The 137,571-nt window shown below is 36.0% G+C and overlaps 3 protein-coding genes and 1 pseudogene across 8 annotated transcripts; 3 read left to right on the top strand and 1 right to left on the bottom strand.

Annotated features, from left to right (window-relative positions):
- Positions 1-43,277: 43,277 nt before the first annotated feature.
- On the top strand, positions 43,278-49,933 carry smu1a (SMU1 DNA replication regulator and spliceosomal factor a). 2 transcript variants are annotated; one of them, XM_044127114.1, is made up of 12 exons: positions 43,278-43,386; positions 44,271-44,481; positions 45,078-45,230; positions 45,573-45,683; positions 45,765-45,893; positions 46,005-46,124; positions 46,428-46,544; positions 46,749-46,876; positions 47,001-47,127; positions 47,653-47,820; positions 47,908-48,060; positions 49,275-49,933. In XM_044127114.1, the coding sequence occupies exons 1-12, from the start codon at positions 43,361-43,363 to the stop codon at positions 49,371-49,373; spliced, it is 1,542 nt and encodes a 513-aa protein (XP_043983049.1). In that variant the 5' UTR covers positions 43,278-43,360; the 3' UTR covers positions 49,374-49,933. The 2 variants fall into 2 exon arrangements, with proteins under 2 accessions (XP_043983049.1, XP_043983048.1); XM_044127113.1 differs by having other exon boundaries at positions 45,573-45,893.
- A 1,077-nt stretch (positions 49,934-51,010) lies between these two features.
- LOC122837045 lies at positions 51,011-62,683 on the top strand (annotated as a pseudogene).
- Positions 62,684-62,788: 105 nt separating this feature from the next.
- Positions 62,789-78,015, bottom strand: elp1 (elongator acetyltransferase complex subunit 1). Its single transcript, XM_044127112.1, has 36 exons — positions 77,911-78,015; positions 76,887-77,052; positions 76,638-76,790; positions 76,455-76,536; positions 75,463-75,543; positions 75,165-75,250; positions 74,879-75,069; positions 74,639-74,762; positions 74,462-74,555; positions 73,976-74,206; positions 73,727-73,897; positions 73,183-73,261; positions 72,930-73,085; positions 72,720-72,826; positions 72,398-72,501; positions 71,762-71,815; positions 71,568-71,673; positions 71,338-71,453; positions 71,146-71,219; positions 70,784-70,862; positions 70,377-70,456; positions 70,151-70,288; positions 69,787-69,872; positions 69,532-69,680; positions 68,721-68,844; positions 68,526-68,623; positions 68,217-68,418; positions 66,680-66,741; positions 65,822-65,884; positions 65,669-65,729; positions 65,452-65,565; positions 65,257-65,356; positions 65,048-65,175; positions 64,215-64,366; positions 63,676-63,760; positions 62,789-62,944 (listed from the first exon to the last, which is right to left on the bottom strand). The coding sequence occupies exons 2-36, from the start codon at positions 77,034-77,036 to the stop codon at positions 62,877-62,879; spliced, it is 3,948 nt and encodes a 1,315-aa protein (XP_043983047.1). The 5' UTR covers positions 77,037-77,052; positions 77,911-78,015; the 3' UTR covers positions 62,789-62,876.
- A 714-nt stretch (positions 78,016-78,729) lies between these two features.
- arhgef37 (Rho guanine nucleotide exchange factor (GEF) 37) lies at positions 78,730-102,954 on the top strand. Of its 5 annotated transcripts, none has more exons than XM_044127203.1 (16): positions 78,730-78,844; positions 82,535-82,616; positions 82,920-83,013; positions 86,393-86,883; positions 89,557-89,686; positions 90,187-90,334; positions 90,418-90,617; positions 91,202-91,332; positions 92,988-93,092; positions 94,017-94,130; positions 94,227-94,396; positions 95,489-95,636; positions 95,727-95,855; positions 97,155-97,350; positions 97,994-98,163; positions 102,676-102,954. In XM_044127203.1, the coding sequence occupies exons 4-16, from the start codon at positions 86,404-86,406 to the stop codon at positions 102,883-102,885; spliced, it is 2,331 nt and encodes a 776-aa protein (XP_043983138.1). In that variant the 5' UTR covers positions 78,730-78,844; positions 82,535-82,616; positions 82,920-83,013; positions 86,393-86,403; the 3' UTR covers positions 102,886-102,954. The 5 variants fall into 5 exon arrangements, with proteins under 5 accessions (XP_043983138.1, XP_043983137.1, XP_043983136.1 ...); XM_044127202.1 differs by having other exon boundaries at positions 82,417-82,616; positions 82,923-83,013; XM_044127201.1 differs by having other exon boundaries at positions 82,417-82,616.
- The last annotated feature ends 34,617 nt before the right edge of the window (positions 102,955-137,571 follow it).

Below are 137,571 nucleotides of genomic sequence, written 5' to 3'. Positions count from 1 at the left end.
GTTGTTTTTCAGGTTGTTTATTTCAGACTGTGTTTAAGGACACTGGTTTATTTCTGTATGTTTGAGTTGCAGCTTTGACCTGAAATGTTGAATATCCAAAGTTTTTTCTTCAAACCTACAACATAAACTTTAAAAGCTATTTATTTGTTTTCATAGATTCCTTCACAGTTACTGGTATCCGTGGAACCTAAAATAAATTTATCTTTGATACAATTGTGTAATTTCACAGTGAAAACTTTATTTTTCTAACTAAAAAATTGCCAGTATCTCCAAAACACCCCACTAAATGTGGAAGAAAGTTTCAATAAATGTTAGGTTTTTCAGGTTTATCTGGACTTTTTATTGATAATCCAAATTTTCATGTTTCACTGCTGTGCAAACATGATATGATAGAGTGCCATCTATTTTAGCCACGCTTCAAAACGTATTTTGCATTTTCCATTTTCCATGGAAATGGGAAAGAATGCCATTGAAGTGAAGCAAATATGTGTTTATTTTTATGCATTATGCAACAGAATATGATCAAAAATAAAAACAAAAATAAGCTTTAAAAAAACTGAAACTGTGCCAAAGAGGAAGTAAAATAGATATTAAGAGACCTTAATGTCTGCACCAAATAACCAAGTCACCATAGCAACATGTTACATAATCTACATGTTAACCCGTTGAATGTGAGGCATAACATGAAAGAAAAAAAAACATTCCTGGTATGCCTCACCAGTCAAACCGAGATTTAAATTTTTCTGAACTCTTCTAAGATCGGAGTCTTCTGTCTGCATCAAGTGAATCTGACATCAAGTGTTTCAGTCAAAAATTCCCCAAAAACAAAAGAAACCTAAGATGAATATGAGGAAAATCCTGTTATTCTGTCTTTAAAAAAATAAATCAATGACTTACTCTCAAATTGTTGAGAATGAATAAACACAGAACTTTTTTTATGGTGATTTTTCAAGTACGGGTATTATTTTTAAAAACATAAAGAGTCCAGTCAAACTGAGCCAACCCAAACATTTAAATATGTCACAGAGGGGGTGAAATATATATTTTAAAAGTATTTCTGCACTCGCCCCATTGCCTCTCCCAGAAATCATACTTTATAAGCAGTTCCTCACAGTGGAGAAAATAACTACATCTTCTAAACATGATAAATATTTATAAGCTACAGAATGTGTTGCTTTCTTTGGAGGATGTCCTCTAATGAGTTTTTTTTTTTTTTTTTGCATTCTTGTTGTATTGAGCTTCATTTTTGCAAGAATTTTGTGCAAGTAGTACTTTCAGTTATGTTATACAGTTTTAATGAAGTAAAATACATTAAAATCCTCTCCGTAAATATTCCATTTCTGTACACACCTTAGCTAGCATTTAATTCCTTTTTTTATTGTATAATCATGGATAATTTGGAACAAAATGCATTTTGTGACACTACAAATAAATGATAGCAGCTGTAGGATGGAAAAGAAACTAAACTGATCTGTCAAATATAGTTATTGCATTATATCTGTCAGCTTAGAGACTTCACTACTGATAAAATGTGAAAATGAAAATATGTAAAAATATGTTTTTCCCAAGTACTAAAATGCAGTAATATGAACATTTTGAAGATATTTTTAACTGTTGTTTTTGTTCATGTTGGTTGATTTGGGCACAATCTAGCACTAACTGTGGTTTGTAGTCTTGTTCTGCTGGAGCTGCAAAAGTGCAAAATTATTCCAATAATTGTCAATCAGAAAATGGATTGTTGATCCTGTTCTTCTCATCCTTTAAAATAATTTGTTTAGATTGGGTCAAACTAAAAGTGTAAAACCACAGTATGCTTTTTTCATTCAACTTTTTCATTTTTTTATTTCCATTACCAATTCAGATCATGACCAGAATTTTTTGCTGACTGTCAATGTACTTTTACAAGTATGTCTTGTACCTGTGACAAGATTCCCATTGCGATAGCTGACTGCAGGTGGATTATTTCTTAGGTGGATGTTCATCTTTTTTTTCACAGAGTCAAATGCCAGCATGAAATGAATTCCATTTCATGAACTTATAATGGATGATTAAAACCTTTCTGACCTAGAAAATATTATGGTCAATGGTTTTGCAAAATTTCCAGAGACATTAGTAAAATATTTGAAGTCTATTGTAGTGAGCTAACTAAAAAATATTACAATGAAACAACAGAAAATGAAATTATGAAGTCTGGAGGAAAAAAACTGGACTTTGCTTCATGCAAGACTTGCATAAACATATTGTTACTATAAAGTTTGCTTTTTCCTCACTCTGGAAGAGAAGCATGGCATCAACTTTTCAACAAGAATTGAGTGTGTTTATTTAGATCTGTTGTTTTTGTAAAGCTTTGACATGCTGACACCTATTTTAGGATATTCTGATTTTCTTTCTGAACTAAAATAACACACTACAAGAGCAGAATTACAATTCATGTTTTTCTAGCCTCCTGTGACCAATTATTATTAAGGATGACTTTGCAATTTGCATTAACAATTAGTGCAGCTTATGAAACAGTCAAAAACCTGCAAACATTCCCAAATTTATTGTTTCATAATTGGCAAAAAAATGAAAAAGATAAAACATAATTTTACTCTGTCCAACCTTTCTGTTATCTGCCGTAAGTCTTGCTTTCTCTTTCTCGTATGCTGCAAATGTTTCTCAACATGTCATAGATTATTCAGTTTGCCATTTAATAGTTTTCCACATATCTGTGCTTCATTGTAATTCTGATTTAGATCTTTCACTGAATTTTATCACTAAAGTGCTGCAGACACTTGGAAACACAAGTGACAGTTTGCAAAGCAGCTATGAATCGGCTAATGGGGGAGATCCACACACATTTATTCCTCAGCGCAGGTCAACAAAAGCCATGCATTATTATTATGCAAATACTAATTCAGCCTCTTTGTCTGAGGCATGGGCAGCAGTGGCAGCTCTCCCAGCACTCTAAGTTTAATGTAATATCACATAGACATCTGAAGGCATCGTGGCTACAGCTGAGCTCCCAAAAAGCTCCAAATGGACTGAATTATGCTTTTATCGGAATGTATTTTCCCTCATCTCCTTTTTTCCCCCCCGAGTTTATTTTTTTCCAAAGCAGCAGACATGAAAGTCTTCATCTGAAGCTCTTAGAGGGATTAAATCAATTTAAGAAGGCTGTACAGCCAAGGTCAAGGATGGAAAAATATTTCAAGCCAAAAATCAAAATAAGAGGCAGTAAATTCTAGCTGTATGATTCTAAGCAATTTTAGTCAGTTCCTGGCAGTTCACTTAAAAAAAAAAAAAAAGAAAAAGAAAAAATTCCTCTTTAAATTGTGAAACAGTTTAAAAATATCTTTCTAAATATACCAGCTGCAAATCCTGCTTGACAGGGTTTGCATTATGAATTAAAAGAGGCATGGGAAGGATTGGAGTCTTGTTATTGTTGCAGGTAAAATCATGTTATGTTTGTGCTTGAACCTCATGTGGAGCCAGTTCCTTTCAGCTGAATGCATTTCATTTTACCTCACATGAAAAGAAAAGAAAACCCATTATGGACAGTCTTGTCATAGGAGAAGATAGAGGCTGCAAAGAAAAACAAAATGAGTAATCCCCGTCCACTCTGCGTCTTTCTCCCTCTCTTACGTACTTATTTTCCTTCAGCCTAGCACGACTTACATTGAACATAAAATGGGAAGCCAGCAGGTGTATTAATGGACATTTCTCTCTCCAGCATCGCTACTTTTTGAAGAATATGACTGAGCTTCAGTAGATCTGGGCAGAAAATCATAATTCCACTGCTCTCCTACAAAAGTAACAACCCAGTCCTTTTATATAAAATAGGATCAGACTTTTATTTATAAAATAGTGTGACATTTTCATTAGCTTCAAGCATCATAGAATAGAAACCAAAGCTTCAAAACACTGGTCTGTGTGTAATTAATTTATTTAACCTGTTTCATGTAGTGTACTCACTGAAATACATTTTTCAACAATTTTCTAATTTATTAAATATGACTAGAAATGCAGAATTGTGCTCCTCAGATGCATAAAGTCAACAGTTTTTCTTTTCAGCTCTAACAGCAAGATTTGATTTTACAAACAAAACACATCAATACCTTATTATTTATAAAGCTAACATGACAAATGGACCATAAGTTGAGTCAGTTTTTAATTTGTCACCATGCAATGATCATACTAGCTGTAGTTGTTGCCAAAATAGATGTTTCTGTTGCCAACCTGGCAAGGAAAATATTTTATAGAAATTATTTTTAGTCATTTTACAATTCAGAGTAGCTTCTAGATCAGTGATTTTGACACAAATCTCTTATGTGTTTCATGTTCCACGCTCCAACATCATCTGTATTTTGTTGCATGTGGAAAACTGACATTTCTTTAATGTCAACAGGCAGTAAACTGTAGTCACTCGCTGTGTGCTGTCAGTTCGAGGATATAGAGACCCTTGAGTTGTGTGATCCTCCCTGGGTTTTGTTCCAAAGCAAAACCAGCACTCTTTTCACATCCTGGTCATTTGTGCTATTTTTCATTTAATCACTACACTGAAACAAAATTAAAAAAAATGGGAAGATATTTCATTTTTTCTCTAAAACTCCACTTGATTAGTAGAGTAGAGCTAATCAGTGCATCTCTTTGTTTATGTATTTAAAAAATTGTGCTATTAAGCCATTTTAACCTTTTGACAAATTAATCACTGTCCAGGGACAACAGACAAAAAAAAAGACTTTCAGCCGATACCGTCGAAGTTGCAAAAAATGTTTATTCATGTGCATTGTCCTACTAAATTAATTAAAAGAAAACTGTAATTTAATTTAGAATGTTCTGTAACAAAGATAAAGTACAATAACTACAGATTCATAGTTTGAAACATATTACAACACAAAAAAATTAAACAAGTTGTAATGTTGTATTAATGTACATACGCACACGCACCTACACACACACACATATATAAAATAAATGTTTTCTATACATAGAAAACATTTATTATTACTGTAACAAAAAAGAAAATACCACTTCCACTCAAACCAATTTAATCAAAAAGAACTCTGTCTCTTTACTTTGTTCCCCTTCTAAACAGTTTTGTTTGTTTTTCAGATAAAAACCACAGTAAAATGCACAGTTATGTGTCACATTAAAGGTGGAGAAACGACAAAAAGCTGCATTTAATAAGGGTGTAGACATTTTTTTAGCTAAGTGTTTGAATGCTGCTGTAAGTCACCTAAAGGAACAACATTAAAGCAGAGCCAGTCTGGCCTTTGCCTGGTTTGGCTGCAGCTAACTTGCCATCACACCTCTCAGTCCAGTATGAATCGCCTCTGGGAACAAAGGAGTCTCCATCCAGGCGCTAATGGTGGTCATAAACTTTTCACCCCCATCTGGAAGTGAATCCTTTAATGGAATGAGAAATAAAATATGAGGTGGAAGGGGAAGGGCTGTAAACTCATCAGATGTTGTTCTTTGCATTGATTGTGCTTTTCATTTTCTATCTTTTCTAATCAAATCAAATCATTTGGACTTGATTTTGTTTAGATGAAAACATTTTTTAAACATTTTCCATGTTTTTGATGATATGATAATTAAAGAGGAATATTATTCCTTTTTCTATTAATGAAGTTTAAACATTAAATATCTAATGGTTTGGTAAAACTGGCTATGAATGTATTGAACTAAACCAACTCAGTAAGCACTGAAACAAAAGTAGAAGAATAGTATTCCTGCAGCACTCAACAGCGAAGATGTAATGAGTCAGCAGGTAGTTATTACATGCTTAGCTACAGTACCTTTTTTAAATAATTATTTTACATCCATGCTCAACCTCAGCTGGCATGAGTGAAAGACCAAGTTGGGTTTTTTTTTCATTCCTCTGGCTATTTTCCAGCCTTGCTGCATGTGTCAAATCTCCAAACCAGTTTCAGTGATTTACTTTTCTGTTTGGAGGTCACCTTGCTATTGGAAGCACATGCAACAGTGAGAGATCACAACCTCAGCTCCCACTCTGAATCCTCGAACATGCAACCAGAGAAACTGAACGGGGGCAGCAGGAAATGATTTATTTGACAGAAAACATTGCATTTATGAAAATCGTGTGGTTTATTAAGAATATAATCTGGATAGTGAACAAGAAAAATTAATACCTTCTGCTTGTGCTTTTTCTGTTTTTCATAATCCAGTGACAAATTTGAGGGTATTTTGTAAAGATTTTATGATAGAACAACATGAAGTAGTGCAGAATTATGAAGTGAAAGGAAATTGACTCACTGTTTCCCTGTTTATTTGGGGGTTTATTGATAAATGGTTCGAGTTTTCAGCCCCATCTACTCTGATGCTCCTAAAATATAGTCTAAACCTTTGATAGGACAAGTATTATTTGTCAATCCTACATGTAAAATCCATACTCAAAGAGAGTCCTAGCAAATCCCATTTATAGTGATTCTAGTGATAAATGAAATGCATGTAACATTTTTTGATTTTCATTTGTAAAAAAAGAGACAAAAAGCTTCAGTGTTAAGTAAAACTTTACATACATCAGATAAATATGTTACAAGTTTCATGTAATGTGAAAAAGATTTGAAATATTTTCAGGGTTATAAATATCTTTGCTCAATAGTGAATTCAGCTTCTGTTTAATGCTTTCAAAAAGATCTGATTATGTCAGTAAACTATTCTAAATTTTTACATTATTATCACTGCAAAATTTAGATTTATTCATGTTTGCACAATCAAGATTTGCAAGTTTTCTAGTTCCCTCCAAGAAATCACGATATGTATTTGAATCTTTTAATAAATCCTTTCATTTGTAGTAGTTCTACCAAAACAACACTTCTCCTACGAGTTACACTGAATCATTTTTGGTTCACATGTGAAATCTCACTCTGACTCAAACTCTTGAAAAGCTAAGAAACTCCCAGATGGTAAAATGCCAACTTTGTTATTGACAACATCCTTTTTTATTTATCTGAGTCAGATGACAGCAAACCTACAGTACACAGATGTTTGTGTTTAAATGACTTTAGACAAAAAGGAGGTTATGCTTATGTTGCAAAGCCCAGTTGAAATAACTGGTTTAACTGGAGATGAGATTTTTCCTGTCAAGCTTGACGTCACTCAATCTGATACTGGGAGAAAATAAAATGAGATTAAATGCTTCACAGTAACGACATCTTTGTTCATATGAAAGAAACAGGAAGACTGGTGTCATTAAAACAGAGAATTCAATTAGATCTTATTGCTTTAGATTAGATTACATGAAATTACAGCTCAGCTGATCTACTTTTGTTTTCTCTTTTAGCTGAGAGATTACACAACAGAATCAGAACAAAACTGAGCAAGAAAGTTTAGTTTGATAAAATGTGATCAAATTCAATCAGTCAATAATTGCAAATTCCCTCCTTTTAGAATAAAAATGTATTTGTTAGCAGATTTTAGTAAATAAATCGATCCATTGAAAGTTAATTTTAAAAAATCTGCATTTTATCTGTTTAGCAACTTCTATTTTTATTTTTTCAACATACAGAATGAATGTATACTAATTAAATAATTGCAAGATTAGGAATTTTGTTAGAAAAGAATAAGAAGACATGGCATTAAGTAAAACTGATCCACACATTTTTTTAAGAAAGCTTCCATATAACTCAGAAACATTAAAAGGATACTTTTTAATTTGTTAAACATATTTCATTCTCCACTAAATGGGTACTTTGTTCCTCACATGGTGTGAAGACAGAGCATTTAATTCACACTACATTCTTTGATTTGCTTTCTAATTAGGACTTTTAAAACTGCAATCTCCTAAAAACTGTTAATGCCTTCATCACCTGCAAACTCGATTTGTTTTCTAATTGCAAAACACATTTTGGGAAGCAAACTTCTAATCGCTGTGGCAAAGCTTTTCTTTCTTCCTTTTACATTTCTTCCTTTTTCAACAAAGATCAGACTACCAGTATTTCCGTGGAATTTTATGAATAGATGAACACAAAGTAGAACAAAACTGAGATGATTATCTCATTCGACTGAAAAAAATCATTTTAAAAAATTAGGTCAAAACCTATACTTTAGAACATTATTGAAAAGTTTATTTAATAGAAATCAAATCATTAGTTTTGGAGTTCAGTCACAGATTTTCTACAACTCTGAGCAGCTTGAAAAATAGGACACTTATGTTTGACGTCAAAGAAAAGTAAATGTAAAGATCACAAGAAGTTTTGCTTCTTTTTATAAAAGAAAAGGTGTATATGGTTTACAGAGTACTTGAGAAAACCTAGGTTAGTGTAGATCACCGTTTCTTCTTCAGGTTTCTCTGCAGGTCATCTTCAGTTTCCATCTGAGCTACTGTTTCTACTTTTCATGTCATAAAAATAATAATAAAAAATAGCTGTATTTTGACACCAATTATCCCCATTCCACTTTTACAGACAAAGCTTTCTAAAAACGTTTTAGTCATTTCCTCTAGTAGCAACTGAAACAGTTTTTAATCAACCCTGCTGAAAAAGTAAACTTTAACAACTTTCATTTAAGTTGTGTTTTATTATTTTTGCTTAACAATGGGTAATTACTCTTTTCATTCAAGGTTTTGAAAATTAATTCAACTTTTCCTGGCAGAATACCAAGGTGTGGACAAAAGCAACAATATGTAATCATGGAGACTCCATTTTCTGTATTGAAAAGGCCCGTTACTTTTCTTGCACATTTTGTCCATGTTGTGACATTTCTTCACTCTCATGTAGGAATGAGAAAAATGGCCTAGGAACGCCTTGGGATTCCTCCGGAGGAACTGGAACCAGTGGCTGGGGAGAGGGAAGTCTGGGCCTCCATCTGAAGCTGCTACCCCCGCGACCCGACCCCGGATAAAGCGGAAGAAAATAGATGGATGAAAGGGTAAAAAAGGGAAAAACGGTACTGTTGGTATTGTTGCTATTTCTTTTTCCTCTGGAGCTGATATGCTTCTATCTAAGACACCTGAGCTACTTATTGAGCTACATAAAAATGTATGAATGTGTTTGTGAATATGGCTTTAATGTAAAAACACTTAATTTGGTTTGGTTGGTTTAAGTGTTGTTTATCATACTTAGTTTAATGTCTGACTAGTTTCTCTGTCCCAGAAGAAAAGCTTCCCCACATCACAATGCTACCACCACCATGGATGACAATGAGAAAGGAGAATGTTAGTTTTCCTGCACACATGATTCCACTTTGGTATCATCTGAACACCATTTTCCTCTTGCTAGCTCTGCAAACAGAACTTTTTATGGCTTCCGTTCAACAACTACTTTGTTCCTGCCACTTTACTGTTAGAGCTTTGTGTTGTACTCATAATTGTCCCAACAACAAACTGTTCCCATCTGAAGTCTGGAGCTTTGCATCTCCTCCAGTTTTACCTCAGTCCTCTCCTGTTGCTTATAATCAATTATCTGCTTTCGTGGCTCGTGAGTTTAGGTTTCCAGTTCCAGATGATTAATTGGAACATTTTGTTAAATTAATTTTAAACTTAAATCTGCCAAAAGTTTAAATTTTTTGGGAAATAACTGTACCTCAGACACTTAGGTCTAGTCCACATAGTCGCATATTTACACATTGGTGTTTAATGCACAAGCACACTTTGTCACTAAAACCAATTATTTCTAAAAATTCTGATCAAACTGGAAATTTGAGATAACATTGTATATGTGTTTGTGTGTAGATGGAAAAACGGAGATTCAGGGCTGCGCACGTAACAGTCAATGACAAATAATGTGCTAATATATCATTTGTTTTGATTCCCAATCAACATTGTGTTGTATTTTAATAACTTTATACTCAATACCCAATTTAAAAGTTATATCTATAGATCTGTCCACACAAACGATCCTCCTGTCACCATGTTTAATTCCTAACAGGAAGTTGTGTTTGTTGTGAAGAAGTTTAGGTTTTAGCTTTGCGTTGTACTGCCCCCTATGGGTGTGGCGTGTTTAAAACAACTCAGTGACATATTAGTGTGACTTCATGCAGATGAAAGTTTTTCTGTGTGTATGATATTTTTTTAATGATGTGGCAGAGATATTTGTTTTTATAAAGACCCAGTTACATGTCTACAAGAAATTTTTAATCAAAATACCCCCAATAATCTAGACCTGATAGAACTAAACCTTCTTTATTTTCACTTGAAATGAGTTTTTAAATTGAAACCTGGTTTTACTTTTGTTACTTTGAAACGTCTTTAGCTGTACATAGATCCCAGATGGGGAACCAGCACTCCTGGCTTTATGCTATGGAAAAGATATGCTGTTGTACCTCATCTGGTTTCACATCTCCCTAAAAAAGAAGAGAAGCTCTACCCTGAAACAGCAGGGGAATAGTGTGACATCAGTCAGAGGGAATAGTTAAAAGCTCTTCTCAGTGACAGCCAAATTCCAGGGGGTTTCTAAAGCCCCGTGCAGCAGAACAGAGCAGAAACGTGGTGGCAGAAGCGTGTTGCTTTCCCTGTGCATCTGCAATGCGTCTTCATCAGTGGAATACAGTTGTTTGTGCAATCTCCATCTCCCTCCCCTTCTCTCAGTCTAATTTTGTCTTGGTTGTAAGCAGGAACACAATGCAATCTGCTTTGCCAAAATACCCACAACAGAGATCTGTCATAGGGATGAAAATTTGCAATTATGCTTTTGCTTTGGATTATTAAAAAAGACAAGGCAGCTCTGGTGTGTACCAGTACAAAAAGAAATCTGGTAAATGAAGATGTGGATGTTTCAGTGTGGCAGTGTTCAGCTCCCAGTGGGATTTAGGTGCACAGAGAGGAATGCATGTTCCCTCACTTCTTCTTCATTTAATGGTAATATTTTGAAGAATTAGGCCAAGTCAGTCAGTTCGAGTCTGTATTGAATTTAAAAAGAAGAAATTGGGTATAATGTGAAGAAGCCAGAGGCAGCAAAGGAGACCAGCTAAGATTTGCATAGTTTGATAAGATATGATGATTTTTGAGTTAATTGTGCAGTAGAATCAGCTGTACATTCAAAACATAAAGAAAGACACTAGACAACAATATTCGAGCGACATAAAACAGAAATTTAGCACAGTTGGTGATTCCAAACTGGTTGGATCAACGAAGTAGCAACCAAATTAAAGGTTGTGGAAATTTTAGTTCATTTAATAATAAGCACCAGAAGAAAGCACAAATATATATATATTTTTTTTCAATCTAAGGGTTTTGATGGGCATAATGTACAGCCTGCAGATTTACTAAACTACCCCAATCAAATAAAAAAAGATAGAAAAAATTATACATTAATTTATCAACTCTTTCTGGACAGTGATTCCTGAAGCAAATATAATTAACTTTAAACTCTGTAGCTCTTGGTATTGCCTTTTCGCTCAATGAGATTCAGTAGAAAGGTTTATAAAAATGCATTTCTTTTCCTTGCACACATGATTGAAACTACTGTAATAAAGTATTGATTTTTTTGCTCATAAAATATAGTACAACATCCTAAAACACTGACATAAAATCAAGATTATTCTGTCAAATAGCACAGTCAGTCTTTCTAAAAAAGACTTTCTGCCAAATAGTAATTAGAAGTGAAGAAAGTGTAGGCAGTAAGCAGAGAGCCCCAGTTTTAATTTTAGTTTTATTGAAAAACTCCACCACTTTAAATGAAACCACAATCTTTCCTAAAATAATGGTTTATTGCAAATAAGAGCTTTAAATATTTTTTCTGTTCTCTGTGAGATAAAAAAAAAAGATAAATGACAAATATTCAAAAACAGATAGGAAGCCTCACTAAACAAGAAAGTAATTTTTTTAAGCCTCATCAAAATCCCCTGAGAGTGACTCATTAACAAATCACAATTAAATGTTCATTCAAATCCAAAACTTATTGAAGGACAACAAATACAAGTCTGAGCCTTTTAGGGAAAAAACTAATGAGGTTAAAGAAACTCGGGTTAGTTGAGACCTGAAGAGAACTAAGTCATATCTGTTCCAAGACAAATCTGTTTAGTCATTGTTTGGAAAAACGGAGGATATTTTTCTGTGTTTCCTGCTATTTGATGGTGAAATCAACAAAATATTTGATAAAATTGTATTTTGAAATCTATTAAAAGCAGGTATTTGAAACAACATTACATTCAGCAATGATGACGGGAGAAATCTGAGTAGGGAATATAAACAAATATCTTCAGTGCTGAAAACAATGAATATGGTTTTCAATGCAGATAATTTATTTTTTCTATTGTTTGTTAGTACTATTTTTATTAATTTATTCAGTTATAGTAATTTTCCAGGCTATTAAATGTTACCATCACCTTGTAGAATTCAGCTTAATTTAGTTTGTCTTTATAATTCTGTATCAAAACATTTCAGTCCTATGGTTTAGGTAGATTTAATTTAAACTACATACCTTCCCATTACATTAATTGTGTATCTTTTGATTGTAGTTGTAAGCTATAACTGCTGACTGCACCAGCAAACCGTGATTCTGGGTCCGTGAAGGAAGCAGCAGCTGAAAGGAGTGACCCCTGTTAACAAGAAGAAGCCTCCAGCAGAAACCAGCTCAGTGTGAAAGTCCATCTGCAGAGACAAGTTTAAATGTTATCTGAAAACAAGGATGTAGCTGGAGCGCTAAAGATGGCACAAAAAGCTGGATGTGGTTCAGTGAACCACTGGCACTGCAGGGAGAATCCCTCATCAGTCGTTCTCTGAGGGGCAGCAGATGGGGAAGTTTTATTTAAGAATAGTCAGCCGCAGATTTATTTTACACTTTCACCAAAAAAGTCCGGAAAAAGCAACTTTTATGTGTTATTTTATTAAGTGGAATCCAATTAGCAACTTAGGATTTTTGAGACTTCAAGAAGAAGGAATGTTAATGGACAGTTATAGAAAAAATTGGCAATCGGTTCCTTAAATTAGTCATTAAAATCAATAAAAAGCATTAGAGGAATTTATGTTAATATAAAATGCTGACGATTTTCAGCCATATTTATCCCTAAAGGATTTCTATCACCATATTACTTTAAAATGAACCGCATTGATTTTAATTTAACTTGGTCTGAACTGTATTCTGTAAAGCTTTATGTGAATGTAACCTGTTTTCTGAAGTGTCTTCACAGATTACATCTCAAAGACCAGCTTCCTTTCACTTAAGTTAGACACCAAAATTAGAAAATCACTCTTCAATATAAAAGTTAAGAGGAAGTAAAACTTTTTACTGGGGCCAAGAACATCTGCTAATCGGTCTAATAAGGGGGTGCCATGGAAGTTTTGTGTGTGATGGTCTCTACATGCTTGGGTTTGTTTGTGTACGCCTGAGAGCTGGAGTTCATACTCTGTATCAAGGCCAGCTGGCAGTCTGTAATTAAAGAGCCCATTTAGCAGCGGTGGTTCCTATATCTGCCTTAAAGGTGTCAGTGCTGAGAGCATGCCTCTTTATGTGTGATGGATGCTGTAATTACAGCAGGCAAGAGAGTGATCTGCTAGAATTAGCTGCAAATCGATTGTATTTTTTTTTTCCCGCCCAATTATGTGGCCTTTTTATCAAGATCCACGTTGTTTGGGTAAGATTACCAAACCACAACCATTTAAAAACATTATTTAACTCAAATCCCAATGTTCCTTCCAGTGAAGTTACAGTTTTCTAATAAATTACTGTCGAGTACAACTTTTAGATTTTGCTGTCATTGTAATATGTGAAGATCAAAGGATGAGGATTGTTAAATAATAAATTGCATCTTGGGAAGAAGGATACTATTCCTGACAGCTGCATTTTCAAGAACCTGCAGGGGTTGAGGGGGCTTCGGGAGACAGGAGCTGGAGAAGGAATGAGTTGGGAGAACTACACCTCAGCTGCTTTGTGTCTGAAGTCTCTCCACTTCTTCAATAATTGAACTGTTTCCTAAATTCTGCATATAAAACTTTTTCTGCCTACGTGGCTAGATTGAATTATTTTTTGCTGACGGAAAAGGTTTCTCCAGTGAGAGAGTCGATGGATTACTTTTGTTTCCACGGTTCGGCTAATGGTGACAGACCGTTGCCATTTGCTCAGTTTCTGGGAGGAAAATGTGAGACATATATCACAACTCTTGCAGCTAGTTTGTGCTTTTTGGGATATGCGACGCACCTGCTTGAGTGAGATAATGAAGAGTAGGAAAGTGTAAAAGATATTAATCAGAACCTGAATTATTGTACATTTTGTCACCATTTCTGAAGACCTAAAAGAAACAAGAATTGAACCAACTTATCATCTATTTTAAAGTTAGTTTTATAGATCCCTTTAAATATAGTACATTTTGCATAAAAATATACTTTTTTCACATGCATGAAGGAGGAAAATAATTTGGAAATTATTAATAAAAACTGCCTGAGAAAGATGAATGAGATATTTCACAGTTTTATTATTCTTTCTTGCGATTTATCAACTAAGCAGATTTTATCTGCAGGCTTGCTGTGCTGTCCCTGAGGTCGATTTCGTGGCTTATTGGGCTTACCGAGCAGCTCTACAGGAAGCTAATGTGCAGCTTAATCAAAGCAATTGTTTAAAAGGTCATCTAATGAGTGGTATTGAAGATCATATGTTAGCCTTTATACCTCTGTGTGGGACCTTGTGGTGAGCAGGGACCACCTCCTGGCTCTAGTCAAAACATTAGCTGATGTTAATTACCTGCAGCGACAGCTTTGTTTTTACACATTCAGCTATTGGCCATGAAAACACCTTTCAATTTAGATTATTTATATCAGAGCTAAATATAGATGCTTCACTATGACACTGTACAGGGATTCCTCATGATGTATTTGCGCTTCGTCTGCATAGTTTTGAACATTGTTCACACACAGTCATCCTCGAATTTACATATTCATTATGCCAGGTTGTTTTTTGGAAAAAATGGAAACTGCAAAGAATTGTTGTTTTTTCTGAGTACCTGGTCTTAAAGCAGATCAATCACCTAATCTACTTAAAGATCAGTGTATCATTTCAAGGTCATTTCTTATTCTTGAATAGTAAACATCCTGATTTAAAGAGCAAGGAATCAAACTACTGATCCTGGACTGGTCAGCAACTGAATTTGGATCAGGCGAGCAACTCAATTAAGTTCAACTGAAAAGGTAGAGAAGACCAATGATTAAATATGTCAAGGTAAAACAGGCTGTTTATTCATCCACAAAAACAGATCTAAAAATGTCAAAGAAAGAACATCGCAGTAAGTGGCTCTGCTGTTGTAACAACACTGTTTAAAGCCATCAGAACCTCCACAATTAAAAATATTTTTATGTCAGAAACCAAACCTTTCTTCCTCCATTTGTTCCCTTGCAAAGTCTAAACAGTGAAGTTTTTGGTGTGGGAGGAGACATGGGGGCCTTGTGGTGAGCAGGGACCACCGGCATCAGCCCTGCACTTCTCATGCAGACCTAATGATCATTAGACTGCAGTTAACATTCAGAAGAGCCTTAATTTTGACTGAGGGTCACTCAATCCAGCTTGAGGACACCCTTTAAATCTACAACTTGACTTTTTCTCTCTCACAATCCTCAAATTTAAATGACTGCTTTGCTGTTACAAACCTTGGCAGGAAAGGCACCTCGAGGAAGGCGATTTAAAAATGGCTGTTTAGTTTTGCCATCATGCGGTAAGATAAAAAAAATAATTAAAAAAATCACATAAAAGGCAGATTTATGTGCATATTTTCAATTGTTAAGGCTAAATGGTCTAAAAAATTTATCAGCTGATCAGCAACCTGTTTGAGTCTAAATTCAGCTGTGATTAATTTCCCTACTCTAACATTAAATGTGAATATTTAATTACCTTCCAGGAAAAAAGATCAGTATCGGTCATGAAGTTAGCAGGTATTTTTCCATAAAAGTGCCACAAACTTGTTTAGAAAAACTTGAAAAGTAGCTTTCAGAGCATCATAAGTGTTCAGTAGAGACAGAATTATGGTTCTCCCCATTAGTGATTTGAAATATTTATATAGCTTGTTTTCTTTTTTTATTTAATTAACTTATGTTTTATGTGAAAATAAAACACAGGTTTTAAAAAAATATGACTAACTCAGCTTTTAACTCAGATTCACGCTGAACTTTCTGAGTTTTACATACTTTACTATAATTGTCCTTTACTGACTCACCAATATTGTTCAGGACGCTGCAATTTTTTCTGCTTTATCGTGTGACAGTGATTGGTATTTTTTTCCCCCACATAGCCTCTGCAGGACAGCATTCACTGCTTTTTTGTATGAGTCAGTGATAATTCAGCTCACAGTTTGCTTCCTTGCTGTTCCGCTCAATAACTGGACTTAAAGAAAGATGTTTCTCCCTCTTTACAAAAGTTGAGATTTGCTCTAATCCGCCATCTTAACACAGTAACATTACTTTTCATGGGTATAAATCTGCATATATAAATATATAAGAAGTGGTTGCTGGTTCTACAGCATCAGGGAACCCTGACACAAAGATGCTTGCAGTACTTGCAAATTCAGATAACAGTGGTGTGTCAAAGGTAAAAGGCTCTATCAATTATGTCAGCTTAGTCTTATTAAAAAGTCCAAGACTTTGATAAATAATTATTATAATTAAAGTCTTGACTCAGAAATTACTATACTGGCGGCTGATATATTAACTGAAGAACAGATAACAAAGTCTGCCTTAAGTGTTTCTCTCCTTTTGTAGATACAAGAGAAGAAAATTGAAATTTAAAGGGGCAAAATGAAAGCAATAATATGTTAGCTGATCCTCAAATCATTTGTCATGAACAGATGGATGTAAAGCAACACATTTGATCAAATTTTGTTTTGATTGGAATCATTTTTATCCATTTCACATTTATAAACTTTAATGAAAGCTTAGTAATCCCTGGACTCTGTCATTAAAATAAAAATTTTAAAATCTGCAACATTATTGGGGCTGATAAGAGGAACAGGAACTGCAACCTTTCCCAGTTGATGACTCCTGAGAGAGCCGACATTGCAGCAGATTGCAGTTTGTTGTCACCATGAATCACAATGTCTCTTGGCTGCAGCCACTTTTGTCAGTCTGACCAAACCGTTTAGAGGCTTCTCTTTTAGAGCAAAATATCACTGCTGGTGTCCAAAGGCAGGGATTCCTCACCAAATATTCTGTGTCTTTATGCTCATAACATATTTACATTATACAATTTGATAAAATTATATTTTTCTATCAGTAAGTAGTGATGTGAAAATAGCTTCCTCTCCTCCTGACAAAGGGTTCCTGTGGATAGCCAAAGGTCAGTAGATGTTGATCGGACCATTAAACGGACACACATGTCAAAAACAAAACACCACCACAGCCAGGACACACTTTGAACAGAACCCAAACATTTGGAAATTGCACACCAGCTCTAAAAAAAAAAATCTTCAAATACTGATGCAAATAAGGAAGCAGCAAGTAGGAGCTGAACTAGTTTTGAAGGAAAAAGATCACGGTGGGTATCCTGTCACTCTGCTGAAACAAAACGTGTGCACAGAATCATTATGCAGCACATGACAAATTAAGTCTTAGATGAATAATGTGATCCATAAACTTTGACTTTTTGTTGCAACTTTGTGGCATTAGACAAAAGGAGATACAATTTACATAACTCTACGTTGGGAGACAGATGACATCCGGCTTAGACCAAAAGCTCAAAGGTTAGCTAATTGTTACCTTATTTACATAAAAATGACAGAAAGTATCACCATGTCATCTTTTCGCTGCGGCTTTTGTTCATTAGATAGTTTAGTTCAAGAAAAGCACAAAATGATACCTAAAGTACACTAGAATTATGCATAATTTGCAAAGCTGAATGTCATTTATGAGGGTTTTTTTGTCTTCTGGCAAAAAACATTTTCAAATATTTATTTTTTTTAAATGATGGGCACATTTATTTTATTTTCTAATAATAAATCTTGAAGTTGCACTGTGTCAATAGGAATGACTCAAAAAAAAACTTAGGTTTCATATTGCAACTGAAGAATCACAAAACTAAATGTAATCTGTTGAGATTTTATGCAATAGAGCAAGATAAAACAGTGGAAAATCTGGAAAAAAAGATCACATGTATGCTGCGTGTTCAACCCTCTTTGTTGAAACAAGTTGAAGTGAAATCAAAGAGTTTCAGAGAATCTTTCCAAAGCACCTGTCCATTTAGTCTGTTCTGTTTTTTAAATAAATGTAGGTACTCTCTAAAAATCTCTCACAAGATAACTTAATAGTCACAAGACCCCAGCAGGCTTTGGTGTCAAATAAATTGTGTTTTTATTGAGGAAAAACTGTCTTGCAAGGAATATTTTTTGTCACAAATCCACAGCAGATTGCAGCCCCCCATGCCTCAGTGGACCCCTCATTTCAGCACTGCTGTCAAAAGCAAATAGTGATAGGAGAGCCCCAGCTTCTGACAGCTGCTGACAGAGATCAGCGCTCAAGGCTCACATCCAGTCGTGTTTAATTCAAAGACCTTTGTAAGAGTGTCGGCTCAAAGTCTGAAGGCTTTAACAAGTTTTAAACCTTTGATTGGGACCACATCTCTTTGCAGTCTTTGCCTTTTTTGTGACATGCTGAAGTGACATAAATTAAGTGTTGGTGCTTTTTAAATCCTTAGTTTTAAGATTTTAGCAAAACATTTTTATTACCTGTGTCTAATGATACATTCACACCTTACTTTATTTTCCTAGACTGTTTATTTTCCATCGAAGTAATGTTGAGCTCACTTTTATTGGTGTAATGGACCAAGCAAGTAAAGTGCGAGGACAAAGTTGTGCTTATTTTAGAAAGGTGGGTTTATTTACCATAAGATTCAAAAGAACATACAAAAAAAAATATTTTATGACAGGGGTCACAAAAGAAATTAATGAACTACATAAAGTTTAGGTTTGATAGCCAAAACTGTAAACTAACAGGTCAACAGAAAACAACAGACCTACCCAACAAAAGACGAAGCAAATGAGAGCAGTTTGGCACAAAATGGGAACAGCCATCCATCCATCCATCCATCCATCCATCCATCCATCCATCCATCCATCCATCCATCCATCCATCCATCGAGAGGCGGTGTCCAGAAAAGACCAAATAATTTTTATTATATATAATATATAAAACTCAGTCAAAAGGCATGCTTTCTTTTCACCACACAAAAATAAAAACTTACAAGAAAATGTTGTTTTTCTCCCTGCTCTGTAGTCTTTACACTTTTTCTGTTTGCTCCATTAAATCTAAGGAAAAATAAAATCCAGTCTGTTGGTGGGAAGAAATGGTAAAAAAAACTTTTATTTTGGGATTTTAATACAGCACTTTAGTCAACATTGTAGCTTACTTCACACATGCTATACAAATAAACTTGGCTTGCATGTCTTTTTATTAGATTTCTTTCATTTGTCCGACTACAACCATTAGAGCATACATCAGTTTTATTCAATAAATGGAAAAACAAACTCCTGCTGAAAAAAAGATCAAGAAAATAAACCATCATGAATTTGTAATTTAGGCCAAAACTCTAGAGGCATGATGCTCCATCCGATCGACTGCAGGCTTTGATGAGCCACTGAGAGTTGGACGCATCACTCCCGTCTCTCCAAGGAATCTAATTAAAGCTGAGACATGCGACCACTTGCTGAGATGAATGACATATTTCTACTTTCGCCTCTAAGCCAGTTCAGCCTTGGAGTTTCCTACAACCTAAAGAGAAAACATGCTCTAAAAAAAGGCAGTTTTACTCAACATGCCATATACAACTGGGCAGTGATAATGTGTGTAGAAGTGTGGGTGATGTGATTAGATGCTTGCTATACTGTACTACCTGTAAATAATTTATAATTTTTACCTCACAGTTGCCTTTTTCCACAAATGCATCAGGGAGTTCTTCCCAGTAGTAGCGCCTTGCGCTACAGACTTACTCATTATATCCAAACAGAGACACACATACTCAGCGTGAATTGTCCAACCGTGTGTTTTTCCTCTTCTCTCCACCCCAAATCACAATGAGAAATTACAGGCTGTTAGAGAAATCACAGGCTGTTGAGCCAATAACAAGAACGAGCCATTTGTAGCATGCTGTGTCATTCATTTCATGTCATTTCTCATCATTACGATGGTCTTAATGCAGCACACAATCACTCAGTCATTATGTGAGCAGGAAAGTATCTATGAAAGCTACAGAACAACTCAGCATGTTTCAGTTGATAGTGGTGGCTATTTAGGTAATGGTGCTTTAATTGTAAGGAGATCTTGTTAGTTTTGTCAGCCAAATTCTGCATTGAGAGAGTACAGATGTCTGTGTGGACGCTGCCAAAGTCCAGGTGGAGAAAGTTTCATCTTAAACAAAGTTATCAAATCAAATCAAATTTTATTTGTAAACACGTTTCAGCAACAAGGCAGTTCAAAGTGCTTTACATCATAAAAAAACAAAAATATGTTTCAGTTATAATGTTATTTCCTGGTGTCCTGCTTCTACTTTTACAGTTTTTCACCTTTTTTGTTGGTCTTTCAAACAAACCAGTCAGAAACAAAACTGCAACACAGAAGCATTAAATATCTCATCTGTACAGCAAAGATGCCATTGCACTCTCAGTCTGACCTTTGAAAAATGCCTCTAAATAATAACTTTGGTGTACCATTAAACTCTAATTGTATCACATTTTAGAAATATCACCTTTTGACTTCAAACTAAAAACTGGTTGGAAGTGCTTGGAGTGGTAACATAAATCAGAGGTAACTCCAAGCTGCTATAGAAGTCTTGATGAATCCACAGAAAGCTCCAAAGGCTGCATTTAAACCCGGCAGCTCCTTGGCATGAATCTGAAGCAACATTTTATTGCAGTTGAATCACCTGTTCTGGACTAAATGGAGGTGAAAATACCTGACATTTTCCTCCCACTTGACGTCTCGGTAGCTGGCATGTGGTGCTACAGAGAAATGTCACAGCAAGCGGCGACAGTGTGTGAGCTCTTTGACACGAGATGCAAACCCACACTGCAGCTGTGCGTGACAGTGTTTTTCATGCTGTCGTATGTTGTGGCTGTGCAGGGACATGACAGCCCATACATTGACTTATCTCAATGCATTGCTGGCAACGTATAGAAGAAGATTGCAGCAAATCACAAAAAAGATTGGTTTTTAGTGTTGTGACATAAACTCTGAACATCAAAAGAGATGACGTTGTTGTCTTTGTGTCATGGAGCAGATTCAGGACAGCAGAAGAAAATTGTTTTTTGGTCAAACCATCCATCATGTCAGGGAGACGAGACCTAACTGTGGTGACAAATTGTCAGGAGTGGTCGATGTTTTAGGTCAACAGAGACACAAAACTTATCTTATACAGTATAATGTAGCCTCAACACAAATACAACACATTTTCTTTTTATATTTGATTTGTACGCTCTCTATTGTCACTCACCGTAAGACAAAGACAGATTAATTTATGCTTTTTTTATGCTGTTTACATTTTCCAACTGAGTTTCCAGCTGAAAGCCATTCTACACAACCCAAGCATTTTGACAGAAAAATGTGCTTGTCTCTACGTAGTCACTGTGCCCACACAGGCACTATAAATGTTTGTGAGCCCTGCCAAGAAAGCTGATTTTAGCGTATCAGTGATAACTCCAGATACAAAACCAAAAGGGCTCAAAGTTCCAGTTTTTAACAAATACTATCTAACCCTATCACCATACTGAAAAAAAAAAGATTTGTACCAAATGATGTCATCTTATGTACTTCAAACATTTAGTTAAGGATTATGCTCATCTTATTTTAACAGATTTTTGTTAGGTTTCTCAAGAGAAACCTAGTTTAGTGTGAACTATGTAATTCACACTAAATAGTGAGAAGAATAAAGGTGTACTGGTACATAAATCCTCCAGTTTGATTTATATTTCTTATGGTCATGTTATAAATACAATAATATTTAATTCAGCAGTTTTTTAATTTTCAGAAATTTTCATTTCATTATATTAGAAAACTTTAAACGGTGAAAATTAAATGAAACTGACTTTTCTTTTATGAATAAATCAGACATTGTCAAAACCTGGATAAATACAGTAGATATAATACACAAAATAGCCACTTAAAAGGAGTCAGTGTTAGTGTTTAAATGTTTTTTGGTTACAGTGTCCATATTTTAGACAAAACATATTCTTATTACTGTGGAGCTCTATTGATATTTTCACAGCATAATGTCCCAGCTGTACCTGAATGCAGCATGGAAAAATCCCCCTCATATGTCTTACATTTGATATGATCCAAGGAAGTTAGTTTGACTGGATACTACAGGTAGCAATTAAGACATCAGAAGACTTTCCTCCAGTACTTGTGATGTTTACATTTAGCCCCAGGTTGTTTCAGGTGAGTAATTCAGTTAAGTGTCAAACATTAATGCCGTTGTGAAACACTGACTTAAAGTACACCTTTCTTTCTCCACTGTACCTACATAAAAACACATAAATGTTTCCTCTCTGAATGTTTAGGTGTAATTTTTGAAAGTTGACCAACAGAACTACATTGTCCACTTAGTTATGCATAAAAACTTTACATGTTCATCGGGTATAAAACAATAAGCTTTCTAATTTCTAAATTTATTTTTAAAGTGTATTAGTTTTTTAAAAATGTAAAAACCTATGGTATGTGTACCAATGAGATACACATAATTCTGCCCATAAAAATTACTTAAGGTATATAAAATAATTAAAACTACCACTATAACTAACAAAAACTAAACTGAAAATGAACAATATCTAACTAATTACAAACAATAAAAACTAATAAACCCGCTCCAAAAACTGATCAAAGGTAGCAGAATAGGACAAAGAGATACAATGAAATAAAAATAAACAATAACAAAAAATTCAAAAGTATTATAACTCTCAACATTAGTGAACAAACAGCATCATCCACTCTATATCTAAAATGTATTCATCATTTTACTCGAGATAACTAACAGATGGAAAAGTGCCTGATTGTCTCTGTCTTTAACTTTGTGTTAAATTGAGAATCCACAAAGTCTCAAATCCACAAACAAACAGCAAAAACCATATTAAGTGTCCAATATTTTGACCCTTTATGGCACAAAATAAATCCCAGTTTTCTTAGGTAACCTTGGAGCCAGATAACTGCAAAGCTGTTGCCTGGTCATACCTGGAAATTGCACACTAATACTAGCTGGCTGACTGCAAGTCTTCGATGGGGAGAGATTGAGCTGACAACATTGATAACGGGGACAAATCCATCTTCCCTGCTCTACCATTCATCATTTTGTTTCACCTTGGTATAAAGGTTACAGGTCTATCTGTCTCAATAGAGCTGCTGCTCCAGTTTCAATGAACTGAAGTCTTTTGTCACAGGACGATGGACTTATCTTTAAATTCCTCCACAGTGAAAGTGAACTTCATCTTGTTTCCTTTTAGTCTTAACTGAGTTATATTTTGTTTTAAAGTCACAGTTGGATTATTTAAGAAGATCCAACTGCAACTAATTTGTATTTTTTTCAGTACAATGAATCTTCAGTACAGACTGATGTTTTTTATCTCTACCACTAAGTTCATGATCAAAGATTCTGAGACAAAGTGTAAAATCTGAGTCCATCCTGCGCCCTTCACTTCCATTTGAAATACCCTATTCCTCAGATAACGCTGCATAAATAACAAGTATTTTATTGAAAATTTGAGACTTTCTTTGTGTCTATAAACATTCTATGCAGGGTGCCTTGGTTGCACATCTATTCAGGATGCTTGCAATAATCCTCACTCAAACAAAGCAATAAGATCTTTCCATCTTAATGGGGTTATTTGAATTCAAGAGCACATTATTTTTCAACAAACCTCTTATTTTAGTTCATTATAATATTTTTAATTAGCAAATCAGTCCATGTAATGTGTTCGCGAAACCTAATTAACTCTAAGTAACCTAAATTAAGATGTCCGGATAGAAAATTAAAATGCAAAATGTGAAAAATAGAAAATAATCAGTTTTACATTTAAAAAAAAAAGAAATATTTTTGGCACTCTTGAAGCGGCCTTCTGTTTTATATTTTTAAGCGAGAACTTGTGTAAAACACACAAAGTGAAGATCTGTATTTCCACTTTAATAAGTCTTGTGAGTGTAATTTCTTGTACAAACAACTGAGCTGTTAAAGTGATGAAGGGAAGCTCTGTGTCTCCAAGCAACTGTCAAGTTTCACACTGTGGGGAGATGACCATGTGAAGCAAGAGGAAATTAAGTCTCTTGTCCCAATTTAACTAAGATTTTGATGAATTAAACATGAATTTCCATTTTGTCCATAGAGAGCATATTCATTGCAAGAAAATTAAGTTTTCACGGAGCCCTGATATTGGTAAGGGTTTGCTGTGGCTGCAAAATTTTCATAAATCCATGAGAAATAAATCAAAATAGAAACTATTGATTAAATTAGATTATGTAGTACATTGCATTGTTTATCTATGTTTTCCACTTTCATTCAAATAATCTCAAAAAGATTCTATTTTTAATCCAGGACTGAGACTGTAACTTTGATATTTGTTCCCAAGAAGCCAACTTACAGCTGTCATGTTTAAATATAAACTATAAATACAGGTTCAAGTATAGGAAAATACCTCCAGCAATATTTTATTGTATCATACCTTTTATTGCAACCATTGGTTTGCCTCTGGCATAACTGACTGGATATTTAAACTCTTGTGATACAATGGAGTTCATCCAAATAGATCCTTTTATTATTTTATTATTAATGTGAAGCTATAAGCTGAAATCATTCATCATCATTGTTCAGAAATTGGTAGTCTCCTATGTTGCATTCAGTTGTTGTTTAGATATCAATCCAACTCTAAAGATAACTCAAGATATCAAAACTGTAACAAAAATCTAATTTTGTTGCAGTTTTCTTCAGAAAAGATTTTAGGCAAAATTAAGAGCAACAAGCCTGAAAACAGAAAATATTTTCCTAACAAACATTAAAGCAGCACCATAGTTGTTTAGCCTTGAGGCTACTGTTCGCCTCACATTTAGCTCTTCCGTATGCCTTGTATCTCTGAATCCTCTGCAGGTGAATCAGTACATGAAAGCATGAATGCAGGAAAGCTGTGAACTCATGACCCTTTTAAAAGTGTTTTCTGCTCAGTTTTCACTGTAAAATTGCACAGTCTCACTATATGTTCAGTGATTTAAATTTCCATGAGAACAGAATTCATCAAACTGTAGCAAAAAGCCAAATGAATTTCATGGCATCGCTCTTCACCTTGCAACAAGATAAAGTGGCACTTACACAGTGAGCACAATCAGGTTCCCGACAACCCTTCAGAGAGGAAAACTCTTATCTGCTGAGCTGAGGCATTCACCAGAGACAAGCTGCATATGATCACTCTTTCAGGTAGATGTTCAGCGGTCAGATTTTATTGTTATGTGTGACATGGAAGGAGATAAGACGAAGAGATGCCGAGGTGTTTGGGTGATCCTTGGGGAAAGACTCGCTGCCATGAAGGAAATGGTGGCTGAGAAAACATTGTAGCATTTTGAAACATGAGCATTTCACTAGCAAAGCAGAAACAGAAGTAGTTTCTGTCATGAACACATAAACAACCCACACAGTAATACAGCAGCCTCTGACGGCTTAATGGATGTTCCAGAAAGAGAAATAAAACTGAGGCGTGTTGAACATGTTCTTTCAGAACTACTTCTGTGAAATTTAGCCACAGACGTTCTTCTAAGAATATATGTGACATTATTCTTGGGTTTTCACAACCTGCTTCCAGCCATCCGACAACATGAGCAAGTCATTTGATCAAATCAATATCAACTTCCAATGAGTTAAATTGAAGACCCAAATGCAACAGGACACAGGCAGAGATAACAATGAAGACATTAACGAGGTACCAGAAATATTTATAAAAACCAGAGGAAGACACATGGAAACCATAATGACCTAAATAAACAATGAACAGAAAGGAGCACAAAACTAAGGAAACAAGTCAAAAACAAACAATGAGTATAAATTGACTAACTCAAAGAAAAAAGTTAAAATGGTAAATAAATAATAAAGAAATAATCAGATTCAGTACATGATGAATCCAAAGTGAGTGATCAGACCACTGGAAAGTTTTGTTTCTGGAAATGTGATGACTTTACCAACTTGCCCAGGATTTTATACACAGGAGATGCTAAAAACAGACAAGTTGTCAGATGGTAGTGATGTGCTCCAGACGTGTTTTATTTGGAGGTGTCAAAGGATCCGTTTGTTCATGACAATGATCTTGGTGGGTAACTAGCAAGTCTTCTAAGCTGTGAATGTGACTTCCTAGAAGGAAAAGATTTGACATCAGCCAGCTGAAGCTGTAAACCTCGGTAAATTACATTTCAGTTTTTTACATAAAAAATATTGCTGTTGATGGTTTGTGTAGAAAATTTTGTGTATGGACTTTCTAATCAGTAATAATAACAGAGAGTAGTAATAATTTATGCTATGGACATGCAATGCTTTTCCAGCTGTATTGAAATTGAATTTTATAATACTGCAATGGAAACACTTTTTTATGAGATCAACAACTTGATGTTATGACTAGCAGAAAAGACGAGGAAGACAACAGGAAGTGGGTGGAGGATGATGTGCACAACATCTTTTTAATTACCTATTGTGTGGAAAAGACTTTCACGTGTGATTTTAATTGTGTTTCTTATTTAATGGAATATCAGCAAAGTTTTGTGCACATTGTAGCTGGAACTCGTCTAGTTGCTACATTGGCTATAAGATTACGTTGCCACTTTCAAACAGTCTAAATTCACCATTTTTATGCTTTCAACCTTTTACCTGTTCTCAAAGAAAAACCTTCACACTAGAATAACTCTTATAGATTTTTCTCTAATAAAGACTTGATCACACAGAAAATAAAATAATCAGAGTTAAATCTGAATGCTAAAATTAATCCAAAATATATATATATATTTTTCACTCTCTGAAATAAGCCTAATATTGATTTGTGGGATTTTTCTTTTTGCTCAGGTGTAAAAATGAACGCCATTAGCTATTCCATAATTTACCATGAACTACAACTTTCAACGTCCATTTGACTTATTTATTGACTGGTGCTTTACTTATTGACTCTTTGGGGTGAAGTGGAGAGTGAAATGTATGCTTCCATCATGAGGAGCCTTTCAACAAGATGGATATTAGGAGTGTTTCATTTGCTTTAATGGAGCTGAGGTTGTGAACTAAGCAGTACATCCGGGACTGATTATTCTTCAGGGCTGTGAGAGGTTTCCTGTTTTCACTCAAAGTAATTTTATTTCATTACTGAGGGCAAGGTAATTCATGTACATCCAACCGTAACATCCTCAGGACAGGAGATTGATGTGTTTGAGACTAAACTCGGGGGGGGGAAATAAGGAGTAAAGATTCATTGCCTTCCAGCAAAAATAAGAGGAGGGAGAGAAATAATCTGAAGAAAATAATATGACCTTTAATATCATGCTGAATCTGAAATCGCCCGAGTCATTCATATTTTGTTTGTCATGTTTTTGCTACCCAGCAGCAGGACTTCTGCCTTAAAGGGAATAAGTTTGGTCATCTATAAAAGAACCAAGATGATGAGATTTTGTCCTCTTAGGTAAGATCTTTTAGATGAAGACATTTTGTGCAATTTGTAACCTGATGCTGCAGGGTTTACTCGCATTCTGTGTCATTTCAACATCTTTCGTTTGAGGCTTCTATGTATTTGAGTCCAAGTAATAATGTTCACACTAACATATTCAAATACTTTCTAAGTCTTAGAATATCAACTAATGTTCTAATTAACAAATTGAAGGAGAAGATAAAGAAACTCCTCCCTGATTTGTGGATCTAAAAAAAAAACCTTGACTATTCAGATCAGTCCTACAATTTTTAAAGACCCTTGTAGTTCTCTACACTTTGAATTAAGCAAACAGATACTGGAAATAATTTGTGAATTTTAGTCCCTCCCTGTTTCAGATCTAAGTAGGTTTGTTCCAACTCACCCCGTATGTCATCACTTGATAGCCATAATGTTAAAGGAAGCAGTGTTGCCAAATTGGGTGGGTTTCCATCCAATTAAGATTCTTTTAAACACATTGAGCTTGGAAAAAAAAAGTTTGAATGGGTTGTAAAAATTTGGGTTGTTTAGCAGTTTTTTAAATAAATTATTCATAGGATAATTTTATCGGAATATTTGTCATTGTGTGGCAGAAAAGCACAAAACATCTTAATAAGATGCAGTGTCACTGCACTCATTCTTGTCTGGACTCTATCAAACCTGATTTCATCAATGATTAACAGTCATCGATTAATCAATAGTCCCAATGTAACAGAACATAAAAGGACCTAATGCCACAAAAAATGTGTAAAAAAGTGTTGTGCTCCTAAAGTCATGTATTTAACACAATTAACATGAGCTTCAGTAGAGGTTGAGATTTTTTTTGTTTATTTGTTTATTATTATTATTATTATTATTATTATTATTATTATTATTATTATTATTATTATTATTATTATTATTATTATTATTATTATTATTATTATTATTATTATTATTATTTTAAGAGTTTTACATTGCATTTGAGCTGGCATCCTGAAAAGAACTGAATTTAAATTAGCTTACTCAGTGTTCAAAAAGAGCTGCATCTTTCTCAAAATTAAACACCATAAAACACAGCAGAAAACTGAAATGATCTTCACCGACAATCAATCAAGATCTAAAATAAAGTAATTTGACCTGGATTGTACAAACAGTAATGGCTGTCAACACATACTATCATACAACAGGGAACTGCAGAGGACTGATGAAAACGCTAAAACTAACAGCAGTGTGGATAAATAACACCAGCATCCCAAGCTCTCTTATTCAAAGTGTCATCTCTTTAGTGAGGCTGCCATGCCAACCCGCAGCAGATACTGGTTTCATTAGAATAAACCCTGCTGCAGAGCTGCGAAACTGTGACAATGCTTGATCAAATTACAGATAAAAAGAAAATTATAATTTGTCTGCTTTCTCTTAAAAAAAAAAAGAAAAGAAAGAAAGAAAGAAAAGCTAGCAGCCATGAATAATTGATTCCTGAGGGAAATAAACTGACTCCATCATGAATGAAGATGTCAGTTCAGGAATGAAAAACCCTGACACTTGTAGAAGTCTAACGGCATCAATAATGTAAAAAAGATGCATGTTAAAGATATTTTGGTTAAAAGTCAGGCAAAATAAGTGTAATGTGTGATGCAATGCACTAACATTGACCTTAGAGTTTGTTCATTTTGCGAAACTGTAACTTTTTTTTCAAACAGAAAAAAGTACATCTACATATAAATTGTTTACTTTAGCTAAGTTATCCAACAGCTTTTGTGTTTATACAAAAGACAACCACTCACTTCATAGAAAAAATAAATAAAAAATGTAACTTATTTTAAAACTAGGATTGAATTGGTATGCATGCAACTGGGAACATATTCATCCATATAAATTGCATTGTCAAGTTTCAGTCTGAATTTGTGCTATTTAATTAAACTGAACTGCCTTTATAGTGATTGGTGAAAAGGTTGTTCTGCCCGTTAAAGTTCACATCCAGTGTGTGTGTGTGTGTGTGTGTGCGTGTGCGTGTGTGTGTGTGTGTGTGCGTGCTTCCTCACACACACCATGAGAGCCTCTTGCTTTCTCACTCGTCCACCTTTTAAAACTGCTAAGTAGTCGGTTTGTGACAGATTCCTAAAATATCATGACAGCATATAAGGATTGTTATTTTCAAACCCACACAAACATACATATGTCTTGTCCTATTAGCTTTGAAACCACTGCAGAAACCAGCACTGTCACTCTACAGTGTGCAAGGGGTTTGCTGCATGTTACAGGCTTATGAGCTCCCCAGCATTGGGCAGTCAGCAGTTCTGGTGCCCAGGAAGCTGCCTGAAGCATAGGAGGTACTGTCATTCCTCTCAGCTCCTCTCTTCTAAAGGTGTTGATTTTCCATTTCTCCCTGCGGAAGAAAGGGAAGGTCTTTTCTCACATGCCATCTGGCTGTAGACTAGTACATGCCAGTCCTTCTCAGTCTTTCTCCAATAAATTATTGTTTTTTTGTGTCAGCTAACCTCTAAATCCCTTTTGTTTAACACATCAGATTCATAGCAAGCTAATTCTGTAGCTTTTGCTAATAATGATAGCTTTGAATCTAGTCCATCACAAACTTTTTTGACTGGATTTGATGTGATAGACTACCATGAAGTACTTTTAAAGTAGAAGAAAATGGATAAATGGATAATATTTTTTTCCCCAAGATGATCAGCACCACTAGTTGCGCTAACCCTAACGTGGAGTTTTGCTAACACCCCATACTAACATTGTGTTCAGCAGGAGCTAATGCTGAAGTGTTACATTTCTCCATGTTGACACCCAAAATGTGTCAATGACACAACATGTGTCACAACATAATGTATATCACTCATAGTGCACACTCACTCATGGTTTTAGTTTTATAGTTATTGAGTTTTGCTAATAAAGTTTGTTTTCAGCCTACTTTAATCTGTTACCCCTTAATTAAAATTCATTACAACAATGAGTAGATCTAGAAACATATAAAGAGCGGGCGCAAGAGGTTTTGTGAGGTTTATGCTGAGAATCTTTGAAATTAAAAGCAACCTTTTAAATTTTATTTATTTAACTAACTGGGTGGTTTGGTTTTTGTCTCACATAGTTTATTATTTTAAAGTCTTGGCAGGTCACTCTGTGGAAAATAAAAATCTATTAAAATATCAAATATAAGGCTATTTTACAATTTCATTTTAAAATATGCGCTACATTTCTTTCATGTCTGTCTAGTTTACATTTCTGAAGCACAGTTTCCTGTTCTGATAAGATTTTTTTTATGTAAAAGGTTGCAGTCCTTTAAACACTATACTCTCTTTGTGTCCTTCCATTTCCTCCTGATCGCCCCTGTCCTCCACACTCTCATTAACGTTTTCTTTTCTTCCTTTTTCTATCTCGTCATGTCCCTGATCAACTCTGTTTTCTATCTTTTCACTGCTGTTTCTCTTTCACCTTGAGGTTCCTTTTAACCAGCAAGCTGGTAAAAATCAACCCGTTTCTATGCTTGTTTTCAAACAGAGGAGCACTGAAAGGAGATGAGAATCACACATCATGTCTTTTCTGCATTTTAAACTGAAGTAAAATTATCTAAAATCGCATATGGAAGCCCTTCTTGGACTATGCTGAAGGACACGTGTCTACCATCCTGTCTCGAGCATTTATGAATGTTTAGATGTGTACTATACAATGATGGATGTATGTATGCCCCCCATCTTATATTTATTTTTATCTCTGGACTGCACTGCTGAGCTTTTGTTTTGTTTTGTGTTTTGTTGTTGTTGTTGTTGTTGTTGTTATTAAACAAAAAAAAATCAATAAACATATCTACAAAAAAAAAAAATTATCTAAAATGTTGAAGGATTTAGGTGTTTGTGTTTTTCTTCAAAAGAGAATACGTTGATGTAGAAAAGAAAAAAAAACATTACTACTTTGAAGTAGCTGTAGTGATTTAGCCAGAAAATGTGAAATATGTTACTTATAACAATTGCAGCAACTGTGTATTTATTATTATTATTATTATTATTATTATTATTATTATTATTATTATTATTATTATTATTATTATTATTATTATTATTATTATTATTATTTAGTTTCACTCACAGGCTCATTTGTACTATTTTAAACTGAGGGGCATAGAGCAGCAAAATATATCAGATTTCTTATTTTATTTCTGCAGCTGCTCTCATGAAAAAGTCTGAGATTTTCCACCTGATCTAAAATTTTAAGAACAACTATTGAATCCAGTTCTGTCTCTACATGACAACTTACCAACATCACTGTGACAGACCTTAGCACATTAAGGTCTGCTAAGGTCCTTGATGTTTTGCAGGAAAGTATCTCATATGGAATAGAAGTAAACACTCAAGATTAAAATTTCTGAGATTAAAATGTTTCATACAGTATTTGTAAGTTTGAAAAGACATCTTTTGGATTCCATCATTATATTCTTTCTCCTAGCAAAACTCTCACAATTATTGGAGTCCCTCTGCTCTGTGTAACAACTTTAGAAAATGTGCTTTATTTTTGTATTATTATAATATTTGAAATTCCACCAAATCCTGATTAACAATGAAGAATCTTATTTCTTTGTCATATTTTAAGAATTTTATTATTTTACTTATTTAGATAAGCACTATTACCTGTACTGTCACTTTAAGAGAGCATCTTATGGCATCAGTACTGTACTACCTTCAGTTGGCGCTAGGCTGCCTGAGAAGAGGTAGGAAGTTTTCTTTGCTTTTGGTTATGCTAGAGTTTTATGAAGTATGTAAAATAATTGTAAATACATGCAGCTGTGATTTGTTTTAATACATGCAAAGGAGTATTCTTTTTGACAAGTTAAGAAAATTGTTCTTAAATGTTAGAGAAGATATTGTTATTAGTTAGTCACAGGGTTTCTCCATGTGCTTGTCTGCTAGGGGAATTCCGACTCCTGTGAATGGAAGAGCTGCATGTTAAAGGGCATTTTTATTTCTATTTGTGCAGGTATGTGTATTTGGTTCTGTTCTGTTCTACAATGTTTAAGCTGGTTGTATTTAGGGCACAAAACATCTGATTCAGAGGTTTTTATTTTTATTTTACAAGAAATCTACCTTTTTTATTGTGGATTTATTTACAAGCAAAATAGCACTGTGCTACTTGCAGTTGGCGCTAGGCTGCCTGAGAAGAGGGGAATTCCGACTCCTGTGAATGGAAGAGCTGCATGTTAAAGGGCATTTTTATTTCTATTTGTGCAGGCCTCTGCAATAAAGAACAACCAGCAACTCCTATGGTCTGACTCCCTTCTTCATCTGAACACAACGCAGAACACATCAAGGTTAACCGACTGTATAAGACTAGGTTATCGGTGAAGAACACTAGTAGTATACACCGGTTACAATGGTGCCGTGACCTTTCTTTTGGATCATATTTGAGAACGAACATCAGCTCGTTCGCCGAGGGAAGCTGTTTAAGCTTTGTTGTTATTTCCTTTTCACACCGTTGAAGTATTTGTGTAAAACTCGCTTTATTATTGCACAAGCAGTGGTTTTGTTGTTGGAAGCCTGTTTTTTTTTCCCGCCACTTTTTCAGAGTTTATTTTAGATATCCGTTACCATTTGGTGGCAATTGCTGTTTTTGGTTGGTTACCATTCTCTTTGCTTTTGTTTAACAATTCAATACTGTGTGTACAGTTTGAGTGTCATGGCTGAGTCTAAAACCTATGTTGTTGAGGGTGGGGACTCAGATCTTGTGGCTCGCCCATACAAATTTGGTGTGGGGAGGGGGTTTCTTAACCAGACATCAGAACCCAAAACACCAGGACGAGGAGATACTACTTTTGATACCCCACAACTTACTTCAACCCGGTTTTTGGGCCGGCCTGAATCCCATCAGGTTGAGCAGAATACAGATCTAGGCTCTCTTATTACTCAGTTGGCTGAGAAACTGGGTGATTCTATTAGAGCTCAGCTCCTTTCTGGTGAGAGCCCATGTAGTGCAGGGGCTTCAAATCTGTCAAGTGAGGAGGTTCCACCCAATGTGAGTTTTGTTATGCACTCTGGCCAAAGAGCCACCGATGTTTAGAGGTGATGGCTCAGACAAATTCACAGTACATGAATGGGAGAGTCTCATGTCTTTGTACTTAAGAAAGAGAGCTGTACCAGTTCATGAACATTCCCAGGAGATATTAGCAAGGCTAATGGGCAAAGCTGGGGATGTGGTGAGGATCAAACTACGTAATGATAAGACTATTGACCATGTCAAAAACCCTCATTTAGTCTTTGACATCTTGAAACGGCACTTCAGTGAGCTAACTTACTCCAGTATGCCGCTGGCGGATTTCTACAACACATTGCCGATGCCTAGTGAGGATGCCATGGAGTACTGGATACGGTTGAACAAAATGATGGATGTGGCGGATGAATGCTTAAAGAGACAGGGTCGTGGGATCGATGACCCACAACATGAAGTGAGCATGATGTTTCTTAAGCACTGCCCTGACCTACCTCTTGCCAGTGTCTTCAAATTTAAGTCTGCAGAGAAGTGGTCGGCGAGCGAGATTCAAGAGAGGCTGGACGAACACATGATGGGGAAGAAATCGCAGAATGCTCCACACACTCAGCAGCTCAGTGAGACCGCCACAGTGCACAAGGTACATTCCCAATGTCATGTGCATAAGACTGACAGTCCTGTTTCAGACATTGCTGGTCCAACTAGACAGCCTAGAATCCCTCCACCTGCTATGCCGCTAACTGCCGGCACTGATAGTGACTGTCTAAGAAGCCTAGTGAGCCTGTTGGACAGGTTAGTGCTACAACATGACCAGGTGTCTAGACCCCAGAGTGGCAGAGGTGCTGTGTCTCAGCCTTTACAGAGAGCTTGCAGGGCTTGTGGTTCTCAGGATCATTCTACATTGAGTCACTGTAGACGGGAAAACCGCTGCTTAAAGTGTCTGTCCCCAGGCCACTGGAAGAGAGATTGCCCTCAGCAGACTGCACAGCGAAGACTTCAACCTGAAAGCAGTTCTGCTGAGCCAAACCAACAGTTAAACTAAAATGCCCATGCCTAGGGAGGGGCGGTATGGGTTTTGCACATGAATCCCTCTCCAACTCCTGTGACTTGGCTGACCTTTATGAAACTAGTTGTGCTGCTGCACCGAAGGGATCCAAAGTCATCATTCAAGCAGCACATAAGATTCAGGCGTTCAGCGAGCTGTTTTACACCCCTGTCATTGTCAGTCACTCTGTGCAGCTTAATGGCATGCTGGACACTGGCTCAATGGCATGCAGTATTAGTGAGCATGCAGTGGAGAAGCTGAGAGTTGCTGGAGTTTTGCCTGACAAACATCATCCCCAAGAAAGCATAATTCTTGTGGGCTGTGGGGGTATGCGGACTGAGCCTGAAGGATTTTATCACCTGAACATGCAGCTCTATGGGGTTTCCTGTAGTGTACCTACTTTGGTCATACCAGATGTCTCTATGGATAGTGAAGGATTTGGTGAGGAGACCAGCAACAGTGAGGAGGAAAGCACCTCATTGCCTGATAACTTGACCTTGGAGGCTGATGTGGGGGATTCAATGCACTCTGCAGGTTCTGTAGTGCCAGTTGTGCCTGAGCTTGGGGCTCCATTAGAGTCTGGAACACCTGCATTCGATAGTGTAATGTCACGAGAACCTGTGGCTTCAGCTGATGCGGATTCTGATTCTTCAGCCGAAAGAACTAGGCATCATGCTGCCATTTCTGCTCCAAGCGCTTCACAGTCAAATATTGAGAGTGATGGCCAAATTAGAACCCGTGCTGGACGACTAGTTAAATCAGTGAACAGACTGATAGAATCTATGGTCCAGAGGCCTTTTTCAAAGAGTTCTAGCATTCTGCATGTTGGCCCATTCCACACTGTTAAGCAATGATTCCAGTTGTGTGGTGGATGTGTTATCTATGGCTTCTGTTTTTTTTTAGTGCTTCCTATACAGATTTTGATTAGGAAGTGTTTAGTTTCAGGTTGATGAGGATTATTTACATTGTAGGAGTCTTATGGGCCAGATGCTGTGTTACGTAACAGGCGTGACACTGAGCTAGGGAATTGAAGAGACCTGATCAATCTCTTTCTTTCCTGAACCTTCTGTAGAGGGTAACTTTTATGTTGACATGTGGACTAGGTCTCACTCTTCATTTGTGCCAGAATATATCGGTTGTAGACATATCCTCTTTGGTTACCTTTCTTTAGATCATGCTCAGGATTTTGGTGAATTTCACGGGGGGTGAATGTAACAACTTTAGAAAATGTGCTTTATTTTTTTATTATTATAATATTTGAAATTTCACCAAATCCTGATTAACAATGAAGAATCTTATTTCTTTGTCATATTTTAAGAATTTTATTATTTTACTTATTTAGATAAGCACTATTACCTGTACTGTCACTTTAAGAGAGCATCTTATGGCATCAGTACTGTACTACCTTCAGTTGGCGCTAGGCTGCCTGAGAAGAGGTAGGAAGTTTTCTTTGCTTTTGGTTATGCTAGAGTTTTATGAAGTATGTAAAATAATTGTAAATACATGCAGCTGTGATTTGTTTTAATACATACAAAGGAGTATTCTTTTTGACAAGTTAAGAAAATTGTTCTTAAATGTTAGAGAAGATATTGTTATTAGTTAGTCACAGGGTTTCTCCATGTGCTTGTCTGCTAGGGGAATTCCGACTCCTGTGAATGGAAGAGCTGCATGTTAAAGGGCATTTTTATTTCTATTTGTGCAGGTATGTGTATTTGGTTCTGTTCTGTTCTACAATGTTTAAGCTGGTTGTATTTAGGGCACAAAACATCTGATTCAGAGGTTTTTATTTTTATTTTACAAGAAATCTACCTTTTTTATTGTGGATTTATTTACAAGCAAAATAGCACTGTGCTACTTGCAGTTGGCGCTAGGCTGCCTGAGAAGAGGGGAATTCCGACTCCTGTGAATGGAAGAGCTGCATGTTAAAGGGCATTTTTATTTCTATTTGTGCAGGCCTCTGCAATAAAGAACAACCAGCAACTCCTATGGTCTGACTCCCTTCTTCATCTGAACACAACGCAGAACACATCAAGGTTAACCGACTGTATAAGACTAGGTTATCGGTGAAGAACACTAGTAGTATACACCGGTTACATCTGCATGCTGTCTTGTCATGATGGAGGTTGTGCAATATGAAGGTAATCCTTAAAAAAGCAGGAAAATTTAACCTGAATGTGTCTCTTTTCCTCTGAATGGCATTCTGCTCAGCAGGAACTGAAAGAAGACGTATTTACTTATTAACTTGTCTGCGTAGGCCAATCAATAAGTCCCCAGGACAAGGGTGATGTCTGTTATATTAAAAGGTCAGACTAGCTTATAAATGAAGCAATAAAAATAATGTAGGGAAGGAAATCCTCAGAATCTGCATCTTTTCCGTTGTGCAAATAGTTGGAGTTGCTGAGAAATTACCATTGTTAATTACCCGTAAATAGCCTCTCTTTGTTTTCTGCATTTAGCATAATAACCTCATTTCAACCTGCTGGATTTGCCCACTGTGAGCTCTGATGAATGGGTTTCTGAAAACAAATGGAGGTTAATTGTGGGCCTCTAAGGAATGGTCCTAATCCTTTCTGGCTTTACACTTCACAAGATTTTTAAATGTATGCAGTATAAAAATGCTTGTCAGCAACACCTATGCAATTTATTTGGAATAAAACAACAAGCATGAATTCATCCATGAAATACAGTAGGTAGACTGAATTGCTGCAGTTGAAAATTGTTTTTCTTCCAAAATTGCTGTAAATCTTGAAAATAATTATTCCACCTTTGTTTTTTTCCGTTAGATTTAGATGCAGCTTTGTTTCTCACCATGATAGTGTTGCGCAGTTTGTGTTTAACACAATTAACATGTGAATTTGAAAAAATAAACTTCTGAAGCAAATTAATCTCATAAGAATTATTGACTTAAAACAAGCTGCTATAGGTTACTGAGAAGTTATTTGTAAGTTAGTTTTGTCTAATTTCTAGTGTACTAAGGTTTGCACAAGAAATTAGGCCAAGATACCTGGTAAAATTTTCTGTTTTTGCAATGCAGCTCTACTTTTCATAAAGCTTCTCTGCTCATTTTCCTCTTTGCAATTTGATTTGATGTAACTGAACAATTCAAAAACTCAAAATGAGCATTGCGACCCAAAACCTAAAAAAGTAATCTCAAAACCCTCTTTTGAATTGCTTTATTGGTTGCACAAATACCCTGTATGTTTCTGAAACCTCTCTAAAGCTCTGTAGTGGGTGGTTAAATGAGCTGACAAACAAGAGGCCCCAGGTTGTAGATTTACATGAGAGCAGATACTGGAACGACTAAAAGGTGGAACAAGATAGGCCTGTCAGTTAAAAGAGAAAGCTTAGCCCTCTCAGAACTATCCACTTGTGTCAGCGGCTTTTCTTCTGTAGCAACAGACAGCAGAAGCTGGAGCTATTCAGCTGAGCAGAGGCAGCAGCATTCACTCAGTGAGTGGCTTGCTTCTGTTTACATTGTCACTGGTGGAGACATGCCCTGCTGCTGCGTATCTCTCTTATCCAGACTGCTCTGCACTGACATATATCAGTTCACATGTGAGCTGCTTGGTACTCTGCCTTACAGCCACAATCCCATTTCAAGCTCCATGCTTTATCACCTTGATGACCTACAATTTATCTCGCCTCAATGCAAGCTTCATGTGGGATGAAAAAACCCTGCTAAGAGTCTTTGTGTGGGTTTGTTCGCCTTCATTCCAGTGAATTCCTGAGATGCAGCATTGCTTCTTTTTATGGCTCTGCTTCAGAGGATTTAGATGATAAGTGTACACTGTAAAAACACAAAATCTTACCAAGTTTTTTTGGTTTAAATTCTGCTGCAAATGTCTTGGTACACTTGAAATAAGACAAAACTAACTTACAAGTAACTTCTCAGCAAGATATTGGAGTTTGTTTTAAGTATTAAATATTAAATAATTCCTTTAACATTGATTTTAAAAACTCCAATTGCAATTTATTTTCCTGAATTATTATTATTTTCACTGGCAGAGCATTTTCCCAGTGTTATAAGTTAAATAAACTGCCAGAGGAACTAATAATGTTTCCATCAATATTAAGAAATTATTTTCTTACATTTTCTTATTTTCTTACATTCCAATCATACATGTTTCCCTTATATTGTGGAGTTTACATGCTTTAGATTAGTTATGTCAGCTTGTGGTGAATAAGCAGGCAGAACAATAAACTTGATTTAAATAGCAAAAAACAAAATCGTTGTAGAAATAAATAAATTATAATAATTAATGAAGATCAAATATTTACATACAATTAAAATTACACCAATGGCAGAACCAATTCCCCCAACCAATACTAATTTGCTAAACATTTGCTTTTCAAACAATGTCAGAAACACCAAAAGCAGTTTAGCCAAATTGTTGAAGACCCTTAAACCATTAACTGAAAATAATCAGTAGTACTATTTCAGGATCTTAAATAGTTTTATACACTAACTTATCAAAAATAACCAAACTTTGTTGTAAAAATAGACAAAACATCACCTAAAGCAGATCCTAGCAGTAGAATTAACTTTATTTATTTAGCTCAATATATTTTATGGTACATTTCTTAAATTGTGTCCCTTGCATCCCTCCATAGTTGCAGTCTTTACCTGATCTACAAACCAGATTTGGACTTTTGAACTTAAAGTTTAACTATTCTTGTCTTAGAGTTTAATTTTGATCCTCTGGGAATAATGGATGTCATTATGACAAGATTTACAACTCGTCCCTTCAATAGCTCTATGTTTATAGTTCTACATCTTTCATACACTAACTGCCTGATCGCCTCTACAAACTGCCACTTGTGACTCAAGTGACTGGAGCAGAAATCAGCCATTAGCACGTAGCTACAAGAAGCTTCTTAGCAACAAATCAATGGACTCATGCTCTTTGTATTCTCCAGGTACATTCAGGAGCGAAGCCCTCAAAAAGACACAAACAAAACCCTGCAAAGCAGCAATTCTTTGTTATTAGAAGCATGTATTTTCCATTCAGATTTCAGTGGGTTTCTGCAGGAGCTGGTTTCTGAGTTATGGAATGAGTACAGAAAAGACATAAAAATTTAACTTGTATGCACTACACAAGTTCACATCACAGAATCATGATAGAAATGGAAATATAAATAAAGCATGAGAGAGGGTGTATATGCTTGCCTTCAAGCCCAACCAATCAAATTTTCAATCTGTAGCTCAAGTCATGATTTTATTGTTTTTGCATCTTCCTTCAGCAGCTTGAATATGGGCTTTTTATCTCTGAGACCTTCTGTGGCACAAAAACAAAAAGTGTGGGTTATGTATTTTGTTTTTTATAATGAGTTCTGTTTAGCCCTTCCATCTGGAAAATGCCTGAGGAAAAAAACATGTTTTTGCAAAAGCCAATAAAAGAAATTCAAGCTTCACTAAACCACAACGAAACAAAATGCAATGATGTAAACAAATGTTACGGACGAGTTTCTGGGCATGTCAATGAAATGTACCTCCAGTTTTATTATTACAGAAGGATATAATAATAACCAATCAGATTCTGTAGCTCAAGTCATGATTTTACATCTTGTAAATTTTGAAATAATGTTCTCAAAGAAGAGCTATGCTTGCAGTGCTCAACTAAAGTCAAACTTAAATCCAGGGAAGGCTTCACTTTGCAATTGGTACTCTTCATCATAATTCAAGACGTAATCATGAAGAGGAGGGAGTCTGATTTGGTATGCTCTTGATCTGTTGGTGTCTTCAAACGAATGGTTTACAGAAGTTTACTGGTTTGGAAAATGTGAGCTTTAGGTCTGAGAAATCAGTCTCTGCCTCAAACAGAAATTCAAATATCTTGGTGGCGCAGTCTGAAGCTGCAAAGAAAGTGCTAAATGGAAGGATTTTGATTTACTGATCCATTTGTATTTCATCCATCTGAATCATGACTGAGGTAAGAGTCTTACAGGAGTCCTGATCAATATTTCCTTCAGAAAATCCTTTGGGGGTTTTGACTAAAGGATGAATGCATTTTTCTCAAAATATGTAATAGTTTGAGTTTTTTATTAAATAAAATAAATAATTGGAAACGACCTACATGCCTTAACAAGTCATGAAAAGACATTTTTAAATGGATTCTTTGAGATATTTTGTAAAATAATTGAAAATGTTTAAAGATAATATCTTTGAACAAAATAAAAAATTAATTAACACTGCTGTGAAAAAATAGAAAGTTTGTATTCTTTGAGGCAGTAAAGAGAAATGAATGATCCATGACTTGTGCAGTATTAGCTTATTAAGAGTCCCTACTTCCAGAAATCTTTAATTAACTTCTCAATATTTAATATTCTTGTTATTTGCCTCAGTATTACATTACACAATCATCAATCAACATTCTGGATCAAAAATCTGGTGCATTTTGATACTTTATCCAACTTTTGTTATTAAATTTTGTTTTTCTCTTGCTGCTTCTAGCAATTATAAAAGCCTCAAATGAAATAACTATATCCATGCAAACATTCTTCCCTGTTCCAGCTCATTCATATCCAAATCCTCTTCCTTCAGCAGTATTGTACTTGTAATCCCCTCTTTATCTGACAAGAAGCTTCAAAGATTTACTGTTATGAGCAAAGTGTACTTATCTGTTTCCTCCATTCTAACAAATTCTGTTGAAACTCATTCATGATTTGGAGTAAGATTTCACATGTTCTCATGCGTTTGTTTTCATTTTTCTTAGTATCTGTCAGTTTATTTTGAAAAATCATAAATCTGTTTTTAACAAGTCATAAAATACATAAAAAATATATGGAAAAAGTTAATGAATGAACAATCAAAAAGACAGTTATCTAAGATTGGATGCACATTTCCAAGATAATTTGATTACCTCACCTTGATAATCGGGACTATCTGTGAAATCCATAAAAGCTATTTTTTCCCATGCATTCTGAAAAACCTATAAACAGATGCAACCTTGTGTTGATGTATTTTATTCTCTTCACTTCTTCCTCATCCATCTCTCCTGCTGCCCGGCCCGGGCAGCGGCGCTGCCATCGATTGATTCATTCATCTGTTCATCTTTCAAAGAAGCTGCTGCACTTTGATTTGTTGTTGAGTTAGTTTCTGCATAGTCAACTCAACAACACCTCAGATCACATAATATGTATTTATAAACTGTTTTACTCATGAATTTAGCAGTCAGGTAAGAACATTTCCTCATTGTGCTGCTTATGCTATTCAAATATGTTGCAAAGGTCTGATTTTATTATAGTCAAAAACTGGCAATGCCATAAATTTAGAATCATCTTTTGTTTTTTCCCACAAAGGATGAAGCGATTAAATTACAGCCGTTTGTTCTGCTGTCAGTCTTCCAGTGCGGTGGCAGCTACCTCATTGGAAAGCATTCTCTAAACAGCTCCTGCTTTGTCATGAGAGAATAGGGCAGAAAATACATTGATGGATTTTTTTCTGCCTTCATGTTAATGTATTCTGAGGCACTGGGGTGTTATGGTACTTTGCTGCTCCTCATTGCTCTTCCCCTCCCCATCCTCTCTTTTGCTCCTCATCACTTTCCAATATATTTCTCCATCTGCAAAGACAAATACAACTAGGCGGGATCTGCTGTGTTCTTGTTGCCAAATTCACATCGAATGTGGATGGGGCTCACAGCAGGATTATGTCATGATTGCCCAAAACAATCAAACCCTGCACATTGAAGTGGTGCATCATCATAACCTTGAAAGACCTTCACTGGCAGAAAAAAGGGAGTCAAGAGGACCTCTGTGTCATAACTGCGCAGACAGCAGCCCCTGTTGATCATGCAGAGAAATAAACAAGTGCTTTATAAAAGAAAAAGACAACAGCTACACATGCTAAAACTACAGCAACTCTAGGTTAACGGAAATATATTTTATGAATAGTCTATTATATATTTTAATGTGCTGTTACATAATTAGTTGTATGCTTATAGAAGATATGTTACTGTAATTTTAATAGATGGATAACATTTTTGATGTTATTTAGAAGGCTACCAGAAAGAGTGAAATCAGAGACTAAATTGCTACATAAATAATAGCACTCTGCTAAATATCTATATAAAGGCTGAGAATACTGTAAATTCAATTTTTATTTCAATAGTATAATCTCACACTGAACATTATAGAAAAACTAATTTCAGATTTATTGAGTGATTCGGTAATTGTTGACACTATTATAAATCTACGTATTCCATTTTATACTGACATGTTCTGACATAGAAGCCTGCCTCTCTTATTTACTCTTCAAATGAGAAAGACAAAATAAACATGACATTCAAGAATATTGATCTATGGGGTGCAAATAATTGAATAGGACGACTATAGAAAAAAAATGGTTTCAAAATAAAGTGTTATGTATTCCAAGTTTAATGTCACCAAGTCATGGACGTTTTATGAAAAAATATGAAAGTGATTATCAATTTCACATATAATTACTTAATTCATTTAGATCCGTTTATTTCTATTTTTATCTATGTAATTAGCACAATTAAACAATTATGAACATAATTTTGTTTATTTATTTAATTAATTTGTTTATTTGATGCATACATATTGCATACAAAAACGATATATTTATTTTATAATATAATTATTATCCAATTTCTCTTTTGGCACCCCATCGATCTCAGCCTAAGGTTTATAAAAAGTATTTTGTAGTTTTTTTTAATTACTTTTTGACACCTAATACGACGTTGCTTGCAGCTTTTATTTTGAAGAGCGACAGTTCGTTCCATAACTTCCGCATGTCTTCTTCGTGTCTTTTCATGCGGTAGGAGTGTGGCTTCTTCATCGAAATAAATAACCATGTCTATTGAAGTGGAATCTGCAGAGTAAGTGGTCTTTGAAACAACAGTTAACTTATATGTGTTTGATGAAAACTTGCAGAATAATAACTGAATATCAAATATTTATATTTAAGAATAGGCCTTGCTCATCCTCAGCTGCAGAACACCGATCGATGTTAGCACCCAAAGCTAGCATGCTAACCATCTAAAGCACTTTAAACGTATATCCTACTCATCAGCTTGCCTAAGTAGAATGTTTTAATTGTAGTGCAGGAATGGGCTTTAAACTGCTCACTCGTATCATGGTTATACTCCTCACACAACTAATTTGAAAAGGCTAAATGAAGCTAACGTTAGCATGAGTTACCATTTCGCTCGTTGAGTTATGACTGTAAAACTTGGGCAAATTAAGACATTGTCATGCAACATGTACTGTTTTACCTAAATATCTACCGTTTTACCTAAACAGTCTACATTATTTTACCTAAATATGTACTGTTTTACCTAAACAGTCTACATTATTTTACCTAAATATGTAGACTGTTTTACCTAAACATATTGTTTTGTAATTTGATGCGTTCCGTAGTTCCCTCATAATTCTGTTAAATAGAAATTTGTAAGGACCTGAAACGTCTCCGTCCTAGAGACGTTTCGAAGGAGGTTTGTTATATTTGGTGATTTTATGAACCCATTCAATGAAGAATATGAGTGACGCCATAGATTTGATCGATTTGTAATATTGGGCATGGTACCTAAATATCCAAACAAGTTGCATGTCAAAAAAGGGCTTAATTAAAAAAGAAATGTTCACATTAAATAATGTAAAATATTATATTAACATGAAAAACAGCAACTTCACGCATTGTGGCTAACCATTACATTCACAATTAATATTAGCTGTATCACCAGTATAATTTATGTCTTCCCAGCGTGGTGCGTCTGATTATGCAGTATTTGAAGGAAAATAATCTGCACCGAACCCTGGCCACGTTGCAGGAGGAGACAACAGTGTCTCTAAACACAGTGGACAGTATAGAAAGCTTTGTGGCAGAGATCAACAGTGGTCACTGGGATACCGTCCTGCAAGCCATCCAGTCCCTCAAGCTACCAGATAAAACCTTGATAGATCTTTATGAACAGGTGAGTTTCGGATTTGCTATTTTTGTTACATTAAATCCTACTACCTATCAACATTTTCAGAACTATATTGTTTTTTAATAGTTATTTTAGCTCATTTTGAGCACTTCAAGTAGGCCTGTCATGATAACAAATTTTGCTGAGCAATTAATTGTCTCAAAAATTATTGCGATAAATGATAATATTGTTTAAAGACCTTTTTACACTGATTTAATGGACATGACTTAATAATTCATGTGATTTTCTGCCAAAGATAGATGCACTTTATTTTCAAAAGAACACTTAACACTGGAACTAATAAAATTCTCTAAGATCGACTAGTGTAAGCTGGGCATTACACTAAGGAAGGGAGGAGTCAGTGGAGAGCAGCGGAGTTGAGACGTTTTTCATTCAGTGTCATCAACAGAAAGGCAAAAAGGCTGGAAGAAAGGATAAACCCCATATAATCAAAATGAGGTCGATAGTTTTAATTTATCGTGTGATTAATTGATTTATTGTTTATCGCGACAGGCCTAGCTTCAAGTTATAATTAATTTGTTATATTAGATGTGTTTATAAAATTAACTCATTATTAACCTGGGTATCCTTTTCCTAACCAGGTTGTCCTGGAGCTTATTGAGCTGAGAGAGCTCGGTGCTGCTCGTTCACTCCTCAGACAGACCGATCCCATGATCATGCTCAAACAGACGCAGCCAGAGAGATACATCCACTTGGAGAACCTTTTGGCTCGCTCCTACTTCGATCCCAGAGAGGTGAGTCCTACATGTGCAGCAGATGCAGCATTGTTTTATCGTTACGGTATTAGTTTAGTGTCCTAGTTTAATCCTATTTACTGATCTGGAGGAGATTTTAGTTTTCCAGGTCGAGTCAGGTCTCTGCTTCTGGATTGGAGTTCAGTAAAATCATTGAACATCCTGTTGGATGCATTTTCTGCTGACATTGATTGTGATATATATTAATTATTTATTGCCCAGCCCTAGTTTGTCACATGTGTTTTTTAAATTTTTATATGTTCATTTTAAAATATGTCCAATTTACACAATGTGGAATTTTGCAGCATTTTCCCTTTATAACTTGGATGTGTTTCTGTACAGGCTTACCCAGATGGCAGCAGTAAAGAGAAGCGCCGCGCCGCCATCGCTCAGGCCCTGGCAGGAGAGGTCAGCGTGGTGCCGCCCTCCCGTCTCATGGCTCTGCTGGGACAGGTTAGTAACCTTGAAACCTTTAAACTTGCATTATATACACAAGTTGCTGACATTTCACAACTCTTAAATTTCCTTCTTCAGTCTCTGAAGTGGCAGCAGCATCAAGGTCTCCTGCCGCCTGGTATGACCATCGACTTGTTCAGAGGCAAAGCAGCTGTGAAAGACGTGGAGGAGGAGCGCTTCCCCACTCAGTTGAGCAGGCACATAAAGGTACCCACACTGTCAGAAATATCACCTACAGAGGGGGTTATTTTGGCCACTCTATAATCAAAGCTGTTCATTTAGCTGAGCTGGGGTGTAAGTCATTTTCTCTCTCTGCAGTTTGGACAGAAATCTCATGTGGAGTGTTCTAGATTCTCCCCTGATGGTCAGTACCTGGTCACTGGGTCTGTGGATGGATTCATTGAAGTGTGGAACTTCACCACTGGTAAAATCAGGAAGGTATAATACACTTAAACGCAAATCTTACTGTTGTTGGTCTCGCTTCTAGTGCAAGTACTAGCTATGAGTGAAAGAATCTGCCAGGGGAACAAGTACTTTTAAATCAATATTAAGGAATTAGCTCTTATATATCGCTGAAAAATTACTTGTAAGTTAGTTTTGTCTTATTTCAAAGATATTTGCCTTGATAGACAACTTTGGGTTGAAGTTGTCTATCAAGACAGAAAATACATGACAAGATGTTGTGCTTTTGCAGTGAATTTGTGTATTTGGTTGACAAGACTTAATTTGCCTGTTTTCCAGGATCTGAAATATCAGGCTCAAGATAACTTCATGATGATGGATGATGCTGTGCTGTGTATGTGCTTCAGTCGAGACACTGAGATGTTAGCAACTGGAGCCCAGGATGGAAAGATAAAGGTCACCTTTTGTTTCTGTTGTATTTTGAAGTTTTTAAAACACAGTTTAACTCTTACTGCTTTCATTCAGCATTCTTATTTCATTCCCTATTGTAAAATAAATTTATTTTGTAAAAAAAAGCATAAAAACATAAAATGATGGAGCAGTATTTGCTGTTCTTTCTGTCTTGAGTCATCATTAAATACTTTGCATACTTGCATGTAGGTGTGGAAGATTCAGAGTGGTCAGTGTCTGAGGAGATTCGAGCGTGCCCACAGCAAAGGAGTAACTTGTCTGAGTTTCTGTAAAGACATCAGCCAGCTGCTCAGCGCCTCCTTCGATCAGACCATCAGGTGAACTCATCCAAACTAACTTCTCTCTTTCACTCTGAAAACTTTTGTAAGTGCAGCTTCTTAAAGCCTCTTGAGTTGAACACACATGCTCAACTCTTCATTTTTTTGTTTTGTTTTGCACAAGAATCCATGGACTGAAATCCGGTAAATCACTGAAGGAGTTTCGTGGCCACGCCTCGTTTGTCAACGAAGCCACATTTACCCCAGACGGCCATCACATCATCAGTGCTTCCTCAGATGGAACAGTCAAAGTAAGATATTGAAAAAAGTTAAGACTTGACAAACTATAGAAAAGAAAAGAGAGTGATTTAAATTGTTTTTCCAGGTCTTTATGTTTATGGGGAGAATTTATGTTTATGTACATCCAGATTTTCAGATCAGTTTTCTGCTCCATTAAGACACCTTTTCATCATGTTTTTTTATTTAAAAAATGCTCATCCAAATTTGTGTATTCAACCATTCAGCTATATATTTGTTTGACACTCTAGCAATCTATTCATTACTTTGCTCCTCCTTTTAGTTTTCCATCCACCTATTATTGTGTCTCCCTTTCCATGTGTCTTTTCCTCCATTAATTTTTTCTACTTGGTCTCCACAATTAATTTATTAATCCTGACCTACAGTCAATATATTTTCCTTCAATAAATAGTACATGAAAGAGAACTTAAGTCTGAAAAAGTACGGCAGAGTTTTTCTTGCAACTTATTGGGATCCTAACATGAATCATCTAGTCCAGTTGCAGCATTCCGACTTCTTTCCTTGTGTTTTTTTTTCAGCTGTGGAACGTGAAAACTGCGGAGTGCAGCAGCACTTTTAAGCCTCTTGGTACGTCAGCTGGCACAGACATCACTGTCAACAATGTCCTCCTGCTGCCCAAGAACCCTGAGCATTTCGTAGTGTGTAACCGCTCCAATACAGTGGTCATCATGAACATGCAGGGACAGGTAAGTTTAAGTTTTAAGAATATATATTTTTAAGCTTTTAGATGTTCTTTTTATGTGAGCATCTTTGTTTTTCTTGTCTGAACACAGATTGTGAGGAGTTTCAGCTCCGGTAAAAGGGAAGGCGGTGACTTTGTGTGCTGCACTCTGTCGCCCCGCGGCGAGTGGATATACTGCGTAGGTGAAGACTTTGTGCTCTACTGCTTCAGCACCGTCACAGGCAAACTGGAGAGAACACTGACGGTACGATACTGCACGCAAACACAAATCAAAGAGTCCAAAAATATCATTGCACTCCCCCTGCACCGTTCGTGGTGCAGCATCTGTCAGGCAAATCTCCACACAGGTACTGATGGTGAGAATCAGTACCTGTGATTCTCACCATCACAAACTGATTAATACTCAAGGTTGTATCTTAATCAGTAATTTTCTAAATTAAACTTGTTATTTATTGATTGCCTTTGAAGAAATTTCCCCACTTGCTTTGCTGCTCTAGTTTTATTTTTAAAATTAGCTTTAATAATAAAGTTAAATGTGTGCAGGAACCCTAATATCCATGCTTTGTTTTTAAAATGTATATTTTATTAAAACTATAATGCTTTGATCAGAACATTTTTACTCATTTTTTAAAATAAATGTGCAGATATTTGCCAGCTTTTTTTATCTACCACATTGATACTTTATTTTGTTCTGCAACACTGACTGAAAAGCAACAGTTTTTCTCTCTAACAAGTTTCTTGGATATATATATTAATGAAGTTGTCTTGTCTCACCTGCTACTAGTCATAGTGTTATGCCTTTTCTTTGTGTCTTCATGTCTTTTCAAGTCTTGTGTCAATCCTGTTGTTCTTCTATCCATCTATATCCACCTGTATTATGGCCAACCTAGTTAACCCAACTGCAGTTAAAAAAAAAAGATAAAATCCAGACGTCTTCCTCAAATCAAATCTGGAAATTACTGCAGAATTTATTTAAAACAAACTGAAGCTGTTTCTTCAGGTTGAAGCAAAGCCAAAATTACAAGGATTTTACCCAGTCAGTGCTTCTAAAACACTATATACAAACAAAAGGAGACACCTTCCCCCCTCTCGGTCTGTCACAGTAACAAATTTTCCTGGATGATAAATTCTTAGTAATTATAGTGATAAACTATAATGTTTTAAATCCATTTTCAAGTAATATATTGACAATGGCTTAATAATGCAAGATTACCCACTCAAAGACCATTAAACCTTTTAATTTAGTAAACAACCTTTAACATTAGAACTGAAAAATAAGAAAGATTTTCTAGGAAGAAGAGTGCACACTCAGATCTGAAAAGAAACCAACCATAATCTGTTCTTCTTTGATGTCTGTAGTTTTCTCAGCTTTCATTTGACAACTACTAAGTGGTCAAACGAACTTCACTGTTGTGAAGTTCTGCTCCAGGTGACTGGTTCTGCTGCTTTCTTCTTCAGGTTCACGAGAAAGATGTGATTGGCATCGCCCATCATCCCCACCAGAACTTGATCGCCACTTACAGCGAGGATGGCTTGCTGAAACTCTGGAGACCCTGAAGCGTCCTCAGGAGAGGAATCTGGACATTCTCTCTTTTTTCCCATCCTTTTGATTTGTTTTTTGTTGTTTTTTCACTCTGGTGAATCCTTCCCAGGATCAAATGGATTTGATGTACAGGAGAACCATCAGTTTTTTACACTCTGAATAATAGAAAGGTAGTTCATAAAAAAAAAAGTGTACAGTTTTTTTTTTGTTTGGTTGGGTTTTTTTTAAGTTTTTGTAATTTTAAAATCTAGCAGCTTATGGCATTTTAATGAAGCCTGTGGGACTAAAGTTCTTTATTAGACAGAAAAATGTTTTAGCTTCAGTTTTTTGTCGCAGATGTTTTGTAACAGCTGGACAGGAACTCCTCATCTTAAAATAACTTCTTGATCCCTTAAATTTTTCCATTTGTTCAGAACAGAACTCCAAAGAATACTTGCTCAGTGCAGAGAATTGTGAATGTTTTCATATGAATTTAGGAAATTTCTGGCAAATCACTTGAAAACTTGAAGATATTCTGGAAGTATAAATGCCATGTAACATTTTTCTGTCTGTCATTAAAGCCCTCTGAGCTGAACAATGCAGTCTGAATTATTTTTGGTGTATAATCAAACAACAGAACAGGAAGAGTGTTGTAAGGTATTTAACAAACAAATTGTGTTTTTATTTTTTTAAGCTTTGAGTTGTTGAAACTTGTCTCAACTTTCTTAGCCAGTCTTTGTGGGGGGAAAAAATGACCCTACATTGAGCCATTTTTCATGAAGGAGAGGCCTGGTGGAATTTAAACCCAAAACAAACTGGTCCACTGATTCTTAAAGCAGCTGCTCTGCAGAGAAAAGTGTCAGGCTTTTCAGCAACAGCTTCAAAATAAAAGCCTGTGTTGTATAAACACCTGCTTTTCTTCAAAAATGTTATCGTTTAAAGTCAGCTTGATCATAACTAAAATTTAAACTAATGATTTGTGTTTATGAATGTCTCTTTTTTTGGTGAACAAGGGATGCTTGTTTCCATGATTGTTTACAGCTCAGGCAATTTCCAGTAAACTTCATAACATCCTACAGGTGCACTACAAATGTCACGGCCGAATGTTAGCAAGTAGGTAACATGTAAAACTTCAACAGAATCCACACCTCCAACAAGCAATCGTTTCTCATTAAGAGCTGATAATGTTACCATTAACAAAATTGATTTAATATTCCAAGTATGTGACGTCTTCTGGCCACTGAAGTTTGAGCCATTTTTCCTCGTCATTTATTGATGCATGCAACATGTATTAAGACGTATCCCATTCACTAAAGGGAATTTGGAAGCATAACTTATTTGATCACGTTCATTGTATGCTGGCAACATGCTGGCTAATGTTAAAACAGCAAGATAAATGCGGGTAACCACGGCAACCAGTGTTGTTTCCGCAGTCGGAAGTTGCGCGCGCATTCGTTGTTAAACAAAAAACAAAGCGCAGAGCATGAAGTTAGCTTTTAGCCAGTGTAGACTTTGCTTTCTGATAATACTTTTCTCCTTACAAAAATTAATATTTTTATTTTATTTTATTTTTTTACTATGGTAGAAAATAACAAGGTTGGTCACATTGCTTTATTTCCCTTGAAAGCAATTTTATTACAACTAGTATCCCTCATGAGGATTCTTCTGGTTTGTGTGTAAAAGGAAACAGTTTCCAATGGTAGCAGCTTGACAGAGAGGCAGAGCTCCAGGTCAGGGAGGTTGAATGAGTCTTCAGTGTGTGAGGGGTTTGCATTGGAAAGGCTTACTATGGCAGCATTTCTTCCCATCTTTCTGCTTTTATTTTCGCCTTGTGGATTCTTTGTCTTTGTTTGTGGCCACTTGACAGATTTCACATTACCAGTCAAGCCCAGTGTGGTTTCAGGTGTAGATCTTGCCACAAAGAGTCTTTTTTCTGCAGGGACTTCCAATGCATCAGAGGTTCCCACCACAGAATTCACAACCAGTTACAGAAAGTCAACAGCCGAAACCACTACAGAGCGCCCGACTGGGAAGGAAGTTCAGAAACCAGTGAGGAAAGTCCTGAAAACGGAAAAAGAAGATGAAGGTCCTGTGGAATTGGGTGAGGTCTTATCAGACAATTTTATCTGGGAAAACTTTTTTTATTGCATTTCAACCAGTCTTCAAATTTAAAGTGACTGCTAATATCCATGTCTTTATTATTTCTTTGCAAAATGTCTATATGAAATATGCATGCATTGTATATACCACTGTAGTAATAAATGTTGTTGCTCTGAATGTGAAGAAAATACATGACAGTAACTAAAGTTTAGCATGCTTTTAATCTTAAACTTGGATGCAGCAATCTCAGACAAGCTCAGAACTGAACAGATTCTGGAAAAAGATCCATTATAAAAATACAGAGTCACTGATTTGTACTTTAAGCTAAAGTAGCTGCAAAGGAGTATGAGAAGCAGGTCTTATTTGCATTTCTGTAATCAGTGTCCGAGTGTTGGAGGTAGGTCACGTTTTATGCTGATGAAACCCAGATCGTCTTTGTAACGACTGAATCTAAGTAAACAGGAAAAAATGGCTCTTTTTGTCCCATTCATTGGGATCTGAGATGTTAATGAAAGAAAACTCGTGTCTGCTGAACAGTTTCTCTTTTGAGTTGGTCAAATGTTTCCCAAAACCCAATGATGACCCATTTTCAGACTGAGCACAGCATATTTTAATACAAACTGCTAGTATTTTAAAGACTTTATGCTTTGAATGCTACCTTGAACACTAACAATGTTTACAAGGCCTATGTAGGAGAAATTGGCCCACAGCATGCTTAATGATGGGCAGCTGCTTTTCCATATGTTTATCCTTTATTTACACTGGACCTTTCAAAAATCTTTATCTTAGTCTGTATCCTTTCTAGGGTGTATGGTCTTGTACTGAAATCTAATAAAGTCTTGTTAAAGGTGTTTTGCCTTTTTTATAGCAAAGAGATCCGCAAGAAGCCTTACGGTAGCAAAGAAGCTCAAAAATTTCCTGAAGAAACCAAAAGTCATTCCTAAGAAGCCAAAGGTCACTAAAACACCAAAACCAGAGGTCAAAAAGGTCACCCATCACCAGTCGGCCGCCACAAAAACTGCCTCACGTATGTATATAGAAAGGATCTGAAATATACAGTATGACAATCAGACAAGGACCAAATTTTAATGCTGATTATGTTTTGCTGCTTTTCTGAAATGGGTTTTGCTTTGTTGTCAATTAAGATCAAGTCATGGATAGTTTATGTAATAAAACTGTGTATATCTTCTAAACATAAAACTGACCTGGTCTCCAAATTATCAAATTAAGGCCATATAGTATCATTTTCTTTTATTTCCATCTATGTTCAGACTTTTATCTTATTCATATTCTGCTTCATTCAATTCATCATTCGGATTGAGTAATGTATAAAAGCACGAAAGAAAAAATGGCAGCTGAGTACACTGCAGATAATTGCTGAAAACCTGAGTCATGCATAAAAGAACAATCCCCCAAAACCAAAGTAAATAATATAAACAGAGTTGAAGTACACAAAGAAAACGGCCAGTAATTTTTTGTTTCAGTTCGTGGAGTGAAGATTTTAATGAGTAAGGAGACAAAAAAAGTCAGGAGAACTGTTGTTTGAGTAAAAAGGTTGGAGATCTAACAAACTGGCACCCTATTCAGGGAGTATGGTGAGTCCAGTCTGTTTGTAATTCACTACAGTAGCAAAGGACTCCCTGTAACAAAACTGTCATGAAATTATGGATGTTGTAATTTTTGCCGACACTCCAATTTTTCCAAACCACTGTATCACCAGAATAATTTGTATTAGAAACATGGAGTTATTGTGCATAATTTATCTTTCTCTACAGAATTACTTTGTGCTTCACTAATGAGGGTTAAGATGCAGATCTGGAGTATGGAAAAATGTCTCGTCAGGAGGCGTCTGCAGTGAAACGTTTTTGCCTCCATTTGGCTCAGACACAGTGGAAAAAATAATGCTGCTACAACTAATTGTTGTTCAAGTAAAGAATTTATGACTTTGTAAAAAGAATTTGACAATGTGATTTGATTTATTGATTGTTTCTGTAGACTGATCTGTTTCTCTTGTAAAATTTTTTGAGATGACATTCGAATTGGTGGCATCTAAAAAAATGTAACTGAATTGAATGGATTAGACTATTTTGATGGTCTGACTGTTGAATCTGCTCCATCATTTTTCCGCGTCGCCAATAAGCAGCCAGGTTTCTGCTTGGCATATCTCCAATAAAAATATAGATTTGAAAACAATCAGTCTTGTCATTGCAGAGAAAGATTTCCAGAATTTACCATTAGCTGCCAAGTTTTAACAGGCATGACAGAAAAGGGCCTTTTTATCAGAAAAGCAAATTTAACATTACTTATCTGCTGTAGATACGTTAGAGCACTATAGAGCATCCATAGTGCTCTAAACGACTGAAATATGATGATATTTGCTCTTTACACAATAATAGTGACTTTCACTCTCACCCCAGAGCTGATGTGAGACATACTGTATATTGTAAGCTGATATAATTGTTTAGACTAAACCTGCTGTATTTAGTTTAACCAGTATTATTCTGGCAGAAACATAAACTTAAAAGCTGATCATCTTAATGAAAACTTGGCACAAAGTAGATAAATCAGCTGAACAATGTTTCTCTCTCTCTCTTTCATGTGCCAGATTTTTGCTCTTTTTTTCTATTTCTAAAGTTGGCATCACTTTTTAGATGCATATGTTCTGATTTCCCTTTCATATATCACCTTATTATTTTGTGTTAATTAATAAAAGAAAGACCTTCGTGTGAAACTACCATGTGAAAAAGACAAAATCTGTTTCAGTTGTTTAGGAAGTTGAAATTGAATCATGCTTTTTGTTTTACTATAAAAAAAATTTAGGGGAAAAGGGAAATACATTTTCTTCCTTTCTGGTATTCAAACAATCTTACTATAACCACAATATTGCTTATTTATTTTGGATTTTTGCATATTTATCGAGTTAATCAGCTGCTTAAGCTGAGGATTCTTGTGTTTTCTGCCAAATTTCTCCAGCTCAGCCTCAGTGCTTTCAGGAGATATTTGTGGTTTGGTTGGGCTCCTGAGGTCAGCAACACCAAACAGCCTGGAGAGATCCCTCAGGACTACAGGGCAAAATGGAGACAGGGTTTTAGCAGTCACTTCCACAATTTCAGCTCTGAAGTCTGACACATTTTAGCAGCTAGGTGTTCTTCCTGGCAGGAAGAGGCAATGTCTGAAAACTGCAGACAATGAAAAGTCTGTCTAAGTCTGAGGCTTCAGTGCAACAGCGAAAGATGTTGAAATGGCATAAAAATCAGATCTGAGATTGTTCTGCTTTCTTTCTTTTTCCCTCCCTAATCTGGAGTTCATTAAAAGAGCTCAACAGATATATTTCCCAAAACATTTGTTTTAACTTGAGAGATTCTACTTGTCATGTAAGTGATGCATTTATTCTTGAGTCTATCTGACACAGGAGATTGGAGATTTTGGAGATTTTTGGGATGAATTCAGTATGAAAAATAACAGCTCACCTTAACATTTTCTGTTTGTGAATTCAAACAGAAAATGTTTGAATTCACAAACTTAAAAGAAGCTCTTTTAAGTTTTATTTGTTCTTCCATACTATGCAACATAAAACTATGCATATAAAAAGCATGTACTGTACTTTTTGTTGTACTATAACTAATTCAGACATCTAAGCAAATTTCTTTCTATCGTTTTTTTGCATATTGCAGGCTTTCCAGAGCTAATCCATTGATTCTCAGCAATTTACTGTGTTTGTTTATATGTTCTATATTAAAGCCATGTGTCAGTGTTTGGATCAGACAATTTATCTAAAGTATATATTACAAAATTTTTAATTCAGGTTTTACCTTTGGGTTTTCAGTGTGTTCTGAATAGTGATGGATACTACAAGCAGATATCAGTCAGCAGTGCAATGTCACAACTTTCTATTGCAGGCTTAAGAAACAAATCTGTCTTATTGGATATTAATGCAGTACACAATATTTATTCAGTTTGTTTAAAGAGAATATGTTCAAAAAAGTAATCCTTTTCAAACTACCAACCAAAGTTGATCTGCTGCCATTTCAGATTTTGTAAACATGGTTATATTGCTTTTTCTTACACTGCAAAAACACAAAATCTTAACAAGTATTAAAGAAATAACTAATTATAAGTGAAATAATCTGCCAGAGGAACAAGACATTTTTCCCATATTATAAGTTTAAACGTCTTGTTCCTCTGACAAATTATTCAAATGTTCAGCAATATTAAGGAATTATGGACTTAAAACAAGCTCCTGTATTGTGTTGAACAGTTACTTGTCAGTTTTGTTTTATTTCAAGTGAACTAAAATCTTTGCAATAGAAACTAAATAAAATACTTGGTAACATTTTATGTTTCTGCAGTGTACCTTACACAACTTTTATAATAATATTATTAAAGCCTTTGCACATATCCAAACACTGCCCATGCAAAATTAGACGCTAAGGAAACAAATTTCATATTTAAATGATCCATAAAGATCTGTTCACGGTCAGAATGTCCTCCTCTGGGTCTGGAGTCACTGAGGGTGAAAGACGCTCAGTTGAGGGCTTCATCCTACAAGCGACGAGGCCTGGGACCTCACCGCGGCCGACTCAACATCCAGGTACACATCACATCTTCTTCCTACAGATTCAACCCTGCTTTACATTTTACCACTGTTCTTTTGCTGCAGTCTGGAATAGACGATGGGGATATCTATGATGGGGCCTGGTGCGCTCTGTACAAAGACAAGAAGCAATGGCTGGAAGTTGATGCCCAGAGGCTGACCCGGTTTACTGGGGTCATCCTGCAGGGGCGCAACTCCATCTGGAGGTCAGTGCTGGTGGAAACAAAAAGCTTGTTTAAAACCAAAACACTCACTGGACTTAGACACACATCTGAAGTTTTTGTTAAAAAAATTATATTGACAGAAACTGGTTTGGGAAAATTTGTCCTTTGTCTGATTTTCCTTTTTTGAAACTATTCTATTTATATAAGATATTTTCAGTTTTATCTTTAAAATAACAACATTTCTACATAACTTTATAATTTGGTCGTGCTACTCTTACTTGAATACAATTTTTGAATGCTCCATTTACTTGTGGCAATAAGGGAGTTTTTGCTGCTATGTTGAGGTACATGTTGAACATTTTAAAAACCTAAAGTTCTTTAAAAACACAAAGCATTTTATATTTTCACAACACTGGATGGAACCACCAAATATAAAAATATTTGGAGGAACTGGAAGCGGCAGTTTCCGCCTCTTTGCAAAGTTTCTGCATCTGTCACACATGCTCTGTTCTTTTGTTAATTCTCTTCTTTTCTCTACATATCTGTTTCACTTACATGGAGTTGGGACATGGTCCAAACGTACAAGGTTCAGTTTAGTAATGACACGCTGCTCTGGAAGCCCTGCATGAACAGGAGCCAAGAGGCTGTGAGTGAGCATCTGATTTTATGAAAACCGTTTTTCCACCTTCTACATGTGCCTTTAGTATCACCAACACTCAGCACACCTCCTTCTGCTGCAGATATTTGAAGGAAACCAAGACACAGAAACTCCCGTCCTCTCCCTGTTCGACAGTCCCACAGTGGCACGTTACATTCGGATCAACCCTCAGACGTGGTATCAGAACGGGACAGAGGGAGACATCTGCCTCAGGGCAGAAGTGTTGGGATGCACACTTCCTGGTACGAGAAAAGAAACAGCAGAATCTTATTAAAAATTATTAAAATAAGTTGACAATTATTTTAATAATTGATTAATCATGATTAATCCAATTTATTGTTTCAACCCTATCATTCTCACTCGTATTTACATCAAGGTCATTTTCTAATTGTTCAGCCTTCAGCACATTTTTCTCCAGGATTATCCTGTATTTATCTCCATACATCTTTGCATCAACTTAGTCTAGCCTTCCTTTTTCCAATTTCAAATGAGTGGAGCAGAACTCTGTGAGATGTTCAAAACTTTGAATATTGTTTCTAAACTAAAAACCTGTTAAACATTTTTGCAGAAATTCTTCCCTTATCTGTCTGCTAATCATAAATTACAAAAATTTGTACTTTATTTACAAATTAAATTTCTTGATGGGATTTTCTAGACCTTATTTAAGCCGGTAAACTGTTTGTAGGTTCTGGCCAATGATTTGTATTGGGCTTTATTTTGGGCTATTTGAGTAAGAGGGGAGGTTGACACCATATAAAACCTCTATCAAAGTTTGGTTATTTCAGTTAGGTAATTTCACAAAATCTAAAACAGTAGAAAAACATTAACTGTCTTATTTCCTTTTCCATAGATCCCAGTAATGTCTATGCATGGCAGACAGAACCAACAGGGTCCAGAGACAAACTGGACTTCAAGCACCACAACTATAAGGAGATGAGAAAGGTAGATTGAACACAAAAATCTGTCCAGCAATTATATTTACAGTAAAAACATTGTTCAGTCAACTCCACTCTGCTGTCTCTAATGTTCTTTCTTATTGTTTAGTACTATAGAAAACTTATGTATGTTTATAAAAGTAAGGCCAAATGTTCGGCCTTTAACATTTTCACTTTAGTGTCGACTTGAAGACCCTTTTCCTGACTCTGAAACTGGGAATAAATTGGATCCACATCTCCTTAATTATGACAAAACTCATGCAATCTACACACACACACACACATAAAAAAATTAACATGAGGAAAATTGGGTTCAGCGGTTTGAAAGTGTTTTCTTCCTGTTCAGTGATGGTCATTTTACTCATTTAATGCTTCATATGTATATTTTTTATTTTTTGGGTTTCTGTGAAATGAAAGAAAACAAAAGCCAAAATCAGGGGTAATGGTCACACACCTCCAGGTAACTCACTTTGTTGCTGGAAAAAGTTTGTAAAAGAAACAGATGTTGTCCACTGCATAATTTTTCTATAAATTATTTTCTATCAAACATGTTACAACATCCCACTTTTTCTAAGTCATCATTTTAACCCACCTGACCAAACTTTTCCTGACCTTTGGAAATTATTTCAAGAATTTACCATTTTTCAACTTCCATGTTGCAATTAGGTATTTTTTTCTGACTTACTGCTCTTTTCATGCTTTTGTAAATCAATTTTCTGTCTCTCTCAGACAGTATGTGGTTAAATTTACAATTACTTTCTTTACCAGTTGATGAAGTCTGTGCATGACGAATGCCCCAACATCACACGTATTTACAGCATCGGGAAAAGCTACAAGGATCTGAAGCTTTACGTCATGGAGATCTCAGACAATCCTGGAAAACATGAACTGGGTGAGCTTATGGGTTGCAAACGTTTTTCCAAAATATGGTCCAGATTCGCTAACATCAGTCAAACCTGGTTGGAGATTTTGTCAGCTAAAATCAAACAGGTTTTATTTATATTGCAGTTATTTTTTTCTTCACACATTCTTAAAATGTCAGATTAATTTAAAAAAGTAAATTGGTCTTAAATTTTGGCTTGGCAGGAGTATTTAATTTTGTAAATGCTTTGTATTGTTTTTTTCAAGATTTTTCTGTCTCGCAGAAATCTTAATTGCGTTCTGTGACTCAAGGCTATAGAATCTCACTGCTAAGATCCTGTTTCTAGCTAGCTTACTGTTTTGTTTCATGGCTAAGTACAAACCTGTTGCTGCTTGCCTGGACACAGTTTATACATTTCTGTGGAGATACATATAATATACCTTTGATAATGGTCTTAAAAAGTCTTAAATTTGAGTTGGTGAAACCTGCAGAAAGTATTTTTAAAGTCAGAGCCCTGCAGCTCCTTTCTGACCAGATTAAATTAATCATGGACAAACATTTGCTATATACTGAGGTTGTATCTCCACAGTCAAGTCAAGCACAGTGGTAAACCTAAAGCTGCTCTGCCTGGAGTTCCTCTATATTTGCTCTGAGATGTACAAATGTTTTTTTTGGCCCATTTAGGCTGGGAGAGATTTTCCCCTAAAAAAAAAAAAAAAACACGTCAGAGAAGCAATCAATGTCGAGCTGAGGAAGGCTGATTAAATACTCAGACAGAAAATAGAGGAAAAGAAATGCCACAGTGGATTTCAGTTTCTTAAGGGAAAAGAAAAGAGCAATGTTCTTAATTTTGCATGTATGTTTTGCCACTCGTTGCAGGAGAACCAGAGTTTCGGTACGTTGCAGGGATGCATGGGAATGAGGTGCTGGGTCGGGAGCTTCTGCTCAACCTGATGCAGTACATGTGCCAAGAGTACAAACGAGGAAACCAGCGGATCGTCCATCTGGTCAAAGAGACTCGCATACACCTTTTGCCCTCCATGAACCCCGATGGATACGAGATGGCCTTTAAGAAGGTGCCAGAAATCCCGATTTAATGTTCTCATTCTGAGCTTAAAAAGAGCTTCAAACAGAACAGAATCCTTTTCCTTTGGTCCCCATCCCTGAACAATACACCTCTGAAGAGGCTTTTGTAAGAAATGCAGAGATCTCATTTTTGTTTCAAAAACTTCATCTAGTTTGCACGAACAAACTCGCCAAAACTTGTACATCACTTTCATTTTTACATGAAAATGAACTGAGTAAGATTAAGCCAATGCTCTTGGCTTACATTTAAAACTTTAGAACTTTCTTCAGAACTTGTAGAGGTGTTGAGGTAATGCATTTCTATAAATCTGCTGTGTTGTAGCATCGAACCGTCAAACTCCTATTATACCATTTGTCAAAAGTTTTTCTTCACATTCTTATAGATTCTAGATAAAAAAATCCTACATTTCTGACAAAAAACTCAAAAAACTTTTTGAGTAAAAAAAAAAAAATCAAGGAAATGTTTATATTAATCTTAGAAAATTTGCTAGAAAAAGTTTTATATTCAAGTTTATATTTCTGAGATTAATCTAAAAAAATTCTGAGTTTTCTTTCTAGCAAATTTTCAGCTTTTCAAACTCAGAAATGTCCAAGTTTTAGAACATTTCTGATATATTTTGGCTGTAATGTACTTCTGTTTTGTTTTTTCTATCAACAATGTCCCTAGTAAGCCATTGAAGAAAGGTATTTGAACTCAGGAATGTGTTGTTGCAATACAGCAGTGCTAACTTGCACAATTAGCTAGCATGAATGATGTTTTTTTCTTTAATAGGTTGCACCTGAAACTCGAGCTGTGATCAGGTGGATGCAGAACATCCCCTTTGCTCTGGGTGCAAACCTCCATGGAGGAGAACTGGTCGTCACCTACCCGTACGATATGACCCGGGACTGGGCACCGCGCGAACACACACCCACCCCTGATGAGAGCTTCTTCCGCTGGCTGGCTGCAGCGTATGCCAGCACCAATCAGGTCTCTCTCACTTTTCCCTGCTCTAACATCCTCCTCTGGGAAGTGACTGAAGAAAGTTGTTGTCTGATCAAACCAGGTGATGTCCAACCCAGACCGAAGGCCATGCCACAACAAGGACTTCCTCAGATACAACAACATCATCAATGGGGCCGACTGGCACAACGTACCCGGAAGTAAGAACCCATGTTTAGTTGGATTTTAGTTGAATATACAATTTAATATAATGCAACAATAATTTTGACAATAATTTTAAATCCTTATCAATATATCTTTTTGTAGCTGAAACTGAAATGACTTATTCTGACACTTGGACATGATGTTTTCTGTTCTTGCAGGTATGAATGATTTCAGCTACCTGCACACCAACTGCTTCGAGGTAACCGTGGAGTTGTCCTGCGATAAGTTTCCTCACGCCAGCGAACTTCCCATCGAGTGGGAGAACAACAGAGAGTCTCTGCTGGTTTACATGGAGCAGGTCAGAAGGCTTCAGTCATTTTTGTTGCTTTTGGTTATTATTTTTCTTCCTATTTGTCTTTTCCAGGATATTCCTTAACTGCAAACTGTAAATTTAAAAAGGGAGCTATTACAATGCCACTACAAACTGCATGTTTGTGTCAGTAACTTTCATATGGAGCCTCAGAACTGCAGTTATTTCATTGGAAACTCTCCACATCTTCCTGGCTTCTTGAGATTTGTATATTGATTTTACATTCTAAAAAATAATCTGTGTATCAGTGTAATGCCTTAGGACTTTAGCCTACAGAAAACTGTAAATTTCTCATTTGAATGTTCAGATCCATCGTGGAATTAAGGGTGTGATACGGGACAAAGACACCGGGGTGGGAATAGCAGACGCCATCATCAAAGTCCAAGACATCGATCATCACATCAGATCAGGTTCAATTTTTTTTTTATACGCAGCGCCCTCTAGAGTTAGAACAGTTGGTACTCCTGCTGTCAGTAATGACATTTAACATAACTGGAGCTTTACAGAGATAGGCACCTTTGACCTTTCATCTTGAGATGATCTCTCCACTTCAGACCCAGATTAATGGGTTCTAACTTTTGTTTAACAAAATTATATTTTCTTTTCTTATTGTTTTACTTTGTGTTTTGTAACTTCTTTATTATTTTCAGTGTTGCGTTACAATTACTGTATTTGATCAAAAGCAGAATGTGGGAATTTATGTTCATCTTCTACCTTCATTAATTAGATAAATCTGAAGCACTAGTTCCACTAACATTATTTACTTTATAATAAGACATTTTCCCATGTTATGAGATAATCCGTCAGTGCAACAAGTACATTTTCATCAATATTAAGAAATTATTGACTTAAAACAAGCTCCTATTCTGCTGAAATGTTACTTGTAAGTTAGGTTTGTCTTATTTCAAGTGTTTTAAGATATTTGCACTAGAAACTAGATACAAATACTTAGTAAAATATTGTGCATTTCTAGTCTATATAGAAGTGATTAAAGCTTAAATAATATTTTTCTCGTGCAGCAGTTTTTTTTTTATTTTTTGCTTTTATCATGCTGAGCTTTATGCCTGGTCTTCCCTGCTGCAGTGGTTGATGGCGACTACTGGCGCCTGCTGAATCCAGGTGAGTACCGCCTGACGGTCAGCGCTAAAGGCTACATCCCTTCCTCCCGTACATGTTACGTTATGTACGACCACTTCCCCACAATCTGCGACTTCAACCTGACCAAGACACCCAGACGGAGAGCAATGGACATTCTGGCAAAGGGGGGGAAACTTCCCAAGGACCTGCAGCGATGGCTGCGGCATCTACGTATGAGGAAAATCCGCATCCGCACCATCAACCAGCGGCGTGCTGCGGCCGCTGGCAAACGAGCAAAACGGGTCTGAGAGCAAAGCAGGTCTTGGTTCAGAGACACCAAAACTCACTGGATTTAGCATTAGAGTCTATTTTTGAAAATATAATTATCAGGGCAGAGCAGGCGGGCAACATTCTACTTTTTTTTAATGACCTGCTGTGGAGCAGCACTATATCTATAACTCTACGAATGGAGATAAATGGTTTTATTTCTATGAAAAAAGAAATCGATTCAGTATCAGAAGATGTTAAGTGAATCTTTATCATACAACTGAAATCGTACTTTACAGTTTAAAAAAAAAAAAATCAAACAATATCACGTTATTTGTTTATTTAAGAACAGTGAGTTTCCACTTGACACCGTTTCTCATCTTTGGTGCTGTTGGGACCTCAGGATCTGAAAAAAAATAAATAAATAAATATATATATTTATATATATATATTCATTTATTAGCACTTCTCCAATTTGCAGATCTGGCACACATCTCTAAAAAGACAGCATAGCAAATTCCTCTTTATATTTCAACAATATCTAGATATATCAAGACTTGGTTTAGAGAATATTCTGGCAATTTTTCACAAGATTGAAGACATTCGAGTTAAAAATATTCACCTGGTTTGCTTTCATGTCACAGATTATTTAACAATCCAGGGCTAGAGTTTTTTTTCCAGTTCAGTAGAGATAAAAAGCCATTTTGTTTTTTTAGAATTTGCACAAACTTAGATCAGTTAAAATCAAAAATATTTAAATAAATCTGTATAGGATTAACCTGGATTAAACACAAACCTTTCAAATCACAGTTTGTGATCAGTTATAGCATGATTTTTAATTATTCAAAAGGAAAGAATTTCAATACTTTGTTTGGCATCTCATCCAAACCAAACCAAGAACTTTGGGTCTTTTTTTAAAGTTTAAGTTTTTTACATCAAGTTCTGATGTGACAAATCAGAAACTAAAGGTCATCAATAAAATGTAATAAAAATTAAATTCCAGACTATGCTAACCTTAAACAAAAAAATAAAATATGAAATAGGGTTTGAGCATTACTTTGAAGGCAACAGGAGTTAAGAGGTGGAGATAAAAAAAATAAAAAAAACGCAAATTTTAAAACCACAAACTGTACCGACCTAGTTGAGATGCTGCAGGTTTCTGCTGCTGCTGCTGGTGGAAAGAAGCCATGATGCTGTTTGCTGTGGAGTTCGGACCAGTTACCTTTAGAGTTAAAAAATGTCAAAAAGCAAAATTTATGTTTAGAAAATTTGTGCAAACAGTTCTGCCTTCTTATTAGTTATTAATATTGATTATAGTTCACTCAATCAACATCACATTTTAGCCATATCAACTGTTTGATGTTTTACCTTTAATCAAAAAAAAAGTACAGAAATAGAATAGAAATATCCCTTATTCAGGCGTCACAGCAGCAAGTTAATACATGATTAACAAATTTTGTAGACATGGATGCAAATGGAAAAAATTGAAAAAACAGATTAACTGAAGAATTTAATACAACCATTTTTGATGCTTTGGTAGGCAAATTATTTATTTAGGATCTTGAATCCAATCATTTAGATAAAACCTTTAATAAACTTTAAAATGTTGGTGCCTAACAGAAATATAAAAAGACCATATTATGAGTGAAGGATTTTGAAGAGGGTGTTATATTTACCGGAGCGTTGCTGCTCAGCAGGCCTTCAGGCCACACCTCAGGAACCGCTCCCTCCATCGTCTGCAGGGCTTCTTCATAGGCCAGCTGCAGCTTCCCGGCCTGTTTATCAAACTGGAACAGCACCAAGGCCTTAAGGAGGCTGTGGATCTCCTCTGTGGAGGATGGAGGGACAGATTTATCTTTCACCAGAACTTCTTACTGCTTTATTTACTGCAGCATGTCCAATGCAAACTGCAGCAGGTTAAATTTGAGACTTACCCTTTAAAAATATAATTTAGGGATATTATCAACTTACCTACCTTTTTACCTTACTTAATATTAACTCAAGCCAGTTAAATTGAACTTTGTCAACTTAAGATGTTGTTTTTCAGCTCTGGTTTGTGACCAAAATCATCCAATTTTTCCCCAAGCCACTAATATGAAACATTTGTTTTCTTCCTCATTTATAAAATGCATCAAAATGGAAGATTCACACTTTTGTTTTGGTCTGGAAAAGGATCAAACAATGAAAACAGAACAGCATATGTTTGATATATTTTAGTATGAATTTCATTGTAATTGGCATTCTTGTTTTAATGCATTTAATCTCCACATATTTTGTTAGATTCTGAACCTGTTATGAGAAACCTACAGCACAATTATTTTAATTAGAAATATGTATGACATTTCATTGAAACAAACAATCATGTTTAATCCTGATGTAAAAAGCCTGATCAGTTCAAATGCTTTTAGACAGCATAAATGATTCTGGTTTTGTATTAGACACAAAAATCTGCACCTAAGCAGGCTGCATTTGAAGGAGGACAACATGTAAAATAAAGACTTGTTTGTACCTCTCATCTTGTCTACAGTGGTGATGATTTCACTCAGAGCGTGCATTAGTGCTCTGTCCTCCATTGGGCTTCCTTCCTTCAGACTCAGCTTCTTCCTCTCTGCTTTCCGGCGGTTTTTTGACGACCTTCTGCAAGAGAAATCCAAACACTGAAACCAAAAACAATATAAATATTAACTTAATGTATTTCTTTATGTGTGTGCCCCTTACGAGGAGATCCGGGAGTTACTCTGGGAGTATTTAGATGCGGTCAACACACTGCTAGCTTCAGAGTAAAGCTCAGCATCAGGGCAGTCTGGACCTTCTTCATCTAACAAGAAACATAAATGGTTTAAAACACAACTAGAATCAAATGTTTAAATACATTTAGATGGAATGAAATGGATTTATCACAGTTTTTCTCACCGAGCATATCCAGTCTGGCCTTTTCTTTCTGCTCTCGAACCACAGCCAAACGGCTCCGGTGCCGATTAAATGTTACAACCTGAGCCTCCAAGAACCCTGTTTGAGAGTTCACAGCTGTGGAGAACAAAAACAAAACATTTCCTCCAACTACCCTCAGCATGATTCATAAACCTTTTTATACAACACGAGACAATCACTGTTCTGCCTTTCATCTTACCTTCTAACAGAGCAGGTTTCAGGTTGGTTTCAGTGATATCCTGTCTGTTGTGCACATAAATCTTCAGTAAGAAAAAATATAGATTTTAATGCCACACAACTCAAAAAGAAAAAAAATATTCACTTTGACAAAGAGATGAGTTTGTTTACAGACCAGTCTGAGCGCCTCCTCCCAGACTGCACCAGTGATTAGAGCCAAGATGGCTTCTTCACAATCCTGTTTGAAACAAAAAATAAAAATGTTTATAATGAGTCCATAAAGCAGCCTCAGTTGAGAAGTCATTTTACTTTGTTAGAAGAGTACTCCACTGTTTCCCTTTCACTTTTCACCACTTAACTACTTTGGCTTGCATTGTGCTGCTATTTCAACCATTCAACTTATACCATATTTTGATCATTCAGGACATTACGGTTATGTCTTTTAGTATTAATACGGTTTAGGAAATATTCAGCTTTTTGTGACTGTTTTTGGCCCCATTGAAATGAATACAACATCCCATAATTTCTGAAAAATTCTGCTAAAAACTTTGTGCTCTTTCACAACTAACTACTTCCACGTATTTTCAGCAAGAAACAAATTTCAAAGTTTAGAATGTAGTCAAATCGGTCAACTACTTTTGTTTACTTGAGCTTTTCGTGTCTTTTACATATTTCATGAAATCCTTCTTCAAGATTTTGCTCGCATTATCCTCAGTCTTCACAAAAAAAATAAAAGCAAAACAAACAAAAAAACTAACTCTGAAGGTTCCCAATCTAACCCTAATCCACCCTTAGTATAATACTGTAGGTCAAAATGTTAATCCTAACCTATAGGCTGTCATTAGAAGTATAGCCTTTTAGCTCAGTTTAGATTATGCTTTATTTGGCTGCTTCTGTCTATTTCTTAAATGTCTGCAAGTCTTCTACAGTGGACCTCAAATGCTTCTGTAATTTTCACTAAAAATATTTTAGTGAAGATGCATTCACACTGCATCTTCACAGGAAATGCAAATTTTTCTAAGTGAAATCTTACTTTGGCGTACTGGTCCAAAAGCAGAGCAGCTTCTGAGCACCGCCTCTGCTCGGTCAGCTTCTCTGTGACAGAAGGAAGAAAAATCTTCATCAGAATTTCATGAAGCCAAATTTCTGTGGTTCAAAGATGACCAAAACTAGTCCAAATGTAAGTTTGGGATTATTGTCCAAGTTTCAACCATCTAGTTTTTAGCTTACAGAGAAATTTGTAATTCCTCCCCCCGTTCTTACGGTCCTGCCCTGGTCTACCGGTCCCTGGACTTACGTTCGTTCACTCGCCTGCCCCAACCCTCACCACCCAAAGCCCCCCAACTCCAGGCGACATGTCCCGTATTCTCAAACCCAAAGCTTGACAAGTATGGGGCAAGTTGAGAGTTCATCTATTAAACTGACTGAAGATGAATACATAAACTAAAAGCTGGATCATAGACATTTTTTATAAGCATATTTGTGAGCCTGCCTCTTTATTATTAAATTGAATATAATTTCAGGTCTTTGTATAACTTTTCTTCAGGTTAACTTAGAAAGTGAGATATTATTGTTACAGGTTAGTTTTCTAAACTACCAAAAAGTAACTGTTAGGGATGCTCAAAAATGAAAAATTGGACTGATACTGATATCCGATAGTAACACCACTGTTATGCCAGATTTACCAATATTTTATTTTATTTTATTTTTTTTCCGATTACTCGATTAATTGTAAGAATAATCAATAGATTACTCGATTAATAAAATATTAGTTTACAACAGCCCTAAGTGATACTGACATTTCCCCATGTTTCTGGTCACTCTAACAATTTTTTTCCTGTTAAAGTCAGAGTTTGGGTCAGATGGTTGAAACTTGGACAGAACCAGTTGTCCCAGCAGAAGAAAAATGACAACATACACATTAGAACTGGTTTTGTAATGGATAACACAGACTAACAACAAATCCTTCACTTGAATCATTTTGTGCCAAGGAACTAGAACTGAACACAATATCAAACAATTGCATGGATGCATTATTAAGAATGTTTCAGGTACCATGAATGAAAACTCTGATAGTCAATAACATATTTGATAGATTTACAACTTTCATGATTCTCTCTCTGATCTGACATGAATTCTAGTGACTGTAATCTTAATCTCATCCTCATTGCAGATGCTGTGCTGATAAAAAATTTGAATAAAAGTTACAAAAATATAACACAATATCCCTAATTCTCAAGAATAATTCTGCAATCAAAAAAATCCAGCCAGAATTATTACAAAAGCTTGTTGATGTCATTAACAATTGTATGTTTTCTCTGCAACTAAATAAAAGCATATTTTGGTCTGAATGTATAATTTTGATCTTGTTTGGATTAAAAGAAAACTAAAATATTCTAATATGCATCTAGTTCTCCTTTTCAAAGCTGTATAATTATTCTGTTCAGAAAAAAAGAACACTTCAAACTAACCATTAAAAGTGTAAGTCACATGAAATTCCTTTTTCTTCTATTTGTGTACCAACGTCTGAGTGGCACTGCGTCAGTCAGACTACACGTTGTCATGGTTACCTGCCAAGTCTCTGGCCAGCAGAGCTAACTGATCCGGCGGTAGCGGTATCTGCTGTGCCACACAGATGGCGTTTCTCCAACTGGAGCAGCTGGTGAAAGCCTGCAGCGCTCTGGCTGGCTCGCCGCATCGCCACAGCAACAAGCCGGCCTGCTCGGCCTGTTGCTGCTCCACCAGGTGCTCAGCATATGCCGAGCTCACAAGCTGAAGGCAAAAAGACTCAAATCACTCAGTACTGACTTGCTCTAGTTAGATGTCAAAACTGCTGAGAAATGTGAATTAGTGAAGGGATTTAATTCACAACAGCTCACCTTGTACTGAGGACTATCTGCTGTGTACAACCGCAGAGCTTCACTGAAGAGTTTCTGCTCCTTCACCAGCTGCAGAACTTCACTGAAATGTTCCTCTCCTGAGCAAAAGAAACAATATCCAGGCCAGAAATAACCATCATAACCTCCAAGCATGTTTCCAGATTAAATCAGACTGTCCAGTAGAAGCTCACTGACCAGACTTGCTGAGATGCACCAAAGCCTTCCTGTAGCGTTTTAGGTGTTTGTCGATGGTGTAGCGTTGGTAGTTTGGCTCCAGGCTCTTCAGCATGTTGAGGAAAGGAAGATACTCTTTTGGATCCTGAAAAGATTGAGAAGAAAAACTTTAACATATAAGAACCTTAAAATGTTTTTCTTCACATTATTTTTTTGATAAAGAAAAACAAAAACTTTCTGGGTTAATTACTATGTTTGTTTTTGCTTAGCTGGGTGAAGTAGATTAAAGGAGATCTATTATGCAAAATTCACATTATGAGTATTTTTACACCTTCATTTGGTGTCTCTAAAAACACACCAAGTGCTTAAAAAAACACCCGAGCAGATTTTGGTAATAAGTTTTTGTATTTTGACGTCTGAAAAACGAGCCGTTTCAAAAACTTTTGCAATGTAATGTCACAAATCAGAAAGCACTGATTTGTGGTGTTACCTAGCATCTTATTTGGATTTAAAGTGACAAGAGGCCTTCAAACAGCTAAAATCTCACTATTTAAGAATGATTTTATATAAAAATAAATGCAGCAAACATGTTTTGTACAGCCCATAGCCCTATCCTAAATTGTTTAAGGGAACTTATTAGATTATTAACTTATTGCATCTTTATTATCTAAAATAAATTCTCACAACAAAGTTGTTTATTTGAAACTATTTGAAAGCTACAAAAATCAGTTATCTTAATTGTAAACTATGTTAGAAAAACAACTATGATTCATATGGACACGGATCATCTATCATTTGTATTCAGAGTAATATTTCCAGTGACGTCTCGTACCTTCTGGGATTTTTCAGCCACCATGAGAACAAGGTCAAAGTCGTACGTCCCGAGTGAGTGTTCGTACAGATCGTTGACATTGACGAGGAAGAGGAGGTACTTTAGGGCCTCTTCAGCGCTTACAGCTCCTGGAGCTTCAGGTGGTTTTTCTAAAAGTACACAAACACATCTTTTCATAGTGAAATAATTGAAAAACAACTTATGAAAATCTACATATACCTTATATCCTGCAGATTATCAGTAAGTACAGCTCACCTCGCAGCTCATGCACTTTCTGCAGAGCGATCTCGAGCTCAGGAACGGTCTTCTTCACGTGAGAAGTCAGTATGGACAGACAGAACCTTTAAAGAGAAAATATTTGAACATGAAGCAAAAAATATATTTTATGCGTTTCTTTACACATGCTAATTACTTTAATGTAATATTTGCTTTTTTAACCATGAAAATCTGAAATATTTTTACAACACTGACACATTTTAAAAACATACTTGTTGTAAAGCAACTAATAATAAATTAATATTTTTTACTTTCCATATTGATTTGCTCAATTGCCCTCCTACTGTTAGCTCTCCTAACAGTAACAATCAACAAATTGCCAGAAAACTGAAACATCACTGACTTGTTTGCATCCATTGCCTCCATGGCTTTCCGTAAAGCATCACAAACAATGTCAACCTTTTTCTGGCCTGACACAACCTGGCTCTGCAGTGGGCTGCTCTCTGGGCGGGGGTACATGGTGCAGGTCGTATCTTCTTCTCTATGCACAACAGGAAAGAATAATATCTACGTCATAAAAGAGAAGATTTTCCCTCAAAGTGACGAGCTTCTCTTTATAAACACCTTACTTGAGCTCAGTGAGGAAGAGGTTAATGTGGTTAATGGAGTTGAGTTGTGTAATGAAGGTTTCAACATTTTCCAAAAAAACCTGGAGAAGAAACAATCAGAAAAGTAGGACATGTTATTAACGGTTTTAAAAATTTACATTTTCTTCTTAGACTATACCTATTATGACAAAAAGCTACCAGCAACATTAAACTATTTCATTTTTGTCTCTATATATTGATGTTAAGGGTAAAACTGTTATAAACAAGAAACCACTGAAAGATCTTTGTCCTGAAGCTGGAAAATCCCATTAAAATCACCTAAAAAAAACTTTTAATTTTTCATGTAATTCATGATGTTCCACAAAATATACATAACTTTTGTTTCCCTAGTATTTTTAGAGACACTTCTCTATAACATCCATACATACCTTTGGATTGTGGTCGTAAATGAGGTTTAGGTTGATCCTTAACTTCCTCATACACTCAAATGCCTCTCTGAATCTGAAGCTGTGAATAAAACAACAGCTAGATTAATAAAAAAATCACTCTTGAAAATTAAATGCTAAAATGATGATGGACGGGAGTGGCCGCTGTTAAAATCAACATTTTAACAATGTTATTAGTTTTTAAACATGCAGTGAAAGCTAGACCAGGGATGAAAAGAATGGTGCAGAAAACTATCCTTGATCCTGGAAAATGTTCCTTGAGTGGAAATCTTTTGGTCTACAAAATGATTCAATTAAGCAATATGCAACAAATCTAAATGGAACTAGAAGGATATTAAACTCACCCATCTAACCACTTCCTTAACTGAGCCAGAACCAGCGCTCTGTGATGAATGGTCTCCAGATTTCCCCGAGGCATCTGAAAACACAATAATCACATTTTTAAAAGTTTTTTAATTAGAGATTTTGGAAAAACCTCCCAGAAAGGCACATTTGTAGGAAATTCTGAGTTTTCTGTCAATATAAACTGAGCTGACCTGTAGAATCACTCTGGTGTCCTGAGGGACCACAGTCACGATCCTGGAGCCTCGCTCCACTCGCCGAAGCGTCTCATCGTTCTGACCTCCATCAGAGGACAAAGCCACCTGCAGACCTGCAGGAAGACGATTTTTACTTTTCATTTCATGAGGGAAAAGAAATCACCATTTAGTGGATGACGATCACTTCTGGTGTCTCATAGCATTTTGTCTGTTTGGTTTTTTTGCACCTTTGAGGGTGAGTGTGCTCAGCTGGAGGCAGCGGCAGGTGTGAGAGTGAGTGGTGATGAGGAGGAAGTCGTCACAAACGGCAAAGGAGCTAACGTTGGACGCAAGCTGAGGACAAAGAAGATTTTATAAAAATTTTAATGCTAAAAAAGAAAAAACGGCAACTGAACAGAAATAAACCACGTTGACTTTGCACCTCTGTGTCTCCAGCGTACAGGTGGGATCTGTCTGTGAGGCCAAGCAGGTATTCCTGCAAACACAAAGCAAAGAAAACAGTATCATTAAGACCAGCACAGTTTTCAAACCAAAGTTCGAAACTTTTCAAATTTCTCACAGTTCTACCCAGGTTTTCAAAGAGAAATAAAAATTCACATTACAGTGAATTTATGGTGTTTATGTTTCTAAACTATTCAGATTGTGATTACAGACAAGGAAGAGAATATATCAGGGGTCTGCAACCTGCAGCTCTCTGAATCCTCCACAATGGGTCTTTATAACTTTGGTTAAGGCCATAAATACCCAACTGCTTTTAAATATAAATATAATAACAATAATATTTAGGTTTTTCATAAGTAAGTATTCATTAGTAACAGTAATTAGTATTTGTACGTTTTGAATGTAACTTGTAAAATAGGATGGGAAAAAACAAACAAAACAAAGTCTTTAAATATTTTCCCTTTTATTTTTCCATACATATCAAAAACCTGAAGAATTTTCCAGGTTTTATTAGAAATACTCTAACTTATTATTGCAAAGGATGCAATCATCAATAAATATTAATAAATGCTAAATGAATATAAAACAAGTAAAGCAGCCTGTGTTGTGTTTGTACCGTTCCACTTATGCAGCAGAGAGCCGTTTGGATGCAGGAAACAGGAAAGTTGATGCTGCAGCCGCTGGAGTCACACCAGTCTTCCACTGACACCTCAGGACAATCTGCAAACAAAAAAAAAAAGAAAATATTTTACAGAAAATACATTTTAAGCACCTCTAATATATGTTTCCATACAAGTTTCAGTGCGTCTCATAAAAATCGACAGTAATGATTAAATAAGAAAATACAAGTTACAGATGCAGTTTCTCCATAGGCTGTAATTATCAGTGGAATAGAAGCATAAAAATCAAAAGAAGCAGATAATATTTTGTTTTCTCACCCCAGAGGAGTTTCCTTATTTGTCCATCCTCCAGCTGCAGAGCCACAGTCCCAGTCTGAGAGCAGTGAACCGTACTGATCACAACACCTTCAACCTCCACCTGAGACCTGAGGATGAAAACCAGCATGAAAAGTAAAAACGAAAAGTAATTTGAAAATTCATTCTGAATATTTTTTAACAGTGTTGAAGGAGGATTCAAAGTCTGCAGACCGAACAGCCAGTGTGTCCAAGGCGTCCTGCGCAGGATGAAGCATCAACAGGGTGGAGGTGTTGGGCACAACACCAGAAGTGACGACAAAAAAAAGTTCCTCCTGTATCCACAGCACCTGCCGCAGGCCAAGGGGATCGTCCTGAGGAGCCGTCAATCTGAAGGACATGTCATGTCAAAACAAGAGTTGACTTCTTTTTTCAAGAAAGAATGAGGAGCAGAAATGTGTCAGAACAACCGGGTTTCTTAAATTACCTGAAAGATTTCTGGAGGACAAGAGGACGGGACAAAATGCTGAACCCATCTGCAGTTTTATCCAAATCTTCCTTTGTAACTGGATTTACATAAACACATGACGTACATATAAAACATCAGCTAGAAAAAAAAATCTAAAAAACCCAACCTAAAACAAAATGTATTTTGATATAGAAGTATAGACGTCATTCTATAAATATATTTTCAGTGTTTTTCAAGAAAAAGGGAATGTCATCTCATGTTTTGGAATAAAAGGTCATCATCTCATCATAACTTAATTTTCTCGTTATCAGAAGATACAAAATTGTTTTCTAATAATCAGTTATTTGAGCTCACAGGTTGATTAGGATTTAAAATTTGCTTTTATTTTCTTAATTCTGTTTAATTTTCCATGCTTCAGGCTGGCAGTTCTACAGAAATGTCTGTTGCTGCAGATAGACATTGCTGGAGCACTTTAATAAACGGCATAATTCACTAGAGAGCCACTATGAAACACTGAATATGATATAAAAACTGTAAAATAGTCCAGAGTTTTGCAACTTACCTTTTCCAAACACTGAGATCTGTCCATTGGAGGTGAAAACAGCAATCTGATTGGTCCGTTCAGTCTGACAGAGGAAAGTCACCTGGTTGACTGGTGACTTCAGCTGGAGCTCGAATGAACACATGGGAGGGGGAACCACACTCTGCCTGAAGGTTGTCACCAGAACTTTTTCTGAAAGAATGAACAGAACATTAAACTCATGTTATAGAAACTACAAGGTTAGGAATAAAATCTTTTCTTCGTATTCACCTCCATCGATCACAGCCACGCTGGCGTCATCAGTCACGTCGAGTCCAGGGCTTCGCTCTGTTGTCCAGCCCCAGTCGTAGGCGACGCTCGTCCAGCTGTGGGTCACAATATGGAGGCGTAGGGGGCGTTCTGGGTCCCAGCAGAAGCAGACAGGAGCTTTCTGAGGGTCTCCATCGAAGTCCAGGCTCTGCTTCAGGTACCAGTGGTAGTTTCCCACCGTCCACAGCTGGACTGCAGAAAGAAGAAACAGAGAGGAATATAAGAGATGTTAAGTACACAGAAATGCAGAGTAGTAGCTGCATTCGAATGTGACAAAAGTGTCCTGTTTTTCTGTTCAATAGAAAGATTTCAATCTGAAAGCCTTTTCTCAGCCTGGCTGAAGTCAATCAAACTCAATTTGTTAATTCCATCTCTCTCAATACTAAATGTAGAGATATATGTTATTATTTGAAAATTTTAATTTTTTTATGTCTGTGTTGTGCTTACTGTAACTCTTGACTTTTCCATCCTCTCCAGCAGTCAAATCTTCCAACCAAACAGCCAAAACAGTGGAGTCGCTGTTCCACACCAGCTCCTTCACCTAAAGACACATGCATTAGAATAATGTTGTCAGCTCAAATATTCATTAATCAAAAGTTATTAATTTACTTAATAAAACCATGCCTTGGCTTGGTCTTTGCTGAATGGTAGTGTGAAGTCTCCGTGAAGCAGTCCGTTCTTCTCCATGAACACAACACTGTGTTTGTTGGGATGTCTCTGAGAGCTGGCAATCAGGCTACCTGAAGGTCTGAAACGACACATGAAGCTGTAAAAACGACGTACAGCTTTGATATTCATGGAGAAGAAATACATTTTTTTTAATTTTTACACAACTTTAGATTGTGAATTTTAAGGAGTTCTCACTTCCAGCACAGTGCCTGCTCCAGGCCATTGATGGTCTCGCTGGTGGCCTGCAGAACGCCCTCTCTGTTCCAGACTCGGACCTTCCTTGCTCCAGTCTGGGGACAGATGGCGCTAACGGCAAACAGCTGACCATCTCCCCGCCACGTGACTCTGGGTCTGCGGTCGTCCCAGGCCACGGCTGGCTGCACATCCTGCGATAAAACATGTAAACGGGACAGACTTAGCATTTGTTCAATCAAATCTCATCTTTAAAGCAGGTCTGAAGTTTGAGTGAATCATCAACAACCTGAATCTTCTTCTGTGCTGCCTGTTTTCCCTCTGAGCCATGAAACTGAGTCTCCTTCTTCCCCCAACCCACTGTGATAAACTTCCCTGTAAAACAAACCAAGTAGATATACAGTTTTCAATCAGAAATATTCAAATAAAACATAATACACAAAACAAGTCATCACTAAAAAAAAACAAACAACAAAAAAAGTCATACACACAAATGATTAATGAAACTAACTTAAATCCAGGCAGATTTTATTTAGTACAGTTAATCTCTGAACACTCTGAGGGCAGATAATCTGAAGCTAGGATACCTTCACCAAAATCATCTTGGTGGATTCCAACCTCAGTAACCGGCTCAAAATCTTTGGTCATCATGATGATTGTTTCCTGTCCTGTGGACAAAGACAGTTGTTTGTTATTGTTTTTATTTATTCAAAGCACTGATAAGAATTTCTGTGTGAGTATGAAACTTTTAGATATAAGCAATGGAACATAATTTTTTTTTTTCCAATTTATCTAAACATTCAAGTTTTCCAGTCCCTTGCAAGATATCTGCAGGTCTCAGCAGTAAAATGTAAGATTTTTTAAGACCTTTAAATGCCAGCTTGGCTGAAATTTAAGACTGAAAAACTGTAAACATAGAGGAGTCATACAACCAATGAAGATTCCTGTGTGCAGCTCAAACTTTTACGTGACAGAAAATAAGAAAATGTACATATAAGACTTGTTTTGCCAGGACAAAATGTAAGACCTGTGATTAGCATATTTAGGTCCAACTTAAATGTTTTAAAATGAATTTAATATATTTTAAGGTCTTAATTTTAGATACATTAATTTAAGAATTTTTTAAGGATGTGTGGACAACCTGAATTGCAGCGTTTTCCAGACAATCAGTGCATAAACTGATTTTTTTCAAAGATTTAGTTTTAGCTTATTTAATCTAAAACAGTCAGACACACATTACAGACATTAAAAAAAGTCAGATAGAAATAATTTATATGTGTTGTATAAATAGAAAAGCTCTAGACTGAATCAGTTTACGTGCCTACTCTTATATGTGTTGCAAATAAACCATTTCCACTCTTCATAGCTTTAGTATAAGGAAAATTAACAGAACACACAAAATAAACAATCAAATCCAGACAAGAAAAAAAAAAGAAACCAAAAACAGAAAGATTAAAAAGGAAGTAAATTGCCATCATATTTCAAATATTGAAGTCCCTTTATAGATTTTAATCATTCTACGCATTAATTTCCTTTTAAACTGTGTTATTCATATGTGACATATCTGTAACATACTGACCAGTTGTAAGAATGACGAGTTCTTCATCAGGACTCCAGCTCATAGACGTAAGACCGCTGTCCACACTGCCAACACACTCCAACTGTGGAACATTCTGAAGTTTAACCGCCTTTCCCTTTAACCATAATCCTAAAACACATCAAGTAGTGGTCTGAAAAAGATGGGTGTAAAAACAAAACACACCTGGCTTGTGTTGAGGTTAAAGAGAACGACGTCTCCGCCTGCTGTGGCCAAACATGCGGACTGAAGCTCAGCGAGGTCCTGCAGTCCCACCACCACTCCACTGCCATCCTCTGGCAGATAACCATCAGCTGTTAACGAAGTTTCTCTGACAACCTATAGGAAAAGAAAAAAGGGAGGAAAATAATCAATCTGATCAAAGAAATTCTGCTGTCTTATAAATAAAATATACAGAAATTAGGAGTACTGCACCTCGCCTGTGTGTGGGTCGTACTCTGTGACTGAGAACTGAGAGGCGATGAGGAGAGAGCCGGTGTCTGACCTCACAGAGAAACACTGAGGAGAACCAGGACCCTGCAGCTCTGAGCTATGAAGGCTCTTCAGCAGCTTCAGATTCCTCATTTTACCTCAAGACAACCTGAAATGTCAGTGAAACGTTAAAAACTGAAACATTTGACATGAGAAACTTATTTTTATCTGATCACACCATCAATCAAAAAAAATTTGGTGAATTTATTTTGTTCCATTAGTTTATAATTTCATATGTTACACGTGACAAAAATGAACAAAAGTTATGATAATGAAGTTCTTCATCTCCTTCCTACAAGAACCACTAGATAGGAAGAAAACTACCTGGGAAACATCATAAGAGCTCTGAAATCTCTCCATCAATCTGTTTACCGTAAGTAATGTGTTTGAAATGATGAGAACCAGTTAATTAGTTAGCTAAAAAAAAATTACTGATCTAACAATCTGTTTAAACGTATTAAGTCAGATTTTATCAACTGTATAAAAAATGTTACAGAGTCAGATTAAAGACTAGAAGTTGATTTCTAGTATATAAGTTACATAGTACAGCTCAGTACATTAACAACACAGAAAATGTTGAATCTTTTTTCAATGAAAGCCTCTGAAACCTCATAAAATGACGCCACAAAAACATTTGCTGCAATCAAAAAGATTGGGGGTAAGTTTATTTTTGTCTCAAAGTGATCCTATAGCAGCTTAGCGCTCAGCAGTTTCAAACCGGTTGACAAAGCTCTCTTTTCATAAGTCACTGATAATAAAATAAATACAATTCATTAATAACAAGCTAAAGAATATGTCAAAGATTTATTAGGGTCCAGAAACGACTGAGTTTACAAGCAAAATACTTTGTGTCCGAAAATGGAACTTGATGTGTTAGCTTGAGGATTGGATACATAATGTAACCTCGCCGAATAAAAACTAACATCTTTAGCATTTTAATAAATGGAAATACAAATGTGCATCTCACCGAAATGATGTAACTTGAGGAAACCAAGTTCCGATGTATCCAGCCAACACCACAACAACATACATGTGGTTCAGTCCAACTCTTCCCCTTTCACCCCTGGCTCATTCTGATGACGCTACGGTGATGTCGCCCTCTAATGACTTGGAATAAAACTACATTATTGAGAGGTGCAGGACAAATCATATTCTGTAATATTGTTTCGAATAGCAATTTAATCTTTTTACTAAAACACAAGATTTGATATTATAATCACTCAAGATACCCCTTAGCTGAGAAAATAAGAGGAAAATAAGTAAATCTCTGTTTTAACAGATTCAAATAATCAATTAAAAATCATCTTAATGCATATTTGGTCAAGTTTTTTTCTGACAAATACGATTTCTATTTGATACTGGTCTCTGTAGTCTAACTGTGGGTTTATTCTCAGGCAAGATTAGACCTATTTAAGAGAAGACTTAAAATAAAAGGGACTTGTAGAAAACACAATGCTGCAGTGTTGTTGACTGTTTTGATTAACTGAATTAAGATTTATTTTATGCTACAATCTAAATGCAAACATTTACACACCTTCAGAAAATTTCACCACATTTGTTACATAATTAAAAATGAGAGAATAGTGAATATCAATATACGATAAACTTCATAGAAAGTTTTTAAAGCAAAATGAGAGAAACGTTATCATAGATGTTCAGTTTTGTCAATTGTATTTCCAAACTGATTGGCAAAAACAAACAAAATTCAGAAGAGCTTTATTCTGAAACTACACAGATGTGAAGGTTTGAGCGGACTCTTATTTTGTAAGGTAAAAAGGAAGTAGATTTATCCAGTTCTTTTTGTGTTTTGACGAGCTGCTTCTGACAACAGGTGGAACGTGGAGAACCTCTCTGACATCTGAGCAGGCGTAAATACGCGATGACAGCAAGATAACAACATGGTAAAACTCTTTTCTTCACATTTTCTATTATTTCAGCATTTATTTACTCGAAGGTGAGGCAGCAGACGGTTCGTGGCGATCCTCAACCTTCACCGAAACGAAGCGTTAAGCTTTTTATTGCTCTTTGCGCGTTGCGTTAATGTTATTGTGGGGATTTTTAAAGGGCCACTAAAAAGTCTGTGCTCCGTGGAAGTAGAAAGCTTCGACATTTTACGACACTGCAATGTTTCTGTTTGTGTCTTCTCTCATTTAAAGTCATTTTTAGATAATTGTAAGTGAACGGTTGATTTAGCATCGTGAAATACATGACATATGAACTGCGTGGTAGAAATATAACAGTTAAAAAAAAGAACAAAAATAGAGGTGATTGTAAGAAATATGTTAATATAGATCTTCCTGCTTACATGCTATGCAATCTAATGAAATATCATGTACATTTTGGCTGGTTACCGAAATATATATTTCTTATAAGCTATTTCAACTGATATTTTTTTGATATAGTTTTTTCTTTTTTTTCGTAAATGGTCTGAATTCGTTTTTACAATTTACCATTGTTTTGTAAATGTACAATTCCTGGTTGTTCAGGTTGTAGACAAAAACATTAGATTTGTTTTGCCTTTGTGATTTTTGTTTCTCTTCTCCAGTCCTTTACATGCTGAAGTTCTTCCTTATGTTGTTCTTGGTTTTGAAGGCCAAGCTAAAATGACAGAAAAACAGTCATCTGAAGCTAATCACACATATTTGTAATTATGTGTTATTATAGTGCTTACTGTCATTGTGGATTCCGTTGTCTACAATTAAACTCTAAATGTGGGCTATGTCAGTTGTTCAGGGCTTTGCTCTTGAATCTTTTATACATTTTGTCATTATAAATCCACAATCATCATTTTTGTTGGGAATTAATGTCATAAAGCAGCACAAAATAGTGCCTAACAGTCAAGTAGAAGGAAATTATTCTTAGTATGACATTTGTATTCGTAATCATTCATTTTGATACCTCTAAGCAAATTTCTGAACAGTCAACTGTCTTATAAATCACACCTGACAAAATTAAATATTTCAAGGAGTGTGAATAGGTTTGCAAGTCACTTCAGTTTCACATTTAGATTGAACGTTTCTTACGTTTTTTGGGAAACATATTACGCTATGAAGAACCTTATTTGGAGTTATAATGAGTACATGCTGGCAGATATCATTATCCAGAAATACTAAGCAGGAAACAACACAGCAAGTGTAAACAATTTCTTTCTGTGTTTTAATAACCAGTCTTGAGTCCTTGAGGCTGATTAACTTAATATTAAAGGCCCCTTGCGTGATTTGGAGAGAAAGTTTTTCATCTTAAATGACCAGCTATAAGATTTTTCTTACAGTTTATATACAGAAAGACTCAAAGTTTAAAAAAAACAAAAACATTTTTTCCATGAAATGTATGAAACAATATCAATAACATAACTGGCTCTTTATCTTCCGTCCTGTGATGTATAGAGATATTTCAGAAACGAGAATGCTGACGTTTACAAAATTTTTAATATGTCTTGCCAAATCAGTTTGGGGCAGAAAATGCAAAAACATTTGACGAAATCTTCATCAGTATTCTGGAAAATAAATGAGTTTGTGTGTGGGATATGGTAATAGTTGATATTGTGGACACATCAAGTTACATGTGATGCTGATAGTTAACATAATGGTTTTCCTCCTGAGACATTTCCAGGTCAGACAGTTCTTGGTTCTAAATGTGTGAGGTCATTCATATTTTCTCCACTTTTTTTCAAATTCTAAACATTTAAATTGTTGTATTGTTCTGAAGATTATTTCCAGTTATTTGTTTACATCCTATCTTTCTTCATTGCGGAAACAACCTCCTTTGTTGTAAATAATACAATTCAAGGCCATGTCTGGCTGTATCCAGCACCAAACTGTTCACATATTCAGATGAATCCTCACTATGGTGTGAAAACAGTGAGCAAAGTCATGCTGCATTATGGTGTCTTTGTGTTGATTGGGGTTGATTTGTGCAGCTCTTATTGCAGTTTGAGGAAGAAAGCTGAACAACAGACTGTGTCAGAATTTGAGTCTACAACTAAAGAGGAACTAAAGAGTGTAAATTAAACAAGTTTTCAGTTGGTGAAGACACTTCTAAGAATAAATTCTTTCCGATGAGGCTGAAACTTTTACCACGGACATTTGGCTGATGACTCAAGTTGAAACACTAGTCTGTGAGGTAAAGGAAGTTGTGAAGTTATCATCTTCTCACTGCCAGTAAGGCTGCTGCAGCACTGAACTTTGAGGGGATCAATGTTTTAGCTAACTTGGCAAAAATGATGCAATTATTGCCACTGCTATTTTTAGCTGCGTCAATCCAATGTGAGTTCAACAAGCTTAGCAAGTTCAGCTGTAGAAAAAGGTGTCACGTCATGAGAGAATACAGTCATGCAGGATTCCTCCCAGACATGCCGATCTGTTGAATAAGATTAGTTCCTGTCTTTTATTCTTCCTCATTCCTTAGCATCTGACTGCGGTGAACGCCTCACTTCTGTCTGACTTTCCTTAAGCTGCTACATTCCAATTATTTCCCAGAGCTCAGTAACACATGGAATAACTGACTTGCGTTGACTGACTGCGTTTATTTTATTATTATTTTTTGCAGTAATATTTGAAGGTTATTTAAAGATTTTAAGACAAGAGAATTAATAGACTCATTGTATCAATTGTCATTTCAAGTTTGTTTTACATGATAGAAACGTAATGAAGTCAACAATTGTAAAACAAGCAATAAACCTTTTATTTTGTTGAATACCATCATCAAATTAATCAAGAATGATGATCATCAAATGTATTGATCAATATTCCCATAATTATTAATCAAAGGAAGTCCTAAGCAGGCAGGTTTTTATCCTTGATTAAATGAACTAAGTGTTTCAGCAGTTTTGCAGTTTTCTGGAAGTTTGTTTCAGATTTGTGATGTATAAAAACAGAATGTTGTCCTCGAAATGTTGTCCAGGTGATAGAAAGTTGACTTTGTAACTGTCTTTATGGGTTTCTGAAGGTTCAGGTCTGTGTCCTTCACCATGCCCATTTTTTTGACCTGATTGCTAGTTTCTAGCCGTAGTAACGGAAAATGTTTGCTGACTGTAGAGGTCCAAAGATAAATCTGTTTTGTTTCTGTTCTGCTGGAGAAAGTTGTGGCACATCCATACATTGATTTGTTCTAAGCACAAGATAAACAAGCATAGTCTGTAAAGTTGTGCTTCTTGTTATCCATATGAGAATATGGCCGTTAATGTTTGTTTTACGTAAAAATGCCAAAATTTAAACAAAATGTGATGCAGCTCAGCTTTCACAGTGAACTGTATTCAAATGATGAACTGTTGAATATGTTTCTTCTAATGTGCATCAGTTTCAGGAGAAGCCTTTTTATGTTTCTGCTTTTGAAATTTTGTTGATGAAAATAAATTTACTTGAAAATCTCTTCATTATTTTTTTTATAAATTAGAAACAATATTTTGAATAATTTATTTTTACTGACAAAAAAAGAGGAGTGACTTAAATCTTCTTTTGTTTCCATCCACCAGAAAATCCAGACAATCCCTTTGCAATTGGAAGAGGATGGGATTTCCCACCGTGCTTTTGTTTCCTGTGAGAAGAAAACTTCAATCTCTTCTCTGCTCTGTCTTGATTGGCCCCTTTTAGTGTCCCACAAAGCTTCTCCCCGAGTTGTCTGATTGGACCTTCACACCCCAGAGGACTGATCTGCCAATCGCTGTTAGCTTTGGTGAGTGTAGTTCCTCCTCTGAACAGCTGCTGCAGTCACTTAGCTTATTCTGCAGCAGGAGTGTGTGTGAGTGTGTGTTTGTGTTTGCGTGGCCACCCTCCCTCTATTTCCTCTACAAAATAGCCATCCCACCCTCCTTTCCACTCCCATCCCCCTCTCTTTGCACTCTGAGGTTTTTCCCCTAACTCCCACCCTGTCGTAAATACACACTCACACACTCCTGCCACATGAGGCCCAGCAGCAGCCTGCTGTGTGTGAGTCACTGGAGAAAGTTACACTGGTGTGTCTGTGTTTTGCATGCAGCAGCGGCTCTCCTCTGCAGCTCAGTATTCTGAGGACAACGGGATAAAAAGAGGAGATCTCAGTTCACTGCAGCTGACTCAGGATTTTGCAGAAGGTAATGATAGCCTCCCCACCTCTTAGTATTTGTAATAGTCTCTGTTATACAGCATGCTATTGTCAGGTGATGGTGGTGACTTTTATTGGTGCAGCTTAAGGCCTTTTTATTATTTATAATTTACTGTTTTATTATTGTGAGTTAGATTGTAACTTCATAGAAATAGTTCATTCCCCATACTTCGATATTCAAGATTTAAATTGAATGACCTTACATTTTTTTAAGAAATACCTGTTTTATTATGAAATATTTTTGTAGACTTAATAAAAAGCATAGAATAAACTAAATAAAGCATTAGTTGGTTGCTTGGCTACATATGAATCAAGCAGTTCATGCTTCCTTTACATTTCTTTAGAGCTTGCGGAAACAAATCTGCAAATATTGGGACTTTCAGTGAATCTGAAACATGTTAAAATCTGGCTAATTATATTGTTGAGATCATAAAATTCATTTATGAGTTCAAATGTTAGATGGCAGCAAACTAAATTACTAAAATTTTAAGACAAGTTGTTGAAGTTGCACATGTTGACATGACTTCATGTAATGTGGAAGATAAAACTTGTGATTGAATTATCCATTTGCTTGATGACACCAAGTGTAAATAATTTGAAAAATATAACACAACAAAATAGCACAACTATTTAGCATTTTCATTGCACTTTGCAAAATACAGAAGTAGAATAGGGACCTAAGAGTTGGTGAGGCACGGGGCCTTTTTGATGTCGTAGCATAAATGTTAAAAGGGAAGTACAAGTTAAATCTTATTGCTCAAATCTACTTGTTTTATGTTATAGAGATTTATTCATGCTAAGAGTAGAGTGAAATACCATAGCATTATATTGTTATTTGGGAAGAACATTGATATTGTCACAGGATTAGTTAAATTACCGGTATATAAATTTGTAGTGAAGTAATGTTTGAAAAAGTTATATCCTATAACATGTGAAAATGTCTTATTGTAAGTGAAGTAATCTGCCAGTGGATCTTGTATTTTTGATCAATTTTCATGAATTATTGACTTAAAGAAGCTCCTATATCTTGATAAAAAGTTACTTGCACTGCGACAGACTGGCGACCTGTCCAGGGTGTACCCCGCCTCTCGCCCGGAACGCAGCTGGAGATTGGCACCAGCAACCCTCCCGACCCCATTAGGGAAGAAGGGTGTAAGAAAATGGATGGATGGATGGATGGAAGTTACTTGCAGGTTTTGTCTAATTTTTGTTTCTATTAACAAGAGAAACTGAACAAAAATATGTGAGACGTTGTTGCGTGTCAGCTGTGAATTCAAATAGTTCACAAAAACAAAGCTGAAAATATGCAGACAAGATGGGTGCATGAATAAGTAGAGATGGAAGATCTCAAAAGGATCTCATATAACACTCTAAAGCTCACTGTGGAGTATTCCAAATCATCTCTTTCCTTTGGTATGTGCTCTGAAAAGTCTCCAAAAGGTAGCTGTCAATAATTTAGTTTATACATTATTAATGTTTTGCAAGATAAATTCCTAGATATCAAATAAATTGTGTTAAGTGACTTTGACAGTGGAACAAAGCCTATCCTCTGATATTGAATGTTTTAACGAGCTGCCTCTGTCTCAAACATAATTTAATCACAAAGACTCGATTTTCTCTCTGGTTTATCCCCTCAAAACCACAGATCATCCAGCTGAACCACATAATAGCTATTCTGTGATGCTGGTGGCAGCATTTATCACCCTTTAAGCAACTCGTCAGCCTCCTGGTGGCACAGCAAGTGGTGCTTAAGTTAAGCGTATCCATGACAATACCTCCCCACTGTCTTTATGCTTGTGGGAAGTCACCAGTAAACAATGACCCGTTATCTCTTGTCGTCTGCTGTGTTACTGAGTAACAAATGTCTGTTTCAAATGAATTATTATTATCCGTATAAGTTGTGATTGTATTGCAAAAAAAAAAAAATCATCAGGTAATTGTTACATTTACATTAACTTTTCTTTCTTTTGTCACGTTCAGAAGGTAGTAGCTAAATGATTGAAAGTGGATTTATTATGACTAAAGATCTGCCTTAGTGATATATTAAGTAGATGTGAAACAGATGTTATGCAAAATAAGTCCACAGTCCAGCCAGCCTCCCCATCTGTAAATCTGTTGGTGTTGCAATATTTCTTCTCTACAAAAATGATGAAGACCATGCATACAGCTGTTTCATATTTTGTTGTAAATATGCAGGTTTTGATGTGGGCTGTTGAGACGGCACAGCTGTGAAAACACAGCAGAGAATGTGAGGCTGCTTTCATATGTGATTTTCTGAGAAATACTCAGTCGTCTGCACTTTTTGGGAGTCAGACTTCTTGTCCAACATTTAGACATATTGACTGATTTCTGGTGGCATATTTATTTTCTGTCTCACTCTGTTCTCCAAAAATATTAGATTTTTTGTGAGCACACAGCTTGGATTCAGAGTTACTAAAGCATAAAGCATATGGATAGAGGGGTGCTGTCTGAGTGTTTTTTGTCCCTGTTTCAATTACAATACAAGCCCAAATACAGTTTTACAATTATTGCTTAGCCTTTCAGCTGAAAGTAATTAAAAACTCAGTAGCTTTAAAGTTCACTAAAACAACACACTACATTTCATCAGTGTTCCTTGTTAATGCTGTTATTGCTCCCCACTTACTTGATTAACAAGATATTTGAGATACTTTTGTTCCCTCTGTTACAGAAATGCTTGTTCCTGCAGCGTAACATTAATATGCTGTTCCAACAAAGCTTGGTGACAATGTATCAGTATAACTTTTATTTCTGAAGAATTATCTGACCATTCTATGTCTTACTCTCTGTTTTAAAATGTCTTCTTGATAAATTTGCTTCTAAAATATTTCTGTTTAGTTGCAGTTGCATTAAGATTGCACACCAACAACAGTGATTGGTAGAGAAGTGTAGTTCTGAACTGTGATACCCGTCATTTAAAAAGACTTGGGTTATTATGCTGAACTGATTCTTGACATTGGTTCAACTTCCAATACAGGTCTCATTTCATTATTAGTTGGAAGTGACTTTCTATCCACAGTGACTTATTTAGTAAAAGGTAGTATTTTATCTTTTCTTTGACTGTGCCAAATATTTGGACGCTATTGGGCTTCTGTAAGTCTGCTAATTTCAGGAAAACATGGCAAGTTCTGAATATGAACATCCATGTTTGTCATTGTTAATGAATTTTGAATAGTTTTACAGTCTGTTTAAAGATGAGATTTAGTCTTTGAAGTTGCATCCTTTTTGGATCTGTTTAATGATTATGAAATCTCCAGTAAAAGTGTTTTATTATTTTTTTAAATGTTGAAGACAACAATAAAATGTGTATAAAATAGATTAAGACAGTTTATGGTGTTTTTTCTTGACAGCGATCTCCGTCATGGAAGTGTCCGGTCGACCAAACACATTGCCCTTCAAACTCCACAAATCAGCGTCTACTCCTCTTCGCTATTCGGGTGCAGTGAAGAAGGTTGCCAAGAAAAATCAAACAAAGGAAAGTGGAAATAAAGAGAAGGACAATCAAGTTGAATATGACAATGCTAGCTCTGAAGAGGACACAGCAGAAGATTTAGTGCTTAAACCAACTACTGATTCCTCAGAACTTGCAGATGGAGGTGCTCATCAAATACATTTAAGACTTCCCTCAGAGGACACTTTCTCAGAGGAAACCTTGGTGTCAGAGGAGAGGTTGGTAGAGGAAGCCAAAAAGAAGAAGGAAGAGGAGGAAGCAGCAGCAAAAGAGAAACAAGCTCAGAGACAGATGATGGCCATCGAAGAGCTAGTCCAGTCAGAGAAGAGTTACCTCAGAATGCTGCAGATCTGCACTGTAAATATCAGGAACAGCTTAAACAACCTCCAGGTAAGAATAAGTAGCATGTAGCTGCATTTTTATGAAATATAGTGATAAAGATACTCAAAAAAGATTATTCACATTTTTAGGTTGTTAGTTAGGAAGTAACTTCTTACACTTGAGTAACTATTTAAAACAAAATCTTCTTTCACGAGTATTTTTACTAATTTTATTATAAAGTATCATTGCATTTACTGGAGTAAAATTTCTGGGTACTCTGACCTCTGTGAGTAACTTCACTGAATGAAGGACAAACAAGTTTTAACCAAAAATTCACCAGATACAGTCAGACACCTGCAGTTTTTGTTAAAGTTTCATTAGTTTTTATTTATATAAAGTGGTTTTCTTTTTGGTCTTCAAAATACCAAAATATTCTCGTAACTTTGTTTTTTGGTCTGTCTGATGATGGCTTTTTTAAATACTGAATTATTGATGCTTTGCTCTGCTGCTCAGTATTTGAGTAACATTTTTACCAAATACTTTGATCATTTATGATTGACTGTTTATTATTACTTTCAATAACTGCTTTATTATCCCTTGATCCATTAATTTTATTACTTTATTTGATTACCAAATGCTGTGTCTGAGTATTCAGTTCCCAGCAGCCTAGTTATATTTTTTGCATTCCAACAACACACAAATATATCAAACGGGGTGGGTAAAAAGTTGATTTTAAGCTATAATAACCCAGAAATAATTTTATTTTGAAGTTGCTGTGCACAATCCCAAAGCTCTGCTGCAGCTTCCTAATGACTTGCCATTTTCAGCTTTTCATTACTGCTGAGGAATTGCTTATTACAGCAAAATAATAATTTATTATTCCCGCAGTAATGAAATGAAGCCTCATAAAACATAATAATATTAAGGACCATATGGTGATGAATGAGCCTGAAGATGAAGAAAGAGAATGAGCAGGAAATGAAAAGAACTTGCAGTGCTAGTAAAGGAATGAAATTATCTGGTGGATTCATTACATTTTAGTGAAGATTTGTCATATGGGAATAAAATATGAAAGAAATCTGTGAGAAAGGCATAAAAATACATTTAGATGACAATAGACAAAAGATGGAGAGAGCTGCAGAGGCTGCAGAGATGAGGGGTGCTGGAAACAGAAAACAGAAAACAGCCACATAAATACAGCCATTGTATGACAGACAAGTCTCCTGTTTTCTCTAGAAATATGCACATTGTTCTGTTTGCCACCAGGGTTTGTGCCCACTCTGCTCTCATTTGACTGAAATGGAGAGGGACAACATGTTTTTTCAGCTTCTGCTATTAATTCCTATCTACCGGTATTTATTTTTTTAAACTAAATATGACTTCATTAATCATGGGACAACGTTATGCATTCAGTTGAAAACATACGTGACATCACCAGATGTAGACTGTGCAGTAATACAATCTAAATTAAGTGTGATGAAGTGTGGCTGCTGTTCTTCCACATTTTCACAGTACAATTTACTTGTCATGTTCTTATTGATAACAACTGGACAGCAAAGTAGACAAATGAGATTTCTGCAGATACAACTGAACCAAAACTTAGAACTAGAATTGCTCCTTTGGAAGAACAATTACTTGCCTTGCATCCATCTGTTTTAGAAAGTGACTTATGACAAAGCAAAACAAAGAAGAAAGATTTTATTCACATAAAAATCTTAAAATTGTGGCATACATCTTATTTAGTCTTGTTTACTGTATCACCTAATAAAAGTGGAACCAACTAGCTGTAGAAGTTAACAATTTCTTAAATGGAGTTCTTTATTCTGTAATGTAAACTGGATATAAATACAGTTACTTTATCGGCGAGAACCTTAGTGAAAAACAGCATTATATAGATCAAGGAACACAGCAGTAAGGTGGAGAAAGCTTTGGAGCTTAACAGATCACCTTATCAACTTATCAGGCTCTCATTGTTGACTGTTCAAAAATAGCTTCACACAACTGTAAACCTAAAAAGGCATAGCTATCCATCCCATCTGTCTGGTTAGACAATAAGAGCATCAATCAAGGTGGTGTCCAAAATGTCTAGTTGTGGAGGAGTTGCAGAGATCCACATTAGTCATGTACCGCATGACTTGGGGAAAATGTTTGAGCAAGTTGAAACACAGCCTGTTGTCGGTTTACAATATATGAGATGCAGTGGGCATGTTGCAGAAGGTGGTCTTTGACATACAAAATTATTACATTTTGACTTTGATATACGGTACAGACCAAAAGTCTGGACACACCTTCTAATTGAGTTCAGTTAGAAGTTCAATTAGAAGTTCTAATTGAACTTCTAACAGACCAAACGTTTGGTCTGTACTGTAAATCTCAGCATCAGAATGTTAGTTTGAGGGTTTTCTTAAATGCAAAATGTTGTTACGAGCTTCTGTCAAAAGGTAAAAAAAAAATGGGGATACAAATAAACACTCTATTTGTCACATCTACAGCCAATAATTCTCTTTTCTAAGTATATGGCTATGTAAATGTAATGCTCGCCAGCTTTTTAAAAGGGCATAAAGAAAAAGTGTAAGATATACATCGTGTCCATGCAACAATGAGGAGGATAATTTATGACTTTAATCGTTTAGCTATGTATACGTAACATATCTTGCAAACTTTTCTTTTTCTGCAGCATTGAAAAGTTAATCAGGGTTTTATTTGTTTTTTAAAGTTGTTTTCATCCCATATTCTCCAAAGCCTCCGCCACCAAACCTGGACAGTGTGTTTCTGTACACAGAGGAGGTGATGAATGTGTCGAGCCGGCTCCTCAGCAAGTTGGAGCAGAAGCAGCTCAAGCCTCAAAACCCAGAATTTCTAGAAAATCTCTGTAAGTCACCCAAACCTTTGTTGTTCCCAATTAAGCAATATTCATAGAGTACTTTGGTCATATTACACTGAGACACCATGTTCTCACTGACAGTGAGAACATGGTGTCCAAAACTTTGAACTTTGTATAAAACTTTGAAAGGTTGAAAGATGAAAAGTTGAAAGATGTTCTTCTTGGGATAGTTTTCATGTATTTCTGTTTGTCAACTAAAATATCTTCCACAATTTACTGTATGTTGGTGATTTAATGTGTCCAATCCTTTTTTTTTCCGATATGCAACCTCTTTTCTTACAACATTTCTAAGGTTAGAGCATACAGAGGAGTGGCAGTAATTATAGAGTGCTGTTATTAACATATACCCATGAGATGTATTTTTTTTCAACCATTAAAAAAAGTTAGTAACAGTTGAATTACCTTATTCTTCAGCTGTATCTTTACCTTCTATGTGATTCTTGTATGTTAAGTTGTAGCATACTTATGCATTTTGTTTTTCCTGGCAGGTACTTCATTCCTTAGCCTCTCCTCTGAAATCGAAGCAGCGTACAAAGAATACTTGTGGAACTACAATCATGTCTCGTTAGTGGAGAATGGCTACAAACAGAACGAGGCACTTTGGAGTGACATTATTAAAGTCGTAAAGTCAGCAGCGTGAGTTTCAAACAGCAAGCTGCTCTTTAATAGAGCTTGTTTTTCATTAAAGTTACATAGTCTTCCCATTTTTTCCACTCCAGACCTGAAGTCAATGCCACCTCTCTGAGTTTCTTCTTGGTAATGCCAGTGCAGCGGATTGCGCGCTATCCTCTCCTTCTGCAGACCATCCAGAAGCACAGTGACCCCTCTCACCCAGCGTACGCCCTCCTGGAGCAGACTGCTAACACCTCCATCGCCTTGAACTGTAATATCAATGAGTACAAACGGTTCAGAGAAGTTGGTAAGACAGTTTTTCTTACACATACAGAGTATTGCAGTGTATTTTGTCACTACTACATGCTTACTGTATTTTACTGGGATTTTATATGAAAGACCAACATAAAGTAGCTCATAATTATGAGGTTTTAACTCATTCTTCTTTACAAAACAGCTCAAGCTCTGTGAGAGTGGATAAAGACATATTTGAATACTTTTTCCTTAATATTTAGAAATTTTTGACTTGAAACAAGCTCTCAAAGTTCAGTTTGGTTTTCAAGTGTACTAGAATATTTGCACTAGAAACTAGACAAATATTTTGATTTTATTTAGAGGTATCTGAGTAAAGAGGGCTGAATACAAATGATAATTACATTTTCTGAATGATTTCCACTTCATAATAATGTACTGATTTGTTTTAGACTATGACATAAAACCCCAATAAAATGCATTAAAATTTGTAGTTGTTGTATAGCAAAATAAAGACGTTCTAGATACTTTTAGATACTTTTGTAATGTTCTAGAAACAAGAAGAGCAAAGGTTTAATCTAGCTTAATTTTAAACATTTATAAAAGAAGCTGTGAGGTATTGTTTCTGATGTTTTATAGCCGATAAATACAAGAAGACTGAAAACCTGACCATTATGGACAAGATCAACCGGCTCAGCACTCACAGCATCGCAAAGAAGACTGCAAGGTTCAGTCAGTACATCAAACATGAGACTGGAATGGCACCAAAGGTAGGAACCAAGATGACTTCCAGTACCACATCAGGTATTAGACAGAGCAGCCCAACCCACAAGGATGAATGAAGCAACCCATGAGAGGATAATTTCAAAACAAACAGCCTTGCAGCACTAAAATACTTTTACCAGTGCATACCTTATCTCTAGCTGCACCTCAGTAGTTAATGATCCACAAGAGAAAGGTATGAACTGACCTGTTATTGAGCCAACATAAAATAAAAGTCTGGATAATCATCCTGAATCCAGCTTTTGGCAACAGAGTTCAAAGCTTTGGGATATTTCTCATCTGGAAAAAAAGTTTCTGATTAATCCACCAGAATGGGACTTGAATGAGATGGCAGAATCTAAAATAATAACAAAGTTTCTGAGGTTTAGTTGGACAAAGAAAGCATAACACGTCATAGCGTTGCTTGATTGTATTTATTTGTAACACTTTGCAGAGCAGCCTAAAAGGGAAAGAACATGAAAAACACTCTGGATGTGATCGTTTAAGTTTCCACAAGCACAGTATTCGTAGAAACACACCCTGTAGGTGGAAACTTATGTTGGGAAATATGTTTACACACCAGAGTTACAAATCTACTCCTGGATAGGAATTCAACACAGATTTACCAATACTGGACCCGTTTTTGACATCCCATCATTTAAATAGATAAATAGATGTAAACATGGCTTGCTTGTGTGATTTTTCTCTGCATAATCAAAATATAATTTCTGCTCAGAGGAAGAGAAATATTATCAGGGCATGTGAAGTTCTACATGAAGGACAATAAAAACAGACTTCACAAATATTCGTAACATATTTGTAAAGTCCCTCTTGCAAACATTATACATGTTATAATTGTGAATAAACGCTTGACTGTGCTGTTATAAGAATGAATGATTAGTACATATTTTAAGGCCAACTTCTTACAATATTGAGTATAATGTGTATGCATGGAATTGCGCACAGGTGGATTTAATAACTGTTCATCATGTCTGAAACCTATAGCTCTTGAGCCACTAGTGGCTCTTCATATGAGGTTTGATGAATTTGTTAGTTTTGATAGATAATTTGTTGAATAATTGCAGTAAATTTCCACAAGGAACTAGTACTATTTTTATCTACTTTTTGGTCATTAGGTTTAAATTTGTATGCTTTCAAAATCAGTAATAATTTTTATATAGGGCAAAATTGTCTGCCCAGGCAAAAGTGGTGACTTTTATTTCAAGATCTCACATTGCACAGACACTAAATATTTTAAAAAAACTTTAGAGGAAATAAAATAAGCATTTTTTCATAGCATTTCTCAGGAATATCAACATCCCATAGAAGAAAATGTATCCGTCCTGGATTGCATTATTTGCATTGCTCCAAAAATGTTATCTTTCTCTGGTTTAAAATATAAAAACAGAAATAAAAGTATGGTTCTTTAAGCATGAAAACAAATTTTCTTTCGCGGATATTTACAAAAAATTATAAGCAGTCTTTTTTCAAAAGATCGTGTTACATTTGCATTTCTAAACAAGTTTTATTTAGCAAGACTCAGGACAAAATGACTCTTTCAGTTCTAAAGGTTGTGCACTCTTGACTTGTATGAACAATAAACAAATATTACCGTGCTGTCATGAACTCATGACCATATTTCTCTTCTTGTGTTATTTTGCAGCTGGTGGATGAAGAGTTTGATACCCTCGAAGGTTTCTTTAACATTCTGGAATATGGGATCCTGGTGCTTCTGGAAAATGTGGAAACTTACCTTTTCCACCTACAGGTAATTCCACCATAGACAAATAATAGTAGGAATGTGTAATTACTTTTCATCTCTAATCACATATCCTCCATAAGAGTAAAGCTGATTATTATGATGTGTGACACGGAGGCATGAAGATTAACATAGATTAGACATACACTTTGCCCTTCATGCAGGGGATCCTCCAGCAGATAATAACCCCTTATCTGTTGTTTGCCCTTGACCAAATCTAGATTCCAGACAGAAACTGAATGTAAAACACGTGTTTCTTTGTTTACAGTCACATTGATGGGTCATCACATTCCTAACACATAATCTGTTTACCTTCCTCCAGGCTGCTTTGTGTAATTTCTGATTTCCCATTTGAGAATTATTTGAAAATATTTTAGAAATACATTTTCCTTATAACTATTTAGACTATTTTAACTATTTTCCACTCTTTCATTTTGTCAAATGTCACAGCAACAGATTGAGGTGATTCACATTGATCTAAATAATTTCAGTTAAAAGTGTTTCTGAAGCTCAAACTGGACCAAATGACTCACATACTGGAACTTTCCAGTCCAGTGGCTGTGGCTGGAGACGTTGCATATGAATAAACATTTTTCTGCTGCGATTTGAGTCACACTGAGTAAACCCAGGAGCTCATTTTAGGACAAACACTAGAGTCCAGTGTTTTACGGTCTAAAATTATTCTCCCAGTAGTTTTTTTTTCTACTTATTGATCTGTGTCTTTCTTGTGTAACATTTTCTTCCTACTTATCTGTTTTTCTGTTTTTCAACATTGTCTGTCTTGCATGTATTTTACCAGAAATATTATTTTATAATAAGGCCATTATTACTTTCAATGTGTCTTTTTTTCCCTTTCAGCTTGTTGCTTTAGCAACTATTCAAACATAATTGAATAAACCAATTAAGATTTAAATGTTTACGTGTTGGTTGCAGAGTTTCCTGGAATGTAAGACAGAAGAGTTTGACTTTGACATGGATGGCGAAAAGGCCCTTGTTTGCTACAAGGAGATCCATACTGCACTCAGACAGTGGATTCTTCCAATGTTTGTAAGTCATACAGTATCAAGGAAATTATGGTAATTACAGAAAAAAATAAAAATATTCCTTAATTCTTCAACTTTAACTCTTGCCATTTCTTTTCAGGAGAAAAGGATGAGGACCCTGATTCACAAGCCACTCTGTGAACTGCGGGACCTCCTGGTGGGACCGAAGAACCTGATTAGAAAAAGACTCCACAAGCTGCTTGACTATGAAGTGATAGAGGGGAAACCCAAACTGAGCTACGAGGAACAGGCTGTGGCCAGTGCATACAAGTAATGAAAGACAAATAAAATGGAGTTAATTTACCAGCTGATAGTTGTAAATATTGTAACTAAGTAAATTCAGTTTTAGCTAAACTGTAAATAAAGACAAAAAAGCAGGAACACATTTTCTCCCAGAAATATGGCATCCAGAAGCCTTTTTGTTACAATGTGGAAAGGAAATCTGCAGATTATGGATTCAGTCTAAAACATCTAAATCACCATTAGAATGTTTCACGTCAAAATTCCTACTTTTCTCATTTTTTCTTGACTTCATTTTGACTTTACATACAGTTAAAACCAGATATTTACATACATTGGGGGAAAAAGGGACTTTTTTTTTTGCTTCCGCTTGACTTTAAATTAAGCAAAACTTTTGCTATTTTAAGTAAGCTAGGATCACAAGAATTATTTAGATTTGCTAAATATCAGAATAAAGATTGAGAAAGTTTCCTTTAAGTTTCTTTACATACAGAAGTCTACATGCATTTCCTCCCTGTTTGCTTGATCTTCCTTTTAAAATGGATATCCTTAGATATCCTTCTACAAGATTCTCACTGTTTTTAGATTTAGGTTACTTTTTTCCTGTCACCTTTCTCACACACATTTCAACTCTTCTCACAAATTTTCTACTGAATTGAGATCACATTTTTGTGACAGCCACTTAAAAACAGATTTTGTTGAGCCTGAGCCACTCTGTAAATAATGTGATGTTATGCTTGGGGTTGTTGTTCATTTGCAAGACCCATTTTTACCCCAAACTTTATCTTTTCGTGGTGATTTCTTTGGATGTTGTTTATTTCAGTGTAATGGTCTTTGCTCATGGAGCTATTTATTTGTAAAGTGCACCAGTTTCTTCTGCAGCAAACACCAATACAACGTCATGCTTCTGCTTATACTGGAATGATGTTCGCATGTTTGAAAGGGTCCACCTTTTCCTTGAAATTAACATTGTAGCGAAATACTTTATCATCCACAAAAACATAGCTCTGAATACAACAGATCCGGTTTCTTCTGCTGTACTGTCAGAATGGTATTAAATTGACATTTTTTGTTGCCATTTTCTAGTTTTGAATGCCACATTTCTTCCCTCCTCACTTCCAGGACAATCAACACATTGCTCCTCAATGAGCTTCCTCGCTTTAATGACCTCGCTCTGCAGATGATCTGGAGAATGTTGGGGACGTTCAGCTGCTTGCACAGAGACCTCGCTGCAGACATGGAACAGCTCTTTCAAGGCTTTGCTCTACAGGTACAAGCTTCCATACTTAATGATAACATTGTTAACTAAGCAAATATTTGATACTTTAACACTTATTCACACTGATGTTCTTATCTGCAGCTTCCTCACAGTTCCTATCATCCAAAGGAATTCCAGGAGTGGGTAGAAACTGCTGTGCTTGAAGGAGCGAGAAATTTGGACATTTTATGCCAAAGTGTGCAAGAAACCCTTAATTCTCCAGTTGTCCAGGTTGAAATATATTTTTTCTTTATTATTCATTAGTAATAATTCTTATTTGTTGGTGACTAATATATTTATGCTTATACAACTCAGCAACATAACTTCTCCAATGTAGCTGAAGCATAAAATGTTGTGGTCAAAGCCGTGTTTAATCTTACTGCACTTAAATAATTAGCACTGACAAAAAAAAATCAGTAACAATATCTTTATCACAATACTGTAGACACATGGTTAATAGATAATAAGATAATAAGATAAGAGTGTCAATAGATAATACATATGATAGAATACTCATTGAACTTCTATCCAGAACCACATAGCATTCTGGGGGATGTAGGCAGAGGAAAGACTTTAGCCAATTTCATGGCTAGCTAAGCTAGGTGTACTCATTTACTCTTTGGTTACCTAGCAACCCACTCACTCTTTGGTTACCTAGCAACCCACTCACTCTTTGGTTACCTAGCAACAACCTGTTGAAGGTTTTGTCACTGTGCCTCATAAGTACTTAAAAATAAAAACAGTCACCAGTTTGGCAGTTTTGATCTGATCTGAAATGCTTATATGATGATACGTTTTTTAGCCATTTTGTCCAGCCATGTAGATTTTCCAAAATCTAGTTACCTACTTATTGTAACCAGTTGTAATAGGTTTTTCCAAGCTGAGCAACTTGTTTTACAAAATGAATGTATGCAGACCTTTAACCACAACTTAACAGATGCTTCATTTTTGCTACCAAGCTAGCATAAGTTATTCCCTTTATACACTGACCATAATTGGGAATGGAGGGACAGAAAAAGGAGCTACAAGCTTAATTTCAGATGATTTATATCTGGCACCAAAGGAAGCTCAAAACTCCAAATCACTGCTCATTTACCATATATGTAGTAATGACATACTTTACTTTTCCTTAGTCAGCTGGTTGTTATTCCTGCTGTTCTACTTGTCAAACAACTTGCATAAAAATACCTTTAAAGAGAGTGGAATGTACACATCATGTTTTGTTTGAAGCTTACAAAGCATGCCTTAAAAGAAATGTTTGCTGTCCAACAGGTTTTGCTGAATGAATTTGAGTCACAGTACAGTCAGAACAATGATACCTATGGCTTTAGGCCATTCTCGTGTGATCATTATTCACTGATCTGCTCAGACTTTTTTTAGACTGCTCTGTTTCAGTAAAGGTATAAACCACATGCAGTAGTATTAAAGTCTTTCAAAATGCCTGAAACAATTTCAGTTGGTCTATTCATTTAATTTCTAATTTATGTTTTGCTTTATTTTTTATTCTTGTGTATTTTTCTATTCTTTCAGCCTGTGAGCCCGTCATGTCAGCGGCGCCTGAAGCAGCTAACAGATAAGCACGGCTCCGGTAAGATCTTCCAGGTCACAAACACGGTGGTGGGAACCCGGGACTTCGACCTGAACCTGACCAAGGGGGAGTTTGTTGCCCTCATCAGCGAGTTCGACACCCGCGGAGACAAACGGAGGTGGCTGGTTGATTCAGGAGGTAAAAACTATTTTTATCAAGAACTTTTAAACTTGACTGGCTTAGAAATGAGAACATTTAACCAGTTAAGCTGATTAAAAAAAGTAATTGTGAAAAGAAGCACGGTGGGTCATAAGTGGTTTCTTGCCGTGATCAAGTTTTAAAGGGTAGTTTGGGATTTTTTGTAGTTTTCATTTTAGCATTCTGCTGCCACCTATTGGTTGACTTTACACATTACACTAATGGTTTGCTTTTATTACACAAAACAATACTTAGAATATTTAACTTAGTAAGTGAAAATGCATGTTCCTTGCATAAAAATGGATTTGGCTTGTAAAATGTATAATTTTTTTCTTCTTATTAGCAATTAAAAGATTCTGTTGAATAAATTGTCTGTATAAAATCTAATTCACCAACAAGAGACATAGAAAAACAGTTAAATTTGGCCATCTTTTGTTAATTTAAGAATGTCAGCTTCTTAAATTTTGAATAAAATTTGTATTTTTAAATGTATTAGAAAGGTTATTATAAGTTAACAACTCAAATGCTCATTATTTATTTCAATCTGACTGTCTTTAGACTTTAATAAATGTAAAACATATATTCTAGATCTTATATAGAAGAAATTATTAATATTATGACATTTTAAATTGTGTGTTTTCAGCAAAGAGAGGTTATGTTCCTTCATCAAAGCTCATTCGCTATCACCAAGCAGCAGAGGACCCGCCGCCCTCGCCATTCCTTCCTATGCCAGGAAACATGATGGCGTTCAGGAGACACTCCTGCAACCCGGATCCCCAACTCATCCACGTCACAAGTCAGCCTTTATTCCAGGTAATTCACAATTTTACTTTTTTGACCGATTCCACACATTTACCTCATTTGTAGTGCTTTTTCTTGCTTTTGTGTGTCTGATGCTCCTTTACTTTTTATTTGGATAACATAGCTCAATTGTTTATAACTACACATCTAAACAGCTAAATGTTTGCTGTTTAGATGTGCAGCTCATGCCTGAAGTTATGAAAAATGTGAAAGAAGTGTGTTACTGTATCTGCCATTGCTACCTATGGACTACTAAAGACAAACAGGTTTAGCTTAAATTTCAAATACATAAATTCATGTTTTGATGAACCATTAGCTCAGTGTTTATTTCCTCAGGATTTGGTTTTCAAACATGATTTCATAGACTGAAATCTAACATTATCTTAAAGCAACCAGATGCCAACTGCTGGATGACACTGGTTATATTATGCATAGTATATTAATTTCTAAGCTCATGAAAAGAAAATGGTTCAGATATTTATGGCTTAGACCTCCGGTCATGTCTATGAGATTAAAATTTTCTGACACCAAAATTTGAAAGCTTCATTAATTTTGTAAAATGAACGATCCTCTCAGATTTTCTGCTTTCTCTTGTGACAGCTCTCTGCAATGAAAGCATCAGTCATTAAACTTGCACTCTAATCATTATAAATCCTTCTTAATGAGGATCAGCTTAAGTATATTTTATTATTATCATTAGTATTTTACTTCAGAATTGAGTCACTTTTTCACAAGAGAGGGCTGCTAAGTTAAGAGTTGATCAGTGATATTAAGTCAGTGATTGCATAGAGAGGGGTGGATGTCTTAATGCACGTGTGTTATTAATGGAAGCTTCCATAATTAGCTGTTTAACCTTGCAAGTCGGTTGCCAGTTAATTTATGCGACGCAGAACTGCAGGCAGAGATAAAGCTCCTCTCTCCTCATGTGTACATGTTGTCCAATTGATTTACATTTGAGACTGCACGACTGAGAGATGGAGTGTCAGGATACTACATTTGGGATGGTTTATGGGAGTGTGTACATGAGTGACTCCTGTTGGTGTGTGTGTGTGTGTGGGTGTGTGTGTGTGTGGACATGGAGAGTTATGCACATGTGACTGAGATATGTCATGCTGGTAAAAATGAGTAATTGCTCCAGTGACCTATGGTATGTTGATGTTTTTGCCTTCCTGAATCCTCCATAAACCAGAATCTGCTCATAACACACAACCTTCACACTTCCACCCTGACCATGCTACAGAAACCCAGACTCTGTTTTCTGGTCACAAGCTTTAGGATTTCACACAGTGATGTTATGGCGTATGGAAACAAAAGGTTAGTTCTGAAAAGCAAGGTGTATCAACAATACTGACGTTCATTGCAGTTTAATTTGTTAGAGAAGAGAAACATTTTTATTTCCAACCTGCCATTAGAGAGTTCTAATATGTTATTTGTGTCAAAGTTTGTTTCAAAGTGGAGTTGGAAGAAAATTTAAGAAACACCCAGCATATTATTTGTAATAAATCAGAAAAATCTGGAGTTTGAAAATACTGGAGAAATTTCAGCAGCTCAGAGCAGGGTCCATTCAAGAGAAACTTTTCAGGATCTAAAATGTTGCAAACTGTAAACACTAACAGTTTAGCTTAAGGCAACATTGAGGATCCTTACACAACAAAAAATATCCTGAAACTTCTCTGGCCATCCCTGGGAGCTGATCTGTCTCTCTGCTCTTCTTCCTCTCAAACAATCTGGAGTGACTGTCTGATTTAAACAAAAAAAAAAAAATGTTTTGCTGCAAAGTTGAATATTTAAATAGATGAAATAATAGGTATTTAGAATGCAAATTGACAAAATTATAATAACTGACCTTTACAGATGTTGACAAAGTGCATCCAGTTTGATGCTTATTACTGTATATGTGAAATATCAACCCACTCTCACTCCCAACTCGTCATATATTGACGCATGGGACTTCCGTCCTCGTCACATATTGATCTTGCTTAAATTCACTTTGTGTTGTTTGCCAATATGTGACGCAATTTACCTGATGCCTTAAACCGTAATTTTGCCCTAAACCTAACCAATTTTTTGGGTTTTGAAGTGTCGGCAGTGTTGCGAGGACCATTCACAAATAATCCATGTAAAACATGCGACCTTCCAAAATCGCCAAAATCGCCAAAATTTTACGGTGAAGGAACCTGTTTGTCGTCACATATTGACGTTAGGTATACCCTTCACTCAATATGTGACTTGGTCAGACGGCTCTCTCAACTCGCCAATATATATGACGAAATTGAGAATGTGTTGGAAATATGCATCAGCCAGCATTATTGGGATACATTAAGATCAGAAGCTGTTTAAAACGCATCCACAGAAGTAGTCTGTATAGATAATTCTCAGAAAATTGGAATATTTATTCCAATGCTCAAAAAGCAACACATTTCATTCTGATCTTCTTAAATTCACTTTGTGTTGTTTGATCTTTTATTAAAGAAATCTGTCTTGAAAATGTGGAGATTAGCTTGTCAGTCTTTTAAACTTGCATCAAGATGTGGATCTATTACCAAATCTTCACTTCTTCACAGCAATTAATTATTATATTTACAAATTTCACAGAACGGATGTTGTAGCCCAGAGGTGAGCTGTGGGGAAGGGTTTGTTAATGACACCGAGCAGCCACCTAAACTCTGCTATTAGTGCTGGTGGGGCGCTCTGTCATACCAACACGAGGCTCATTAGGAAGCCTTCGGGTCTGTGAATGTGTGAGCGTGGGGTGATGAGCTGGGATTTGTCAAGACATAACTAGTGGGCTTAACCTTTCCAGAGAATATCACAATGACGAATTGTAGAAAGTGGGCAGTTTTTCTCCTGCTTGCTGTTTTGTTTTTTTCAGCTGCTTGAAAAGGTGTATTTTAAATGAATTAGCAAAGAACTGCTTAGTACAAAATTATCACAACATAAAAAAGATGCTTAAAAAGTATTTCTATACTAGGGCTGGAGTGAAAAACGTATCACAGTATAATCATTTCATGCCAGTCAATATCAATAATTATTGATTAGTTTTTATTTTAAATATGTGACATACTGTGAATTTTCCTATATTATCCGCAGATTTCACTTCATTGTATTGTTTCTTTATTTTGAAGCAGTTTTTAGGCGTGGTAGTGAAACCTGAAACTGCTACCAGTAATTCAGCAGGTTGTTGCTAGGTAACCAAAAAGTGAGTGAGTTGCTAGGGAACCAAAGAGGGAATAAGTTAGTTGACTCCACCAACCTTGCTCAGAGAGGTTGAGCAGCTAAAGACTTTCCCTCCTAAATCCCTCAAAATGCTGTGCATTTCTGGATCCGAGTTAAGTAAAATGATTGAATATTCTGTCAGATGAATTATCTGTTGAGATTGATCATGTCATCATATATATTGTTATTGATTTATTGTATATCCCTGTTCTGTACAAGCCATCCATTTCTCGCCATACTTTGTTTACAGGGAACTATTCCAGTTGAACTTTTTACAGGTGTAAAAATACAGAAAATTTTGCTCCACAGCTTAAAAAACAAATCTCTTTCACCTAAACAGCATCCTCCATACTTACTGGCTCCCCTGGTTATTTGAGCATAACAGATCATCCACCATTCTGAACAGCGTGCTTTGTGTGCATTTCACATTGTCATAATTTGTTTTATGCCTGACCACCTGGAAAGTATATTGCCAACAAACACAGTTGTCATTTAATTTGAACAATGCACACACTTGCAGTATGTTTTGTAAACTCCTCATGTTATTATATGTCATAACAAAAAGCTTTTTTCTAGCACAACCTACATTTTGAATGTAGATCACTTCAAATGGTACTTATGGAGACTGTGACCCATTTCTGTTTTCTAACAATGAACTTTCTAGTAACACAATAAACTATGGTCCATGTTCAGTTCCAGTTTATTGCTCCGACTGTCATTATTGACAACAGCAGCAATTTTCTTGGAACCAACTCCTGATGTGTCAGCATTAGCATGTATCATTCTTACTTTTCAAGAAATATTATCTTGTCTTTATTAATTATAAAAATTACTAAGATAAAGGGATATGTGACACAACATGTCTCTACCCAGGAAGAGTCACAAATTTCTAATTGAAAGTTACTTAACACAGAATAATTTAATAAGCAAGACATGCATTTTAATATGTCTTCTATCACAGGTGTTTTGTTGTTGATTTACTGTCCACAAACCACTTGCTGCATTCTTGTTTGTTGTGCAGCTGTTTTCATGTGCAAGTGTAAATCTGTAGTTGGGGGTATTGCCAGCAGCAGCCTATATGGATTTAAAGTGACAAGATGCCCTAAAACAGCTTGTTTTGAGCTCAACAGGCACAACTGAGCAGAGTAAAATCTAATCTAAGAATGATTTTGTTTAAAGATGTAATTGACATGTTTGAGCAAGGAAGCGTAAAAGGTCACCTTTAAATTTTGTATGACACAGTCATGTTACATTGAACATTTTCTCATCTATTCTTGGAAGACAGATGTATTTCACTTTCTTTTTAAGGTGGTCGCTGCCTATGACTTCACTGCGAGGGGAAACCATGAAGTATCGCTCCGTGCCGGTGAACCTGTCCGGGTCCTGGAGTCGCAGGACAAACGAGGGAACTCTGAGTGGAGCCTGGTGGAGGCCAGAGGTCAGAGAGGCTATGTGCCCTCCAATTACCTCACCAGCATACCTGTTGGCACAGGGTCACTGGCCCCTCCACTCCACTAGGAAATAACACCATGTTCTGTGAATACTACAACATTTTGTCATAAACCTGCAGTTGCATCCTCAAAAACAGTTTAAGTAGATTTATTTTGTGTCAAACAGGATTTTAAACTGCATCGTACATGTATTTGTTCTTACATGTAAGAACAAATATGAGCTAGTTTAAATGAATGTCCACTGAGGTGTTTCCTCATAGCCTTCCATAGAGCAAACAATTTTCTTCAAAATCAGGAGAAAATTTCATTTAAATTTAAAGTTGTATGGCTTTTTTAATCCACTGTCTGGGTTAGTGGATACATTTAAATTTAACTACATGCAGTATCAAATACAAATTCAAACAAGTTAGACATAATTTTGGGTCTTTTTTGTTACCAACAGAAGTGCAGCAGATTGTTCAACTTGCAGGTTCCATTATATTGATTATTTAAGCTTTTTTCTGTTTTGTTTTAATATGTATAAAATATTTTCTTCTTCTTCTTCTTTTTTTTTTAAAGAAATTGCCATCTCATAAAATCTCATACACTGTAGCTAAACTTCACAGTCTGCCATTTAACGGTGAAAAAACTAGAAAGGTCCAGGCTCAAGTAGCCAGAATTTGTGCAATAGAAAATCTTGATTTTTGTTATGCCTCAATGTGGATGTTTTTTGTTTATGTTATGATTCTCAAGTTTTCAGATATAACACTGGATAAAAATGAAGGAAGCTGCAGCTCCTTAGCTAACTGGTTTCTGATGCCTTGCTTATGGGCACTAAAGAAGAGTAGAGGCTTACTGTGAATGTAACATGAGGTACAATCTTGAACTCTGGTAAATTCTGTTGGTTTTTATTAGTGCCAGAGGACGGTTTGGACAGCTCTTCTAATCTGAAGAAAAAGAAAGAATATTAGGACTAACATTGACTCATTTCCCATGATCCTCAGCTGGAAAGAAGAGCATAGCAATTGAAAAAGATAGACAGTGTGTTCTCATTAGAGGCTCTCTGTGTCAGTGAGGGAACTACAACAGCAAGACATTGAGAGCAAACAGTTGATGTGTGCATCCTGTCTAATGTGAATGTGTGCTGACAGGTGATTGTGTGTGGGAATCTCTCCCTCCTCCTCACCTGGAAGCAGCGGCAGCATTGTATCGAGACTGGCAGGTACACAACGTTCTCATCATCTCACACGTTGTAATGGGATGTAAATGCAAAATATCTCAGCGGTTGAGGTGAAGGGAGCTGAAAACGAGATTTATTCTCAGGAAAAGTTTTAGGAGGCGATTTGTTATCTTTGTTTAAACTCCCTCAGACCCCGTTACAGCAAAGATTGTCATTTCTTGGACAGATTTGACTTAACAAGGTTTATGTAATGGATATAAAACAGTCCAGGCAGGACAGAGGTGACCTACTTCTGTGTTCAAACACACCTGATAATGGTTGTTGCTATGGATACAGTTTAATCAGAGTAGATCATGTGTCTGTAGTGTTTTTTCAAGTTGTTAAGACATTGCAGGATTAAGTTTGATATAATATGTGAGGGATTGAGGCCAAAGATGATTTAATTCCAGCAGATTCTTACAATCTCTCAAAATTAAAGAATTTTTAATAACTAAAGGAAGATTTTACAATAATATTCATCTTTATTTTCTATATAAATAGTAAAAACAATATAGATAAATGTAGCTTTTTTAATTTAAATATGAATATATACTTGTGCTAATATTGTGAATAAATGATAAACTGCTGAGTGGATTGATTATTCAAAATTTAGAAACAGTCAGGCTTGTAGATTTTGCCACCATGTAGGTTAAAAGACATTAAAGCAGTGATAATCCTTTAAACTGGAACAGTTTCTTTCTTTCAGAAAGACATTTGCACAGTAGCCAACGTGGTAACCAGACTTTGTGTTCCTAAAAATCTCCTGACAAGTTGCATTTGCTGCTGCGTAGCAGAGGGAGCCTCGGCGGAGTCCGAGCTGCTCAGCTGGATCTCATCTCTCTCCATCAGTTTGAATGTCATATTGGAGCAGAGCAGCAGGAGGCTCAGGAAAGGCATGATGCAACGGTACTCCGCAAAATGCCACTGTACCAAATGTCCCTAAGGTTAGCAGGAAGAACACAGAAATCCCTCAATGTTGGCTGCTTTTAACTCATCAAAGGCCATCATAACAGGAAGGATGATTATTAAGAAAAGGACTTCAATTCGAATACATTTGTGTAAATCTTGCAGATGACAAAAAAAGTTGTGTTTAATTTTTGTGTCTTATTTCTTATAAACCTGAATATTTGCATGTACAATGTGCAACCTAAACTTATTTATTGCTGAAATCTGAAACCACTTGCCAAAAACTGGATTAGTTATTACCAGTTAGATTTTTGACCTGTTGTTTTTCCATACGTCCACCACTAGAGGGAGTGTGTGATACTGTTTGTGCCTAATCTTTTTGAATACACCGTGTTACTGTGTTATATAGGTTTGTTTGCTTTTAATACCAACATCATTACCATTGTCAGTATTTATCCTGACATGACCTGAGCTCTATAATGACCCAGATTCTGTAATTTTTGTTTATACTATTAATGTAACAAATTAACCTGCTGATAATGTTGCTTTCTAATTTGTGCTGCAGTGCTCTTTGTAATTTATTATAATGTAATTATGTTAAACCCTGTTGTGATTTTAACTTATTGGATGCTGCAAGGCCATTCTGAAGCATGAAGTCCTTGGAAGTGTTGCCGGCGTTATGCTGTTGAGCTCATTCACTCACACATGTATTTGCACAGCAGATGGGAGTCTCTGCAGTGCAGCAGCACTGTGTCAGGGCAGCTGTGATCTGGTTTCGAGGCTTCAATAAAACGGTGCTGAAACCTGTTTTGTGTGCTTACATCATTTCACATGAGTGCGAAATCAGAAACATTACTGAGGCGATACAAACGGAAACCAGAATGAAGTAACACTTGGTTTGTCTTTGACTTGTTTTGGGTTACACGGTAATCTGTCTCCACACATTTCTGACAGACACCAAATCCTGAAGTCCTCCTCTTAATATTTTTCATCTCTGTTGGAAGCCAGTTGTGGCAGTCTGTTACTGACTGGAAATGTTTTCAGAGTAAACACAGTTTCTGAGTTTGCAAGGTGAGGAGGTTTTTTGCCCTCACTAGTAAGACTGTTTGCACAGCAGCTGTCTCTATATCTTTTGAACTTTATTGAAGATATTGTGGTATACTTGTATTATTATGTTTCTGTTTTATTGCGTTTTTCTGGATTCAGAAAACTTTATCTCTAAGGTGAACTAAGGAGTCCCACGGTGCTTCTTATTTAGTAGTATGTTCATCCATTTTTCTCTCTTATTTCATACTGTACTGAAGATTTTCTAATTCATCCTTCCTTCAAGAATATGAAGTCTATTGTATGTTGTAAGATAGACCACAGTATGAAGCGCTCATCTGCAAACTTTACTTTTGGCTAGGTATTTTTTGGGGTAATGTGCAAAACCATTTTCTCCCAAAGACATCTATTAGTTCAACTTCAACCTCATATTACCAGAAAATGTTCTCACAGTATTCCACTGGCTTTTCTAAATCTTCAGCAAATGCTAAACTCAAGAAAAATCCTAGCTCCAGTACGATTTTTTGTTTTAGCAGTGGGGTTTTGAGCAGTGATTGTATCAAGTTAATTGGTTAAGTGCATTATTTATTGTTTTACATGGGGAAAACAAAAAATCTTATTATGAATAAATAAATTAGTCCAGCTCCATTTGTGGACTAATTTTGTTTTGATTGTGTTATGTCAATTAGTTTGGATACCGACGTCTGGTGTGAATTTCAAGTCACTGTGAGAATTACAAATATATTGATAAATACACTGAAATGTTCCATGATCATTTTGCCTACTCTTCGTGTACATAAAGAACACTGAGTACCCTCAGGAAAGTGAATGGTCATTCTTGCTTGCCATTTTCTTATGTTTCATTGTGTTAAAATACAGGGAGTCCTAATGGGTTTTTCAAAAATCAACTGAGTAGATTTTTTAATGAAGCTAACTTTAAATGTAAGTCAACGAGGGCTGGACACCTTTAAGGTGTATGGCACAAAAGAAATAAACCAGAACTTGGTAAAAGATGATGGTAGAAGGTGATTACGGCATCTTGGCAAATAACAAGTGTGTATAGACAATGGATGGATAAATACTGCAGCTCAACACTGTTTCCACCGCTTAGTTTGAGGTTTTTCCAAACTCTACTTATGATTTTGCCAGTTTGAGATTTTCTACTTGTATTAACACCATAAAACACATCTTGTACAGGAGCTCCAGCTGTATTTGACTGTTTTGTCTGTAAGGCCAGAGCTTCCAGTGGAATCCGGGCAGACAAATGTGTAGACCAACCACCTCCATAGAGAGCATTAACAGGCTTCAGCAGCCGCTCGAGTGTGAACTGGAGAGCTGGCTCTGTGGCTTTTAAGGGCGCACTTAGAGAACAAGAGCTGCCTCTCTTTCTGTATGGATGCTGCTAGCACAAGTGTTTTGAAGCCTCCTGCATGCATGGCTATTTTATTGGTCCATTTACATTTCTGAACAACCATCCTTTATATTTTATTTGTTAGCATTCTTGCTAGACATACTGGGTGTGTTGCAGGATGTGCAATAGCACTTAAAACTCAGTGTGAAGATGTGTGTCATGCCCATTAATGCTTACATCAGCAGCCATTTGATGCACGTGAACCCCTCCAGGCACTTGATAGCCTTTAAATGACTGCATGTTTGAGTGTATTAATGAATTAGCCCTGGTCCTGGAAAGTGTGCCTTGCAGTGTGTGTGGGAAGATGCACATCCTGTCGTGTGTATGTTTGTATGTGAGGCTGAACCTCAACAGCCCAGCAGTGAACAGATTCACGGCTATAAATATCTTGTCCTCCAGCTGAGGCTGAGCTAAAAATAGATCTACAGCTCACTGCAGCACCTAGTGGACAACAGCAGAACTGCTGCAATGCCCTCTGGTTTTGATCAGGCTTTTGCAGCTGGATTTATAATGTAATGTTTATTTGTATTGTTTATGAGATTCATTCATTATTTTTTTCAGAGGGATGAAAAAAAGAAACATAGCTAGGATTATCTTCCTGGTTAGATATGTACTCATTTTGAGGTTTTAGTGCTTTATTTGAAATTTTTGTTTTTGATGGGAGCTGATAGTTTACTGAACAAAACAAGAATTATGTTCACGTATGTAATTTATTGTGGATACTTATGATCCACACATGCCTAAAATTCAACATATAGGCTCAACAATCTTGTGTAAAATTTTGAGATCAAGTTGCAGAGAAACCACATTTTTGTGGTCAACTCCAATCTTTTACTGTAATTGGGGGCTGGTATTCAACAACTGTTGTTGCTGGGAGCTTAATTTTAAAATAGGGTTGGTTTTCTGGGACTGTATTTTTTGTCTAACTTCAAGTACAGATATCTTAGTACACTTGAAAGAAGACAAAAATAACTCTTTTTTTCCCGCATCACACAAGTCACGTGATCAAGAACCAGATGTTACTGCTGGCAGAAAAGACAAAGAAGATGACAGGAAGTGGTAGGAGAACGAAGGCCTGGCATGTTTTTTTTTTCATAACTTATTCCATGAATAAGCTTATTCATGTGTGAATTTAATTGGGTTTCTTATTTAATGAAAAACACCACAATTGCAAAATTGTTTGTTTTTTTTACATTAGCAAAATATCAACCAAGTTGCTAATGTCAAACTTAGCAAATTACAGAATCTCATTTTTTATGAAAATGCAGGAATATTTTCCACAGAAGCAAAGAGCTGTGGTGGAAAGGAGCTGATATTAATGACATTTTTAAGATTGGCAAAATAAAATCTGTATTATTATATGTGGTTGCATTCAAAATTCCTTTAAGAATACACATGAAAACAATCCAAAATAGAAACAAACACAAAGTCACTCCTGGGATTTTATCGTTGAAGCTTCATTCAAATGTGGTGTCTCTTCAGTGCTGAAAATAAATGCTGAACAGCTATCATCTTCTTAGCATTGGGTGCCACTGAGGTGCCGATTTGTTCTAATTAAGTCTGTGTGTGAATGTGTGACAATCTCTCTGAAAGCTTTCTGAAAGTGTTTGTGGTCATCGCCGGGGTCTTGTTTCTTACAATCTGTTTTCTTAATGATGCCAAGCTCCTTCAAAGTCATCTCATAAAACTGATCTCCAAAATATTGTTTCTGCTTTCTTTATGACTGTTTAAGTGCTATCACTTATTCCCTTTTATTTTGCATGTTAAAATTGCTTCCTCTTTGTGGCTCAGTAAATTGCCTGCACAGCAGCCTCACAGATGAATTTCTATTTCAAAATGTGTGCTGGGCAGATCAGATGACGCTTGTTTCATAATAACACTGTTGCTATCATGATAAATAAACATCAGCAAATAATAGCTCACTCACCCTCTCATTAAACGGATTCACAATACATTTTGTGCACACACTCCTAACACATTACTCCTGGTATGATGATGCGGTGCAGGACATATTCAGACAGAAGACCGTCATGTTCTCACACATATCATGTGATTGTTGCCATTAGATCTGAAGTCTCCCGACAGCAAACGGATACACTCTCCCTAACTCACGCAAGCATCTGCACAGATTTATATATACAGTTTCCCTTTCATCTACAAACATATGCGCTTATCAACTTACAGCCTGACCTGCCGTTCTTCATTAGCTGTCTGACTGCATCTCTCATTCCTCAGAAAGGGAGGACAGCCAAGTGAATATATGACAGAGTCTACATTTTAGTTTAGGAACGTTGCAATAATTAACTTGTGTCATCATGAGATTTTGAAAACCCTCAAGCATAATCTTAATTTGGAAGCGCGTTCTCGACCCTACCGAGAACGCGCTGAGGCGCGTTTTTTTTTTCTTTTAAATTTGTCGTAATGCCTCGTAAACAAGGAGCTAAAGATGGGTCGCAGAAAAAACTCCGGGGCACAAAACAGAAAACGGAAGAGGGGGAAGGATAAAGATGTTGGAGAGACGAAGAAAAGCTTTTCAAAGTGGTTGAAAGACAGAAGGTAAGTAATGTCAGTGTATCAAGAAGAGAGTTGTAAATATTCAGGTTAGCTTAAGCTAACCTAAAACGACAGGTGGTTGTTGTTTCCGCCCGTATTGAACCAATACATTTATTCTGTATTGCTATAAATGTCTGGTAGACACACCTATCACACACCTCTCAACAATAAGTGTAATAATAATGACCAAAACAAAACACGGGAAATATTAGGGTCATATAAATTGTCGTTGCGGGACCTAAATAGGACCCAACGAACTGAAGCTGTTGTCATGGTTACCTAGAGACGGACACTACGCAGCCGCAGTGAGCTGCTATCAACCAGTGTCTTTTTAAAATGTCCACCCGATACTACAACCGTCCTTAAAGTAAAACCTCTGGCAAAAATACAGACGGTAGTGGGAAGACACGGGCTAAACAATCACAGTGAAGTTTAATAGGGGCATTAAAATAAATGTGTCGGTGACATTCAGTGGCACCCAGTGGTTTTGAAATCAGACAGAATGGGTCAGGAGAGGAACCGCAGAGCCGTCAGAACCTAAAGAACCAGACATCAGTCTCTTCATCACTCAGTCATTTCCTGAGACCAAAAAATAATATAGATGGCAATTTAAAAGAACAAATTATACAAATAGATTAATAGTAAATAAATATTGTGAAGAGAACATTAAAAACGTTTGTTAGGATTGTGTAGAATTTTTTTTATCTTTTATAAATAGTGTTTTGTGGTCGATATTATGTCACCATTTTATTAATGTGGGTTGCCAGCTTAGATACGGCTTCCTATCAAGCTATAAGATGTTCGCATCCACCTCAAAAATATGTAGTTGCGCCCCTGAAGCAGCTGGTCAGTGAGAAACTGCCCAAACATCTGACAAACAGCCCAGAGCTTCCAATTATAAACTTACCAAGCTTATCCAACCAACCTGTTTCAAACCAACTACAACCTCATCGAATTTCACTTCCAGTCATTAACCGCTTAGCCAGCCGGAGGAATTTCTTGTAACGTTCAGTTCAAACTAGTACATTCAGTAACTAAGATACCATGAAGCTAATAATGAGCTGAATGCACCATTAACCTGCCAGAGCTGTAAAAGTAAGAACAGCCACCATAAATTCAGGTAAATTCCAACATTCCAGTTATCTGCACTGGACGTCTGTCCAATTAATATTTTTTTCTTGGAAAATGACCACAAATTTAAATTTCAGTGTATTTTATTGTGGGGGATTTACCTGAAAAGTGTGGCTTGCATTTGTAGTCGTTCTTTTAGAATCATGGTTTTGTGCAAGAGTTTGAATGTCTCCACTGACTTTACACATCTAGAGACTGACATTTGTGCTTATTCATATTTGCAAAATAACTTAAGATTAGTCAAATTGGATAGTGAACATATGTAGATGATGGTTTTCAACACAGATTCTCAATTGGATTTAGATCTGGACATCGGTGGTGCCCAAAGTTGACCCTTGAAGCCCAGATTCCTGCATGTTTTAGTTCTCTCCCTCGTTTAACGCACCAGGATCAAATGATGGCTCATTAGAAGGCCTAAGAAGAACATTGACATGTTGAAAAGGTTGTTACTACCACCAGAGCGAGATCAAAAACATGCAGGATACAGGGCCTTGAGGACCAACTTTGGGCACCACTGATCTAAATGATTCTTTGTACACCTCTGGCTGTATATTTAGGGTCTTTGTCTTTCAGGAAGGTTAACATCTACCCCAACTGAAAGCCTTCTGCTTTTTTCTCATTGCTCTTTCAAAAAGATAAAAAACATTTTTAGGAATTTCTTCCTTCTTGCCTCAGAAATGAATGTGGCTCTTTCAAACATCTGGAAATTGTTCTCAAGGATGAATCACACCAGTGCAGCGCCACAATACTCTTCCTGATTTCTTATGGCTTTCCCATTGTGTCAAACCAGAAAGCAAAGTGTTCAAGGTGTGGCTCAAAATAACTGAAATGTTTCAGTTAACCTATTAGAAGAGTCAAAACCAATGACATAATCATCTGTGCTTTGTCAGATTCCTTAAAGAGATAGTATTCTTCCTGAATGTTAACTTGATTTTGAATAAATCAATAAATGAATCTCTCTTATAGTTTTGTCATTTAGCAAATGAAAAAGGTAATTCAAACTAGCTTAAAACAAGAAAAGTTTGGTTTGATTTAACTTCAAACTGAGAAAAAAGGTGAATATGCCTTTTGATATGTATGTGAACTACTGGATTCAACTGTACATTAAAGTTTGTTGTTCTAATATAACAAAATGTGGAACTTCAAAGGATTTAATTTTTTATTTTACAAATCTTGTATGCATTCCAATACATACAGGAATAGAAACATTAGCAGAAACATTAGCCATCATGATGCCATGCTTGAAGAACATGAAAATGAGTCCCAACTGCAGACCTCTGCTAACATCTTGTTGACAAACCCGTTTCCTAGAAAAGCAGCCCATCACATATATGTAGTAATTAGCCAGCTTACTGTCAAGCACAAATAGCTGCCATCCCTAAAGGAACAAGACACAGAGAAGCAGCTAAAAACAGCCAATTGTCAACAGAATCAGTGAGTCATTCACATCAGGAGCCTAACATCCTGCAAGCTGGAGCTTCCGATCCAAACTTTGGAAACACTGTTTGCTAAGTTTGAGTCTGTGAATTACATATGGAAGTTTTTAGGAATAAAATGATCTAAATAATTTCCAGATGAGCAAATAAATAAATAAATAAATAAATGCTCTGTTTGTAACACAGTTGAGACACTGAGAATGCAAATGGCACAAAAACAGGTAAAGATCACAGGGGATGAAACACTTTGCATATATTGACCTCTGCTGGTAAAATACAAGTACATGTAGGGAGGAAGAAATCAAAGGAACAGCATCTGCATTCATATCATGCTTTGGTTTCCTGTGCTGTTTATGGCTGCTTCCTCATTGTTTGTTTTATTAGGGCTCTTTTTTGCAGATTAGTCACGAAATCCCTGATTGTTCTTGTGAAGTCTTCGTGATCCAACATCAGGTTATCTTAGAACATCCTTATTTTCTTACTAGATGAGGAAATACTCTTACGATTGTGAGTTTATTGGGTGGACCACCAAGGTCAGAAGTGAATTACGTTTCCTTCCTTTCTCACCATCTATTGTTAGGATGGCCAACAACCATCCTAACAATAGATGACTGCTAACATCTCAGGATAACTCTTTTGTTTAAAATTTATGTTTGTGCAAGTTTTAGGCAATAAAAGAAGCCCCAGACTTAGAAGGAGAAACAGGAATGTTTGATTCAACACTATTGACAATAAAAAGGAAGCAAGTCAGGAGGAGCTGCTTAGCTGAGCAAAATTATATTTTTATGTAGCACATTCTTATGCTGCAGTCCCTGTTAATAAAACCTTAATTTCATTATGATATAAGTGAGACTCTAAAAGATCGGTTTCAGACTGCTGGACAATAGATTGGGCACTTATTCAGTGATATAGTGTTTCAGGCTACCCATTTGAGCTAAACTCATTTATAAACCATAGAAAAAAATAGTGGCCTTATAGAATTAAAGTAAAAGCTTTTTCTTGTTACTTTCTGGCTTTTGAAGATTGAGGACCCAAGATATTTATTTACACAGTAGAAATGGATGATCAATATATTTTTGCATTAATATTGGAGCTTTAGGTATTCCATGTGCTTTGTTACTGCTTTTCTGACCGTAACCAAAACATTATGGAAAGGAATGGGTTAAAACTGAAACATGTCAGAATATGGATACAACACCTCTATGTGCAGTTTCATATAAAAAGAAAAATCACACTTGATTTCAGAAATTCAGATATTCATTTGGTATGGAAATAGAAAGGAAATAAAACATCTAGAAATACTATTTATTTTTCGAACTTTATTTGCTTTTCCCATTCTGTCAAGATCTATAAAATTCCAAACTTTTTTAGACGTTTCCTTCCTTTCTCACCATCTATTGTTAGGATGGCCAACAACCATCCTAACAATAGATTAACTGTAAAACTATATATATATATATATATATATATATATATATATATATATATATATATATATATATATATATATATACATATATATCCTTGTATAAACATCCTTGTTGTGCAGTAAATATTCCTAATTTAGCTGGTTGAATTCAGTCAACTTTAAAAATATGCTGGTAAATAGTCTCATGTGTGCTGTATCGTTCCTGTTTTTCTATTTGTCTGTACAACCCCTAGCAGACAATACTACAACGTTGACAAAAGTACTTATCCAAGGACTTAAAGGCATTTTGACACATATACAAACAGAAATATTAACTCTGTGGAAGTCTGACAGAAAGAATTCCTCAAAATTAAACTTCCTGGATGTGTGATGACACACATATTCTGTTTAGTCGTTGTTTATACTCTGTTATAATAAGGCTTACATATAAACAATGATACAGACTTGTTCTTCATCAACAAACATCTAAACATGTTGACAGTGTAAGCAGCCAACACAAAGGATTTCAACCTAAACCCAAACAGTGCAGAGCATGGTAAGGGAAACAGTGATCTAATCAGAGTGCATGGGAAGCAGCACCTTGAAACTGATTCAACCTTTTACTACTGAGTTTTTTTTTTTTGACACACCTGTTCAAAACAAATACATATCACATTGTGTTGCTTGATAACATCAGGTGTCTTAATGGAGAAAAAGTTTATTCTTAGCAGCCAGCTGTGTTTATTTCCTAATTTTTAATGCCTTTGTGGCACTGCAGTTATCTTCTGCTTGGACATCCTCTTCAGCGAAACTGATTTTCTTTTTACTTTCGGTTAAATCTGTGACTTCACCCCTCCAACATGAACTACACATCACTTCTTACCCTTTTATAAGCCCGTCTCCCAGTTGTATTGACTAAGTCTGTTTATGTTGGCATCAGCAAAATCAGTAACAAAGCTCCTGGAAACTTGCCAAGCTTTGCTTTTTGAGCTACAAAAATGGCCTAAAAATATAAATGCTGAATCCCAACATGAAGGTGAGTTTGATTTAGAGACCACAGAACAAAATCTTTTTTTCTGTAGGAGTTTTGCGGAAAAAAAATTGGTGAAATAACTTATATAAATGTCACATTTCACTGAAATTAGAATGTTTTTTGAAAAATATACAAATTTTAAGTTTAATAGAATGTCAATCTAGCCAAAACTTTGTGTCTCCTAGCTTTGGGTTACTGTTTTGTATTGATTTAAATACTTGAACAAAGCACAAAGCGGGTTCTTGTTCTGCAGCATAGTTGTGTGAAACAACACACCCATGTCCTATTTCTTTTATGTGTTGCTTTGTGTTTCCCCTCTTCTAAATTGCACGTCTGAAAAAAAAACAGGTTGAAACTGATTCGGGACATATCTCAGCTTACAGTTTTTGTAGCAGGCTGTTTGAGAAAGTGTTTGTAAAGCAAAAGTTTAGAAATAATAGGATTACCTTGTAAATGACGTAAACCACTACAACTGATACTGTTTTCCACCTTCTCTCATGCTGCATGAGAGAATGCTGTTTTTTTTTTAAGCACAAACTTTTTACCATTCTTGAAGCATTTGTTTTTCTCTCACACCTAAAGTACAAATTATATGTTAGCCCAGAAATGTTCCTTAGAGTGCACATATGGAAGCTGGTTAACATCATGTTAAGTAATGTTGCATCTTCATTGTTTACATTGAAACATGGAAGTGGAAAAAGTGATTTGTTGTGACACTAACTGTCACATCTCATGTTGTTAGAACAGTTTGCTTCTCTTGTTTACAAAGGAAAAATGTTCACAGATTATCAATTTTCCAAAATAATGAAGTGTGATGTTGAACTAATATTTATTTTATAAATAGTGTTTCAACTGTTCAGAGATCACACTTCTCAGCCTCTCTGGGAAAGTTCACTCTATGGTGCTGGAGAGCAGGCTCTGATGTTGAATATTAGATCCAGGAGGAGCAGAGTGGGTTTTGTCCTGGTTATGGAACTGTGGACCAGATCTTAATCCTTGCAGAACTTCAATGGGAGGCCATCAGAGTTTGGGTATCCATGCAGTCCACATGTGTTTTATATCTTACAACCATGTTCCTTGTGTTATTTTACAGGAGATGAGGTGTCCTTGGATTAATCCTTAGAGTTATATGCAGCCCTTATTGTCAGCCTCATTCATACAGGATACCAGGATGTACAGGAAACAGTCTATGATCAGCACAAATTACACAAAATGTGTACATAGAAGAATAGACTTATTATAACATTATGTTTTAAAATAACAAATAGCCAGTGTTTAAATAATAGCTTGAGCATAGTGCACAAAGCCTGTTATTTAAGTTGATTATCTCTCTCTCTCTCTCTCTCTATATATATATATATATATATATATATATATATATATATATATATATATATAATGTATGTTCAACAGCACAACAATTACAACAAAATGTGTACATAGAAGAACAGACTTATTATAACATTATGTTTAAAATAACAAATAGACCTAAGTGTTTAAATAATAGCTTGAGCATAGTGGCTACAACAGCCCAGTTATTTAAGTTGATTATCTCTCTCTCTCTCTCTCTCTCCCCCTATATATATATATTTTATATATATATATATATATATATATATATATATATATATATATATATATATATATATATATATATATATAAAACAAAACATATTATGTAATATGTTATATAATATAATAATAATATCACAAACAAAAAATACACAGAGCAAAGGCAATCTGTTTTTTAAAAGAAGTAATTAATGCAACACAACAAGGAAAGCATTTTATTGTTTTCTATTTGGCAATTAATTAAAAAACTTTATGGCTCAGTAATTCTTTTCAAAGACATGCTCTTTGTAATTGCCGTTTTTACCATCGTCAAATAAACAAGATGGTTCCTCATGTCCTGACTTCAGGTATAGTCTCTCAGTCTTCAATTCTTTGTTTCAACATTACAGATTTAATAGAGGACACATTTTATATACCCACATCATTTCACCTAACGAGTGCTGAATCATTAAGAAATCATAATGTTCAGTAAAAGTTTTTCTTCTGTTTTTTTATTTCAAGAAAATTATAGATTTGCATAGGCAGTAAGTCAGGCAATTAGTGTAACGACATGTGCATGAAATCGTATTTCTTAATGCTAGTTTTTGTAGCATTGAACAAGATGTTGAAATGCTCTTGAGTGGCATTTAGCTTTGATGGAGATTTTAATAAGCAGTCCAGGTGTTTAATGCAACAAAGAATTATGTGTTTAATGGAAAAAGGGAAATACTTTTAAAAGGCAATTAAGTCAACCTAACTGTTCTGATGTGACATACCATACCGAAATATACCAAAACATCTCAATTCAAATGCATTCAGAGTTACTTTAGTTACTGCAAATATAATTTTATTTAGTCAGACAGTCAAATGCGTGGCTTTGTGTTCCAGGAGGTATTTGTGTTCTTCAAAAACAACACAGCAGGAATATTTTACACTACTCTCCAGTCTTTAATGGTAGAAAGAGTCAAGACAAACATTTCCTTGCTTGGTAGGTCTTCTACACAGGCAAGCTGAGCTGCTGTGTCCTCTCTCTGTTCTTTCTTTGTGTAGGGGTGAGTGAGTGTGCATGCCAGGCACCGACAAAGACTGATGAGGCTGGTTGGGGCTACACATACTTTGGGAGCTTGAGAGAAAAGCAAGTCCTTACAATTTTGATGGAAGTATGTGTTTTAAAGTTTGTCCTTTCTATTCGTTTTGCCCAGCTGTCACCATTTTGAGGGTTGAGTGTAGTTGTGTATTTCTGTCCTCAGCAGATTGACACATGTCACTGAATGTTGTACTTACTGTCAGTCAAAAATGTGAGAAACTGAAACAGTGTGTGATGTTCCAGTCGCCTGACATGGACTTCTAATAAGTATTTTCTGATCGGTTGTTACAACTCTCACATGTGCCTGTAAAGAATGCCTCACTCACAGAATAAAGGTAAATTCCTCTTTGAAAAGTTTAAAAAACTTATTTCAGAGGGAACATTGTGTTGATGAGCCCATAAATATTTATAAAAGAGAAAGTTAATTTACACTCACAAATCTCTATCGTTGGTTGACTGGTTAGTTAAACAGTCAGTGAAAGTTATGAAACAGATAAACAAGCATGTAGCACTTTATTTATCTGATCATTGCTTTCGCTGGATAGTGTTGTAGTTGACATACAATACCTGCCTGAACAATGATGCTGTCATACCATCAGTGCACAGTAAATTACCTAACACTAATAGCATTTGTGGGATGTGCTTTGCAAATAGTTCCAGATTTCTGCAGGCGCCACATCTCAGATATCAGGAACTGAAGGATCTGTCCTTTACAGCGTGGTATCAGATACCGCAGCAGAACTTCAGAAAACAAGGGACCAAATAATACTTGATGACAGAATAAAACTGCTCCAATTAAATTAATGCATAACCAAATATTATGTTCAAAAAAAGATGCTTCCGTATGTCTTAATGTGTTTGTTTTTCTTCAAAGCATCTCCTATGTGTGGACAACTCCTGGTTTACCAATTTATCCCAAAGTCAATAAGATGCAATCAGAGCATTTGTTTTTATGTGTCAACATGCGTGTTTGCTGACAGCTCTCATCTACAACTGAAATCCTGCTGCTCTTCTTGAAAGATAAACATACGCGTGAGGCTCAAGCTGATGACAGCTGAGGATGTGCTCTGTTTGGAGAGGAGTTTACAGTTCAAGCAAGTTCAAACCATTTTTACCTGACGTATTAAAGCAAAACTAGACGACCAATGGGAGCAGATTTTATGCAAGTATTTTAATGTTGAGAAAAGGCTGTTGTAGTCAAAAAACGTATGTGCCCTTTTTATTGCAAACAGAGCTATCTGGTTTTATCTGAATTCAATATGCCTGATAATTCAAAATGCAACACATCAGAGAGAGAACTTGAGATGATAAAAACAAAAATTCTGAATTCATTCTTTTATATTTTTTAAAACTATACTCTTCAGCCAACTTCTAACTTCCAACTCATCTATAGTCATGAGTGGTGCACTGTGGGTGAAGAAATAAAACTTTGGATTCAAAAATTAGCTTCCACAGAAGAGTGGCTGGACTTAACGTTGGCAATAGGGAGATTACTTTTGTCATAAGTTGTTGTTGCTCAGCACTTTAGTCAACTTCAGTTATTTTTGGCACTAAGTTATTGTATTTAGGTGTCTGAAAAATTTGCTGTTTCAAAAATCTCTATTATTAAGTCACAATTGACAGGCACTGTTCCATTACCGAGCAACTGCAGCGAAGCCCAGCCCATGCAGAGCTCCAGCATGCCTGGTTAGCTGGTTTCAACACTGAATGCACCGTACAAAGCTGCTGGAATGGACAATTGTTTGTTGTTGGCATACGTATCCTTGTCAGTTTAAGGAAATGCGTCACCCGTAAGTTACTTGTCATATAAAAATTGGATTTTGTTAATGATAATGCTGCTGGTTATTAGACTTCATGCTGAATGTAACATAATCAAAATACATTTATTAAAGTGATCTGTTCAATGTGTGCAGCCAGTCTGAGTTTTTTGCTAATCCCTCAATTGTGGTCAGTTAAATACCATATGTAAATTTTTAAAACTGCTTTCGGGGTGCAGAAGGAGTGTGCCTTATCCAGGCTCCTGACTGAGAAGTGGAAATAAAATCAAAGAAAGAATAAAAAAGGTGTGAAAGCTTGTGTCTTATTGTGTAGCTTGTTGACAGTAAAAGTGTAGAGTTGATGATGGGTGACACATTCAGGGTCAAAGGTGGCAGCGAGTGACAGCTCGGGCCCAGTGTCTGGACAGCCTCTGGTCTGACAGCCACAACAGACAAGCAGCACTGGTGGGCTCAAGGCAGATCAAAGACTGACAAACTGGGAAGCAGTGGTCTGTAGTTTAGGCTTGTTCTGCCAACATAATCGTGACAAAGAGCTTGGCGGTAGTACTTGTGAATAAACCACACCCTGTTTACCCATTAAATACAAATTGAGAATATCTATGAAGGAAACACCCTTAACCACATTAAAAGTAATTATTAATCAAAGTTCAGAGCCAATACAGAGATAACATTATGAATTTGATAAAATTCATAATGTTAAATGGAGCATGTCAAAATAATTCTCTTTCCGTTTAAAGCGGTATGATAACCATTTGTGATTTACTGAATCTAAAGGCTGCTTTTGCAGTTTCTCAGCGATACCTCAAGTGTTTGATACCTGAAGTATTTGATATAAAATATTGCATGTGAAGTATTGTATGTGGAGTATGCTCATTACACAGAAGAAGAATAAAGTTTCCTGTTAGCTGCTAATCGAAGCTCAATGTATGTATCATATTTTCTATATCTCAGCATCACACGATGAGAGAACAAAATTTTCACATTACCCTCAGCTCATCCAAGGTTTCTGGATAACATATTAGTTTGTAAAACTTGTGTATTTGCAGGTAGCACCATGTAAATTGGATCAAAACTTCTGATATACATGGGAAGTCCATCCTTACTCCATGCAATAACTACAGAGAAAACAAGATTTGGTAAGCCTTCATCAAAAGAGTCCTATTAAATTATGCCTAACAGGTTTTTCCTTAAGACAAACTATCTATGTTATGTTTTAATAATATGGGGAAGAATACAACAGAGCTGTCACTGAAGCAGCACCGATATATAGAGAAAGTGAGATGAGAGTTACGAGGGCGAAGAGCCCGAAGCCAAAAGCAATGAGTCAAGATGATTATTAAACTAATATTTTTTGACAGGAAACCATATTTCTGGCAAAAGGGACAATAATTTCTAGGCAATCCTCTTTCAAGTAGAAACAAAAATACTCCTACAAAGTTGCTTTTGGTCCATTAAATATTAAAAATGTGTCTTTTTACAGTAAAACAATGACAGTGGTGAGCAACAAAAAACTACACTGAAGCTGGGAAACAAGCATACAGAATATTTTTAAATTCTGCAGATGCTTTTCAAATCATAGGGCTAGTATAACAACACCAACATTTTTATTCTACAATAAGAACATTCCATTTTCCTAAACTCAATTAAGCAGCTTTCTTGTCACAACCAAAACAAATAGTAAGCAGAACCAAAATAGAAAGTGAATGAATGAGAACAGGAACAATCTTTACAGACATCATGTGATTCCTTAAAACATGGAACTGTGGTGAACCTTCCAAGAAATGGCTGTTCTGCCAAGAATGCACCAAAAACACATTAATGACTTATCCAGGAGGTCAAAGAAGTACCAGGAAAAAAACAGCTCAAGCATTTCAGACCTCAGTAACCTTTGATGAGGTCAATGCGACAGTTTAATGAACAGTCCATGACGCATTTATGAATATATCTCTTGTTGTACAATTCTGTTCACATTTGGCATAATTCTGAAGCAGATCAGCAGGCAGACATAAAGCTATTTGGATGCTTGTTTAGGTAAATTGAAGACAAATGTAATCTCTTTTTGTAGTAAGTTCAACCTCTCAATTGTAGAGACAGTCTGTCAGTCAGTTAATCTGCAGTAGTTCATTTCATAATCCTTCTGACCTTTATAGACACTATCATTATACGACAGTATTAATCCCAAGAGATCTCAGTCATTGCTCTCACACGGCTGCAGTGCATTTATGAATATATCTCTTGTTGTACAATTCTGGAGGCAGGCCTTCTGGCATGTGTTATGTTTTTTACTGATTGGTGCTCTGCTGACAAAGCTACACAGCTATTTGGATGCTTGTTTAAAACGACATGAAGACAAATGTAATCTCTTTCTTTCTCATTCACATTACTTACTCAACCTCTCAATTGTAGATGTTCGAGTACACACTCTTCTGCACATACACATAGTAGTTCATTTCATAATCCCTTTTCAGGTTTTACAATATAATTTAATAAATTTCATTCTTTGATTAACTCAGAAAATCTCAGTTACATTGTTCTCTCTCTTCAGATTTTTGTTGTCTTCTTTGTGGTTTTCTCCAGTAGTAACATCTGGCTGTCAATCACATGAACCGTGTGATGCAAAAAAGTGTTTCCATCGCAGTTTTGTGAAATACATCTATTTGGCTGAAAAACCACCTCGTCCTAGTGCAAAAACTTTTTATCAAAACAGTCAATTTTTTTTTTTTAATTGGCATGTTTTCATTAAGCAAATTTATTTTTGTAATTTCAAGTTGTGCAGTTTTATGGTTAATGAAATTGAAGCTATAAAAATATTAAAATATTCCCGCTAATAAAGAAATAAGAATTATTTTAGGTTCTTTTTTTAATGTTTGGTTTTGACAGATGAGTAAAATCAGCCAGTAACTCCGTCTCTGTCCATCTCGCCACTGACCTCTGTAAGAGCTCTCCTGTTTGCCCTTTTCCGTGGCATCTCTCGCCCATCCTGCTGCTGATATGCTTACTGCACCCCTCTGCTTCCTCAAAGGCAAACCATTAACAGCAACATCATCCCCACTGTATGACACTGTGGTTTCCCTATAATCATCTTGCTAAATTCCCAATAAACAGAGAGAGAGAGAGATAGAGAAATGAACAGCTTTGATAGAAGATTAAAGGGTTTACGATAAGAAGCTCCAATTGACCCCAGTCCTGTTTAAGAAAGGATCAAAGTCACACAGAAGGAGTTAAAAGAGATTCTGTTTCTTACATGGCTTGCACCAAATCACTTTTTTAGTTGTAAATTCGTCCTAAGACATTGTAAAGTCAACCAGCTTGCATATACTCTTGGGCTCTGTAAGGTTCTCTTTCCAGGGTGGATCATACAACATCTAGCTGGAGTAAATAATGAGCATGGGTGAAAACAAAAGCACTTTTACATTTTTATCTATAAGAAAAATCTAACTCCTCCAATTAGTCCTGTTGATGCTGCAGATTTGATTTGTGTGTTTCAGTTAGATGAGGGGTAGCAAACAGAATTTTCATCTTTGGATCAGATGCTTGTGAGTATGTGTGAATTATGTGTGGTGGTCCACCAGAGTTATTGATGCTCGTGACCTTGAGGCCTAAAATAACAGCCATCTACTCAATTATAGATCGTACTGCTCCTATGAGGGGAAAACTGAGTGTGAGTGCCCAAGTTAACCCATGTCTGTATGAACGCGCAAGAGCAGGGAAAATGCCTGACATATAGCTCTTTTAGAAACACATTTGTGAGCTGGAATTACTTTGAGTCTCTGTATGTCTGTTTGCCTGCGAGTTTTGCAGGATCTGCAGCCTGACAGAGATGCAGAGGGAATTCACCACTGCTCTAAAGAATCCACATTTTTTCTCTCCACAAGGGGTGCAGAATAACAGTGGAGACACAGGAGAGGGTGGATTTGTCAGGACATGAATGTGTAAGGAGATTAGGGGGAGCTGAAAAGATGAAAAAATAAAGCGAAGTCATCATGAACAAAACGGTGTATGGAAAGAGCAGAGTCATCATGAGCAGCAGAAAAGGGAATACATACAGATAAACATGGCGCTCTGATTGAAAGTAAGAACTTGGATTTACTGTAGTCGATGATGTTTGGGTGCCAAGCAGTTATTTAACTAGCTAAGTGTTTAATTCTGCAGAAATAATAGTCATGATATGCTGTTGCTGTGGACCCAAATGCAAATGTTAAACCAGCCTGAGATAATTTAATAAACCGAAAGAGGGAGGTTACAGACAAAGCACAAAGAATACGGGCCATGAAACTAGAGTGACAGAAACCCGAGAATCCAGAAAACAAAAGCGTGGCACTTAAATAAGGACGAAGTATTATGGAAACCAAGTGAGTCTAGATAAAGGGTTGCAGAACAATTGAGGGAGAATCCCAGGAAAATTAGGGAAGGTGAGTAGTAAACAGAAAATGAGAGATGTGGATCAATACAAGCATAAGACTCAGATAGTAGATTTCAAGAAAGAACTACAAAATCCAACTCAAGTAAGTTACTTATTGTTACTGTTGATTTTTAAAACATGTCAATGTCTTTGAGTTTAAATGTTTGCAACAGGACTGACAAAGCAGATTTCAATAACAACTCCAGGAACTCACATGGAAAAAAATGAAAGCAACAAATGAAGTTATGGGTAAAAATCTGGCATGACAGAGAATACTCATTGAACATATAGAACTTGCCAGGATTAATGTGACATAAGTATTCTTTGACTAAATAACAAACTTCTGACACTTTTGCAGAACATCTCTGCTTATTCTGTTATTACCTCAAATTCAAGCGGTATTCATGGTTTCACAAAACACTGTAGGTAAACAGAGGAGTTAGGTGAGGCATATTGTGCACCGACTCTGTCTGTCTTCTAGAGATATCTCTGAGGAGCTACTTTATTGGAGCCACATCAAGCTGGGAGGACACCCTGGGGCACCCTACTGGAAAAATTATATCTTCAGCTGCCAAGGCAGTGCTGTTGGACTCCTGGAGAGGGGAACCTTTTTTCATTTCAAGGACTTGTGAATGTCACTGTGGTTGTTTGTAATTTGCATGCAACACATTATAATTTGTGGTTATTTAACCAAACAAGATGCTTTCCTTTTTTTTTTTTTTTTTTTTTTTTTTTTAATTTAATTTTGGAAATTTAATTTCCAAAAATTTTATTGGAAATAAAATTTTTCCTAGACATGGTGGCTGAAAACAGTGAGGCACCTTTCAAGGAAAACCGCTTTTCAGCTCAGAAAATGAATCAAATTTCTTGCAGCCATTTGTCGTGATTTGGAAATGCCAGGATGGATTGGAAGTTGAGGAATTAAAAGGAGAAAGAACAGGTGATGCACAGTGTAGGTAGGTAGAAATACTGTGTATGTGGTCACAATTTACCAGTGTTCTCCATAATATGAGTCATGCAGTAACTGTGAATAAACTCAGACAGATAAAAAAGTATAAAAGAACAAAAATGTTTCTTTTGATAAAATCAATAAAAAATATTGTCTTATCAACATTCCCATCTTGTTTTTAAAGAAAAAAGTCAACATCAATACAACAAATACTGCACAGGTATTGAAGATTTAAAAAAAAACAATGTTCAGTTTTCTTCAAATTCTTTGAATACTAACTTAAATGTGAAATTCTGTTGTATCTCAATGATTGTTTCTATCTGCAGTTAAGACTCATAATAAGTTATCAGCTTAACCAAATTTTATTGTAAATTGCTCCCAAGCAGACAGGCTCTCGAAGCGTTTCGGTGAACTCCTTCTGAAGATTTTTCACTTAAACCGCATCTTTCATTTTACAATATCAGTTATGAAAAATATGTCAGCAGTGATGTAGATTTGTTTAGATGAACTAAATCATTCAATAAAGTGTAGATTTTTTTTGCTAAGGTTTTGGGGTTTGATCCCTATTGGAAATTTAATTTTTGAACGAGGAATTTTCGACAGCTTCGAGGTTGTAATGTAGCATTTTAAATGATAATAGCATAATAAGGGAACTTTTTGTGCTTTAGAAGAGTGTTTCCTGTCTTAATGTTGCCTGGAGAGAAACTTGTATCATCACTGATATAATGTCTTGGAGATTCATTCATCTCAGTTTCATATTGATCTTTACCATTTAATGAACATAAATGTAAAATAAAGTTCAGGTCATAAAATTACTCAACAGGTCATAAATGAATTTGCATTGCACATAGCCTGACTTATTAACTCATAATTTAATGAAACCATTTACAGACTGAAGCCAGCCTCCTTCATTTAAATAAAAGTCACAATTTCTGCCATCTATTGCCTTATTCTCTAATTCTCTCTTTTTTTTTGCATAAGTTAATATCCATCACCACTTAAATCCAATACATTAAACTGTACCAGTGCTTTCTATCCTGTACATTATAACACAATATTCCAAACCACAGAGTATAGGATTGACTTGACAGCAAACAACATCCAACTGCATAAATCAAAACATAATTATAAGGATTTGTAAGCCCAAAAACATTATATATACCTGAATACACACAGTGAAAACTTCATGCTGCCATGGAGATGCCTGAACAGTCTTTCACCTCCAGGCACCAACATGCAGTTTTCCATTAATAGTAAGTTGCTGCTGCAGAGAGAGGCTTGCATTTTAATAGGTTTTCATTATTTAATTAAAAAAGAAATGTATTAAAATGGGGTCTTTCATCTCCAGTTCTCGAGAACCACTGTCCTGCATGACTTAGATATGTCTCTGCGTCAACATAGGTGACTCAAATGGCTGAATTACTTCCTCAGCATGTCATCAGGTTCTGCAGGACCTGACTAGTAAATCATTAATTTGAGTCAGGTTTGTGGCACCAGGGAAATATCTAAAACAGGCAGGTTACTACCTCCAACTTTCAACCAAGGATTACTTACCTGGAAAAAAAAATTAATATATATATCTTTTTAATGAAAAAGAATGAACGGTTATTTGAATGCAGAAATGTAAGGCCAATTTTTTATTTATTTTTTATTTTTTACAAGAACAGATTAAGTTACCGTCCTTCTATTGTTATTCAGGTTGGGAATCTTGAAACGTTTGTCTCTGAAAAACGAACTCAAGGGAGAACAGAAAAAAGAAGAGAAGCTTTTGTATCTGTACTGCATTGTCACAGTACTACAGCAAAACACAAAGAGTGCTACAATAAGAAGAGTTCACGCAGAGTTTAGAATGAACAAAGTGTTTCCAGTCACTTGCATAAGAAGATAGTGAATCAAAATCCCAACGTTATCATTAGAAATTAGCTAACAACTCAAGAAACACTCAAATGTCGGAGTTGATATTAAATTTAGCATTTAGGTGTTGATTTCATCTTGAAAAATAGAAATTGCACATCTTTCAAAACATAGTGCTTCTCCAATAGGTGAACAGGATGGTTTGCTTTCAGCTGCTAGTCAAAGCTAAGGTCACACAAAGAGCATAAAGTGAGAAACAGGACATAGTTTGTTCACTAAGTGGGAGGAGTGTGTGAAATGTTTTAAATAAAAGCATGGTTGACTTTCGTGCCTATGCTATTTCTGATTGATCTACTCCCAAACATACATGCTCCATCACAACTTAAATCATCTTAAGTGGATATTCCAGAAATCTGGATACCTCTGGCTCAGGCTCAATGGAGGAGAGTCAGTAACAACTGGTCAGCTAACTTTAGACATGTCTTTATAGACATGCAAACAGGCATGTCTGTAAAGAAAAGGTCAGAACTATAGGCTAAGGTCTGTGCACAGTAAAATGTTTTGGAGAAATAGAAAATGTCAAACCAAAATGTGGCAAATTTTGCTGAGTGTGGATTCCTATTTATTTTCCAATTAAGGCAGATTTACAAGAACAGAACAATAACTGTGTAGAAGAAACATGGCAGGGAGTTAAACAGGGTCAAAATCTCCTTAAGTTATTTTTTCTGCAGGCATCTTTCAAGGTTTTACAGTTTAGTTACTGTACATATGTACTGCACATGCTTTAACATAAGATTGCATGTGATGCAGATAAACATTCAAACTTTCTACAGACCTATGTTATTGCAGTGAAGAATGGTTTTACTAAGCTTAAAAACAGAGAAATACAGATGGCCTGCAAAGGGTGGACCTATACAGACACAGTTTTGATACAAACAGCATGGACAGACAGCATTTTTAAACCAAAATGAACTTAACTGAATTGTTTGATAACTAGAGTCAAATTGAAATTGACTTAGAATCTTGCTGGACTGCATTGACTTTTTTTTTTGTAATGTTCCTTGGAATAACATTGCTCTCAATTGTATGGTGGCCCTGAGGTGAAAAACACTTCAACATTAAAATAGCACAATTACAAATAACAAAAACACAACATTAACAAAAAAAGAAAAGCAACATTAACAAAACACGATTACAAATTCAAAGCAACAACATTAACGAACTACATTAACAAAACGGAAAGGGTGTGTCCCACTTGGAGACCTGAGCGACCGCTGATTGGATGACAGAGCTTTTAAACCGGAAATTATTGCTTGAGCGGGTCGGCCCGTTGTTGCGATACATTATAGCGTCCGCCATATTGAAAGTGGCTTATCTACCAGCAAGATAGTACAAGTAAATGGACCGAACTTTGTAAAGTGCCATTCTGCAAAGTATTTTAAGTTAATGAATGCCACTGACACAATCTCTCACACATTATTATATAGGAATGGAAAAAAAACTATAACAAAGGACAACGTTTCAAACTTTTTGATGTGATTATTTTATTGTTTTGGGGCACAATAATTACATTTGATACAGCTGATTCTGATAAATGGTTTTTATTGATGAACACACACACGCCCACACACACACCTTTACAGTGATGTATTCATGTACATATTAACACAATTCCATAATTCAATGTCCATTCGCCATTTTAAGATATGAATAAAAAAACCTACGGTACAGACCAAAAGTTTGGACACACTTTCTAATTGAATTCAATGAGAAGGTGTGTCAAAACTTTTGGTCTGTACTGTAACCTCATTTAAAGTTTTAGGCATTTTATTGTAAAGACAAACTTTGATAATAGTTGTCAAACTTTAGCTACTTATTTTTACTTTAAAACGTACAAATTTATTTATATTATATATATCTGCTGGTCAAGCTGGGAGCAATTCGGTGACAGGGCCTTCTGAGACATCTGGCTAGCCACAGGTTAAAGCGAATGATAAAAATGATCTAACAGTGTAATAGAAAATACATCCCTGATTCATTCACATTCAGGAAAAAAAAAGTGCTTTGTTAATGTTGTGTTTATGATTTTGTTGAAGTGGTTTGCACCTCAGGGCCAACGTATGAGTTTGCAGACATCGTATTAACTAAACCTGCATCCATCCATCTATTTTCTGTACACCCTTAACCCTTGTAGGGTCAGGAGTGGGGCTGGTGCCTATCTGCAGTGAACGTTTCGGGCGAGAGGCCTGGATACACCTTGGACAGGTCGCCAGTCTGTCGGAGGGCAACTAAACCTCCAGTCAAGCAAAAAACTCTGAACAATAGTCTTATAGCTGACAGAACATTGCCAGGATCTTCATTTATTACCAGGAAAAACTGATACCTGATTAAGGTATTATTTTGTATTTCTTACTGGTGGACATTTTTCTGTTTGAGGTCAGTCAGGGTGACCAAAATTATTTTATACTCTGAGTACCAGACCAAAGCACAAGACACATTTTTATTTCCTTCAAAGTTGTACGATTGTATACATCTTCTTGGTATTTATGGGCAACCCTCAACAAAATTCTGGTTATTGGAATTTTTGTCCATTCCAACTGTCATGTTTGCAGTTTGCAAATCACTGTTAGTGGTTTGAGATGGCTCCTCCCTCCTGCAGTAAATAACCCACCAAACAGGATGCTGCCTCCCTTCAGAACTGCTATGATGTTCCCAGGACATCATGTTTTCTTTTTTTCTCTCTCAATGTCACAATTGTTGTCATGGCCAAACCCTCTTTCTATTTCATGTTGCTTTTTTAACCCATGCAGATAATCAACTTTAGCTAGCACTTTCACAGGATTTTTTTGCTTTCATTTTGGGATTGATACATATAATTCACTCCAAAAGTCCTTGATCTGTGGCAGAAACTTTTCATATAATTTACAGACAATCTTTTGGCATTTATTCAGAATTCAAAACTGGCTGTTACGTATTTGACTGAATTTACTGAATACATAAGCTTGGTTTTTTTTGCACCTGCTGAAGCCACTGCATCTCCACGGTACAAAGCTGATGCAGCGCTTCGGCCGCCTGATAAGAAAGGTCACCGTCACTTATTGTATAAATTTCTGTTACAGCAAACATTAAAAGCTGCCAGTGGCCTTCACCATCAGAATCATATTTGGAGACACACACTGTCCATGTTCCATGTAGTTGGTGAAATGGTGAAATGTCTGTTGACATCTTTGGCTTTGGACGCTGTTGGCTCCCTTCCTGTGCTTGGCATTTAATAAAGGTGATAAATGATTCAGGGAGCAAATCTATCTTCGGCTTCCACCTTCTCTTGTTCAGTCTAAGTCTTCACTTTTATTGACTTTCTATATTCTAATCTGTGGTTCTTATTCTTTCTTTTATGTTTTATTTTTGTTTCTGTCATCCTCTAAAAGTTCTAATACAATCTTGTATTTGTTCTCCTTCTTTTGTCTGTTTGTTCCAATATTACTCTAGGTGATTGGGTGCATGTGTTGTATTACCGGTACAATCATACCACAGGGAACAGCTGCAGTGTCCGCTCTCTTTTGCGGTCCATTGCTATTTACAGAGTGTATCACATGAGCACAATGGCAAACACATACACACACACCCGCAATGACCTTCACACACGTGCTTACACACACAGTTCCCCTGTTGAACACACACAGATGGTGACACTGAAATTTGCAGACGCTTATGCAGTCAAACACATGCTACATGCTCCAGTTACAAACACAGGTATTCAGAGCACTCCCACATTCGTCCACACATAAATTGTTTGAACCATATACAAATGCCACCAGCATGCATAACAGCGTTTTGTCCTGTGGGACTCGTCACTCCCACACCAGTCTACTCTGCTCATCTTTTTTTAAAATTATTCCTTACATTTCTCTTTTAAGGCAGGAAGAAGTTTCTCAAAATTTACTCAAATCAGTTTGATACCAGTTTTATTTATACATGGATAACTCAGCTCTAAATGTAAAGATATGTCATTATAAATGGTGGATTTGTTTATATTTAGTCAGCAGCACTGCAGCTTTATGTTAAAGCTACACTGGTGGAAAACTGGGAGGTAAATCTCTCTGCCCATCTGTTCTCCTGACCTCTGCTGCAGTAATTCAATGTCAAACTGCTTCCTGTTCTTACTGTATCCAGTCATCTCATTTTCGCAACTGCAGTGCCTTGGAAAACTATGCCCACCTCTTGAACTGTTGCACATTTTCCCATTGTATAATCACAAATTTCACTGAAATATATGATATACTTAGAATAACTTTAAAAGTTCCTATTGATACAAAGGTTCTCAGCTTCAATACGTTTAGGAGCATAAAGTCCCCAAACATCTGTCAGTATTTGTGGTTGGAATGTAACAAAATGTGCAAATGGTAAGTGATGTTCTAAGACACTATATTCTGGATGTAATTTCTAAACTTTATAATGAAAAGTAGAGGATAAAACCCAATAATACTAATGTGAGTTTAATTGCTGAAACAGTTTTTTCTGTCTCCATGCTGCATGTGGTGTGTGTATGTATGGTTTGTGTGTTGTACAACCTGGGAGCTAGCTTCAGGCTGAATCAGACCTGGCTGGCATCTCCACATGCTGTGAGAGACAGAAAAGGAGAAAAGGCACAAGAGACTAAGGAAAATGTCACATCTATTAAACAAGGGAATGCGATATAAATAGATGAACATGTCATGAGGAAAATAGTGAAAGAAGTGGATACTCTATTCCAAAAAAATATATGTTTTAGGAACAAATAAGATTATTACCCTTTTTCAGAGGCAGGTAAAAACCCAAACAGTGTATTCAAGTAAGTAGCAGCACTAGTAGCACACAGTTTTACGTAAGTAAAAAGATATTACTCAAGTAAGAGTAAAAATTATTTATTTATTTATAAAACGTTTGCTCCGGTACAGAGCAACTTATCAAAACAGCAGTCATTTAATATTTAAATTATGTGGAAATGTTGATATTTTAAAGATCAAAATTAAAACAATTCAATAATTGAGTAATTGTAACTAGTTACTGCCAAACTCTGCCCATTTTAAATGTATTGCTGTGAATTTCTTAGTTTTCTTAGTTGTGAACATGCAATTATATAAAAACACCAGACGAAAATAATATTTTTTAAGTTGATCTTACTTTCTTTTTGAGTAGCATGATCCATTTGATCTTCATGGTGATGTTTGGCCCTTGCCTCGGGGTTTTCTAACCAATCAGCCCCTGAATCCAAGCATCTACCCTCTTGCACCTGCCAGCAGTTAAGGGAAGCATTAGGACTTTTTTGTTTTTCTCCACTTCGGCAGGGGTGTCCGTGAGCATGTGTGCATGTTAAACAAGCAGAATCAGACCTAACCTTTAAACCCTGTTATGAAAACACAAGAGGTGGGGGCTAAGCTATGCTTGTGCCTGTTATTTTGCAGGTCTATGTGACAATAGCATGTCTCTGTGTGTGTGCATCGGTATATATAAGAGCTTATGCAGGCACAAATTTGAGTGTGTGTTATGAAGGTTGGCTGCCCATGGGGAAGACTGGAGGCGCTCTTGTTTTGAATTCCTTCAAGCCAACTGTCATAATAGAGTTGCATAGAAGAAGTTTGAGAAGTGAGGGGAGGAAAACTATCACAACAATACAGCAATTTTTCTTTGTCATTGAATTTTGGGATTTCTACCCCACAAATCTGAAGAAAAATTGTGTGCACTCTGCAACACTTTAATAACATTTTGAATAAAATATATCTTCCTTACATTTTAGCCCTTCACTGCCCAAACCTAACCCTTCCGAGCAAATAATATTCTCCTGATTAGCTTTATCTATTTTGAAGCAGGGTGATATTATGTGAAATCAACTTTTTTGAACTTTATATTATATTATAATCTTATTGCTTCATCAAAAATACCTGGAGTGTTGTGTTGATTTTTTTGTGCATAATTGAGAAATTGTTGAATCTGAATTTCCGCGGAGCTGCAGTCCCCAGGCATGCTTTCCCCACACAGCTCCTCCAGACTAGCAGTAATAGGAGCTTGTTAAAGAGACAGAGGCATAAAATGACGCTATGTGCCTGGAAAATACACAATACCATCCATTTAATATGTGTTTTGCTCCATATTTAAGTGCTAATAAAGGGACCTACCTTAAATATAAATCTTTACACCCTTTCCTCAAAAAATTTTGTTGCAAAGATGAATGACTCCTCAAGCTGAAATAGCTTGTCTGTGTGAATAACAGTGATTTTTACCTGCTTCCCAAAACTTTATGCAGCAGAATTCTTTTTTTTTTTGCACATTTTATCCTCACTACAATTACTCATGGAATATTCTTGCAATTATATTCCCTATCATTAAATTCCCTGCTGGTTGTGGGCATGCACACTGACTCATAATATGAAACCTCTGAGGGGAGTGTTGGCCTCACAGTGACCCCTGTTAAGCATGATAGGATAAAAACCAAAACCCCATATCAACCCAATTACATGTGATGCACCTCTGCAAGCAAAAGGTCAAAGAGAAGTCAAAATGTAAATCAACAGTTTGTGGGGAATCCATTGTGCTGTCGGATGCAAAAAGGAAAGAAACTATACAAACTGATGATTCTTACATGGTAATAATAATGATGATGACATGTCATTTTAACTTAAATATTACCGTTGGGATTTGTCCTTGTACTGCTCTGTATTCAAATTCTTTTTGTTTGAATATATGCAACTAGTAATACTTTTATTATGTTGTAGAAATGGTAAAAATCATCCTTTGAAGAAAGAACGTCAAGCCCCCAAAACTGCAGAGGCTAAAATATCGATAGACTGGATCATCCAGCTACTCTAGTGAGGCTCCAATTTTAAGTTCTAACATAAAAATACTATAGATAAACATAAAACAATTATAGAAATATTTTCTCTTTGTGACAGTGTTGCTTGATTAAATTTTATTTTTGTATTCATTTATTGTTTGTCATAGTTTGAGCTGCTGTGAGTTACAGGATATGTTCCATGTCATCCTAATTACTGATAATGGTCAATTTTGGTTTGGTGGATTTGCATAGTTCTTTTTATTTTCTTGAAATGAGATGAATGTCAAATAACTAGATGTCCAATTATGAGTCTGATAATATAATTTAGTAAATCACAAACAGAAATGGTCTGTCAGCTTAGTTTCTTTTCAACTTTTTTTCCATGTCAGAGTAAATCTGTTCCTCCTTCTCTCTATATCATCTAAATACAATTTCACACATTTAGCTTATTTCTGATTAAATCTTCCATTTATTTAACCTTTGGTTTCACAAGACTTCAAGCCTTTTGAAATTCAGGTAGAATGGGTCAAAATAGTTCCTGATAATATTTTTTTGTAATAATAATTCTGAAAAATTATGGCAGCTGGCAGAAACAGACAGTAGAGCAGATCTAAGATCTAATAATCTAGTTATAGATTATTAGATTAGGTTATGTGATTTAGCAGGAGTTGTAAGAAATGATGCTTATCTTTATTAAATAAAATCAAATGTGAACTTATCTGGTTGTGCTAAAATATGTACTGTCGACTCATGTTAATTCAAAGCAGTTCCAATAATATCCAAATTTCAGTTTCTTTGAAACGAATTCACTCAAATGACAATTTTATTTGGTTAATTCAGCATAGTATTTTTGCAGTGTAATATCAGTACACTGTTTTCTAAAGCAGAAAACCATTAGAAAACACTTTCTAACTGTTTTCTGCTTTTTCACAGACATGAATAAAAATAACCTGTTTGCTGCTTAAATCTGAGGAATGCCTGCTGAATACAGCACATTTGTAAAGGATTGGTAAATGGGTTGAAAATTAAAGAATGTGAGAAAGCAATTTTCTAAACACTCAATTACCACAAATGTCGCTCGGCTACAGTAAACTTAGCTAAGATAATTTGAGCTCTCTCTGTGACCACAGCTTTCTGTGAGAGCATCGATCCACCAGGAAACACTCCAGAGGAAGCTGATGTGCCTTTGAGATGCCCTTGGTAGCAGCAGAATTAGATGGAGGCTTATTATCTTAACCTCCTCCCACCACTGCACATACACACACACCACATGTCCAGCATGCATACAAATGGTAAAAACTTGGCAGGCAGCTACATTTGCACAAGTGCACAAGAACAGACTAAGGTAGGGAGAGATCCTCCCTGACAGACATCTAATAACAACACTGATCAATATCTGAGAAAATGGGAACTCATGACAAGCCACAGGATCAAAGCAAACACACATGAATGCACACTTTTTAATATGATATGCACACACACCCACACACACACCCTTACTGACTAAAGACCTTCAGCTTGGGCTGTAAAATGTAAATGTGGCCTGGAGGTCAACTGGTCCTGACTCACACACACACGCACACGCACCCATGCCTACACAGCTGAGGGCTCCAGTATAACACTGGTCACTCATGTGGAACCATTTGACCTTCGACTGATACTTGTCATTGAGTACCATGAAACAGATTGGAGAGAAGTTAAAAATTACATTACATGTAGATGTAAACGCTAACCTGCTGAGTGTTTTAATCCTGCACACCTGTTCAGACAATGACTGCAGCACTAGACTAAAATCTTTAAGACTGTTTCACTGGTATGACATGTACACTGTATAGGTCAAATGTTACCTCAACAACATTTTTAGCACATGGATATAGCTTAATGAATAAGAACTGAAAAACAAAATGTTTACACTTTTTCAAGTGGCAGAAATTTTACTCTTTTTTTTTGTAATATCAGTGTCTGATCAGTTTTTGTCAACCTTAATCTGTTGTCAAAAACTGATGTCTAACCTGGGATCTTTCTCAAACCTTACAAAGTTGTGAGAGAAAGCCCACTGAATAAAAACAATGATAGATTATGTTAGAAAACTAAACTTTGAGAAACATAAAAATAAAAATGTTCTATATATTACGGCCTTGAATCGGGTCTCTTTTCACTTCTCGTCAATCCTACCAATGAGGATCGGAGTGTTCATATTTTCTCCTCAGTTGGAAGACACTGTTTATTCTCTTTGCTGAGTGAAATGTTTGTTTGTTCTTTGGTACTTTATTAAATGTGATGTACAATAAACTACAATTAAATCATTTTCTTCTCCTGAGATCAAACAATTTGATGATATGTGACTATTGCTTTATAAAGAACAGAATATTGCAGAGTCCCAATGTTTTTCTCTAACTATATAGGAGGATTTGTTGAGAAACCTTTTTTTTAGCACTTTTTCTGACTCCTGATTGTCTTGAGGTTTGATCAAGCAATTCAGTAAAGATTTAAATAACAAAAGGGATGTTTTATCCCCAACTTCTTTCTAGCTTTTTCTTATTTGATCTATTTTACCTCTTTTCCCTGAACATCTTTATAGTTTAAACATTTTCAAATGCTTCTCCCACCACCTTGCACCTCGCTCTGATTTGAAATTCCTTTCTCCTTTTCTACACAATTTCATGCTACTGATTCAACATAATAACACAGTTTTTTAACTTCCACACATTTTAATTGATCTTTTCCTTTTCTTTATTCTGGCTTGCAGGCCTAAAGCTGCTGCTGCATAAGTTTCTCCTCATTTCCCTTATTACTCATAAGAACCATCAAATAAAACATTTTGTACAAGATTGAAACAAACAGATAAAGCTAAACTTGCTGATCCAAGGTGATCTGAGTAATCAGCCATCGACAACAGTATAGATTTTAACTGAATAAATCAAGGCATTAACTGTGCTTGAGAGAGATTTTGCTTGTGTTGATTTGTGCAGATTTTAAATGTCTAAGTCTTCTGTGCTTTGAGTTTTAGTTACCATCACAGTGGTTTTATATCACTTTAATAGCTTGTTATAAAGTCGCAGAAAGATAGAAAATCAATACAGCTTTCTTGGTTGTTTATTCTCCTACCTTCAGTATCGAATCACCCATTCACAGCAGCAGCACAAGTCTGTGTTTTTACTCTTATGGAGTGCAGACTTTTAGATTCTGGTCACTTCTGTGATGTTATTTTGCACCAATTCATGTCAAAAGGGCGTTCACCTGAAACTGAAGAAAATGCAAGCAATCTACAGTCATCTTCCATTCAGTGTGATCTAATTGCAAAAAGCAAAAGAGCTTTGGGTTTTGGAACATATATGAAAAACATATGTAACAAACAAATGCATAAAAAAAATCTTACAGGTAACAAAGGAACTGTTGTTGGTTTGCTCTAATGGTTCAATTAGTAAATTAGGTTTATTTGTATGGCACATTTCAGCAACAATGCAGTTTGAAGTTTTTTACATCATAAAAACACACAAAAAACTGTTATTATCATCTGAAGAAATGCATCACTCAAGACTAAAAGCAACCAACCAGAGCCAGGAGGTATGTCTTAATGCTGCCAATCCTCCATGTGATTGTGCTGAAAAACAACTCACTGTTATAGGAAAACCGTTTATCTGCCATCATTGGTGGCCATGCTAACTAGCATTAGCATTCAATACAAGCTCTGTTGACAGGGAGAACATGTAGGGTAGGAGGCTGGTAGGCGGTGCACATACAGGCCTGAATGACAGTGATAAAACCGTCCTCTTGGCTCTGATTGGTTGTAGTTAGAGCTGGGAGATGGCAGAGGAGCTTATTCTTTTTTCACTGATTATCTGTCTCACATCATACTGGAACAACAAAATAACAGTTTGATCAAATATGTAAAAATAAAAACGTTTTGTAAAAGTTACAAACTGCAGCTTTAATGCCTTCCCCTTAGACGTCAGACTCCACCTGCTGAACAGAAGTCATGGTGAACAGATTGAGACGATCCTCAAAGTGCTCAGTGTCCTTTTGAGTGGGAATCTGCCATCAGTGTCCTCAAAAGAGTGCCACTTTATTAAGTGATTTAAAAAGTTTTGTTTTCTGAATGCAGTCATGTCTTCAGCAACGGTCTTTGAGCTCAAACGTCTTGGGTGTTTTTGCAATTTACTTTGCACATATCACATACAAATGTTTTTAAATAAGGCAT

This window comes from Gambusia affinis, linkage group LG09 (genome assembly GCF_019740435.1).
Source record: "Gambusia affinis linkage group LG09, SWU_Gaff_1.0, whole genome shotgun sequence".
NCBI classification, from domain to species: Eukaryota; Metazoa; Chordata; class Actinopteri; order Cyprinodontiformes; family Poeciliidae; genus Gambusia; species Gambusia affinis.
Note: the sequence above shows the minus strand (reverse complement) of the source record. Positions and strands in the feature narration are given on the sequence as shown.

Excerpts from the sequence above, each read along its gene's own strand:
- arhgef37 (XM_044127200.1), top strand. The coding sequence starts at position 82,914 with ATGCAGCAGCGGCTCTCCTCTGCAGCTCAGTATTCTGAGGACAACGGG. Across the intron at positions 94,131-94,226 it reads AGTGGATTCTTCCAATGTTT|GAGAAAAGGATGAGGACCCT; the intron begins GTAAGTCATACA and ends ATTTCTTTTCAG. Across the intron at positions 95,856-97,154 it reads TTAATTCTCCAGTTGTCCAG|CCTGTGAGCCCGTCATGTCA; the intron begins GTTGAAATATAT and ends CTATTCTTTCAG.
- elp1 (XM_044127112.1), bottom strand. The coding sequence starts at position 77,036 with ATGAGGAATCTGAAGCTGCTGAAGAGCCTTCATAGCTCAGAGCTGCAG. Across the intron at positions 70,289-70,376 it reads CTCTTCCTCACTGAGCTCAA|AGAAGAAGATACGACCTGCA; the intron begins GTAAGGTGTTTA and ends TGTTGTGCATAG. Across the intron at positions 65,885-66,679 it reads TTTTGGACCAGTACGCCAAA|GATTGTGAAGAAGCCATCTT; the intron begins GTAAGATTTCAC and ends TGTTTCAAACAG.
- smu1a (XM_044127113.1), top strand. The coding sequence starts at position 43,361 with ATGTCTATTGAAGTGGAATCTGCAGA. Across the intron at positions 45,231-45,572 it reads CCTACTTCGATCCCAGAGAG|GCTTACCCAGATGGCAGCAG; the intron begins GTGAGTCCTACA and ends GTTTCTGTACAG. Across the intron at positions 48,061-49,274 it reads AACTGGAGAGAACACTGACG|GTTCACGAGAAAGATGTGAT; the intron begins GTACGATACTGC and ends TTTCTTCTTCAG.